At 44.3% G+C, this 137581-nt stretch overlaps 3 protein-coding genes and 1 non-coding gene across 6 annotated transcripts; 2 read left to right on the forward strand and 2 right to left on the reverse strand.

The window, feature by feature from the left end:
- Nucleotides 1–9271: 9271 nt before the first annotated feature.
- BCDIN3D (BCDIN3 domain containing RNA methyltransferase) lies at nucleotides 9272–15927 on the forward strand. Its single transcript, XM_063075767.1, has 2 exons — nucleotides 9272–9508; nucleotides 13102–15927. Exons 1-2 carry the CDS (start codon nucleotides 9272–9274, stop codon nucleotides 13744–13746), a joined length of 882 nt encoding a protein of 293 aa, XP_062931837.1. The 3' UTR covers nucleotides 13747–15927.
- A 6548-nt stretch (nucleotides 15928–22475) lies between these two features.
- Nucleotides 22476–57662, forward strand: NCKAP5L (NCK associated protein 5 like). 3 transcript variants are annotated; one of them, XM_063075152.1, is made up of 13 exons: nucleotides 22476–22540; nucleotides 43166–43227; nucleotides 45193–45321; nucleotides 46086–46154; nucleotides 46252–46290; nucleotides 47018–47143; nucleotides 50113–50226; nucleotides 51244–53873; nucleotides 54953–55115; nucleotides 55426–55507; nucleotides 55867–56169; nucleotides 56259–56401; nucleotides 56788–57662. In XM_063075152.1, exons 3-13 carry the CDS (start codon nucleotides 45199–45201, stop codon nucleotides 56998–57000), a joined length of 4005 nt encoding a protein of 1334 aa, XP_062931222.1. In that variant the 5' UTR covers nucleotides 22476–22540; nucleotides 43166–43227; nucleotides 45193–45198; the 3' UTR covers nucleotides 57001–57662. The 3 variants fall into 3 exon arrangements, with proteins under 3 accessions (XP_062931222.1, XP_062931223.1, XP_062931224.1); XM_063075153.1 differs by lacking the exon at nucleotides 46086–46154; XM_063075154.1 differs by lacking the exons at nucleotides 55426–55507; nucleotides 56259–56401; nucleotides 56788–57662 and having other exon boundaries at nucleotides 55867–55960.
- A 5844-nt stretch (nucleotides 57663–63506) lies between these two features.
- Nucleotides 63507–63580, reverse strand: TRNAV-GAC (transfer RNA valine (anticodon GAC)). The gene has a single exon. It is a non-coding gene; the product is annotated as a tRNA-Val (tRNA).
- Nucleotides 63581–83933: 20353 nt separating this feature from the next.
- TMBIM6 (transmembrane BAX inhibitor motif containing 6) lies at nucleotides 83934–101401 on the reverse strand. Its single transcript, XM_063075824.1, has 10 exons — nucleotides 101328–101401; nucleotides 92026–92113; nucleotides 91491–91599; nucleotides 89234–89354; nucleotides 87366–87414; nucleotides 87162–87259; nucleotides 86876–86955; nucleotides 86175–86275; nucleotides 85477–85552; nucleotides 83934–84151 (listed from the first exon to the last, which is right to left on the reverse strand). The coding sequence occupies exons 2-10, from the start codon at nucleotides 92079–92081 to the stop codon at nucleotides 84128–84130; spliced, it is 714 nt and encodes a 237-aa protein (XP_062931894.1). The 5' UTR covers nucleotides 92082–92113; nucleotides 101328–101401; the 3' UTR covers nucleotides 83934–84127.
- Between the last annotated feature and the right edge of the window lie 36180 nt (nucleotides 101402–137581).

The raw sequence follows: 137581 nt of genomic DNA on the forward strand, positions 1-137581 counted from the left end.
GCTGTTGTTGTTGTACTTAAAATTTTTTCCCAATATTTTATTATGAAATTTTCTAAACATACAGAAAAGTTGAAGTAATTTCATGGTAAACACCCATTAACCATCAGCTGGATTGAATGTTCTTTTTGTAGCTTATTTCTTGGATACAATATCCCAGTTAGAGAATATCAATATCTCAGGACTTTTTTGGAAGCTTTCTTCTCTCCGTATAGTCTTTGCTCCTCTGACTTGCTCGTTTCTAGGCTTTTTGGACACTCTCCTTCACGTTGGAGACTTTTCTCAAATGTCTGATGATCTAGGGTCATCTGCTCTACTTTCAGAGCGGGCTCTCTTGATGTGATGCAGTCCATCCCCATTTAGGTAATTTTCCTGCCAAAATCCAAACCTGCATCTGATCAAGCCTCTGGAGCTAACCAACAGTCTATATTGAATACAAGGGTTGAGAAACTTATTAAATGACTCCCACAATCCAGAATATGGGAAACTCTACAGGACAAAATACCAGATTTCTTCAACAAATAAGCTGTAAGTTTAAAAAAAAAAAAAAAAAAAAAAGGAAGAGAATCTATAGCATAAAAGGCATATCAACCAAATGCCATGTGTGGGCCTTATATTTGAATAAACCAACTATTTTATTTATGTATCCCTGTTACATATAGATGAGACAACCAGGGAAATTTCACCACTCACTACATATATGTGTATTAAGAAATTATTGTTAAAGCATCTTAGGTGTTGATAGTATTGTGGTTCTATGAAAAAGAAAAAGGTCCTTTAAAGAGGTGCACAAAAGTATTTACAGATAAAATAACATGGTGTCTAGGATTGACTTCAAAATAATTGGGGCAGAGGCAGAGTGAACAGACGTATGAACTAAATAGCACTGGCTATATGTTAAAAATTGTTGAAGCTGGGTAATGGGTCAAAGTTATTATACCATTCTCTCTACTGTCACATATACCTGAATTTTTCCTTTTATAAAAGAGTAAACGGGGCACTGAAAAGCTGATTGGAAGCTCTGAGCTGGTGGCGGGGCTTGTCTCTGTGGACTTCACTAGCTAGTGTTCTGGTTGGGCCATTCCCTGAGAAAACTCAGATGTTAGTATCTTCAGTTTCCCCAGGGAGGCTCTCCAAACCTCCCACCGTAAGGGTATAATCCTGGCTGACAGTTATCCGGAAAGTGGCAGGGCAAGAAATTTGGGGTTCTCAGCATTCGATGTGTAAAGTTTCACTTAAGTTTGTTATCTGGTTTTCTGGTGTCCCCCAGACCAGAGACCCTCTGTTTTATTCTCTCCACTTTGCTGCCAGGGTTGGAGAAGGATACCATCAGATGGCTGCATTGGTCGGGGAGAGAGTGAGGGTCATAACTGCTTCTTATATTAATTCTTTAATTTTCTCTCTTTTTAACTTTTTACTTTGAGATAATTATAGAGCACAGGAAATCACAAAATAGTACGGTAAGTTTCTGTTTACCCTTCACCCAGTCTTTCTCAATATACATCTTATATAATTATAGTGTACTATCAAAACTGGGAAATTAACATTGGTACAATGTGTGTATGTAATTTTATGACATTTTATGACATATGCAGAGTCATACAACTATCACTACAATCAAGATACAGAACTATTCCCTCATCACAAACATTTCCACTGAGCTATCCCTTTATAGTCAGATCTGTCCCCCTACCATCCCTAACCCCTAGCAACCACTAGTCTATTTTCCAGTTTGTATAGTTTTACCATTTTGAAATGTCATATAAATTGAATCATACAGTGTATCCCCCCTGCTTAACATAATGCCTTTGAGATCCATCCAGGTCGTTGCACATATCAGTAGTTCATTCCATTCCATTGCTGAGTAATAGTCTATGGTATGGATATACCACAGTTTGTTTAACCATTCACTTATTGAAAAATACTTTGGTTGTTTTCAATTTTGGGCTCTTACAAATAAAGCTACTGTGAACATTCATGTACAGGTTTTGTGTAGAATAAGTTTTCATTTCTCTAGGATAAACACTCAGAAGTGCGATTTCTGGGTTGTATGGTAAGTGTACGGCCAGTTTAAAAAAAACCCAGATTTATTGGGATATAATTCACATACAATACACCTATTTAGAGCATACAATTTGATATTTTTAGTATATTTAGAGAGTGTGACCATACCATCACCACAATCTAATTTTAGGACATTTTTGTCCCTCTGCCAAAAAACACCCATAATCCATTATCAGTCAATCCTCATTCCCTTACTCCATATACCCACCCTCTCATCTCTGAACAACCACTAATCTACTTTCTGTCCCTAGAAATTTGCCTATTCTGGACATTGCATATAAATGATATCATATTATATGTGATCTTTTGTAACTGGCTTCTTTCACTTTGCATATTTTCAAGGGTCATTCTATTGCAGCCTGTATCCATACCGCATTCTTTTTTATTGACAAATAATATGGCTAAATCACATTTTATTTATCTGTTCAACAGTTTATGGATATTTGGTTGTTTCTACATTTTGGCTATTATGAATAATGCTGCTAGGAACATTCGTGTGTAAGTTTTTGTGTGGAGGTACGTTTTTATTTCTCTTGGGTATATATCTAGGAATGGAATTGCCAAGTCATAAGGTAATCCTATGTTGAACTTCTTGAGGAACTGCCAAACTGTTTTCCAAACAGATTGTACCATTTTACTTTCCTGCCAGAAATGTATGAGGCTTCCCATATCTGCATATCTCTTACTGTTCTATTGCCAACACTTTTTATTGTCAGTCTTTTTCATTGTAGCCATTCTAGTTTGTGTATGCTTAGTTGTGGTTTTTGTTTTTGTTTATAAGAAGCTATTTTCCAGAGTGCCTGTGCTATTTGACATTCCCAGCAACAAAATATCCTAGATCCAAATTCTCTGCATCCAAGCATTCAAGCATTTGGTGTTGTCAATATGTTTTTTATTTTCACCATTCTAATAGATACATAGGGATAGCTCATGGTAGTCTTAGTTGGCATTTGTCTAACAGCTAGTGATGTCTAACATCTTTTCATGTGTTTATTTGCCATTTGTATATCTTCCTCAGATCTTTCGCATATTTCCTAATTAAATTGTTTGGTTTTTTTACTATAGAGTTTTAAGAGTTCTTTGTATATATTAGATACAGATTTTTTGTTAGATATGTCGTTTGCAAATATATTTTCCCTATCTGTAGCTTGTCTTTTAATCTTCTTAACAGGATCTTTCACAAAGTAAAAGTGTTTAGTTTTAATGAAGTCCAGTTCACTTTTTTTTCTTTTATGAATCATGCTTTTCATGTCATATCTAAAAACTCATCGTCAAGTTCTAGGTCTTGAAGATGGTCTATGTTTTCTTCTGAAAGTTTTATAGTTTTACACAGCATAACATTTAAATCTATTATCCCTGTTGAGTTAGTTTTTGTATACGGTGTGAAGTTTAGGTTGAGGTTCTTTTTTTCTTTTATTTTCTTTTTATCTATTGATAACTAATTATTCAAGCACCATTTGTTTAAAGGAATCGTTCCTCTGTTTTTGAGACACATCTACTCACTATATTACCAGAAGTGTCTGTTGGCAACAATTCCTGAAATTTTAGGAGATTCAATATTATCAGTTGTGCTGCTTCTTAATTTTCCCCTCTAGTGGCTTAGGATTCAGCCCTCTTGGTAGGCTAAGTCTGTTACTGCTTGCCTTCTGCTTTCCAGTGTCCCACCTTTTGTTGCTGTTGTCCTTTCTCCCATTTTCTTTATCCTTGAGGGTTTGCATCTTTTACTATCATTTTAGAGGAGTTACATTGAAAAGTAAAAGTTAAAGTGTGTGTGTGTGTGTGTGTTTTCAGTCCACCACTTTTAACTGGAAGTCTCTTATGCCCTTTTCAAGCCTGGTTCTCCTGTTTTCCTTTTACAATCTATGAACATCTATATATCCTTTCAATAAATTCCTTTTGTGTTTATCAACCAGAGCCAGTTTCTGTTGCTTGCAACCAAGAACCCTGCCTGATGCAATGAAAATTATTTATCTGAGGGGGAAAATGGGGGGATTCTGAAAATAGATGAGGAAATTAGCTACTAATCACCTGTGGGTTCTGTGGGATTTCAAAAGGGACAAGAAAATGATTTAGGTTGTGAAGGAGAGGTTACAGAAAGTCTGTCCAAAAGATTCTCATATTCATTCTCCATCTCAGTAATTAATGAAGATAGATTGTTGGCTTAATGAGCCCTTTGGAGTCTAACATGTGTCTAGGGAGAGAGATGGAGTTTGAGAAATATTCTTTTCTCATATATATATATATATATATATATATATATATATATATATATATATATATATATATATATAATACATATTCTTTTATATATACACATATGTATACACACACATACATACATATGTACATACACCAATGTGGGAACAAGGAGAACCTGAAGTCTAGACCAGATTAAATGAAATAATGTATAAAAGCTTAGTGCCAATCTTCTGGTCAATATTACAAATATTCACTCCCTTCCTCCTCTTCCATCTTTCTTGGACAGAGACTAGTTAGTTTTCTCCTAAATCCATGTTTTCTTCCTCCTGGATACATTGCTAGACTCTTTTTCCCACCCCTCTTGCATCCAGGTGGACCATGGGACTGAGTTCTGGCCAATGGAACATGTGTGGTGGGAGTGAGAAATGTCTCTTATGGATCAGGCCCCCAAATCTTCCCTTGAGATTCTCCAGGCTCTCTCCTCCCTCATCTGCAGCCAAATACAGGGAATTTGCTGGAGAGCTCTGAGTCTCCAAGGAAAGGCAGAGCTTCTAGATGGGTCCATGAAGTCTCTGAGGAACAGATTACCCTCCCCCTCTCCCACTGACCCACATTGGACTGTGACACAGGGTGAAATAAACCTTTATTATGGTAACCACTGAGATTTGGGGGTTGATTTTTACAGCACTTCACTTTCCCTGACCAATTCGGCTCTACCTTTGCAGAAGCTGTCTTTACCTCCTGGGTCTCAGTTTCTCATCTGAAAATGAGGGATTTAGAATGGGTGCTCTCTTGGCTGCCTTTCAGCTGTAACATTTCATTCACAAATTGTATGGTTATTGTTTAGTGTTTTAAAACTCTACAAGGATTAATTGTAAAATTTCTCAACTATTACAAAGACAAAATTCCCAATTTTTTGGGTTGGGTTCCAAAAATTCAGGTACAAGTCCTTTGTTGGAACATTGTTTCTGTGAGAAAATAGAATTAAAAAAAAAAAAAAAAACACCCACCTAATTCCTGTTTAATCCTCAGTTCTGAGGCCCTGGAGCCCTACGTTGGAAGCAGTAAGTGATGTGGGAGAGCAGAGACTGAGCAGAGGGTTCTGGGTGTGATTAAAGAGGGACAGGAGGGTAGGATGGGCTGGACCATGGCTAGGATGTCAGCTGTACAAGGTTCCATTGGGAGGCACTAGAAACCATTCTGCATGTGAGTCATTCCTAAATTGGATATTTCCAATTCCATATCTACCTCTTCACTTTAACTGTACTTGGCTGCATGTTCTGTGCAGGGCGGTGATGAATTTACTATGAAAGTAATGAAGCTCAGGCTTCAGGGTCCTCACTCCCACGCACGACCCTTCCAAGGCCCTACCAATGTGTTCACAAGGTTGGTTGTTTTTATAAAATTCGAAAAAGTAAGATATTTTAACTGGTGTTGGTTAAGGCTACTGTCTATTTCCTCTTCAGCTTTCCCTCCTTCACATTTCCCCTTGTGTTAGATGACCCTGGAGAGGCCACAGGCATTTTGGGGATCCAGCTAAAGGGATGTTTAGTTGGGAATATACTCCATTTGAGATCTATTCATATGGTTTACAGTCACTTCCATGCATAGTTCTTACCTGCTGCCCAGATATAGAAATACCTCCCAGGAGTATTCTTATCCACCCACCACACTGACTTCCCTGGTGCTGTTACCTGTAGGTGCAAAGCCAGAGGTCAAATTAAGATATAAACGTGCCCTACAGCACTTAGTACAGGAATATGTGGGAGTGGAGGAGAATCAAGGTTTGAAAATATATGAAGCCAGAAGCTAGTCTGAAGAAAATTCTCCAGTCATCAACCATGCAAAAATATAAGCAGAGGATTTCACCTTTTATTGAAACCAGTCAAAACAAGTTTTGTCCTGTCAGCAATATACTCAATAACACAGCATATATGATTATAAATGCACCATGCATTCTTCTCTTTTTTGATAGGAATTGTACAAACTATAATTTATCAGAATTCCAATGTTTAAATTTTTTGATGACTTGACACAAATTACTGATGTCAATGCAGATAGTAAAAAACTTATAATACACCATTCATAATGAGGTTTTCAAAGATAAATTGGCTAAAGAGTATAGTCAATTTGAAGAGTATATCTAAGATTAGTTCCTGAACAAGAAAGCTTGAAATGCTCTGAAACCTCACAGTTCATAGATGAAAGAAATTTGATCAAGGTTTTCCCCCAGTCTGATAACCTAAAAACTTACATGATACTGTCAATAATAACTTGTGAACCTGAAAGAACTTTTTTAATCTACCAAATAATAAAAGACAAATTTGGGGCCTGGCTGGTTAGCCCAGTTGGTTAGAGCAGTGGCCTTTTAACACCCAGATCAAGGGTTTAGATCCCCATACTGGCCAGCTGCCAGAAAAATAAATAAAATAAAAAATTAAAGACAAATTTGGTCCACCATGCTAAGAAAAGACTGAATTATCTTTCCAGTCACTCTCTGATTAAAATGGTATTATCAAATTATTGTCATAAGAAGCAATTAAAGAGTATGTAACCAAAAGTAAAAGAAAAAAAGGAATACTCAAATGTGACTGGAATTTAATTAATCAAACTATCATAGGAATTTTTTGTGATGTTTGTGGTACTCATCACCTTTTAAATTTTTGTAATTTGTTATGATTTCTCATTATAAACAAATATTCACTTTCATACCTATCTTTACATTTGTAATCTGATAGGGTTTTTTTTCTTTAAGGACAGCACCCTCCACCCCCACCCCCGCCTCAAATTGTATAAAGCATCAGGCTCTGCAAAATCTCACCGACCAGAGTGCAGAGCAAGCTTTCAGGTGCTGCTACAGCTATTTGAGATGCTGGGCTGCTTACTCAGGCCGTAGGCCCAGGAGTGGAGTATTGTCAGACCCTCTGGGCTGATCAGCCTCTGAAAAATGGGGACAGGTTAGAAAAGTCATCACAGTGAGCTAAATGAAAACGCCTCTTGGGATGAAAACGCCCGTGGCTCACTCGGTAGAGTGCGGTGCTGATAACACCAAGGCCGCGGGTTCGGATCCCTATATAGGGATGGCCGGTTAGCTCACTGGCTGAGCGTGGTGCTGACAACACCAAGCTAAAGGTTGGGATCGATCCCCTTACCAGTCATCTTTAAAAAAAAAAAAAAGAAAACGCCTCTTTATGGGGTCACCTCTGAGACATTTTAAGTCACCAGTAAAGTTACCAGGCCCACACCTATCTGCTTCTGGAGGAATCCCAGGATCAGGAGGAATCTGCCATTCACCATTTGAGCTTGCTTTCTAGTTTTCTTTTAGTGAACAGTGTTTAGAGAACTCAAAACATGCCCATGTCCTTGATGAAATTAAACTCTTTACTGGTATATATATGTATACCATGTTTAAACAAGTAAAGAAAAAAGTGTTTACAAAAGCAAGGTTATTCCTGCTTCTTGAAAACTAAGGGTTGTCAAGTGTCTGTGCTACCGTCATCTAGTAACAAAATGAAGTAAGCTAAGTTCACCAAAATCTGTCAAAAACTGGAGAGAAATTGTGTTGCTTCCTCCCACCCCCCTTTTCTGGAAGTTGTGCAGAGTACTGTGGTTTTTTCAATCCCACTGTGGCTTTTTTCTTTTTTAAATTTTTTTATATTCAATCCCACTATGACTCCTATCTCCCCAAATCTTACATGAAAATAGTGAAACAGCAGATCGGGCAGAGATGAAAGTATGAAGTAAAAGCTGAGAAGAAAAGACACAGTGATGACACTGTCTGCAGGAGTCATGCTTCAGTCCCTTATAAGAAGTTTAGCAAATTGCTGGCCTTATGCATCAGGGGGCCTCTCGAAGATGGGCTGGTCAGGTAGGGAGAGGTCAGCACAACTCTGTTGACCCTTAGCTGATCCCATTGCATATTCTGGGCCATCCTGTCTTCTGAGTTGAACGTGCTATAGGCTGACACCTCAGTTTCTCTCTTTACCAGCTTTTTCCAATCTCTGGCTCAGTTCACATCTTGCCAGCTCCATCCTACCAAGTCTACTTCAGTTCGGCTCCTTTCTCCCTTTCATTTTAGTTTTCCCCAATTAGACCTGTCTTTAGTTGCCTATTTGTATCCTCTACTGAGTTTTCATTCAACAGATATTTTGTGGAGTGTCTTTGTGCCAGGCATTATGGTAAGCATAGGGGATTCAAGACTGAGAATAACAGTGTTGGAAGCACACCCTCTGGAGTCAAAATGCCTGGGTTGGAATCCCGGTACTATCACTTCTAACTGCATGACCTTGGACTTCGTTGTGTCCCAATGTCCTCATCTACATAAAAGTAATAATAATTATGGTCCTTTCCTCACGGGGTTAGTGTGAGGATTAAGGGAGTTAATACACATAAAGGACTTAAGAGTGTCTGGTGCCTGGTAAGCACCCGTGAAGTGCGGGCTCTTCAGGCATAGTCCTTGCCTCTCGAGGAGCTCATAGTCTGCAGTTGCCCCATGCACCTGTTGCTCCTCGCAGGAAGGACAGTCAGAGTCTTCTGGCACCCCAAGTGACCTTTAGCTCCCGGCTACCCTTTCCTGACCTGGGTGCAAGTTCCTGTGTCACAGATTCACTATGTTACCCCAAAATAGTAATTTCTTCTCTCTGGGTCTCACTTTATGCGTTTGTAGAGAAAGGAAGTTGGACCAAAACTGATTTCCAACATCCCAACAAACTCCTTGTTCTGGGTCAAGTAGCTCAAGTTTCAAACTATGTCAGCTTGGGCAAGACACTTAACCTCTCAGCGCTTCTTTACTCCCAGGAAAATGTGGATGATATTATTAACCCCCTCGTAGGGTTGCGGTGAGGGTTCAATAAGATAGCGCAAGCCCGGCACGTCAGCACGCCCACTCCCGCGCTGGTTCCCATCCCCCCGCCCTCACCACCCGGCGCACGCGCGCTAGCACCGCGATGGCCTCCCCAGCCGCAGTTCCCACTTCCGGTTCCGCCGGCACCCAGAGGCGGGACTGAAGCTGATGGCGGCGTCCACGAAGTTGGTTGGAGAGGGAGTGAAGAAGGCCCCGGCGGAAGAGGAACCGCGAGTTCTGGGACCCGGGGCGGCCCCGTTCGGAAATTTCCCTTATTATTCTCGCTTCCACCCTCCGGAGCAACGGCTCCGCCTGCTGCCCCCGGAGCTGCTTCGACGACTCTTCCCTCTTCAGAGTCCCGAGACGAGGCCGATCCTGGGGCTCGACGTGGGGTGTAACTCCGGGGTGAGTGATGGGGGAGGGATCGGAGCATCAGGAGCCAAGGCGGTTGGTTCCCTCCACCCTCCACGTCTACTGTGGTTCTGGCCTGGGCGTGGCATCACACCCCTCAAAACTTGCCCAAAGTGAGCGTAAGGCGTAGCGTTGGCTGACCCCGTGGTGCTGCTATCTGTCCGCCAGGATTCCACCACCATCTCTTTTAGGAATCTTGGGGAGGAGTCTTTCTCAACTACGTTCCGAATTCCTGCAGACCCTGGGTGGGGAGGGCCACCGTATCTGGGCTTCCGGCGCTTGCCTCCTGTCCGGAGTGGCTGGCGACCTTGCTGGGGAGAGCGGGCTTTCGGAGACCCACGTTTTGGAGTGTGGGGTTGGAGTTGGTTTACTGGAAGAGATGAGCTAGGGATAACAGAATCATGCCTGGACTCGTGTGTGCTCTACAGTGCAGGGCAGACCCAGAAGCCACGTGCGTGTTTACTTAAAAAGCAATGAGTAGAAGGAAAATACAGCATTTTGCCTGAGGGAGTGAAGGAGGGAGGCATTGCCACTCTTCTTGCCGTAACATATTAGGCATATAATGATTATATAGTCAAACCACGTGTAAAATAAGGAAATGTCTCTCACACCTATTTGTAGCCACTTGAGATATCCTAGAGGAGCAAGAAGTCTGACCCTATGATTGCAGATGCTTTAAAAGTTAGTACTCTCACTCCATTCCCTCCACCACTCCAGTTCGGGAGCGGGGGATGGGGGTGCAGAGAATCTTATCTAGTTGATGGCCTTTGGCTAGAGAGACTTTGGTGGAGGGTACAGCTGATAAGGGGGAGAGGGCCATTTGGATATAGTCTAAAGGCTAGAATGAGTAGGTGGATGGGTATCCGGGTATCCGCTGCAAACATTTCTCTACTGCGATGATATAGGAAATCAGGGGAAAAGCAATGGAAAAGAAAGATTAGGTTTAAGGTTTGGGATTTCATAAAAAGGCGTTAGAAAACCACTAGAGATTTTAATTTTGTGAGTAGTATATATGCACATTAGAAGCAAGGACATGGTTGCAATTAACTAGGGCAGTGGTTCCCAAACCTGGCTATACATTTAAGGAGCTTTCTATTTTGCACTTTTAAAAAATGCTTCTACTTGATAAAACAAAAAAAATTCAGAATACAAAAGGGAATACAGTAGAAAGTAAGTCTCTACTCTCAATCCTAAATCCTCCTTCCCCCCCACACTGTGGCACCACTGTTTGTAATTTCTTGGGTATCTGTCCTGACTTGTTATACCAGCATTTATGTATGTATAAATATTCCCTCCCTTTTAGTTTTACAAATAGTTGCACACTATTTTTCACCTTACTTTTTATTTAATAATTTGGAGATCATTCATGTCACTGCATTATTTTTTAATAGTTTCATAATTCATTACATAGATATTCCATAATTTAGGATGTTTTTTAAAAATTTTAAAGACTTCTAAGCCCCGCCCGAGACCTACTGAATCAGGATCTTGGGGAATGAAGCCCTCGAATCTGTATTTTCTTTTTTAAGCTTCCAAGAGACCCCAGGATTGGGGAATTTAGGATAGAGAGGGTGAAGAGATGTGGTTGAAGAAGGACTGATGTGATGGTGTGACCAGTCAAACATGTGGCCGCATCCAAGATCAGATAGTAGGAGCAAGATAGCAAAAAGTAAATAGAGGTGGAGAGAGAATTAAGCAGTGTAGTATAGAGTCTTGCTACTTAAAGCGTGATTCTTGAACTACACAGCATTGACATGATTTGGCAGCTTATTAGAAGTACAGGATTTTATCCCTCACTCCAGGTGTACTAAATCAATATCTTTATTTTAACAAAATCCTTAGGTGATTGGTAAGACCATTAAAGTTTGAGAAGCTGATACAGAGAAAAGAACCTCACATAGCCTAAGTCTTGCCATGTACTAACCATGTGACATTGTACAAATAAGTCACTGGCCTCCAAATCATAGTTTTTAAAAGACAGGGTTTTTTTTTTTTTTGTGAACTATGCCACACAGAAAAGTGCATAAAACATAAGTGTACGCCATATGGATTATGAAGTAAAGACCTTTATGACCACTGTCCAGATCAAGAACAAAACATTGTCAGAACCCCGGAAGTCCCCAATTTGCCTTTTGCTGCTCATAAACCCCCCTCTCCACCCAGAGCTAACAACTAACCTGACATTTATTATGTTTCCTTGCTTTTCTTTATAGCTTACTATAAATATTTATAATAATTTAAAGAGATTTTTCTATCCCTAAACAATGTAGTTTAATTTTATGATTTTTGAACTTCATATAAGTGTAAGCTTGCTATATATTTTCTTTCATGGCTTGCATTTTTATTCAGCACTATATATTTCTTCTAATCATGTTGTTGCACTGAGATGAGTTCCCTCATTTTTAACTGCTATTTAGTGTTCCATCTTAATGATTATACCACATTTGTCCATGCTACTACTATTGGACATCTGGGTGGTTTCCTTCGTACATTTTCTTCAGCTACACAAAAGGCATAGATATTTTTCTCACATGATTCTTGCACAAAGCAAATGAGATAGTGAATAGGAAAATGCTTGGGGCTGGCCAGTTAGCTCAGTTGGTTAGATGGTGGTGTTGATAACACCAAAGTCCAGGGTTCAATCCCTGTACTGGCCAGCTGCCCCCACCCCCCAAAAAGAAAAAAGGCTCCCTGTACTGGCCAGCTGCCAAAAGAAAAGGAAAGGAAGGAATATCCCTTGAAAAAACTATATAGAACAACACAAATTTGAGTTAGTTATGATGGTTATAGAAATCAAAGTTAGAGAAAGTAGATGGTGACCTCCTTAAGAGTCAAAAAGTTGCCACGATGGTAAAAATCACAAAATACAAGATTTGGCTTGAAGCTTGTCAGCAGTGACTTTGGGGAGTAATGATTACAGAAGCAGAATAAGTCTCAGAAGGAGGTGGTGAAGCATAAGACATAGTAAAATTGAAACTGTAGAGTGAAGGCTGAATGAGGACTTTTTGGAAGCCAGATTTTCCCAATCACAGGTCTGAGAAGCAGGTTTTTATGAGGTGGTGCTTGCTCTATTCACCTTCCTGGTAAGGGACACGGGTTGTGCCTCTGGACACCTTTCTTCTTCCCTGGAGTCTGAGATACCCAGAAAAAGATAGCAAATTTACCAGCATTATCACCTTTAAAAATTTTTTTTTCCTTTTTTTCTTTTTTTGTTTGTTTTTTCTTTTTCGGGGGAGGGGGGGTTGTTAGTTTCTGTTTTTGTTTTTTCTTTACCAGCATATTACTTAAGCTGTAAAATACTGCTTTAGGTGCCTTTGCTGCCACCCATTGGACTATAACTTTCAACCCAGTCTACAGTGTCAGGAAAGTATAGGGATGATGCATTATAGCCTGTGACCCTTGGAGGGCCCTGAGAGCCTGCTCTGTGGAAAACTTTTGCACAACCTCCTTGGGTTATAGCTTAGGAGCCTCACATCCTGTAAAGCCAGGGGTAAGTGGCATTCTCAGTGGGAGAATGAGAGGGAAAGATTTCTCTTCCATCCACTGGTTGAGAGCTGCAATGACAAAGCTCTTTTGGATTCCTCTAGGATCTGAGTGTGGCTCTTTACAAACACTTCCTTTCCCTACGTGATGGGGAGACCTGCTCAGGTGCCTCAAAAGAATTCCGTCTCCTTTGTTGCGACATTGATCCAGTCCTGGTGGAGCGAGCTGAAAAAGAATGTCCTTTTCCTGATGCTTTGACCTTTATCACCCTGGACTTCATGAATCAAAGGACTCGGAAGGTTCTCTTGAACTCTTTCTTAAGCCAATTTGGACGTTCACTTTTTGACATTGGCTTCTGCATGTCGATAACCATGTGGATTCACCTGAACCATGGGGATCATGGCTTGTGGGAGTTCCTTGCCCATCTTTCCTCCCTCTGCCGCTATCTTCTAGTGGAGCCGCAGCCCTGGAAGTGTTACCGAGCAGCTGCAAGGCGTCTCCGAAAGCTGGGACTCCATGATTTTGACCACTTCCACTCCCTTACCATCCGAGGTGACATGGCCAATCAGATTGTGCAGATCTTGACCCAGGACCATGGCATGGAATTAATATGCTGCTTTGGCAACACCAGTTGGGACCGAAGCCTTCTGCTCTTCAGGGCAAAACAAACCATAGATACTCACCCTATACCTGAATCACTCATAGAAGAAGAGAAAGAAAGGAACAGATTAAGATTCTGGAGGCAGTGAGATAGAGGGCAGGAAGACCAGGAAAGATAATGAAAGGTTTTCTACTGAGAATTACATTCACTCTTCTTACCAGTCAGGCAGCTTCAAAACATGGGAGAAGCTTTTGGTAAAATGTTCCAGGTATGCAATTGAGGAATCAGTTTTCCCCATTGTTTGGGACAGTCCCTGAGGAGAATGAATACGTGGCGTAGAGAACTAGGCTATCTGGATTGAGATGGCTCAGAAAAAGGACTCTGGTTTGTGGGACATGGAAGGGACTGCTTTGGGGAATTATTTATAAAGATTAGACCAGGCTAGCCTTAGAATGTATTGGTTCCCTAGACTCCTTGAGTCTGGTCTGGTTTCTTAGGCTTCTTTTGGACCTACTAGGCCTGCCTTCAGGCACAATCTCACAATGCAATGTGGAATGAAGAGCTATTGGCCTGGCTAAAAGAAAGGGTTAGAAGGAAAAGCATCTTATCTTTCTTGAGCAGGTCAAATCTCCAACATGCCCAGGCTTAGCACAGCAGTTATAGATCCTAGCCAGGATGCATTAACTGGCATTTAAAAGATGTTTAAAAGATTCAAGTTGTGAACCCAGAGACAGTGATTCAGGTTCTGGAATGGGGCTTAGGAATCTGTTTTGTTTTGTTGCATTTATTGTGGTAAAATATGCATAACATAAAATTTACCATTTTAAGCATTTTAAAGTATACAATTCCATGTATTAAGTACATTCACAATGAGTAGTCTCTTTTTAGCAGACACCCCAGATGATTCTGATGCAAACAAAAATAGACCACACTTTGAATAGGGTGCCAGCCAGTCTTCCTCTACATATTTTTTTCTGGGGTGCAGTTCTTCCGCATGCCTTTAGCAACTGCCTACACGCTAATGGCTCCCAAATATATTGGTAGCCCTACCTGCACAGCTCCAGATTAATATTTTTCCTGTTTTGTAAGCATATCCCCTCGTTCTTAGGCACCTCAAATCTAGCATATCCCAAAAGCAAACTCATTACCCTCATTCTAAACCTAATTCTATCTCAATTGGTGGCATCCACTCATTGCTCAAGCTAGAAACTTCATTTGATTTTTTCCTCACTTATATTCCACACACCGAAGTATTCACAAAGTCCAGCAAATTCTGCCAGTAACATATAAATCCCATTTATTCCATCCATGTGGCTGGCACCTACCAGAGATGTCTGTTATGTCATCTACCCTCCAATCCATTCTTTGCCTTTCAGCCACAGTTTATTCATCTGTACAACTGAAATAACATCACCTTCCTTTTCCTATGCGCAAATGAGCTAAAGGATGTGAAAGTATTTTGTAGAATATAGTGTTAAACAAAAAGAAGGTGCTGTTAGTCTCTGTAAGCATGCCACAGACCACAATTATGATTGTTAGACCAAAGGCTAATGAGAAAAACATCTCAACTGTAGAAAACATGCATCTTACTATCTCTAATAATTTGTTTCTTAGGATGAGGAAATAATGAGTACAGCTTCAGCACTACAGAGCATTTTTTTTTTTTTTACTTTTTATTTTCTTATTTTTTGGCAGCTGGCCAGTACTGGGATCCAAACCGTTGACCGTGGTGTTATAACACCACACTCTAACCTTCCGGCAAGCCCCAGATCATTTTAAAGGAAGCAGTGTTGGGAGGGAGAGATATGAAGCTAATAGAAATGAGGCCAATTCATGATGGTCTCAGAGTGATCACAGTGGTTAAAGAGCTGAATTTACCCATTTCTCTGTAGATTTTAAATTTAGGAACACTTTGAAACCTGTGACCTGCTGAGTTCTCTCTCCTAACACTCTTCACCAAGGCAGTGCAAAGAAATGTGTATAGGACTGTGGTAAGCTGAATAATGGTCCCCCAAGATGTCCACATCCTAATCCCCAGAACCTGTGAATGTTACCTGAGATAGTAAAAGGTATTTTGCAGATGTGACTAAGGATTAAGGGTCTTGAGATGAGTTTAACCTGGATGATCAGATGGGCCCTAAATGAGATTACAGGTGTCCTTATAAGAGGGAGTCAGGGAGAGATTTGACCACAGTAGATGTAATGACAGAAGCCAGCAGTTGGAGTAATGTGAGGAAGGGCTGCAAGCCAAGGAATGCAGTCAGCTTCTAGAAGTTAGAAAAGACAAGGAAATGTATTCTCCCCTGGAGACTCCAGAAGGAACGTAGCCCTGCCAACACCTTCATTTTAGATTTCTGAACTCCAGAACTGTCAGAATAAATTTGTGTTGTTTTAAACCACTAAGTTTGTGATGATTTGTTACAGTAGTACCAAGAAACTAATACATTGGCTCTGACTACAATGAGACTAGTTTACAAGGCCAGGTGGGATCTGTCCCAATGTAGCTAATGCACACACTTTTACAGCAAATCAGGAAGTATTTTATCAAATTCTTTCCATGTACCAAGCATGTTTTTAGCTGCTATGGGTAGTAGGGAAAAGTAGATTAAACAACCCTGGATTTTGAAAGGTTAGATTTGATTCATTCTGCAAATATGTTAAAGTTGGGGATAGGAGGGGCTCATACAAGGTAACATGCGAACATGTGAGCTTTAGAAAAGGAAAAGTCCTTGTGGGCATGGAAGACTTTCTGGAGCCTGTGGGACTTGAACTGTCCCTTGAAAGGAACATAGCTTTTGGAACAATGGACTAGAGGGAAAGGAGCATTCCCTGGGAGCGTGGAGAAAGAAACCTCAGCAAGGGCACACAGGAATAGATGTTTTGCACACTGAGAATGACACCTAGACACTGTCTAGGACTGGCTGGCCTAGGATGGACATGTTATTCTGTGCAGTAGTGGGAAATAACAGTGATCTTTGCCATTTTATTAGCTTCTGGATGGAATATAAGTAAAATGAAAACCATAAACATACCAGAGGATAAATGTAATTTTTTTTTTTTTTTAAAGATGACCAGTAAGGGGATTTTAACCTTTGACTTGGTGTTGTCAGCACCACGCCCTCCCAAGTGAGCTAACCAGCCATCCCTATATAGGGATCCAAACCCTTGGCCTTGGTGTTATCAGCACCACACTCTCCCAAGTGAGCCACGGGCTGGCCCGGGTAAATGTAATTTTAAAAGAGTACTTTCCAAATGTAACAACCCAAGAGCCATAAAGGCAAAGATTGATAAATTTGATTATACAAAGCAAAAAAGAAAAATAAATCCAATAAAGTTGCATGACAGACTACCAACTGGGAAAATTTGCAATGCATGTGACAAATGACGGGCTAATTTAATTATAGTGTAAACAGCTCATAAATCTATCCAAAAGACAGTCACAGAAAATAACGGCAGATAAGCATCTGAAAACTTGTTTAATCTCATTAATTACATGCAAATAAAAACAATGAAGAGAACATTTTATCACTAAGATTAGTAAAATATTTACAAATTTTAAAAACAGCGATAGTGAGAATGTAGAAAAGTAGATATTCTTGTACCTTGTTAGTGGGGATGTAAATTAGCATGACCATTTTGGAAGTCAATTTGTTAATATTTGTCAAAACATTGTATATACCCAGGAATTCCATTGCTAAGAATTTATCCTGTGGATATATTCACAAAGGTATGCAAGGATATGTGTTCAATGTTATACATTACAGTTAATTGATAAAAGTAAAAAGCTGGAAGCAAACTAAATGCCCATCAGTAGGAAACAAATAATATGATACAACCACAAGTGGATTACTGTGCAATTGCTAAAAAGAACAATGTAGATCTATACATGCTAGTATGGAAAGATCTCCAGGATATTTTAAGTGCAAGAAGTAAGGTGCAGAACAATATGAATGGTAAGATCCCACTTTTTTTACCTTTTAGAAAGAGTATATACATAGAAGGTAATAAAACAACTAAAAGCAAAAAAAAAAAAAAAGAATAGCAGTATGAGCATATTTAGTCATATCGAAGGATCAGTCAAAAGGTTAAAATAGCTTGTTGCTCGGGGTGGGAAATGGAGCAAATAATCATATGCACATATTGCTGTTTAAAGAACTAATTTTAAATAATTTTAAAATTAAGCAGTGTCTTTCTGAAAATAACTTTCTTAAAATAGCTCTCATCCCCCACTGCCTCACCCATCTTTCTGCTTAATTTTTACCTCACAGCATAGCCAAACTCTTGAGTTTTAAACACTTCCTGTCTCCATTGCTTACTTTGTACATGTTTCTCAACCCTTCAAAATCTGGTTTTGCCAAAGTCTCCAATGACATGTGGCTAAAGTCAGCGGGGATATATCTGTCCTGATCCAACTTGACATCAGCAACACTGGGAACTGGTTTTTTTTGTTTGTTTGTTTTTTTCTGAAACCTCTTTCTTGGGCTCTGGTTACAGTAGTCATCCAGTTTTCTTTCTCCTTCTCTGGAGACCCCTCTGTAATGTTGATGTTCATTGGAATTCAGTTCCAGCCCCTCTTCTCTTGCATGATCTCCACTCCATGGCTTCAGGTACTACCAATGTTCCAATGTCTCACAAATCTCTAGTCCAGTTCCCTCTCCTGAGCTTCAGAATTACTTATCTAACAGCCTACATCAATGCCTCCCAATCTTTTCCATGTCGTGGCACACACAGAATATGATGGTGTTTTCTATGCTGAATGATACAATCCAACATAATCATGCCCTGAGAACTGAGAAGATCAATATGCAGCACATCTGTAACCTCTTCCTTACGCACAACAGTTGGGAAGCTCTGACCTCTTGAATAGCTATTTCTACTTCGATGTCCCCCAGGCATTTCAATGTCAACATATTTGGAAGTAAGCATATCATCTCCCAAACCTCCCCTTCCTCTGGTGTCATCTGCAAATTACCGAGTCCAGAGATCTTGGCTTAGCTCTCTGCTTCCCTCCACTTTCAATCCCAAGGTCTGTTGACTTTAAAACTATTTATCTCTTGAAGTCATCTCTTTTCCATCACCACTTTCCTAGTCCAGACCACATCATTTCTCACTTTTTACCTCAGTTACTGAAGAATTCTTTTTTTTATTTTGGTGGCTGGCTGGTATGGGGATCCAAACCGTTGACCTTGGTGTTATCAACACCATGCTCTTAACATGCTCTAACCAGTTGAGCTAACTGGCTAGCCCTCACTGCAGAAACTTTCTATTTGGTCTCTCTGTTCTTCACACAGCAACCACAGTGATCTTTCTAAAATGCAAATCTGATTATGTCACCCTTCTTCTTAAAATCATTCAAAGGCTCTACATTGCTCCTAAGGTAAAGTACAATCTTCCCACTGCTTACCTTTCCAATCTAATTACTTAGCATACCCCGCATGAACTCCATATTAGTTATCTAATACTATATGCACAGTGCTAGGTATAAAGACTCAATAAAATTTTTTGAATGATGAAAAAGGGGTTCAAATATCTGAGCAGATCCATCATATCTGTGCCAGGTAGGAGGTTTCAAAGCACATATTGGCAATGCTGTCAGAATCCAAGGAACATCATTATCCCATGTAGAACTGAGCAGCAGTAGCAAAGATCTACTACTATTCAGCAAATAGACCAAACTTTAACCAGCTCCCTTCTTCCTCTTACTGAGCAGTAAAGACATGAAGATTGTACTCAGAGTCAATCCAACCTGGAAAATAGCCAGACTATTAAAATGTTTTGAGAGGCCAGTTACCAATCTGACCATCTCCTGATGTCAGGAGTCCTAAACTGGGATCAGCTTATCAATCGATGTAATACAGTAACTGAATGGCTTACAGTGCCAACCTCAGGAATGAAGATGCCCCAACAGTGTGTGAATAATCTGATAGCATTGAAGCAGGGAACCCCATTCAAAGTACTGATGTGAGCAGTGACAGGGTGGTTTTCCAAGGTGCCATCTACCAGTAAGTCATCAGCACTATATGCATATATAGACCACACCACCAAACTGGTTTGTTACCAACAGCTTGCAGCACCAGAGAACTAAGAGGCCTAGCTTTATTTGGTAACAGACAATCCAAGTAAAGAACAATATATGATTAGTGGTCTATCACAAGGGCAAAGAACCAACTTTGGGGCTTCTGTGTAATTTATAATAAATCAAGTGAATAAATAGCACTGAAGAATGAAAATGTCTTAAGCCTCATCAAAAGACAGAAAGGGATCATGGAGCAATGGTAACTATATTCCTCTCACCTCCTATCAGTGAGGATAAAGGTTTGTGAAGCATAGAAAATCTTCTAAAATCTCAATGCCTAAACTATGAAGTGTGCAAGAGTCTTTAAGGAGGGCAGGTACTTGCTCTGACAAGTACAGGTGCTCTGGATGTGTTTATTAAAAAAGGGTAAACATCTGAATGAAAAGTCAAAAATCATCTAGATATTCTGTTTGCTTCCAAAAATTCAGGTATTTGGAAACATTCAAAAATAGTTGGAAATGCCTGGCAGACTTTTAAGATTTTCCACCCCAAGGCTTAGGAATGCAACAGATACATAAAGTATTATCGGATTTTTAAGCCCTTGAATAAAGGATTACGTTTAATTTTTGTTGTAATCCCAGGACCAGCCCACTGATCCCTATTCAATAAACGTTGGATGACTGAATGAAAAAAGAATTAATCAAAGTTGTGGGCTTCCAAAGATGCCACTGTCTATCATCAAGAAATAAGGTGAAAAAGAGAAATGAGAACATATGTTCATAAAAAGATTTGTACAAGAATGTTTATAGCAGCCTTATTCATAATAGCTCAAAACTGGAAACACCTAAATATCCATTGATTAAAAGATGGATATATAAATTTGATATATTCATACAATGGAATATTACTCGGCAATAAAAAAAGAGTACTTTGGGCCGGCCCGTGTTTCACTTGGGAGAGTGTGGTGCGGATAACACCAAGGCCACGGGTTTGGATCCCTGTATAGGGATGGCCGGTTCGCTCATGTGGGAGAGCGTGGTGCTGACAACACCAAGTCAAGGGTTAAGATCCCCTTACCGGTCATCTTTAAAAAAAAAAAAAAAAATAGAGTACTTATATGCATAGATGGCTCTCAAAATATTACTAGGCTAAAGAATACAGACAAAATAGAGTATATACTGTAAGATTTCACTTATGTGAAATATAAGAACAGACGAAACTACAGAGATAGAATTCAGGTCGTTGCTGGGGCAGGGTGGTGGTGGTAGGTGCAGGGTAATCAACTACAAAGGGGGGGCGTGAGGGAACTTTCTGGGATGATGGTTCAGTATCTTGTTTGGGGTATTGGTTACATAGGTGTATATTGTTAAAATTCACCAAACAAAACACCTCAGATATGTGCATTTTATTGTGTGTTAAGGATAAATCAACTAAAAAAAAATTTAAAGCAAAAAGATGAGAGAGCTGGTTTCAGAAGTAACAACCAACATGGTATCTTTTTAGGCTCCAATAAGAATTGTCTTCCCGCACTCTTTTCATCAAACTACCCAAAATGCTCAAAAACCCAAAATGATTTTATTATTTGTCTTGTCAAATCCATATTCTCACTCTGATTTCCATACAAAACCTCTTCCATTAACTTCTCTCACTTCCTACCCGACCAAGGTGACCCGCTCTGTCCCATGCAGATAATTTGCTCTTTCTCAGTTTCCTTGCGTCTTTATCCTGCTTGTACCCTACTCGAGTTCTCTGTCCTTCAAATCCCATTTTCTATAAGAAGCCTTCTTCAGAGAGGAACTCACTCAATCCTAGCCAATCCGAGCATCCTATGTTCCTTTACTGAACTAATATGATGCTTTAAGTCACATCCCACGTATACCTACAACAGAAGCAATTTTAATAAAATGGGCAGTGACTGTGCATAGGGATCCCTTTGCATTTCCCTGCAGATCCTAGTTCAGAACCTGCATTTCTGGGCCAGACAGTACAATGTAGGTTGTGAGGATTATACTGTATCCAGACAACGGCAAATAAATGTTTAACTAAGGACTAACGAGAATGGTATTGAAGGGAGCTCTTAGGCTGTGCAGGGACCTGGGTGGGCTGTTTGCTTTTCCTTTTTACGCAGGTGGTTCAAACTTGTCCCCACTGAGATAGCAAGTGGCTGAGAACAAGGCTGTATCCTTTTTCTGCCCAGGCTTCACTACTCCTAAACAAGTGAGGAAGCGGCCAGCACTGCTCTCCGACGAGCGGAGCCTGTTCTTAGCGCTCAGTTTTCCGGAACGCTGGGAAGACCCGATCCTGGAGGAGAAAGAGGGAGGCAGGAGCACTTAAGGTCAAGGAGGCACCCAACACTCTTCCCATGGGTTTACACCCAACACGTATGCAAGAAGGCAAATTATAAACACCAGCGCTCACAACCACATATACACGTGCACGTCCAGCCACAGAAGCAGAAGTGCATGTCCGTGGGCCCGCGCTCACCTACTTAGTTTTCTCTGCTCTAGACACCCCTCCTTCCCCCACTTCCGATTCCACCCCTGCTCGGCCCAATCCGGCGTCCCCTACCCAGGCCCTGAGGTGGTTTACCAGGCCGGCCAGACCAGGGAAGCGTTTTTCTCTATAGGGGGAGGGGAGGCTCTTCCCACCCGGGCGGAAGCGGCGAGCGCGGGCCGGGCAGGCTTAGCTCTCGTCCTGGGAACATCTGGAGGGGGCTGGGAGGGGCGCGCGTGCAGTGTCAGCGTGGATTGGCTGCGCAGGAGGGGGAGGCGGGGCCTAGGCGAGGGGCGGGGCTCACTGGCCCCTTTAAAGCCTTGACATCAAGAGGCGGCTCCGGCACCCCCCTTTCTCTGCCCCCCGACCCCGAGCTGCGGCCATGGACCTGGCAGATCCAACCTGCCCTGGCTCAGCTCAACACCTGATTTCGGTGAGTTCCGGGCCTACTTGGGGTTTAAAGGGCGGCGAGTTGGGGGGAACGCTGTAAGCTCCGGGCGGGGGGAGGGGAAAGTGGGGGTGTGAAGGGTAAGGCTCTCGTGGCAGCCCTGGGTCGGAGGGGGCGGCATGGCTTCCTGGCCGGACCTCACTGCCTGCCCCTCCCTGCCGCCGCACTGTCCGTGGGGGTCTGGCTACGACTTTGTCTACCCCCACCCTACCCCCTCCCGCCCCCCGCGCCATCCTCGCGCACACTCCGTGGCCCCGGAAGGGAAACTTTCGGGAGTGGGGGATGTTCCGGGGGCCGGTCTCCCTCCCTCTTTGAAAGCACTGACCTTGCCCCGGCTGCACACCCCACCCCACCCGCATCCCACTGTCCTGGTGTCGCTTAGCGGTGCTGGGTTGTTGCGGGGGGGGGGGCTCTCCTCAAAGCGCAGGCGCGGAGACGAGCCTGGGGCTCCTCTTCGGACTCCTTGCAGTCCCCGTGGCCTGGGGCGGTAGGGCGTGGGGGAGGCGGGCAGAGGCGGAAAGACCGGGTTTCAGGGAACAACCCTTCGGAGGCTTTGAGGGACTCCAGGAAGGAGGAGGGAGCTCGGCAGGCTACACGCTAAAGAGAAGGTGAGGGAGGGAGAAGGGTTGGGCAGGGAGCAGGGACAGGGCAGCTCCTGCAGAAAAGGCTCTCTGGGTCGTGGCTGTGGTGCCAGAAGAATGCAGAGAATTTATCTGTGCCCGACACTCCCTGGCTTAGCCCGGCTAAGGGCTAAGAAAGCGTCTGTCTGGACCCCAGCTCCCCTCTCCTCCTGCGCCCAAGGCCCCCTGTCTCCCCAGCACTGGCACTGCCCCAAGGGTGCAGAGAGCCCTCACCTCCCACAAGCCTGATTTTCCAGGCTTCTCAGGCCTAGATCAGCCAGCCCACCCACACATCTTGTCCAGCTGCTACATCTTAAAGGCCTGCCTTCCTGAGGAACCAGGGGTCTCAGGCTGAGAGGTTCCCGGGTTGTAAAGGCAGTCCCTACAATTTCTCCTCCTGCCCAGGGTCCTCCTGCCTAAGCACAAATATCAGCCAAAGGAACTGGTTGGAGGCAGAAGCCAGGGATGAGGTGGTCCTGGGGGACAGTAAAGAGAGCGTTAATGTCTAATCATTCTGTTGTCAGTACTTTTGGGGAAAGTGAACCAGACCAGTTGCCTTGTTGCAGACCCTGTCTTGCAGACATTACACCAGCTGGCTCTCTGAGACCCCTTGACTGACAGGAAGGGAGACATACAAAATCCACTTCTCAAATTCCACTCCCTCCTACTCTTCCCCCCTCCCGCCTCTGTTGTCTTCCTAACCTGGGGTTAGTGATTTTCCTATCCCAGAGAAACTGCATGTATTTCTGTCTGGGGAGACATTCCCACATAGTTCAGGTTCATTTTCAAAGTCTATGGTCTGGGTATGAGGGGGCTTTGGCCCTGCAGCATCTTTCTTCAGCTCAGTTCAGGCCTTCTGGGAGAGAGTGGGAACCTGGAGAGGCAGATGTCCTGGGCTGCAGGGAAGACTTTTCATGACAGTTGGGCGGAAAACTGTGGTGACCAACATGCTATCGGTATGAACTGAGGGTCAGAAATTCTGATCCCTACTCCTCTTAGCTTACTGCATGACCTTGACCAAGATTGTTTGTCTCTGTGAGGCTCAGTCTCCCCATCTTTACAACTCGGCAGCTGGATTGGAAAGCTCTAACTTTCCCTTCTACTTTTTTATATTGAATGGTTCCATTGATGGGTCACTCTAGAGAGGAGAAAAGTCCTCTGGCAAAGTGGCTCCATTTAGAGAGCTAAGGTGTTAGGTGATATGGTTCTAAATCACAGTTACTTAGAATTATGACTCTGGATAGAGAGGAGCTGACTCCCTTATCCTGCCTGAGAAGAGTCATTGTCCTCCTCACCCCTGGTGCCTTGGGATATGAACTCCTGCTGGCTTGGGTTTGGCCCACCCATCAAGGCCTCTGGTGAGACATCCTGGCTGGGCCAGTCTGAGTTGGGCCTTTGGGGAGGGGTTGAGAGAGAAGGAGGCAGCCAAGGGCCAGTCGGGTAAGCAGATTCCCAGGAGACAGTTTGCATCTCAGCTGTTGGGACTTGTTTTAGAATCTGTGCCAGGGAGCACAGCACACTCATCCACCCTGTTATGGGAAGAGGGCATGGAGGGCCCCACTGCTGTTGCCCGTCCCATCCCTTGTCCCTACCTACCTTACCTCTGCACTCACATCCCCAGCTCCCAGGCAAGGGGCAGAGGAGTCTTCCCTGCTGCCTTCACCCAGCCCAGCAGCCTCCCAGGCCCTGCCATGCCAGCTCAGCAGCCTCATGGAGAAGCTGCCTCCACCCCACCTTTCCCACTCCCCTCCCCTCCTGGGGGTAGGGCTTTCTCAGGAGTCAGGCTCTCCAGGTTGGGACTTGCTCTCCAGCCCAAGAGCCAAAGGCCTTTACGTTCTTCTTGTTTGTTTTCATCCTTAGTTTCCCAGGTGAAGAGGAATGTTAAAAGAGAGGTGGTAGTTAGAGGAGTCCTAGGATTGGTTGGGTATGGGGCACATTCTCCTGTACTGCTTTTCCCTCTATTGGCTCTCCTGGGCTTGGTAAGCCCTCTGTCCTGGGCCCTGCTGCCTGTGGGGTGAAGCTGCAGTAGGATGTATTTAGGTTAGGTCCCAAGGAAACCTTCCTCACTGCTGTGAGCCCTCAGAATGGAGAATGGAAACTCCCAGGGAGGTCAGTTTCCCAGAATGTGGTTAATGGTGGAGTCCCTGTCAGAGTGAAGGATGCAGCTGTTGCTAGGCAGAGACTGCTATTCCTTCTTGGGGTGTGGCTCTGACGCTGGCCAGCCAGAGGCCCCGTTAGAAGCAGGAGGAGGAAGGACCCTTGTCTGACAGCTGAACTGGGGACCCTGGCTCCATCAGTCCTAGGTCACCAGAACTGCATCTCTCAGAACATATGCCCTTTCTCGACCCTGTTTCCCCTAACCCCTCCCCCAGTTCACCACCACTACCATCTGCTTTGACAACCCTCACCCAAACCTGGCAGGCTCCACCAGCCCCAGTCTGGCTGCACTAATGAACTGATTGGATTTTCTATACTCAGAGTTTGAGGTTTCTGATTGAACATGCAAATTTATGTAAATCAACCTGGGATCTGCCACCACATCAAAACAACATAGAGCCATACGCTGGAAGGAATCCTAGAGACAGTCTAGTACAACGCCCTCATGTTAAAAATGGGGAAACTGAAGTCCAGAGGGGGAAGTGATTCATACAGTGGTGAGTGTCAGAGGCAGGACTCTTAACTCTGGTCTATAGTTTTACGTGGTACCATTCTGCCTTAATTTTTCATGCCGAAGGGAGCCTGGCTGAATTTAAAGCATAGAGGGCTGTTCTTAAACCTGAGATTGCAGAGATCTGAGTCCTTGGAAGGTCAGAATGTTATCCTAGGGCCCCCCAGGGGCTCTGGTCAGCTCACTAACATGCTGAAGAAAAACAACTTCAAATCCCTTAGAACAAGGCCCTTAATATTTTGCCCCAGACACTGTCCTGTTGCTGCCTGGCTTGGCCCTTATGGTTTCCCCAGGGCTAAGATTTTTTTCTGTTCCCAGCATGTGTTACAGGACCAGGCACACAGTAGGCTGTGGATGGATCTGCATCTTCAATGCCTCCATCTTTACTCTTTCATCCTAGTTTGAGTCTCTGCTGCTTCCCTCCGTGGCCACAGTGGGAAAAGACCTTTAGTCTACTATGACTCTTTGCTTACTCTCCTCTGCCCTCTTGGAGGGCATAGGCCAGCTGGGCCTCCTCTGCAGGTTTCTTCAAAAGTGACCAGACAGGCCTTGCTGTAGGAAGGATCTCATTATTTTAAGATCCTGCCAAAAATGGAAGGTGGTTATGAAGGAGGTGGGCTTTGGTCTCCAAGAAGCAGTCTTCCCACTTCTTGATATCTTCTTGATCTGATCCACCCACTGGGCTGCAAGGTGCCCCCCACTCCCACTTCAGGGACTGTGCCTGTGGCATGGGGCTGCTTAGAGGGCTAAGCCCTCCCTTACCCAGTGGTGCCTGAGTGCATTGTAGAGATGGTGGAGGATCTGCTCAAGGCAGCTGTCGGCCTGCTCTGCAGTACTCTGGGAGGGCAGCATGTAGGCTCAATAACAGAGGACCTGACTCCCAGCCAGGACTACCCACCAGGCCCTGTTGCAGCCTGAGGAAGGGCCTTGGGACACATATCTGGGGTCTTTCCTCTCCTCCCCAAACCCAGGTTTGGATGACTCTGGAATGAGTGCCCCTCATTACCAGGCCCAGGAGAGCCAATAGAGGGAAAATGAGTCTTCATCATCTTCCCAAAACACAGCTGTTATGGAGCCAGCACTTTCAGTTGTCCACTGCCCAGCAGCCCTCAGCACCTACATCCTTAGCTCCGTGTGAGGGGAGATCCTTCTCCCTGGGCCTCAGTTTCCCAGCCAGTGCTCATGGACTAATGACACATCATCATTGGGGTGTGACTTCTGCTCAATAATTATTGTTTTCCCAGCTCTGGGAGTTACACAGATGAAAGAGGCCTAAGGAGGCCAGACTGTTATTAAGGTGAATTATCAGTGCTGTTATTACTGATTTCTAAAAACCCAGTAGCTGCTGAGAAGAACCCAGTCAGGCACAGCACCCTGAGACTTGGGCTGGTTCTTGAGCTTTGGGAGTTCTCCAGTACTCACTAAGCTTTTTAAATTTTTAAAATTTATTTATTTATTTATTTATTTATTTTTCATGGCTGGCCAGAACAGGGATCCATACCCTTGATCTTGGTGTTATCAGTACCATGCTCTCCCAAGTGAGCTAAAGAGCCAGCCCCCTAAGCTTAAAAAAAAAAAAAAAAAAAAAATTACAGACATTTTAAAAGGAGAGAAGATCCCATTCTGCTGCTAGGTGCTGCTTGGGGTACTGGTCTGCAGTTGTAGTTCAGCCTGAAATTGCCCCTGCCCCGAGACCCTCTGGGCAGGGGAATGATGGAGTTTTTCGTAGACAGGGCTATGAAGGGCCCTGGAACTCCTGGGGTGTGACCCTGTGGTTTTCAGCAGTTGCAGTTCCCAGGGGCTGATTCACCTCACCCCCAGCTGGCTTGATGTGGGGGCTGTAATTGGCCTTTTTGTGCAAAGATCTGTTGAGACACCCCCAGAACCTGCCCACAGCAGCCTCAGGCACTTTCAGGAGCCATATACCCCACCTTACCCCCACCAGCTCTAAATTGTCCCCTTGCCAAACCTCCCACCTCTGCCTCTGCCCTTGACCAAACTTTGTCCCCTCCCCAGGGATTTAGAATGAACCCAGTTCTTACCCAAGCAGAAGTGGCCCTGACCAACTTCTGAATAGTGGTGCTATCGTGCCCATACCACAGCCTGAGGGTAGGAGGGCCTCTCTCTTAGCCCAGGGCGAGATTTCTTGGGAAGAAAGGGAGTGAAGGCATTGGCATCCCTTGGTCAGAGTACCCACATTTATCTGGCCAAACCTCCTTACCCACTCCCTTGTCCCAGGGGCCTGGTCCCTACCTCCTAATGCAGGAGGCCATCTACAGGGTGAGTGGGAGGAGCTTTACAAATCACCTGGTTAAGTGGTTTGATTCATTCTAATGTTTTTTAAAGTTTTATTTTTCACTAGATTTTTTTATATAGTTCAAAAATCAAAATGATATAAAAAGACATCTATTGAGAAATCACTCCTGCTTCCATCCCCTCCTCCCCCCACAGATAATTACTTATTAGTCTCTTACGTATCCCTCAAGAATTTCTTTACCCAAAACCAAACGAATACAAATATGTATTCTTTTTTTCCCTCTTACCCGAAAGATTGTATATAGTCTGTAGTGGATTGAATTATGTCCCCCCAAAACTCATTGAAGCTTGAATTGTGTCCCCTGAGTTTTATGTATAGAAACTTAGCCCCCACTGTGACTATTAAGAGGGGGGAAATCTTATGGTAATTGAAAGGTGGAGACTTGAAGAGGTGTTTGGATTGTAGGAACGTGCAGTAGTGAATGGATTAAAAATGGTGGTCATGGGCATGGTTCTGAGGGCTTTAAAAGAAGAGGAGATTGTCTCTCTACTCTCTCTGCTTCCACCATCTTGCAATGTGAGACCCCTAGGACACTGTTGCCACTACCAAATGGACTTTGGACTTCCCAGCCTCAGAAACTGTAAGCAATAAATTTCATTTTTTTATAAATCACCCAGTTGCAGGTATTTTGTTATAAGCAACAAAAACGGACTAATACATAGTCCATAGTGTCTTTATCTATCACCTTACCTATTGGTAATACCTGGGGGTGTGTGGGTTTTTCTCCTGCCACTTCTGTCGGATCTCCTGTTTCTGGCTGTCTTAGACTGTTTAGACTGCTGTTTCAAAACAGCATAAACTGGGTAGCTTATAAGCAACAGAAATTTATTTCTCACATTTCTGGAGGCTGGGAAGTCCAAGATCAAGGTGCCAGAAGATTTGGTGTCTGGTGAGGGCCCTCTTCTGGTTCACAGACAGAGCCTTCTCTCTGTGTCCTCACTTGATGGAAGGGGAGACAGGTCTTCCTTGGACCTCTTTGATAAGAGCACTAATCTCATTTATGAGGGTACTGCGCACATGACCTAATCACCTCCCAAAGGCCCCCACCTCCTATTACCATCATCTTGGGGTTAGGATTTCAACATATGAATTTGGGAGAGGACACAAACATTCAGACCATAGCACTGGTCTTTACCACCCACTCCAGAGCCCCCCATTTGATCCCAAGCCATGATCAGGGTTTATTCACCTTCGTATACTGAACTTCATTCAGATGCCAGATTTAGGCCCAAACCAGCCTCTTAGGAATTGTCAAGTTATGGCCAGCCCATTCATTCAGTCAGCAGATATTTTGGAACTTACTGTGTGCCAGGTACTGTGCTAGTTTCTAAGGATACAGTGGTGACCAAAAAAGTCCACATCAATCAAGTAACTAAACAGTTATAGAATTATAGCTGTGATAAGGGCTGTTAAGGGCAAGTACTTAGAGGACCTGCCCCACCTTGTGGGGGGGAGGTGTGAGTACGCGCATGCACGCGTGTGTTTGGGGAAGGCACTTGCCCAAGCCGGCGGCATGGCACAGCACGGCACGGCACACCACAAATGATGGGACCCTGAGTTGGGCCAGTACAGCAGACATGGTACCACATGACCCGGAATGCGGGATTCTCAGCTTGGCTTCAGTGGCTCCTCTTCCCACTCCCCCAGTCTGTGGGATGTCCTGGTCCCCTTGAGTTTTATTGTGTCCAGCACAAGAGACCACTGTCTCTGCCAGATGGTGCTGATAATTTCTCCTACCCACGCCCACCACACTGCCTTCTGTTTCCCTAGCTTCTGGGCCTGCAGGGCCCTGAAGTTGGAGCCTTTCTTTCCACTACAGGCTGAGGGGAAGTTGGGGGGTGTTTGCTTTGCACTTCCTCTGTAGACGGCACCTCACTTCCTGTCCCCTGGGCTAGGAGAAGGTTAAGGCTCTTGGCTTCGCTGTCCCTTCCTCTCTCCTCCCCCACTGCTTTCCTGGAAAGCCTACAGGCCTTGTAGGAGAAAGGCAGCATCAAAGCATTAAGGCTTCTCCCTAAAGGCCCTGCTGAGCTCCTTACCTCTACCCCCTTACCCCACACAAGGGGACCTCTCCTCTCAGCTGCAATCCTTTTCTAGACGTGATATCATCCTCATCTATGCCCACAGGGAGAGAGGAATCAGAGAGGGCTTAACCCCATTTTACAGATAGGAAAACTGAGGAACAGAGGGGTTCTACACTTCGCCTAGGGTCATGCAGTTTGGCCAAGCCAGAACCAGAATCCAGAAGGTCTGACTCCCACTTGGGAGCATAAACAAGAGCAGAACCCTGTGGGGGCTTGTGGGTGAACCACAGCTTCTTTCTCCTCCCAGAGCAGAGCTGACAGCTTAGGGGTCTGGATAGATGGTGGCCACTGGGTCAGCCCAGGAGCTGCCTCGGCATGTAAGGTGTTTGGCTGGCCAGAGCCTGTTTCTCTTGTAGAAAGAGGCCAGAATATGAAGCTTGGGGGGTTGTGGAGGGAGCGGGAATGGGGGCTGGAAGGGAGTCTGCCTAGCTCTCCTAGGTGCAGCCTGAGAGCTGACGGGCTATGCAGCTTCCTAGGCCCTTTCTGTCTCAGATCTGAGAGTGGGTAGGTGATGTTCCAGTGCTCAGCTCTGCTGTCGCCTCCACCATCGCCTCCAGGAGCCTCTCTGCCTCAGTTCCTCCTGTGGGACCCAGCATACGTCTCTGGTTATACCCAGAATGTTGGAAATACGCTGACTCCGTTATTCAGCCAGGGGATAGGAGAGGAGTTAGTAACTGGCATGGGCTAGGGGAGCAGAAACACCTTCAAATGCTCTTATATGCAGCTGCTCTGAGTCATTGTGTTTCCATGTACAGTACACCCAGAGGTTTCTGCCTCTTTGCTTCTGTTTATGCCCTTCCTTTTGTTGAAATGACCCCTTTCACTTTTCCTTTTATCTAAACCTTACCTGTCTTTAAGGGCTCTGTTCACTTGATGCCTCAAATTCTGAAAAACTATTGCAATTCCAGCTTAATATTTCTCTCCTTATTTTTAAAGTTCTCCTAAAACTTCTCTTGTGGAACTTCCTTCACAGTACAGCTATTTACCTGCATGTCTTTTTTTTTTTTAATTGAGAAATGAAAATTGTATATATTTATGGTGTACAACATGATGTCTTGATACATGTATATATTGTAGAATGGCTAAATCAAGCTAATTAACATATGCATTACCTCATATACTTATTTTTCTGTGGTGAGAACACTTAAAATCTACTCTTAGCAATTTTCAAGTTACAATGTATAGTTTACAATATATTGTTAACTATGGTCACCATAATGTGAAATAGATTTCTTGAATTTATTCCTCCCAACTGAAATTTTGTATCCTTTGACCAACATCTCCCACCCCCAGCGCCTGGTAACCACTATTGTACTCTCTGCTTCTATGAGTTCGACTTTTTTACATTCCTCATACAAGTATAAGTGAGATCATGTAGTATTTGCCTTTCTGTGTCTGGCTTATTTCACTTAGCATAATATCCTCCAGGTTCATCCATGTTGTTGCAAATGACAGGATTTCCCTCTTTTTTAAGGTTGAGTAGTATTCCATTGTTTATACAGTCAGCCTCCATATCCATGAGTTCTGCCTCCTGGGATTCAACCACCTGCTAATCAAAACTATAGTTAGGCTTATGATAGTTGTGTCTGAATTGAGCATGTACAGACTTTTTCTTGTCTGTATTCCCTGAATAATACAGTATATGAACTATTTAAACAGCATGTACATTGTTTTAGGTATTACAAGTAATCTAGAGGTGTGTATGTGTTATATGCAAATAATATGCCATTTTATATCAGGGACTCGAGCATCCACGGATTTGGTGTCCGTGGGGATCGTGGAACCACTCCCTCACAGATATGGAGGCAGGACTGCATATGAGACGTTTTCTTTATCCACTCTTTCTTTATCCACTCATCTGTTGATGGACACTTAGGTTGATTCCATATCTTTGCTATTGTGAATGCTCCTGCAGTGAATAGGGGAGTGCAGACATCTCTTCAAGATACTGATTTCAGGCTGGCTGGTTGCTCAGCTTGTTAGAGTGTGGTACTGATAACACCGAAGTTCAGGGTCAATCCCTATACTGGCCAGCCAGGGGGAAAAAAAATAACTGATTTCATGTCTTTTGGTTATATACCCAATAGTGAGATAGCTGGATCAAATGATAGTTCTATCTTTAATTTTTTGAGGATCTGCCATACTGTTTCCCTTACTGGCTGTACTAATTTATATTCCTACAAACAGTGTGCAATGGTTCCCTTTTCTCCACACCCTTTCCAACGCTTGTTATCTTTTGACTTTTTGATAATAGCGATTCCTAATAGGTGTGAGATGATAACTCACTGTGGTTTTAATTTACATTTCCCTGATGATTAGTGATGTAGAGCATTTTATTATATATCTATTGACTACTTGTGCATCTTCTTTTAAGAAATGTCTATTCAGATTCTTTGCCTATTTTTTAATCAGTTTGTTTTCTTGCTATTGAGTTGTTGAGTTCCTTATATATTTTGAATATTAACTCCTTATCAGATGTATGTTTGCAAATATATTCTTCTTTTCTGCAGGTTGTCTCTTTATTCTTCTGATGATTTCCTTTGCTGTGCAGAAGCCTTCAGTTTGATGTAATCCCATTTGTCTATTTCATTTTTGTCGCCTGTTCTTTTGAGGTCATATCCAAAAAATCATTGCTTGGACCAGTGTTATGGAGCTTTCCCCCTATATTTTCTTTTTCTTTTCTTTTCTTTTCTTTTTTTTTTTTTTTTCCTTTTGGTGGCTGGCCAGTACAGGGATCAAACTCTGGACCTTTGTGTTATCAGCACCAGTTCTTTATATTTTCCTCTAGTAGTAGTTTTACAGTTTTGTATCTTATGTTTAAGTCTTTAATCCATTTTGAGTTGATTTTTGTATATGGTGTGAGATGAAGGTCTAATTTCATTCTTCTGCATGTGGATATCCAGTTTTCCCAACACTATTTATTGAAGAGACTATCCTTTCCCTATTGTATAATCTTAGCACCTTTGTTGGAGATCAATTGACCATAAATACATGGAAGTATTTCTGGGCCCTCTATACTATTATATTGATATGGTGTTAGTTTTTATGTCAGTACCATACTGTTTCTTATTATTATAGCTTTGTAGTAGATTTTTCAAATCAGGTACTGTGATGCTTCCAGCTTTGTTCTTTTTGTTTAAGATTGCTTTGGCTATTTGGAGTCTTCTCTGGTTCCATATAAATTTTAGGAATTTTTTCTTATTTCTGTGAAAATGTCATTGGACTTATGATAGGAATTGCATTGAATCTGTACATCACTTTGGGTAGTGTGGAGATTTTAACAATATTAATCCTCCAATCCATGAACATGTTATGTCTTTCCATTTATTTGTGTCTTCAATTTCTTTCATCAATGTTTTATAGTTTTCGGTGTAGAGATTTTTCACTTCTTTGGTTAAATGTATTCCTGAGTACTTTATTATTTTGTAGGTATTGTAAATGGGATTATTTTCATTATTTCTTTTTCAGATTGCTCATTGTAAATATATAGAAATGCTGCTGATTTTTGTACCTGCATGTCTATGTTCCTTACTAGAATGAAAGCTCCGAGAAGTCTGAGAGGAGCAGACCCATCCCTGAATTACCTCCTCTATCAGTCCATTTCTGTTGCTCATAACAAAAATACCTGGAACTGGGTGATTTGTAAGAAAATGAAATTTATTGCTTACAGTTTCTGAAGCTGGGAAGTCCAAAGTCCAGGGAACACATCTGTTGAGAGTCTTGGTGGTGGCAGTAGTGACCCAGGGATCTCACATGGCAGAAAATGGAGGAGCAGAGAGAGAGAGAGACTCTCATGTGCTCTCCTTTTAAAGCCCTCAGAACCATGCCCCTGCCCACCATTATTAATCCATTCACTATGGCATGGTCCTACAGTCCAATCACTTCTTCAAGGCCCCACATTTCAGTTAATAATAGGATTTCCCATCCTCTTTACTCTGTCACAATGGGGAAGACATCAGTTCACAGAAACTCCACCTCCCCACCCCACTACCAATACCCAGCGTTATACCTCATACTGAGTGATCTGTCCAGAAATATCTGTGAATATGTTGTTAGTCCTGCTTGCCAGAGAGAGTCATTGAGGCCTGAGAGTGGGTTGGGAGTTTCAAAAAGTTCATATCCATGTCGGGGAAATGTCCTTGCTTACCCTTCAGTATGGTTTGTCATATGGGTCCTCAAAGTCATTTGGGTGGGGGATAGCTGGGGGTCTTTAGGGGAACCTGATAAGCCCATTGGACATTATTACCTGTCACTTCTTTTTGACTGGAATGAAGGGAGATCACCAATCTCTGCAGGGGGTTGGGGAGGGGGGTGGTCCAGGGCCTCTCTGCCTCTGCCAGAGGGTGGGGGTGCTGGGGGAAGGGGGGGAATACAGAAATACAGGCAAGGCCCCTCCTCAGAGAGTCTCCTTCTAACAGAGTATATAGGAAGTCCCCTTCTCCAACTATTCAAGAACAGTTGTGTTACATTTTGAAATACTGATCCTGCAGGAGGTACTTTAAGAGAAATTAATGTGGGCTGCATCAGTCCTGGAAAGCTTTTTAGAAAAATTGCTCTGGGGCCAGACCAAGTCAGGGCATCTAGGGTTGTACTGAAGGCTTTGGTCTGTCCCCAAAGCAGTAGGAGATCATGGGAAGATTTGAAGTGGGAAGGACACAATCAGATTTGAAGTTTTAGAAGATTGCTCTGGTAGAGCTCCTTGAAAAAGTGGTTGTGGCTGGGAAAATACAAGATAAGCTTGGAACATCCTAAGGTGCCAGAAAGTAAGGAAGTGGTTTTAAAAAAAAAAAAAATGTGGAGGCATGTCAAAAGGACACAGGAGCCAACCTGAAAGAATTCTCAATGGCCAAAGATGGAATTTGAGCAATGAAATAAAGGATTATGATAGTATTGGATTATAACCCCCAAAGTAAAATATTCAACTAGTCCATACTAATATAAATCTATAATTAAGTAAATGGGAGTGAAAAAAACTTTCAATTAATAAATATAGAAAGAATGAAGGAAATAAAAAAAAATCATTAGAACACCATAGTAATTGCTGCAGGCAAGATCCGCTTATAAATCCCAAAATTAGAGGATGAAAATGTGAGGAGAAACAGGAAATTTGCAGTCTCAAAGTATTGCTCCCCAAAATATTTATTAATTACAAAAGAAAAATAGTAACTTTACACTAATAGAAACCCACTAATAGATACCACCAACCAAATGATCGAGGTTAAAATATCACCAATAATAAGAGATCTCAACAGCATAGATATCCCCAGATACAATGCCCTAAGAAAAGCATGTCATCCCTGTGGTATTCTTCTCAAAAATCCATACCCTCAACCTAATCAGTGAAAACATCAGAAAAATTCAAACTGGGGGACATTCTCTGGAATGGTGACCAGTTCCCTCCAAAAGTGTCAAGGTCATGAATGACAAGGAAAGATTAAGGGACTGTCGTGAATGTAGAAGACTAAGGAGATCTGGTGACTAAATACAATGTGAGATCCTAGATTGGATCTTGGAACAGAACATCAGCGGAAAAACTGGTAAGAACTGAATAAAGTCTGTGGTTTCATTTTCTAAAAATTGTTCTGCTAAAGAAAGATGTAGAACAGTGAGAAGAACATGCTACTATGTCTGGGGTTTTTTTTAAGTATGTATATGTACATAGAATACTGAATATGTATAGAGAAGTAGAGGTGAAAGGGGTGAGGGGAGTGTGGTAGGCAAAGGAAAAGTCCAGGGGGAGGTGGTCACCCTCAACAAAGTGAAAAGACAATCCAGGGAATGGGAGAAAATACTTGTAAATCATGTATATAATTTGTATATATATGAACTTGTATCCAGAATATGTAAAGAATTCTCATCACCTGGTAATAAAAAGACACATAACCCAATTTACAAATGGGCAAAGAATTTGAATAAACATTTCCTCAAGGAAGAGATAGAAATGGCCAATAAGCACATGAAATGAGGCTCAATATCATTAGGCAGGGAAATACAAATCAAAACCACAATGAAATCCCACTTCACACTTACTGGAGTGGCCAGAATTAGAAAATGAGATAGCAACAAGTGGTGAAGATGTGAAGAAATTGGAACCCTCATACACTGCTGGTGGGACTGTAAAATGGTACAGCTGCTTTGGAAAACAATCTGGCAGTTCCTCACATGATTAAACCTAGAGTTATCATATGACCCATCAATTCCACTCTTAACTATATACCCAAAAGAAATGAAAACATACATCTATATAAAAACTTGTACATAATTGCTCATAGCAACATTATTCACGATAGGCAAAAAATGAAAATAATCCAGATGTCCATCAACAGATGAATGGGTAAACAAATGGTGATAGCCCATGCAATGGAACATTACTCAGCCATGAAAAGGAATGATGTGCTGTTATGTGCCACAACATGGGTGAACCTTGAAAACATGCAAAGTGAAAGAAGCCTGTCATGAAAGACAACCTATTATATGATTCCATTCATACGAATTGTCCAGAATAGGGAAATCTATACAGACAGAAAGTAGACTAGTGGTTGCCTAGGACTGGGCGGGGAGTAGGGGTTTCTAAGAAGGAGGACAATAAAAGGTAATAAAAATGTTCTAAAATGGACTGTGGTGATGATTGCACATATCTCTGAATATACTAAAAATCAATAAATTTATACACTTTAAGTGGTTGGATTGTATGGGATGTGAATTATATTTCGATGCTTAAAAAAAAAAGTCCAGGAGGAAGTGGTCAGCAGAGGCGCTTATACCTGAGAAGGCAATGAGGACTGAAAAATATTGTTAGGATTTCAGCATTGTGGTGGTCACTGCTGAAGCTGGACCAGGTTGAGGAAAGAATGAAAGAAGATGGATTTTTTTTTTTTTTTTTTTTTGAGAACTTTGGCTTTGAAGGGCAGAAGAGGGTAGTATCTGGAGAAACATCAATAGAAGGTAGTTTTTTACTGGCCAGCTGCCAAAAATACACACACACACACACACACACACACACACACACACACACACACACACACACACACACGTATATATTGTTTTTAAGATAAAAGAGGCTTGAGAAGTTTTAAAGGCTCATGGGGAAGATCTCTTCAGGAGGTAGATACTGAAGACAGAAATGGGGAAAAGCCTGGATAGGAGGGACCAGCCTTGGCTGGGGAGAGGGCAGCCCAGCCCCTCTGCTGTAATAGGAGATGACAAGGGAGGGAGGATTATCATGGGGCTGGGAGGACCGCGGCAGGAGATTTGAGGGGTTTTTCCTCTGCTGGCTTCAATACTCTGGGGAAACAGGACAGGGGATGGTAGGCCAGAAATCTGAGGAGAATGGAGAGGGTGTGAAGTAGTCACTGCAGAGAAAGCGAGCACCTCTAAATAGTAAGCTTTGGTGGGATTGCCAGGCAGGGTTGATGGTTTCCTTTGGTGGGCAAGAGGTGAGAAATAGTGTAAACAAAGCCTGGGGAAAGGGTTGAGTGTCCCTTCCCCACCCTCTTCCTCTGTGGAAAGAAATGTTGGAATGCTCAAGTCAAGGAGTCTCAGGGATCTTCTGGAACTTCACCGTTCAGTACAGTAGCCACTATCTACATGTGGCTATCTAAAATTAAAGTTAAAATTCAGTTCCTCAGTTGGACTAGCTGCATTTCAAGTGCTAAATAGCTAGTGGCTGTCATATTGGGCAGCACAGACTAAACATTTTCATCATCACAGAAAGTTCTACTGGACAGGACTGCTCTAGAAAATGATTCTCAAACTCTTTGGTCTGAGGACCCCTCTACAGTCTTAAAAACGGAGGACCCCAAAGATCTTTTTTTAATATGTGTTATACTTGTTAACACTCACTGTAGTGTAAGTTAGAACTGAGAGTTTTAAACATTTAGTTAATGAATTCATTTAAAAATAATAATAAACATGAATGAGTTCTATGAAAAATAATTATGTTTAAAAAAAATAGTGAAAAGAACGTCACTGTTCTTCATGTTTGCAAATCTTTTATATCCAACTTAGAAGGCAGCTGGATTCTCATATCTGCTTCTGCAGTCAGTCTGTTGTGATGTCACACAACACAGTCTGGGAAATGCCACTGTACACTCATGAGAGAAGAAGTAATAAAGGCAAATAAAGTTTTTGTAGTATTATGAAAATAGTTTTGACCCTGTGGACTCCTTGAAAGGGCCACACTTTGAGTATGACTGTTTTAGAACAACCTCCACTTGGTTCAAAGGAACTTGTCCCTGAGAGACTGAGTGGTTCGCCTAAAGTCACGCAGCAAGTAAGTAAATTGCAGAGTTAGGACTAGACTCTAAGCTTCTGCCTTCTAGTCTGAGGCTTTTTCTAGCACCCTTGTCTGGGCTGGGGTGGGCCAGGCTGGGCTTTTGGAATTGGGGCCGAGGCTGCTTGGCTGCAAAGCCCCTGGTGTGTGGTCCTATAAATAAACCCATTGTGTCCGAACCCCTTCCCTCTCCCCACCCCCAGCAGCTGCTATTTTTGTTGGGTTATGCTGTGGAGGGGCAACAAGAGGGCTCCGGGGGAGGAGAGATGAGGGATGTTGAAATCTGGAAGCTTTTGGTGCTCATAACATAACTGCCCTTCTTCCTGGCCTGCCTGGAAGAACCCACACCATGGTAGTCAAGGTTCCAGGGGTGCCTGTGAAGAAGTTGGAGAAGGGTGCAGTGGGCCCCTTCCCCAAGGACAGATGCTTCTCAGAGGGGCTATTGTGTCTCTGATGCCAGTTGTCAGGAGGAGGGAAGGAAATTCATGTCTGCCCTCTTCCCCTGAGGGGGGAGGAGACCAGTTGGAATTCTTAGGACTGAAAGATGCTTTGGGCCAGACAGGGATTAAGTAGCCAATCTCAGGCCAAGAGTGCCCTGAGAGCCAGTCCTCAGTCCTTATATCCCCATAACCCCCACCCCCAGCAGCTCAGGGCTGATGTTGGCTGGAAAGGGTGTTTGCTGTGGGTGCAGAAGTTACTGTTTACAAGTGGACTCTTGGGTGTGACTGGCTGCAACTGGCAAATGGGATTCCAGAAAGCAGCTGGGGAGCAGAGCGGAGGGGAAATGGCTGGTGTTATGGATGATTCTGTTATTAAAGTGAGCTTCTCCAATCTCCGCCTTCCCACAGCTGCCCACCCCTCCCCCACCTCCTGATCCCTGGCTTCTCTCCCTAGAGGACTCTGGGGGGAACAGCTGGTGAATGAGGGGCTCATTGGGGGCCAGAAGGCCTTGGCTGAGGGCCGGGGTGAGGGGGGTGGAGGACAGGCTTGCTGCCACCCCTCTGGCCTCCTCCCAGGCGTGGATGCTGAGTTCAGTGAGGGGTCTTGTCTGTGCCCTGGCTGGAGAGGGGGTGGGGCCCTTTTCCCTTCTGGTTTTAAAGGGGGAGAGGGAACTGGAACCCTGCATGACTGACTAGGCTGAAAAGATAGTGATCACCCTGATTTACTCAGTGGCGTCCCCAGGTTACCTAGAGACCCCTGAGCAGTCGTTTCCCCCTTACTCCGTCTCTGGTTGCCCAAAAACTGCCCCCCACTCGCTCTGAAGGACAAGCTAGAGAGGGCTCTGCTCTTCCTCCCTTCCTCCTCCCTCCCTCCCCTTAGCACTGAGGTCACCTCCCTCTGAATCAGGCCTTTGTGGGGGGAGGGACCTCCCGTTGGCAGTTCTGGCGGGAGAAGCCTCCAGTTCAAGTTAGAGTTCCCAACCCCTGCAGCTCACACCCAGCCTGGCCAGCATCATGTGTTCCAGACCCAACATCCAAGAGGTGTGGTGGGACCACCGGAGGAATGTTTGAAACCAGGGCCATCTGGAAAAATGCAAGCCTGAGGTTCTCCCGGGCCCTAGGTCAGGCTGAGCACAGAGGCTGTGAGTAGATGGACTTGCGGGTCCTGAAGGAGGAGGAGGGTGCTCAGCCCCTTGGTGGGGGGTGGGCACTGACACCCAGCAGGGATGGCCACTGGGGAAGTGACCTGGGTTGGCTTTTTCCCATGAGATTTAGGTGGAAAACTCAGACTCCAAAGGACCAAATTCCCGATTAGCCTTAGATTTGGAGCTGGAGGTGGTATCTGCATCTTGATATTCCCTAGAGGAGGGTAAAGCACAGGAAGTTTTCTTTTAGAAATCTTGAACTTAGGGCTGGTCAGTTACTTGGTTGGTTGAGCTCAGTGTTATAACATCAAGGTCAAGTGGTCAGATTTTGGATCCCCATACTGGTCAGGCACCAAAAAGAAAAAAAGAAATCTTGAATTTAGACTCATCCAACTCATAGGCTTGTGCTCCTCACAGCACCAAACATAAATGCAGGTCTCTTCCCTGTGACTCCTAGCAATCCTGTCCTCTGCTTGTGGTGGCCCTGCAGATGCAGAGAAGGCCCCTGCATCCTGAGTTGGCCCAGACCACCGTGGTGTGAGGGCAGAAAGCTTTGCTCCCAAAGCAGGGCTGAGTCACCGCCTTCCTCCAGCCAGCGTTTCCTGAGCCTCTACTCGGGCTCCAGCCCGGGGCACGGAGATGCGCATGAAAGAACTGCGGTCCTCGCGTGGCTTATGAATTGGAGGGTCTCCCTCAGTTCATGACAGGACTCAGCCTCCCTGCCTGGGATTCACAGGGGCTCAGATTCGGAGGGTGTTAGTGGCTGGCTCCATGGGGGTCTCCACCCTGCTCGACACAAAACCACTGCACACACCCATACGTAATCCACAGCCAGGCCTCACAATCTGGCCTTGCTCCTGGCCTGGATGCTTTTTAATTTTTTTAGAAAAAGATCTTCTACTAAACCCCCCTCACCTTTGTTTGGTTTTGGTTTTTGTGTGAAGAGCACAAACCCTGGGGTTTTCCCTAGCTGCTTCTCTATCCTCTTCTGGACCCTGGACACTGCCCCGCTCATTCCGTCGCTTTCCTTCCACCTTCCCAACTTCTTTTCTCATCCTCCACAGCACACCTCCTCCCGCTCCAACTCCTCTCTTCCCCAGGAGTTTCCACCGGGGAAATAAACGGTCAGGGGATGGAGAGAGAAGCTAGTGATCGGTGGGGCCAGCCTCTTGTAGGGCAGCGGGAGTCTCCACCTGGAGCAAGAAGATGCTGGTCCAGAGACCAGAGGTGTGGAGTGGGGTGGAACTGGTCCAAAGGTGGAGGTAACCTGAGCCCTTTTTGGGTTTTAAACCCTATTTGTGTGTGGGAAAGAGGATATTTCTTAAATTTTTTCATTTTTTTTTCAGGCCTATACACTTCTGAATATATCGAACATGATAATGTTACGAGAAAACTAAGTTATACATGATACATTTTATTTATTTTATTTTTTTGTAATTTTTTCGTGACCGGCACTCAGCCAGTGAGTGCACCGGTCACTCCTATATAGGATCCGAACCCGCGGCGGGAGCGTCGCCGCGCTCCCAGCGCAGCACTCTACCGAGTGCGCCACGGGCTCGGCCCATACATGATACATTTTAGAAGTTAATATAACAAAGGGCTTTAGATTATTGTGGAGTGTTAAAAACAAGTATTACACAGTTTTTCCTTTTCCTCTAAGTGTTTTCAGAAGCCCCCTTCCCACTGTCATACACACACGCTAAGAAAGAAGTGTTCTCCCTTTTATTGTTACCCCTGACCTCAGAACGTCCAGCCACTTTTTCTGGGTATCAGGCAGAGGAGAGTGAAAGCTGAGCTGGCCCTGGGGCTACAGAGCTGGCTGGGAGGAGTTGGGGAGGAGGAGGCCTTTGAGGGCAGGGCAGGCAGCACCCTGAGATCTTCAGGTGCCTCTACCACCGAGCTCCCAGGATGAGGTGACTGGGAGTCAGTGTCTGCTTATGGGTGCTGTGTAGCAGCAGGCTCCGCAGCAACCCCAGGGCTTTGCACTGTGCCTGTGTCAGCATGTGATAATATGAAAAGCCTCCATTTATTGAGTTCAGGCCAGTCACTTTACGTACATTACCTCATTATGTCCTCCAGCAACCCTTTGGACTAAGTATTCTTATCCCCATTTTATAGGTGAGAAAAGAGATTCTATAGAGTCAGAATTCTAACCCAGATCTGTCCAATTGCAAAGCTCCAGGAGTCTGTACACCAGGCTCTGCCTCTAGGGAGCCCTGGGACTATAGGGAGTTTAAACATGAGCTGTACTGTGGGGCTTACAGTACAGTTTGTGCAGAGAGGCCGCAAAGGAGGGGGAAGATCCTGGCCTGTCCAGTGTGCTTTGTGAACCAGCCATATGATTAGGGCAGCATCTTCTGCCTCTAGAGGCTGCACCCTCACCCATCCTGGTGCCCCCTTGAGGTTTTTAGGAGAACCAGATGCAACAGTACAGAAGAAACTGCCAGCACTGCTCGGCACGCAGGATACACTCAGTGCATCTGAGTGCAACTTCCTGTCCTTCAGTTTGCTCATCTAAAGTCCCAGTGTTGGTGTCTGACCTGTTAGCTCAGTTGGTCAAAGTGTGGTGCTGATAACACCATGGTCCAGGGTTCGATCCTTGTACTGGCCAGCTGCCAAATAAAATAAATAAAATGAAATATGAAATAAAATAATAAAATCCAGGCATTGATAGTAGCATTTAACTCCCTTTGTGGTTATGAGGATTAAAGAAGACTGTGTATGTTGCAGAAGGGTCGTGAAGCACCACGTGTCTCTGTTCATTCTCATGTGTTGTCTGAGAGAGAGGGATTTACCTTGGCTCTTTCCTGTGCTCCGAGTGCTTTTCCCGTTCCAGGATTTCATCTGGACTTCACTCAGCACTCTGCATAATTGTCATCTCTCATCAGTGCCTTATCGTGACCCAACATTGTATATTGTCTGCCTCACCTAACAGAGTGGAAGCTTTGTAAGGGCAGAACCTCTCTGGCTTGTTCATCCCTATGTCCTAGTTCCTGGCACACAGCAGGAGCCCAATAAATGCTTGTGGAATGCATGACTGACATCATTTCCCTCTGTTTCTCCACAGGCGAGGTGACTATTCTGGCTGCTAGAGTGAGCGTGCCAGCCTGGGTGAAGGGGCAGAGACAGGTGAGGGGCTTTGGGGCCTGTGCATGCTGGGGATGGCGCTCGGGGCGGGAGAGGCTTCCCCTGAGCCCCACCATGGAGGGCGGAGGGGTGACATTCAGATGCATGGGTGGCGAGCTACTGAGGGCCCCTCTCTGCCATGGTCCAAGAGCTCTAAGCCCCTTTTGTGGGGTTTTGATGGGGCAAGGAAGAGGCAATGGAGTCTGGTGGGCTGGGGGCTTCTATCCTTTTACAACATGAAGGTTTCCCATCAACTGGAAACCTCCACAGTCTTTGTGCAGAGGAAGGAACTGAGCACGTTGAGTACTTTCCTCTAGCAGAGAAATTGGAACTCCTGTGGAAGATGAGGATCAGTCAGTTAAAGCTGGAATCAATGGCAGTGGTTTGGTGGGGTGGGAGGATCACAGCACAATGTGGGTCAGAGCCTGGTTGTGTTGTGTGTGGCCGATGACAAACCAGTGTGTTTAGTCATCAGTCTGTCTCCTCCATGCCAGGTGTCAAACCAGGAGGTGTGTGAGTTTGGGCAGGGAAGTGCCCAATGTCCCTGCCCTCATGGAGTTGACAGTGTAGTGGGGAAGACCATTTTAGAACCACACGGGGCAGCACACAACCCAGACTTGGAGTGGGAGCCCTGAAGAATGAGTAGGAAGGAGACAGCCACGTGGGAAGGAGGGAGGGTTGGTGTCAAGAGACCCCAGCAGAGGGACCAGCGTGCACAAGGGGACTTGCTGCTAGGACCCAGCTGGAAGTGCCCTCTACTACTCCCAGAGTGATGGGTGCCTAGAGCAGCTGGGGCTGAAAGAGGAGCCTTGGAGGCATGCAGGACGCTTCCAGCTGTATCCAGGAGGACACTGAGGCCCACGAGAGGGGCCTCACCCCAGGGTGAGCCAGCAAGTGAGCACTGGAGCCAGGATTGGAAGTCATAGCAATGGTCCCCACACATCCCTCAGTCAAACCACCTTTGTCAGCCAGTTCTCAGAGTGCTGTCCCATTGGGGGTCACATCTGACTCTCACAATGATCCTGTAAGGAAGGAAGAATCTTCTGTTTGTTTCTCAGAATTAGGAAACTGAGGATCAGTTGGTCGACCAAGTGAGTGAATGAGCTAAGCAAGTTTTTGTGTGTTCTCCAGCTTGTGCAGAACCAGGTGGAGCCTTTTGGCTATAAAGCCGGGGTTTTGTCCATTGCCCCCACTACTTAAAGCCTGTCCCTGCCCCAGGCAGAGGACCAGTGATCATCAGGACAAAATCCTAGTTGTCTTACTTGTTAAATTAATTTAAATTTTTGTTATTGTTACCATTATGAACAATAATAGTCTCGTGTATTAAGTACTTTTTCTAACTTCTTCAAATCACTTTCACAGACCTAATCTTTGTTTGCAAACGCTGAGTGAGATTAGATGATATTGGTGTTATTTTATAAATGGGGAGACTGAGGCACAGGGAGGCTGACTGACTTGCCAGTTTGAAGCCAATCTTAGCAAAGAATTTAAATTTCTCATTGCCCAGTGTCTGTATGACCTATGATAGGGTGTGTACAAGTGCAGGGCTTATAAAACAATGGACTCTGTTCTTTTTTTTTTTTTTTTTTTTTTTTTTAAAAGATGACCGGTAAGGGGATCTTAACCCTTGACTTGGTGTTGTGAGCACCACGCTCAGCCAGTGAGCGAACCGGCCATCCGTATATGGGATCCGAACCCGGGGCCTTGGTGTTCTCAGCACCACACTCTCCCGAGTGAGCCACGGGCCGGCCCAATGGACTCTGTTCTTAAGGCAGGAAGGGTGTCTGTGTGTCTGTCCCATGACCAGGAGATTCTCAGCCTGACCCTGAGTTGTTACAGTGTCCAAGGCACATTGGTCACACTGATCAAAACTCTGAGAATACTAAAGAGTTTCGTCTTTGTCCTACTCCGCCCACCTCCTCCTTGTGCCCTGGAGTAGCCTGCCGTCCTTCTCTCACTTGTTCCCAGGGCCTGATGTCGGAGGCCATGGACCAGCCAGCCGGGGGTCCCGGAAGCCCGAGGCCAGCAGAGGGTGGTGACGGTTGCATGGAGCTGGGCACCTGCCAGGAGCTTCTGCACCGACTGCGGGAGCTGGAGGTGGGCATGGGGCGGGGTGGAGCGGCTGTGCCAGGCAGAGCCCTGGGGAGGCAGGGCTAGCCCTCCCTCTGGGCTTTCCATGGGTTTGGGGATGCGGATAGGCCTTCCTCTTGGCCTGCTTTGCCAGACTGGAGGAGAGCTGAGCATTTCCTTAGCAGAGCTCCTCTGAGAAACCCTTTCCTTGCTCTTAGCTCTTCAGCCCAGGTAGCGGCTTGGGGACAAGATGCATGTACAGGGGCGAGCTATCCTAACCCCCATTTGTTCCTCTCTTTTACCTCTCTTCTCCCCCATTTTCATGTCCCTGCCAGCTCTAGGGAAATAGGGGGCCACAGAGGGCACAGTAGGAAGGGGTTGGATGACCTGGGGCTCAGAAGTTAAGGGACAAGGGTGTGGATCCTCAAACCAGGCCCCTCAACACATCCTTAAGACCCTGCCCTCCCTCCAGCTTCCTCTGCCACCTTCCAGGGAAATAAGCATTACTTTTGGTACCTGCCAACAACTCAAGTCCTCCTGGCCACTGTGACTCCCCAGCATCCACAGCCTTATGGCTAAGATTGGGCTTTACAGAAAACCAGCCCATCTCAGCTCTGCCCTTGGCCCATCTCTGCAGGCCTCCCCATGTGAGAATCTGATCACAGCCAAGAGCTGGAGCAGGGGTGTAGCTAGTAGGCTCCTTGCCTCCCCTTGCCAGAAAGGAATTTGCCCTGCTGGAAGAAAGGTCCCCAGAGCCTCCTTTTTGCCCGCTTCCTCCCTCACTCCCACAGGCAGAGAACTCGGCACTTGCCCAGGCCAATGAAAACCAGCGGGAGACTTATGAGCGCTGCCTGGATGAGGTCTGTGGAGTCTGCAATGGAACCAAAGCTGGTTGGGGACGGGGTGGGGGGAGAGTGGGTCAGCTGACAGCTGTGCCTTGGGGCTTTTTGTCCCCAGGTTGCCAACCATGTGGTGCAGGCGCTGCTGAACCAGAAGGTAAGCAGCACTGGGAGACATTCTAATCCCCAAGGCCAGAGGCCCTGGGGAGAGGCCCTGGGAGCAGCAGGGAACATCATTCCTGGGGATCCCTGAGCCTGCTCAGCTAAGCCTTCTCTATGACGGGCTAGAGAATGGGGCTTGGAGGACATGGCCTATTGTCCCTCCACTGATGCCTCGCTGTCCCTGCCTATGACAGGCCCATACTGCTCTACTTGGAGTCAGGGGTGGGACTAGGTAAGGCCAGGACTCTGAGCTATGGTAACTTTGATTTGGGCTTGACTCCTTCCCGTACCATGGCCCCAGCTGGTTTCTCCAGGTTGTGATGGCCCTTACAGCAGTGTTGATGTTGTGAGCATAACTTCTTGACATGTGGGCTACTCTGACCCTGAGGTCTTCTCTGTCTTATATAGGCCCTTCTTTGAGGTGTGGTTTGTAAGAGGCAGGGGATTAGCTCCAGGGATGGAAAAGGTGACAAAGAGAATGGCTTTTACCTCCCACCAGGGGTGGTAAACTTTAGAGAATTTACCATCCCCAAAAGATGCTGTAGCAGGCTCAGATTGCTCTCCAGGGAGGTTGCAGGAGAAGGGCGTGCACAGCAGGTGTCCTGGGGCCTCTCAGCAGGATCTGTGCCTGCTACTCCGATGGGAGGACTGGGCTCATACCACTGTCCCTCTCCCCACCATCCCACCTTCTCTTCCTCTACCTCCTCCTGGGTGGGCGGCAGGACCTGCGAGAGGAGTGCATCAAGCTGAAGAAGAGGGTATTTGACCTGGAGCGGCAGAACCAGATGCTGAGCGCCCTGTTCCAGCAGAAACTCCAGCTCACGGCAGGCTCGGGCTCGCTGCCTCAGGTGGGTGTGTGTGCTGCTTCCTGCCTCCCAGCCCCACAGCACCTCTCTCTTTTCTCACATCTACCTCCAGAAGCAGGTCATCGGCCGTCCCCCCTCCATTCTGGGGGCCGTGGCCATCCACTACAGGGTTTTTATCTTATTTATTTATTTTTTCAGTTTTTTCCTTTTAAATGGGGAAGGCCTGCCCAGCCCAAAAGATTTGCATCTTAGATGGGGTGAAAACTGCCCAAGTCCCCTCAAGCTTGGCTGTCCCCTGCCTCCCAGGTGCTCCCAACCCAGCTGGATGGCATCCCTTCTTGCTGAGAGGGAACGTTTGCACTTGCTCCTGCCCTGTGTAGGGAGATGGGTGGAGGCTGTAAATACGTTTATTTCAAGCTCTCAAGAGGCCCCTTTGGCCACTGACGTGGCCTCTTCTTGGCCAGGGGCAGGGATGGAGCCGAGTGTAAGACAGGCCAGGGCTTGGTGTCACGGAGAGGTCAGGAAAGACACTTCATCCCCATACGTGTGTGCACAGATAGTTGCATATACCCCCCACTGACACATATGCATGTTGAGAAACGGTGGTCTCTGCTGTTAGCTCTGACACCTACCTTCCCCAAGAGAAGCAGGAAGCTACTAGGAATGAATCCTGGGCTGAATTAAGATATCATTTGAGTTACTCTGTCAGGAACCCCCAAGGATGGGGTGAAACATGGGGGTGGGAGGATCAGGAGCAGCTCCGGGTGCCCGAGGTGAGCAGTGGCTTGTTTCTGAGGTCAGTCACCCTTCCCTTCCCCCTACTTTGACAAGAAGAGAAGCACTTTGTGTGTGTGTGTGTGTGTGTGTGTGTGTGTCTGAATTTGTGTCTGTCTGACTAACCCCTTGCAGAGGAAGCCTCTTGTCTCCGTGGTTTTCTGGAGCCCGAGTCTCACCAGGCCCGTGCAGAGCTGGGTCCAAGTCAGCAGTGGTGGCCCTCCAGTTGCCCTTGCCCTACATTTGTCCCTGATGCAGGGTTCACCCAGCAATCTCCAGAGGCTTAACCAAACCAGTGAGCTCACCCTGTCATACCCTTCTCAATGACTGTGGGTAACAGAGGTGTAGAGCAGCCTTAAATCACTTATGTTTTGGGCCGGCCCGTGGCTCACTCGGGAGAGTGCGGTGTTGATAACACCAAGGCCCCGGGTTCGGATCCTTAAAAAAAAAAAAAAAAAAAAAAAAATCACTTGTGCTTTATGTGAATGAATTCTGGGACCTCCTGAGGTTTTGGGCAATAGATTTCTCTACCCCAGAGGTAACATGACATAATGGAAAGAGCATGAACCTGGGCCTTAGATAAACTTGGGCTGGATCCCTAACTTAGCTTCTTCTTTGCTGTGTGACTTTGGACAAATTACTTAATCTTACAAACTACAGGGTTTTTTATCTTATTTATTTTTTCAGTTTTTTCCTTTTAAATGGGGATAAAAATATCTATATTACAGGGTGTTGTGAGGATTAAATGAGGTAGTACGTAGTGCTTGGCCCATAGTAGATAGTTAAGGCAGCTGTTTAGGGTTATTAATGTGACTCTCAAGTTGTGCTTTGCTAGAATGAAAGCACTTTTGAGCAAATGCACATTAAGGCATACCATGAGCAGAGCCTTTGCCAACATGTATGGATTTGGACTGAATCTCAGGGCTTTGTCTGAGGGCTGTGGCCTGTTCAGGGTGAATGTGACCCCTAAAGGCTGGGACTGCTGGGAGCTGAGGTGGGTTCACAGACAACTGTGCTGCAAAGCAGAGTGCCACGGTGCTGTCCAGGATAGGGAGGCAGGAGGAGGCCATCAGAGAAGGGCTGGGGAAGGTTCCTTTAAGGCAGTGACATTGGACCTAGGCCTTGATGGATGGGAGATGTAAAAAAAGTGGAGTAGGTGTTGGGGATTCCCTCTAGCAAGAACAGCATGAGCAAAGGTCCAAGGGCAGGGAAGACTAGAGGGCAGCAGGTGGTTCAGCTTGTCTGTGTTAATGACTGTGAAGGAGATAGAGCTGAAGAGCTGGAGACAGCGTCAGGGGAAAAAACCAGCAGGCCGGGCCCAGGATGCCCACAGAGGAATTCAGACTTTTGTCTGTCATAGGAGGCTTTGAGCACAAAGATGCTTAATGGGAAAGAAAGGAAAAGATGCTTTAGGCCGCCTTGTGCATGAGAGATTGAAAGGCCACCAAACCAGGTCAAGGAGAATGACTGAAATGCTGAGCAGTGTCCAGGCCATAGGCGGGCAGGTCTGGGCCGAAGGAGCTGCTGCAGATGGCCAGAGGGGAGGCGGGAAACGCTGCACAGACAGCACTTAAAGCCTGCGGGGAATGAGGGAGAGGGAAGAGTTAAAGCTGACTCATGCCTCGTCAAGATGCCTGGGGAAAGGAAACCACATTCTCAGGGACTGAGAGAAGTGGCCAATGATTAGATCCTGGTTTTGCAATCCTCAGAGTAGATGTTTCACCTGAGAACAGGTAGCAGACAGGAGTGATAACTCTCTGCCATCTCTTTTCTAAGACCGTCAGTCTTAGCCATCCCTGTGATCCTCAGATCACAGGTGGTCAGAACAGAAAGGGACCTTCTTGGTAGCCCTCTTTGTAATAAGGGAGGAAGCCACCGAAAAGCAAAGCAGTCCCAGAGCCAAGATGGGCTTCCTGGGTTAGACCTGCCGCTGCTATCTGGGCCTGGGCACTACTCTTTCTCCAAGCCCTCTGACTGGTCCCTTCTTCCTCCTACCTGGGCTTGTACTGTCTTCAAATCTACCTATTCCATCATCTCCTGAGGCTCCTTTTACCAGTGAGTGGGGGTGGTCACCTGAGGCTTCTCTTACCAGCTGGTGGGGATAGCAGCAAGAGCCACACCTTTGGCTAGGAGATGTCCCTAGAGGAGTGCACTTGGATGGGAAGGCCTGGCTTCATGAGGGAGTCGGAACCTGGGACCAGACAGCAACTGTGCTAACTCTGCCTCTCCCTCTGCAGATTCCACTCATCCCAGTCCAGCTGCCATCAGAGCCACCAACCTCCCCCTCCCTGAGTTCTGCTGAGGGACCAGCCACCTCACTGCCTCTGGGGCGCTGTGCTGGGCAGAGAGAGGTAGGAGGGCTGGGCACAGTGGTCTGTGGCCTCGCTGGCTACAGGCTAGTCGTTGGTACTCCGTTGCTGTTTCCTAACAGATCCCAGGAGATGGTTTGTTTGCCAGTGCACAGACTTTTGTCCAGGCTGGAAGTGTGAGCCCTCAGCTGTCAGCCTCATACCAAGAAAAACAGATCCCCACCCCCAGCCACTGGCCCTGTGAGCCAATGCATTAGTAATGCAACAAGAGTCATAGTTAATACTTACTGAGCTCTTACTCCATGCCAGGCATTGTGCAGAACACCTTGGATCTCATTGATTTTATTTTATGAAGTTCATGTAATTACCATCCCATTTTACAGATGACACGATGAAGTTAGAGGTCAAATAACCTACTGAAAGTCATATGGTTCGGTAGAACTGGGACTTGAACCTACACAGCCTGACTCCAGAGCCAGTGTAGTTAACCTCTATACCAGACTATACGATACCCAAGAAGAGGCTGGGTAACAGCCGGGAAGCGTTTGCATGGAGTCATCTCCGATCCCCTGCTCCCACTGGGGATCAGGTCAGCGGGGTCAGCTGTATGACTTGAGAAGGCCTGGGCTTGCCTCCAGTGACTAACTTAGGACTTGGCCACATCACACCCCCTTCTTGAGTCTCTATTCTTTCTGGAGCCTGAAAAAATAGACAGGCCTTGCTACCCTAGGACAAGCATAGAGGTCATAGTTGTAGGTGGTCAGTCCTGCTGTTCCAAACAGAAGTGGGGAGCGGGAGATGAGATAACCCAGAAAGGGATGTAGGGTGCCCGCCCAACCCCAAGTGTATCGGGAAGAAGAGTTTGGGTAACCAGGGCTCAGCAACCCTTGAGGAAGCTGAGCCGTCATATCCCAGGAGCTGTGAATTCTTTTTGGGGACGCAGACACAACCAGGGCAGCTCTGTTCCAGGCACACTCAGTTATGCCCAGCTAATATGCTGGACCTGGAACAGGATTCCAGCTACACATGGTCTCCTGCTTATGCCATTTCTCCCCCAAGGTGTGTTGGGAGCAGCAGCTGCGGCCAGGAGGCCCAGGCCCTCCAGCAGCCCCACTCCCAGCGCTGGATGCCCTATCCCCATTCCTTCGGAAGAAAGCCCAGATTCTGGAGGTGCTGAGAGCCCTGGAAGAGACTGACCCCCTGCTTCTCTGCTCATCTGCTACCCCCTGGAGGCCTCCAGTCCAGGGTCCTGGCTCTCCAGAGCCCATCAATGGCGAGCTGTGTGGCCTGCCCCAACCCGAACCCTCTCCCTGGGCTCCCTACCTACTACTAGGCCCTGATAGCTTGGGAGGCCTGCTGCACTGGGAGCGCCTCTTGGGGGTCACGGTGGAGGAAGAGGGTACTGGACGGCCCTGGGGCCCTAGCAGGGGTTCCCCCCAGGCCCAGGGCACCAGCTCTGGCCCACACTGTGCCCCAGGCAGCAGCTCCTCTTCCTCTTCTGATGAGGCAGGTGATCCCAATGAAGCACCCAGCCCTGATACCCTGCTTGGTGCCCTTGCCCGCAAACAGTTGAACCTGGGCCAGCTCCTTGAGGACACAGAGTCTTACCTACAGGCCTTCCTGGCCGGGGCTTCAGGCCCTCTCAACGGGGACCACCCAGATCCTGGGCAGCCATCCTCCCCAGACCAGGGGCCCCCACAGCTGTCCAAATCCAAAGGCCTCCCCAAGTCAGCTTGGGATGGGGGCACCCCAGAGGCCCACAGGCCAGGCTTTGGTGCTACCTCGGAGAGCCAGGGGCCCCTGCCCTTCCTCAGCATGTTCCTGGGTGCAGGGGCTGCCCCACTTGGCTCACGGCCTGGCCACACCCCCTCTTCATCTCAGGTGAAAAGCAAGCTCCAAATTGGCCCCCCTACCCCTGGGGAAGCCCAGGGACCCCTTCTGCCCTCTCCAGCAAGAGGTCTCAAGTTCCTGAAGCTTCCTCCAGCCTCGGAGAAGGTCCCCAGCCCAGGAGGCCCCCAGCTCAGCCCCCAGCTTCCCCGGAACTCCCGAATCCCCTGTCGGAACAGTGGCTCAGACGGCAGCCCCTCCCCACTGCTGGCCCGAAGGGGTCTGGGTGGAGGTGAGCTGTCCCCCGAGGGGGCGCAGGGCCTGCCCACCAGCCCTTCACCCTGTTCCACAACCCCGGACTCTGCACAGCTCAGACCCCCCCAGTCAGCCTTGTCTACCACACTGTCCCCAGGACCAGTGGTGTCTCCCTGCTATGAGAACATCTTGGACCTTTCCCAGAACACCTTTAGGGGGCCTTCTCCAGAGCCACCTCCATCCCCACTGCAGGTGCCCACTTACCCACAACTGACTCTGGAGGTACCACAGGCCCCTGAGGTCCTCAGAAGCCCTGGAGTCCCTCCCAGCCCTTGCCTCCCAGAATCCTGCTCCTATGTGAGCCCCCAGGAGAAGAGTTTGGACAAGGCAGGCTTGGAGTCTCCCCATCCTGGCCGCAGGACCCCAGGCAGCTCATCCAAGAAGCCCAGCCAGGGGTCAGGGCGGCGACCTGGGGATCCTGGCTTCACACCTCTGCGGGACAGACTGGCAGCCCTGGGGAAACTGAAGACGGGCCCTGAGGGGCCCCTGGGCCCAGAGAAGAATGGGGTGCCAGCCAGGCCTGGCACTGAGAAGGCCCGGGGACCAGGGAGGTCAGGGGAGAGTACTGGGGACATGGTGCCCTCCACCCCCAGGCTCCCTGAGCTTCCAGAAGCTAAGGGGGCCCTGCGGGGGGCAGTGGCCTTAGGCACAAACAGCCTGAAGCAGCAGGAGCCTGGACTCGTGGGGGATCCTGGGGTCCGAGTCTACTCCTCCCACTCCATGGGGGCCCGGGTGGACCTGGAGCCTGTCTCACCAAGGAGCTGCCTCACCAAAGTGGAGCTGGCCAAGAGCCGGCTGGCAGGGGCCTTGTGCCCCCAGGTTCCCCGAACCCCTGCCAAAGTGCCAACCTCAGCCCCCAGCCTGGGCAAACCCAATAAGAGCCCTCATAGCAGCCCTACAAAGCTACCTTCCAAGTCCCCCACCAAGGTGGTGCCCCGACCTGGGGCCCCCCCAGTCACCAAGGAGCCCCCCAAGCCTGACAAGGGGAAGGGCCCACCTTGGGCAGACTGTGGCAGCACCATGGCCCAGCCCACACCCCTAGCACCTGGCCCCGCTAACCCAAGCCAGGGCCCTGAGGGACCTGCCCCACACTCAGCCATCGAAGAGAAGGTGATGAAAGGTATCGAGGAGAATGTGCTGCGACTCCAGGGCCAGGAACGGGCACCCAGCACTGAGGCCAAGCATCGCAACACCAGCAGCATCGCCAGCTGGTTTGGCCTTAAGAAGAGCAAGCTGCCAGCGCTGAACCGCCGCACAGAGGCCACCAAGAGCAAGGAAGGGGCCAGCGGGGGCTCCCCACTCCGGAAGGAGGGCAAGGTAGAAGCCCGGAAACTGGAGACCGAGAGCCTCAACATCTCCAAGCTGATGGCCAAGGCAGAAGACCTGCGCCGGGCCCTGGAGGAGGAGAAGGCCTACCTGAGTAGCAGGGCCCGGCCCCGGCCTGGGGGCCCAGCCCCAGGGCCCAGCACAGGGCTGGGGCAGGTGCAGGGCCAGCTGGCCGGCATGTACCAGGGTGCAGATACCTTCATGCAACAACTGCTCAATAGGTGAGGGCCTGGGGCTAGTCGGCAGATGCTGGGTGGCTGGGGCACTTTTTCCCTCTGTGGGCATACTTGGGTCTGGAGCTGGGCATGCCTTTCCTGGGATCTTGGGCTTCCCAGAGGTCAAAAGGGTAAGATGCCACCAAAACATCTGGGGGCTAGTGACCTGGCCTGGAGAAAAGATTGGGGCATGGATCAGAAGTCTGAGGTTTAGGGCCGGCCCGTGGCTCACTCGGGAGAGTGTGGTGCTGATAACACCAAGGCTATGGGTTCGGATCCCATGTAGGGATGGCCAGTTAGCTCACTGGGTGAGCATGGTACTGACAACACCAAGTCAGGGGTTAAGATCCCCTTACCAGTCATCTTTTATATAAGATCCCCTTACCGGTCATCTTTTATAAAAAAAAAAGTCTGAGGTTTATATCCCAGCACCCCTCCTCGCTGGCTACCTGATGGCAGACTTGCTGAGACCCAGTTCTCATTTGAAAAGTTGACGGTTCATGTTTTCCTGGATTGTCTCCACATCGAATTGAGGTAGCCTGTCTAAGGTGTCTGCATATGGTAGTTAAGTGAATGCTAGATCCTAACTATGGGGTGATGAAGGTCTTCTTCCTCGGGAAAGGGCCAAGGAGGGTCTCCTTCCCATCATGCCTTTTGGCTACTGCCACAATGGGACCTGTGGTTTACAGAAGGGATCCACCCACCTTGGGGTTGCTCTGTCTGGGCCAGGTGAGGCAGAAAGTCCACAGGAATTGGGCCCGAGGTAGGGCGGCATATGGTTTGGATGGCAAACATGCTCAGAAGTTTGGCTGGAGCAGGTGGGGTGTGTCTTGCATGCACCAGGCTGTGACCAGGTCTCCCAGTCTACCTGTAAACACTGTCAAGCAGTCTCTAGGCTTGACCCTGGGTAGCTTTGAGGAGTTCTCCCACCTTCTCCCTGCCCCTGATGCTCCCTAGGGTCCCTTTCTGTTGCTAGCGTCAGGAGGGATTGGTGGGAGCAACCACAGCCATATGTCCCCTTCCCCAGGGTGGGTGTCTGGGTGGGCCAAGGCCTCCCTCACCTCCATCTGCACTGTTGTCCCTAGGGTGGATGGCAAGGACCTGCCACCCAAGAGCTGGCGGGAGCCCAAGCCTGAGTATGGGGATTTCCAGCCAGTGTCCTCTGACCCCAAGAACTCTTGGCCAGCCTGTGGGCCCCGAAATGGCTTGGTGGGCCCTCTTCAGGGCTGCGGAAAACCTCCTGGAAAGGTAAATTCTTGGGGCAGGGGCTGGGTAGAGGGACCCGGGTCTCTGGCCTTGCCAGGTCTCTTACCCCTTGGAGAGTTCCTTTTCCCCACAGCCTGGAAGTTGCTGGATGCATCCATGGTCTCTAACGGGGGACTGGGGAGGGGAGAGGGGTTCCTGAGGGCCGGCCAGCGGCCTGTGGGGACTTTCAGACCCATACTCCAGAGGCCTTAATACTCCTACTCCCATTCCCGTATCCCTGCTACCCAGAGGCATGGGGAGGGGCTTAGGGTGGGATATGAATGGACTCTGAGGTCTCCTGTACCCCACCTAGCCGAGCAGTGAGTCAGGGAGGCGGGAAGAGATGCCCTCAGAGGACAGCCTGGCCGAGCCAGTGCCCACCACACACTTCACAGGTCAGCAGGGTCAGGAGCTAAGGATGGGACCTACCCCTTACCCCTGCCCACTTTACTCCTTCCTGTCACTACAGCAGGTGCCAGGCCCTGAGTGCCATCTTGATGCCAAGCACCAGCTGGGCACTGGGGCTACACGGGAACAAGTCTTCTCCTTGCCCACAGGGGATACTCCACCTCCCTCCCCTCCTCAAGCCCAGGGCAGGTGGGGGCGGGCGGGCAGGTTCTGTAGAATGAGCCTGTTGGGACAGGAGCGGCCCTGTGTAGGGGTGGGGCCAGGCTGGGGCAGGAGGCTGGAGGAAGAAGGCAGAGGGGCTGAGCTGCACGCAGCCTCATACTCTTGACCTGCCTCCCCTCCCCAGCCTGTGGCTCCTTGACTCGAACCTTGGACAGTGGCATTGGGACCTTCCCACCCCCAGACCATGGCAGCAGTGGGACCCCCAGCAAGAATCTTCCCAAGACCAAGCCACCACGGCTGGAGCCCCCAATACCACCAGCTCGGCCCCCACCCTTCACCAAAGTCCCCCGCCGTGCCCACACGCTGGAACGGGAAGTGCCAGGCATAGAGGAGCTGCTGGTGAGCGGGCGGCACCCCAGCATGCCAGCCTTCCCCGCACTGCTCACCACTGCTCCAGGCCACCGGGGCCATCCGACCTGTCCTGATGGTGAGTGTCCAGGCAGGTGAGTGGGATGTCCCCGGGAGCTCCCCTGGGAGCTGGAAAGCTCTTTCCACCTTCCCCTTGTTCCTGGACAGATCCCTGTGAAGACCCAGGCCCTACCCCTCCTGTCCAGCTGGCCAAGAACTGGACCTTTCCCAACACAAGGGCAGCCAGCAGCTCCTCTGACCCTTTCTTGTGTCCACCCCGACAACTAGAGGGGCTGCCCAGGACGCCCATGGTGAGAATTACAGAAGGGGAGAGGGAACAATACTGTGGGCAGGACAGAATGACATGGGGAGACCAGTTCCTCCAGTGGGGTACAGCTAGTGTCTTGCACAGTCTTGGTCCGAGAGAGGACTGAGGGAGCACCCCCTTGGATGCCCCCCTGGGCAGCCCACCTGCCTCTTTTGGAGAATGAGTTTCTGTCATTCCCTGGAAACTTGGTAGGACTGTGCTTAGTTGTACCCCCAGCATGCTGCCTCCAAAGTGTGTCCCACTTCCATGGGATGCCCCATGGGACCCCCCCCCCTTAGGTGGGCAGAATGCCCCTCGGAGCCCTGTGCCTCTCAAGCTGGGCCAAGAGGTGGAGAGGAGCTTCCTCCCGAGCTGCTTCTCCTTCCCCAGGCCCTGCCCATGGACCGAAAGCGGAGCATGGAGCCTGGTCGCCCGGCCGCCACACCCCAGGGCCCAGCATTTGGGGGCAGCCGCACCCCCAGCACATCCGACATGGGCGAGGAGGGCAGAGTGGCCAGTGGGGGCGCTCCAGGGCTGGAGACCTCCGAGTCTCTCAGTGACTCGCTCTATGACTCGCTCTCCTCCTGTGGGAGCCAGGGCTGAGGGGCTGCACCACACCACGGCCCCCTCTGGAGTTGGAGACCACAGATTGGACTGGCCCTCCATGCCCCACCCCCTCTCTGAAGGGACCAAGGAGGCAGGTGGATAAGAAGGCAAAGGGGTCCCTGGCACACTCCCCTGCCCACCGCTGCTGTGGATGAGATGATGCGCTCAGCTCAGGGAGAGACCCCACCCTTGGTCCCTTCTCTCACCCAGAGTAAGGCTCTTCCTCTAAGGGGCTCGGGGCTCAAGGCCACTGTGTCCCAGCCCCCAGCTCCTATTATAGGCTGAGCCATCTTGTGGTGCTGGGCTTCCTGCCCACCAGCTGTGCCATCTCTGCCCAACCTGGCTGCTGCCCTGCCCCGAAGCCCCCACGGGGCCATTCCGGAAGCCTCCATGCTGGTGGAGTTTGGGGGTGAGGGGGACGAGTTGCCTTCTCTCTCTTCCCTAGTCCTCCCTGCTGTCTGGATGGTGCTGCCCTCCTCTGCCCCATGTCTTTGGGGTCTGTTTGTCTGTCTTTTTTGTTGTTTTTTTTTATATTAAAGTCCCTGGCCCAGTCCTCACCCTCCATCCCTGCACTGCGGTTAATTTATCTGTTGTTAATAATGCGGCTGCTCTGCTTCCAGCCTCTGCTTCTGCCGTATCCCTAATAAAGCGTGGAGGCCCCTCCCTACCCCTGCCTCTGCTTGTCGTGTGGGAGGATTCAGGGATGGACAGGTGGATGGATACTGCGTGGGTGCCAGGTCGAGAGCCCTCAGGCGCCCTTGTGAGGCAGCCCCCCTCCATCAGGGGAGCTGGCTGGAGTCACCCTAGGGGGTAATAGAGGGCTGGGGAAGTGGGGGCTTGGTCAGGGCAGAAGGCTGGGCAGCCCCTTGGAGAGAGAGGTGGGGAGGAAGCCCCTGTATGTACTAGGTAGGCTAGGACTTGCAAACGCTAAGCTTTGGGGGTCACAGGGTAGATAGAGTTAACTGTCTATATAGCCTCCTGCTGCCACGAAGCAAAGTGAGGCACAACTGGGTCTCAAACTGTGTCCACCTTCTAATCTCGCCTCACACTCTGGGCTTTCCCCAGGTTCTCTTGCCCCTATTTCTACCTCAGACGTCAACCAGAAATTCCCCCGGCTCTGAAACTCAGTTTAGGAAGGGGAGGCCAGGAATGAAGCTGTGGGGAAGGATCCAGGCTTCCAGGAGTTATTTCGGAGTCCCCACATGGCATGAGGAAGCTATGGGGTGGTTTATGGTTTATGGTTTATTTCCCGTTGGGCAAGGAGTGGGACAATGACCTGAAGGTGAACCAGGTAGCAACCAGCCCATCTCACGCTGGCCAGCCAGGTTGGACCTAGGAAGGCCTCCTTCCTGCCCAGGTTGCAAGGTGTGGTGTTTCTTGTCCAGAGCACCCACTTGACACAGCCTACACTTGCCACCTCCAGCTCTGGAGGCCACCTGGGCAGCGTGCACGCTTGGAACCCCTGAACTTGTGGCTGGGATTCTAGACAATTCATGTGTGGGAGGTGGGGGCCCCATAGTAGACACATGGTCAACATACCCGCTTCATGTTGGCACTGCAGGCTTGCTAAGCCAGGGCCAGGGGTGCCTGGACAGGAAGTATTGCAGGGCCTGTTCATAACTTAGTCATGCCACTGGACACCTTCTTTGTACTCTGTCCAGACCAAAGAAGGTTGCGGTGTCTCTAGCCCTGGAGTGTGCCCTGAGAGCAGTGAAATAACTCTCTCATTAAAATAAACACCTACTGGCTAGTCTAAGCGCAGTGGTGGTTGTAATTGATCACAACCAGTTACAGATTTTATTTGTTCCTTCTCCACTCCCACTGCCTCACTTGACTGGCCTTTTAAAAAAGAAGAAATAAAAAAAAATAAACAAACACCTACCATATTGACCAGCTTCAGGATTCCTAATCCCTCCATAGCCCTGCCCAGGAAGCAGTATCATTACCTTCAGATGGAGATATTGAAGCTCAGAAACGTTTAATGATGCCCAAGCTGAGAAGTGACGGAGCCTATGGGAGTGGCTCCTCGTTGGGTGTGTAGCCTTGCTCTCTTCTGCCTGGAATTCAATCTCCTCCTTTTTCGGCCTGTGGATCATTCCTAATGTGTAGGGTTTGAGAGCACTAGATGGGAAGTCAGGGCTTAGCCACTGAGTCTGGTTTTGTCAGAATGTTGCAAGACAGAGAAGAGTCAAGTCAGATGAACTGGTTTTGTTTAAAAGTCAGGATCCCAGTTTTCTTACCTGTCTTCTACCTACACGTTCCTATCTCACTGTCCCTTCTGCTTTTGTGGGCTTAAATGTAATATTACCAAAAAGCTGCAAATCTCTGTCTCTTGCCAGGTAGTCTCAAAGAAATCTACCATCCGTCTCCCAACTTTATTTCTTGGTTTTTCAAGCCCTTTACTGTGCTTGAACTTGAAGGATTACCTCATTTCCTAGTTAGAACTGAATTGCTTGCCTGCAGGATATTTCTCCTGTTTCCTTTCTGGGAAGGAGTTTGGCCTGGTGGGTTTGACTCTCAACTCTACCTATTCCAAGCCGAGACCAAAGGGTCCATCCACATTCACATGCACATTGGGATCTGATCAGTCTGCTCCTGGGCTCTGTTCTCTGGTGTTTGCAAATGCAAGGTGTCACCATGGTCCCCCAGGCAATGTGAGCTGATGGGAGAAATGTCCAGATACCAGGGCAGGAAATGCCTGTCACCAGGTAGTATCAGCCACACCTAGTGCCTGGAGGCAGCCCTTCCCTACCAACTTCCAAGGTGGGAACTTTGCCTTCCTAATTCCCCCAGCTTGCTGCTAAGGGACACTGGGCCCAGATGAGCTATCCTGCAGCCCACATAATTTTGTGTGCCCTCCACATGGGTCAAATATTTCATCTGAAATAATTCCATGGAGGGAACACACAGGTGAGTTTAAAGATTCTTCCAGGAAACTGATTTCTTCTTGCACTTCAAGGAAGTGTTTGGCTAAAAGACCACTTGATCCTTACTAGGGCAGAACACTTCACATCTCTATTTGCAACATATGCTTGCAGAATTAAGGTGATCTCACTGTTTTCTCCAAGAACAATGGGTGAATGTTTGCCATACCATTGTGCAAGACCCTTTCTGCTGGGTTTCCCAAACAAAGGAAGCCAAAACTGCCAGACCACCTCTCCCATCCCCCCAAATGGCATCAAGGCATCAGCAAAAGACTATGAAAAGGATTTAGGTTCCTTTTGACTGGGCACTCTGCCTTTTGTAGGAAATGTCCCAAAAATGTTAACTGAGGTTTTTTCTGGGTTGCCAGTGGCTTTTCTTTTCTCTTTTGCCCTTTTCTAGATTTTCAATAAATAGTATGTTTTGTTTTCTTTATCAGAAAAAAAGTTTTAAAAAAGAAACAGTCATGCTCTGCAGCAAACTCTAGATATATACCCCCATTCTGTAATCCTGTGTGAGTTAATTCAAGCATATAAATAATTTTTTAAAGCCACATGCATTTGAAGTAAAGACAGATGAGCACATTTCTATGATCTTGGAGTAGAGAAAAAATTTTTTTAACTTTAAAAAAATTATTAAAAACATAAAAATTATGAAAGTATATGTCCATGTTTTTTTTAAAAAAAAAACTGATTGATGGCCGTAGACTGTACTTTGATTCTTAATGAACCACCTGCCATTGCCATTCTCACTGGATAAGTGTACTCATACTCTATGCTCTTGACAATATTACAAAGCAGATGGAAAAGAATTCCAGCACTGAAAAAAAAAAAGTAATTGAAGCTGAATGTTATACAAGGAAAAGGAAAAATCTTCATACTGTGACCCCCCAGTCTCACTCCCTAGGCACCCTGAGTTAATTGGTATCCTTTCAGACATGCACATACACACAAGCCACACAAGCATGTTTATGTTTATTTACCTTGTATTAGATAATGGGATATACTCTATAGTTATTGATCTGCTTCTTCTCTTTAGCACTTACTAACATATCTTGGAGATCTTTCCAACACCCATGAATCTCCATTATTGTACAGGGTATTTCACTATATGGCTGTGCCATATTTGTTCTGTCATGACAAACAATGCAGCAGTGAACATCACATATGTGTCTTTGGCCACTTACGTATTTCCACAAAATACATTCCTACAGATGGAATTACTGGGTCTTGGAGTATGCCTCACTTAAATTTTTATATGTAAGTAGAACTATCTCCCCAACATCTTCCACATCAAGTATTATCAGACTTTTTATTCTTAGCCGATTTGATAGGAGTAAGAGATCATGTAGGATCTTGCAGCCCAGTGTAGGGACTTTGGCTTTTACTCAGAGTGAAATGGGGAACCACTGGAGAGTGATGAAAATAGACTGTAGAGGGCATGTGTGGAAGCCAGAGACCAGTAAGGAGGCCTCTTCAGTAACCCCACTGAGAAAAGGTGGTGACCTGGACCAGGCAAAAGCAGTAGAGACAACACGAGTTGCTAATGTAATTGATGTGAGGAAAGGAGAAGAGTCAAGAATAACTCCAAGGGCTTTGGAGCAACTGGAAGGGTGAAGTTGCCATTAACTAATACTGGGGAGACTGGATAGAGCAGACTTGGTGGCGGGGGGATCAGGAGTTAAGTCCTGGATATGTTAAAATGAGATGCCCGTGGACAACATCCAAGGGAAACATCCAAGCAGTTGGTTATAGAAGTCTAGAATTTAGAAAAGAGGCCCAGGCTGGCAATATAAATTAATAAGTCATCAGAGTATGGATGTTATTTAAAGCTAGAGGACCGGATGAGATCACTAAGGGAGTAAGGAGAGGAAAAGTCTGAGTCCCAACCCCGGGATTCTCCATTCTTTAGAGGTCAGAGGAAAGGAGGAAATAGCAAGGGAGATTGAAAAGTGGTACTGGGAGAATGTGGCGCCCTGGAAGATAAGTGAAGAAAACATTTCAAAAAAGATTAAACGTTCAGCTGTCAAACTCTGCTGACGTGTCTGGCAAAATAAGAATTGAAAACTGTCTTTTGGATTTAGCAACATGGAGATCACTGGTGACCTTAAAAGGAGCAGAGATGGAAATGAAATCTGTTTGGAGTGGGTCAAGAGGAAATGGGAAAGGCAGAATTGGAGTACAGACATCTCTTAAGTTGGGGAGAAGAGAGCAGGAGAGGGACAGGGGGTCAAGAAATGAGGTTTTAATATTTTCTAAGTCTTGTTTTTGAAACTATCTCATACACAATGTTTCAAGTACAGTTCAAAGCAGTTTTTTCTCCTAAACGATTTGAGAGTAAGTTGATAGCCCATCACCCCAAATACTTCATTGTTTTTTTCCTACAAGGACATTTTCCTATATATCCCCAATACCATCATCAAAATCAGGAATTAATATTGACAAAAAAGTGATCTAATCCTCAGACCAAATTCAGGTTTCACCAGTTGTCCAAATAAAGTTCATTACAGCCAGTTCAAAATCACACATTACATCTAGTTGTCATGTTTTGTTAGTCTTCAGTCTGGAACAATTCCTCAGTCTTTTCTTGACTTTCATGACCTTGATATTTTTGAAGATTACAGGCCACGATTTTGATTTGTCTCATTACTAAGGATGCTCACGTTTATTACTTGATTAAATTGATGTCTCTGAGGCTTCTCCATTGTACATTTACTATTTTTCCCTTTATAATTAATAAGAACATTGTAGGGAGGTACTCTGTAACTATATTAAATTAAATATTTCATTTTCACCAAAAATTCTATTCATTTATTTATATCAGTTTGGAATCTTAGTTTCCTATTTTATTCAATGGTTTATAATCCATTACTACCATTATTTACTTCAATGCTCAAATTTTGCATGATTTGGCCAGCAGGAACCCTTTCAAGCTGTATTCTATGTTTTTTTGACAAACTCCCATTATATTTTGAGGACTTACTTTGTGTCCATAACATGCTCAAGATTCATCTTGGATTTTCCCCAACCCAGCCCTGAAATCAGCCATTTTTCCAAAGACCCTGGTTTCTTTTAGTGGGAAATGATATTTAGAAACCAAGATCTGGAGGCTAGGTATGCTCATTGCTGTTGGAGTGTTACTACTCTCAGCCTCTAAGAGACGGTTTCTTAAACATAGAAGAAATCAAAGCATGTTCTTATACGATGGGAATGATGAAAGAAAACTTGATGATGCAGGAGAGAGAAGAGGGAATTGTTGGGCTCTGGTGCACAAGTGGCTTTAGATAGCATCCATAAGTGCCAGACAGAGGAAAATCCAAAACCATGTAGTTGGATATATGTGGTGGTGTCTACTTGTAGAAGCATTCTTCTGGTTGCTTTTATTTTCTAAAGGAAATAATCAAGGTCATCAGCTAAGAGGAAGGGAGAAGGCAGTTGGAGATTTGAGAAGAGAAGAGAAAGTTGTAGTCATCCAGGAGCTCAAAAGAGTGAGTGGACTAGGAAATGTAATAGGAATACCAGGCAGAAGAAAGGTCCATTTGAGGTGATTAGGATTTTTTTTTTTTTTTTTTTTTTGGCAGCTGGCCAGTGCGGGGATCAAACCCTGGACCTTGGTGTTGTCAGCACCACACTCTAACCAACTGAGCTAACCGGTCAGCCCAAGGATTTAAAAGTAAGACTTATTAACATGAATGTGTTAGTTTTCTTCTCCAGCTATGCCAGGTACAGAATAGGCAGTAACTCAGATTAGCCAGGGCTGCCAATTTACCAACTGAGTGCAACAAAGGGAGGGAAAGAGGCAAGGGAATTGAAGTTGTATGCAAGGGAGAGATTCTATTAATTGACTGTGGTCCTTAAATTGGATAAAAAGGGAAGAGAAAACAGGTAGGATCAGTAGATTGTACATCCTGGTGAGATCGAAGGAGTTTTGGAGAAGGACTACCAGTGGGAATGAGTTGGAAAAACGTTGGGAAGAAATGAGATAGTGGTCAAAGATGGGATGTAAAATTGACAATATGGGGGACGTCTTATATGTTGAATTGTGTCCTCCGCCATAAAAGATGTTGAAGTCCTAACCCCCAATATATCAGAATGTGACCTTCTCTGGAAATAGGGTCTTTACAGAAGTAATCAAGTTAAAATGAGATCATTAGAGTGGGCCCTAATCCAATTGGCTGGTGTCCTTATAAAAAGGGGAAGATTGGACACAGACATAACGCACACAGGGAGAACGCCATGTGGAGATGAAGGCAGACATCAGGGCGATACATCTGCAAGCCAAGGAGTGCCAAACACTGCCAGCAACCACCAGAAGCTAGGGGAGAGGCACGGGGCAGAGTCTCCCTCATAGCCCACAGAAGGAACCAACCCTGACAACACCTTGATCTCAGACTTCTAGGCTCCAGAACTGTGAGACAATACATTTATCTTGTTTAAGCCACTCAGTCTGTGGTACTTTGTTATGGCAGCCCTGGGAAGCTAACAGAGAGGTTGCAGTTATAAGTAATGACAAGGGAGCTTCCGGATACCCAAACATGTGGGGGTTCCTAGAGGGTGAGGCACCCAGGGAGGGCACGGAAGCTCCACACTCCATCCCCTGTACCCCATCTTATGCATCTCTTCTTTTGGCTGTTTCTTTGTATCCTTTAAAATATCCTTTGTAATAAACCATAAACCTGCTGTAACAAATGACTACAGACTTGGCGACTTACAACGACAGGAATGTATTCTCTCACAGTTCTGGAGGCCACAGTCCAAAATCAACGTCAGCCGCTGTAGTGTTGTCAGTTACACTGTGGAGAGGACTATGTAGCAAGAAAGTAATGTCTCTGGCCAAACACCACAAACATCTGAAGCCTACCAACACCTACATGAGTAAGTTTGGAAGTGGAACCTTCCTCCATTAGGACTCCAGTTGACCATAGACCAGGCCAATACCTTGACTGCAGTTTCGTGAGAGACTCTGTTTCAGTTTCACAAAAGAGGCACTCAACAAGGCCGTACTGATTTCTCACCTATGGGAACTATGACATAAACAAAATGCTTGTTGTTTTAAGACATTAAGTTTTGAAAATTCTGTTATACAGTAATAGACAATGCAGGTTTTTGTCTGAAATTAGGAAGCTGCCTCAACAAGTACTAAGAAGGGTAGGCATGGCTTTGGATCTGGGCAGTGAGCAAAACTGTAAGGATTTTGAAGAGGATGTCATGTCTAAGAAAACCCAAATTGCATTGGACAGACTGTACAAGTATGAATTTCTAGAATGCTGCTGATGAGGGTTCAAAAGAAAGTTAGGTGGCATGTTACTAGAGACTGGAGGAAGGAGGATCCTCGTTTTGTAGTGGCAAAAAGCTTAGCATCACTGCTGCCTACAGTAATGTAGATAGTAGAAAATGTGACTAAAGAATTTGTAGCTAAGGATATTTCTTTTTTTTTTTTTTCTTTTTTTTTTTTAAAGAGCACCAGTAAGGGGATCTTAACCCTTGGCTTGGTGTTGTCAACACCACGCTCAGCCAGTGAGTGAACCAGCCATCCCTATATGGGATCCAAACCGATGGCCTTGGTGTTATCAGCATCGCACTCTCCCAAGTGAGCCATGGGCCGGCCCAGCTAAAGATATTTCTAAGCCAAGTGTTGATGGTGCAGCCTGGTTTATTCTTGCTGCTTATAGTAAAATGTGAGAGAGAGATAAATTGAGCAAAGGACTAATAAAAAGAACAAAGAACTTTATGGCTTTGAAAATTCTCAGAACTTCCAGATGACAAAGATGTTAAAATTAAGAAATGCATTCTGACTAAAGTTCAAGTTCAGGGCACTGCCCACAAATCCAGTCTACAGATCGTGCCAAGTCTGACTCACAGATTCTCTCATTCAAACAGTATGGACTATAAGAATCTAAATGTTTATTGTGAAGAAATTGTGGGTATGGCTTTTGCCTAATAGGGTGAACCTCAGTGATATTCATAGGAAGCTCATAAAGTTTTTGAGGAAGACTTTTTTTTTTTTTTAAAGATGACCCGTAAAGGGATCTTAACCCTTGACTTCGTGTTGTCAGCACCACGCTCAGCCAGTGAGCTAACCAGCCATCCCTATATGGGATCCGAACCCGTGGCCTTGGTGTTATTAGCACCATACTCTCCCAAGTGAGCCACAGGCTGGCTCTTGAGGAAATGATGTTGGAAGAAACACTTGGACTGAAAGGGGAAAAGACAGCACAAAATGAAAAAAAGATAGTCTCAAATTGCTATTGGCAGAAATCAGGCTGAGAAAAAGACTTATTTGCAAACTGTGCTACCTTTTCTGAAAAAGGAAGGTTTACTCAGAGTGTAAGACCAAGAGAGAAACTTTGAGGGATGGAAAATTATTTCTTGGTCTTAAGATCTAATCAGAAAACTTCCAACATTTTTTCTGATTCGATTTAAGAATTGATATGGACCAGTGATTCTTCTGTGACCCTCATTTAATGTCTATAGCAGTTACCTATGCCTATCCCAACATTGTATGTTGGGTGTTTAGAATCAGCTAACTTGTTTTTTTATTTCCCAGATTAAAAGGAACTCTACAAGGAGCTGCAATTATGAAATTTTATCTGAGGAGGCTTATTCACTCTTGAACTTGATTTAGTTAATAACATGCTGGACTTTAAGCTAAATCTATAAAGAGATGAGAGTTTTGGGGGCATTCCTGACCTGGAGAATGGTGAGAAGATTATAAATGTTTGCTCCTGACCTGGAGAATGGTGAGATTATAAATGTTTGCTCCTGACCTGGAGAATGGTGAGATTATAAATGTTTGCTATGTTAAGCTGCTAAATTTTGAGTGACTTGTTACATAGTAGTGATAACTAATGCAATGCCCTATTGACTTTAATTCTCACCCTCTATTGAAATCCAGTAGGAAAATCATTAATAATTTAAAAGTTTCCATACCTTTAATATCTACCAATTACCTTGGCATCAAGAGGTCTTTTCTAGATGGCCTTAAGAACAGTTACCACACTTTTGAATCCCCAAAATCATCTTCTCTGCTAATACTCTTGGCTCTTATTTTTGAAATACCTATCGTAATATTTTTTAAATTATGAATTTTTTTCATCTCGAGCCCTATTACATAGGCTATAAGTCCTTGAAGGCATGGGTTTTGCTTTCCAACTTTGTGACCTTATCACCTAGCAATATCTAGCACTGTACAGTGCTCAATAAATATATATTGAATAAATGAGTAAGAGAACACACACACACACACACATAATGACAATGACCAGGTCATGACCAGGAGAGAAAGAGTGACAGTGAGGCAGCAGCCAAACCTTCGAGAAATGAGGGAAAGTAGCCCACGGACGGGTAGATGAGTAGAAAAGGGAAGCATCGTGGGTGCTACAGTCCATTGACGTGAGACTCAGAGCTGAGGGGTTTAGGAAAGAGGAAGGGTCTGAAAGCAGCACTGAAGGACAAGGAAGGCACCTACCACACCACAGGGCCTAGTGCCACAAAGGGCGAGGGAGAGAAAGCAGCACCCACTTGAGAGGGCTGCAGGGATAGCTGTGTCCTCAAGGGAGAGCCAGGAGTCTCTTGCCCCAGGAAGGCAAAGGAACATTTGGAGGAGAGATTATGTACACCAGAAGTTTTGCTGTTGAAGGGCTGTGAGTTCTAGACGGCTTGATGGAAGGGTTTCAGGAGATGGGAACAGAGTTGGGAGCGGTGCAGAGCTACTTGAGGATTAGAGTGTGGAGATGAGGGGTCATCACACGTCAGTGGGAGAAGCTATGAAATGTGGTGGTCGTGCTTATCAGTTTACCCTACCGGGACTCTTACTTTTCACTATACTCTTCGTATCTTTTGAATTTCAAACCATGTGGATGGGGAAAACAGTGAAGATGTGCAATGGCCACTGCAGAGAGAGGTGATGGGCCAGGCTAAGGACAAGTCAAGGGTTTTCAAAGGAGGCTGGAGCCCAGTGGAGACTGAAGGTCAGGAATCTTCATGGCATCAATGTGCAGGAAAGTGGAGCTTTTGTGTTTGCTGCTGCTTCTCCTAGCAGGGTGCAGAGGCCTGGTTCTAGTACTAGAAAGGGAAGATTGTGGGATTAATCCAAGGATGGGCTTTGCTGATGAGGGAATCGGGGTGGCTGGGGGATGGGGCTAGGTGAGGTGATCCATAGCCTCCAGCTTGACTAGTAATAACAGCAAACACATATATAACACAACACACCAGGCACTGATTAATCGCTTTATGCATATTAACTCAGTCCTCACTACAACATTTCAGGTAGATAGTATTGTTTTCCCCATTTTAATATGAGAGGGTGAGGATCAGAGAGCTTACGTAACTTGCCCAAGGTCCTGCCTATCTGTGGAAGAGCTGTGATTCAAGCCCAAGCAGTTCAGCTCCAGCGACTGCATCTGAAGTCACATCAGAAGGAGGGTGATGCTAGGAGGCACCTGAAACGGGATAAAATGGAGGAATTAAGGGGCAGGGCTGGGCTTTCAATGCAACCAAAGTGCAGGTGAGAAGGGGAGAGAGAACCTGAGAGCCAAAGGGTGTGGTTGTGGTCTGAGTAGATGAGTAGACTTTTCCATCCCATGCCGCTGGCTGGAATGAGGCCGGAGTGAAAATCACTGGAAGAGACTGAGAAGCTGGGTGGCAGAGGGTCAGCCACAGGTACCCTGAGGCATCCCAAAGTGACGTGGACATGGAGGGACATTACAACTGGAGACCAGTCTCTGATAGATGCGGAGAATGATTCATGCCAGAGAGTGAGTAGGCAGGGCCAGGGTGAGCAGAGGGCAGCTGGGCCTTGAGGCAGCAGAAGCCATAAGGAAATCAGGTTTCTATCATTTTTTTAATTGAAACATATTAATTACACATATTTGTGGGGTACAGAGTTCATTTCAATTACAATATATGTATATAAGGATCAAATCAAGATAATTAGCATATTCATCATTACCAAACTTAATCATTTCTTTGTGGTGAGGACATTCAATCTACTCTCTTCTAGACATTTGATAACATGCAGTAGATTATTGTTAATTCAGGTTTCTATCATTGACTTGTAGAGGCCAACAGGGTAGCACTGGGGGCCTTCTCCAAGGCAGGAGCACTCCCAGGAGCTTTTTAAAAATAGCAAATATAGGGCTGGCCGGTTAGCTCAGTGGGTTAGAGCATGGCATTATAACACCAAGGTCAAGGGTTTGGATCCCTGTACTGGCCAGCCACTAAAAAAGTAAAATAGCGAGAGTTGCAGCAGAGAAACTTTATCAGCACCACATCTAGTGGAGCCCTGAGAGCAGGACTGCCATGGAGACCCCAGATCTGTAAAACTACCAGTGTGCAACGCCAGCCTCTGAGAACTAAAGCATCAGCTGAGACCAAGAAAGCCATAGCAGTGGAGCTGCCAGAGGACTTATGGACCCAACCCCCACACCAGCATGCAGAGGACATTGAACATGGAGTCAAGATACTGAGTGGTTGTGTCATTATCCTTTGGTACTTCTAGAGGTTCCAACAACATCATTTGAAAACTCTCAGCTGGAAGCATTCCAGGAACCCCAGAAGAGGTAGCTCATGCAAGAGAAGCGTGGTGGCCTCCCAGAAGTGAAGAAGAGGAAGGCGCGAGTGAGAAGAGGTCCTCTAGGAGCGACACCCTGCGGTACCACCCCATCACCCAGCAGCCCAGCAGAGTCCAAGCTGACCAGAGAGGTGGCTCCCCGGAGAGGCCCAAGACGGAAGGTAACCACACATGCAAGGCACTAGTGGCCAACTGAGTAGTCACTGAGGTAGCCATACCAAATTGGCAACCACAGCAACATCTTAGTCAGTCAATAGTGTCAAACCTGTGGACTGTGAAACCCCCTGCCACAATGAATAAACATCAAAGAAAAGATACCAGAAATACGAAAAATCAAGAAAGTACACCACCCAAAGATAATAAATCTCAAGCTCTAGCTCCTATAGAACAAGAAGCCCTTGAAATTACTGACAAGGAATTTCAAGTGATAATTCTAAGGAAACTGAATGAGATACAAGAAAACTCAGCTAGACATCATGATGAAACGAGGAAAAGTATACAGGACCTGAAAGAGGAAATGTACAAGGAAATCAATGCCCTGAAAAAAAATGTAGCAGAACTTGCCAAACTGAAGAATTTATTCAGCGAAATAAAAAACACAACAGAGAGTTTAACCAGGAGGCTTGTGGTAGTTGAAGAGAGAACCTCTGAACTTGAAGATGGGCTGTTTGAAATAACACAAGCAGACAAAAAAAAAGAAAAAAGAATTAAAGGCATTGAAGAAAATCTGAGAGAGATATCAGACAACCTTAAGCACTCAAATATCCGAGTCATGGGTATTCCAGAAGGGGAGGAAAAAGGAGATTGCATTGAAAACATATTCAACAAAATAGTGGCAGAAAACTTCCCAGGTATAGGAAAAATCACAGATCTTCAGATCCAGGAAGCTCAACGATCTCCAAACATATTCAACCCAAAAAGGTCTTCTCCAAGACATGTTATAGTCAAACTGGCAAAACTCAAAGACAAAGAGAGAATCTTAAAAGCTACAAGAGAGAAGCGTCAAATCACCTATAAGGGAGCCCCAATCAGGCTAACATCAGACTTTTCATCACAAACCCTAAAAGCCAGAAAGGAATGGGATGATATATTCAAAATACTAAAACACAGAGATTGTCAGCCAAGAATACTCTACCCTGCAAGGCTATCCTTCCGAAATGAAGGGCAAATAGTATATTTCTCAGACAAACAAAAACTGCGGGAGTTCACTACCACACAACCACCCTTACAAGAAATCCTCAAGGGAGTACTGGGTTTGGTTCCTGAAAAATAACTACCACTGCCATAAAAACCCAAGAAAAATCAACACCCACTAGTATAATAAAAATGGCTTTCATGAAGAAAAAACAAGCAAACAAAAACGCTATCTACAACCTAAGGAACCAACAAACACAGAAACCAAACAGTAAATCAGAAAGCAAGGAACAAAAGACACCTAAGACAACCAAACAACCAATAAAATGCTAGGAATAATTCAACACCTTTCAATAACAACTCTTAATGTAAAAGGCTTAAATTCTCCAATCAAAAGAAACAGACTGGCTGACTGGATCAAAAAGGAGGACCCAACTATATGCTGCCTACAAGAGACCCATCTCACCCATAAAGATTCACACAGACTAAGAGTGAAAGGATGGAAAAAGACTTACCATGCAAACAGAAAAGAAAAACGAGCTGGAGTAGCTATTCTTATATCTGACAAAATAGACGTTAAACTAAAAACCATAAAAAGAGACAATGAGGGACACTACTTAATGATAAAAGGACTGATCCATCAAGAAGACATAACAATCATAACTATGTACGCACCCAATGTTGGAGCAGCCAGATTTATAAAACAAACTCTATTAGACCTAAAGAAGGAAATAGACACTAATACCATAATAGCAGGGGACCTGAACACCCCACTGTCAATATTAGACAGATCATCTAGGCAAAGAATCAGTAGAGAAACACAAGATCTAAACAATACTCTAGACCAATTGGAATTGGCAGATATCTACAGAACATTCCACCCAACAACCTCAGAATATTCATTCTTCTCATCAGCACATAGATCATTCTCCAGGATAGATCACATATTAGGTCACAAATCAAGTCTCAATAAATTCAAAAAAATTGGAATTATCCCATGTATCTTCTCAGACCACAATGGATTAAAACTAGAAATTAATAACAAACGAAACTCTGGAAACTATACAAACACATGGAAATTAAACAGCATTCTACTTAATGACATATGGGTCCAAGAAGAAATCAAGCAGGAAATCAAAAAATTTATTGAAACTAATGAAAATAATGATACATCATACCAAAACCTGTGGGATACTGCAAAAGCAGTATTGAGGGGGAAATTTATTGCATTAAACACTCACTTCAGAAGAATGGAAAGATGGCAAGTGAACAACCTAACACTTCACCTTAAAGAACTAGAAAAACAAGAACAATCCAAACCTAAAGTTAGCAGAAGGAAAGAAATCATTAAGATCAGAGCAGAACTGAATGAAATTGAAAACCGAAAAACAATTCAAAAGATCAACGAATCAAAAAGTTGGTTTTTTGAAAAGATAAATAAAATTGACAAACCATTAGCATGGCCAACAAGAAAAAGAAGAGAGAAGACTCAAATAACAAAAATTAGAAATGAAAAAGGCGATATTACAACTGATTCATCTGAAATACAAGGAATCATTCGAGACTACTATAAACTATACGCCAATAAATTTGAAAATCTGGAGGAAATGGATAAATTTCTGGACACACACAAGCTCCCAAAACTGAGCCATGAAGACGCAGAAAATTTGAACAAACCAATAACAATAAAGGAGATTGAAGCTGTTATCAGAAAGCTCCCAACAAAGAAAAGCCCAGGACCAGATGGATTCACAGCAGAATTTTACCAAACATTCAAAGAGGAATTGACACCAATTCTTTACAAACTATTCCAAAAGATTGAAACGGACGCAAATCTCCCAAACTCATTCTATGAAGCAAACATCATCCTGATACCAAAACCAGGTAAAGATATAACCAAAAAAGAAAACTACAGGCCGATATCCTTGATGAATATAGATGCAAAAATCCTCACTAAAATACTAGCAAACAGAATACAGCAACACATACGAAAAATTATTCATCACGATCAAGTGGGATTCATCCCAGGGATGCAAGGTTGGTTCAACATACATAAATCAATAAATGTGATACACCATATTAATAAACTCAAACACAAGGACCATATGATCATCTCTATAGATGCTGAAAAAGCATTTGATAAAGTTCAGCACTCATTCATGACAAAGACCCTCTATAAGTTAGGTATAGATGGAAAGTATCTCAACATAATTAAAGCCATATATGCCAAACCCACTGCCAATATCATCCTGAATGGGGAAAAGCTGAAAGCTTTTCCTTTAAGAACAGGAACTAGACAAGAACGCCCACTCTCACCACTCCTATTCAACATAGTGTTGGAAGTACTAGCCAGAGCAATCAGAGAAGAGAAGGAAATAAAGGGCATCCAGATTGTAAAAGATGAAGTCAAACTGTCCCTGTTTGCAGATGACATGATCCTATATATCGAACAGCCTAAAGCCTCTACAAAAAAACTCTTGGAGGTGATAAATGATTTCAGCACAGTAGCAGGATACAAAATCAACACACAAAAATCAGTAGCATTTCTTTTCTCCAAAAGTGAACATGCAGAAAGAGAAATCAAGAAAGCCTGCCCATTTACAATAGCCACCAAAAAAATAAAATATTTAGGAATTGAGTTAACCAAGGATGTGAAAAATCTCTATAATGAGAACTACAAACCACTGTTGAGAGAAATTAGAGAGGATACAAGAAGATGGAAAGATATCCCATGCTCTTGGATTGGAAGAATCAACATAGTGAAAATGTCCATACTACCCAAAGTGATATACAAATTCAATGCAATCCCCATCAAAATTCAAAAGACATTTTTCTCAGAAATGGAAAAAACTATCCAGTCATTTATATGGAACAATAAAAGACCACGCATAGCCAAAGCAATGCTGAGCAAAAAAAATAAAGCTGGAGGCATAACACTACCTGACTTTAAGCTATAATACAAAGCTATAATAACCAAAACAGTATGGTACTGGCATAAAAACAGACACACGGATCAATGGAATAGAATAGAGAATCCAGAAATCAACCCACACACCTACAGCCATCTGATCTTTGACAAAGGCACCAAGCCTATACACTGGGGAAGAGACTGCCTCTTCAGCAAATGGTGCTGGGAGAACTGGATATCAATATGCAGGAGAATGAAACTAGACCCATACCTTTCAACATACACTAAAGTCAACTCAAAATGGATTAAAGAATTAAATATACACCCTGAAACAATAAAACTTCTTAAAGAAAACATAGGAGAGACACTTCAGGAAATAGGACTGGACACAGACTTCATGAATACAACCCCAAAAGCATGGGCAACCAAAGGAAAAATAAACAAATGGGATTATATCAAACTAAAGAGCTTCTGCACAGCAAAAGAAACAATTAACAGAGTTAAAAGACAACCAACAGAGTGGGAGAAAATATTTGCAAAATATACATCTGACAAAGGATTAATATCCAGAATATACAAGGAACTCAAACAACTTTACAAGAAAAAAACAAGCAACCCAATTAAAAAATGGGCAAAAAAGCTAAGTAGGCATTTCTCTAAGGAAGATATACGAATGGCAAACAGACATATGAAAAAATGCTCAATATCACTCAGCATCTGGGAAATGCAAATCAAAACTACAGTGAGATACCATCTAACCCCAGTTAGGATGGCTAAAATCCAAAAGACTCTGAACGATAAATGCTGGCGAGGTTGCGGAGAAAAAGGAACTCTCATACATTGTTGGTGGGACTGCAAAATGGTGCAGCCTCTATGGAAAATGGTATGGAGGTTCCTCAAACAATTGCAGATAGATCTGCCATATGACCCAGCTATTCCACTGCTGGGAATATACCCAAGGAATGGAAATCATCAAGTCGAAGGTATACCTGTTCCCCAATGTTCATCGCAGCACTCTTTACAATAGCCAAGAGTTGGAACCAGCCCAAATGTCCATCATCGGATGAGTGGATACGGAAAATGTGGTGTATCTACACAATGGAATACTACTCAGCTATTAAAACGAATGAAATACTGCCATTTGCAACAACATGGATGGACCTTGAGAGAATTATATTAAGTGAAACAAGTCAGGCACAGAAAGAGAAATACCACATGTTCTCACTTATTGGTGGGAGCTAAAAATAAATAAATAAATTCACACGCACACACAAAAAAAACCGGCGGGTGGGGGGAGAAGACATAACAACTACAGTTCCTTGAAGTTGATACGACAAGCAAACAGAAAGGACATTGTTGGGTGGGAGGGGGGAGAGGGAGGAGGGAGGGGGGTTTCGGTAATGGGCCACAGTAATCAACTACATTTTATATCGACAAAATAAAATTAAGGAAAGAAAAAAAAAGTAAAATAGCAAGTATAATTTTGCCACATATGGTCTGTTTTCTATTTTTTACACTTAAAAAAGTTTTTTTCTTACAGAACAATTGAGAAACTATGTTGCCACCAGATGGTGCAAGGAAGGTTTGCATCTGAGAGGTTTGCAAGCCTGAACCGCCACTCTGTGGTGTGAAGGGGAAATACAGGGTGCCCTCCCTCCACCATTTGTGACCAAAGCACCAAATCCTGAGCTCCATCTCCTCACGCCCACTACAGGCTTTAGACAAAGTATGGAGAATATGAATATATGGTCTTGATGGACATAAACTCTTCCGTGTCCTTATCTGTTTCTCCTTGAACTGACCTTGCCAGTTTTGCACCCCAGCCAGGCATCGTGAGGACACTTTTCTGACATCCAGCCCAAGGCAAATGGCATTAGCAAGGAATCAAGACGACTTGGCCATGTTTCGCTCCCTCTTTCTGATTCTTCTGAAGTCAAGACACTCTGCAGGTGACCTTCCTCCCCACTCTTGCCTCCCCTTTCCGTCCTTCATTTCCTCATCCAACCACATTGTTGTTTATATGACAAATATTCACTGGGCATCCAGCAGATGTGAAGCACTGAGCCAGACATCGGGGACCCAGGGGTGAATGAGGCTCCCAGTTCCAGTGGGTGATGCCAAACAGTCCTTGGGAGATCACAGGAGAATGCGGGCAGTGCTATGACGGAGGGTGCCCAGGCATGCGGGAGGCCCCAGAAGGGGCCCCTCTAACCCAGTCTTGGGGGCTCAGAGAAGCCTTCCTAGATGAGGTGATTTCGAAACTAAGACCTGCAGGGTGGGTAAGACTGAGTCAGGCAAAGTGGGTGGCGTGAGAGTTCTAGGCAGAAAAATTAAAATGAAACACATAATATTGAGGGATCGAGTGGAACATTCTAGCATAGAAATGAGTTTATTATGTCTGGATCACTGGAAGATGAGGGCACAGAGGTAAGCCGGAGCCTTGAAAGTATGATGAGTTTGAATTTTACCCTGACAGCAAAGATGAGCCAATGTAATGTTCAATATTTGCCATTAGAAAAATCCTTCTAGAAATAATGTGGAGAATGGACTGGAGAGACCCAAGGCCAGTGAGGAGGCTGGAAAATAATCCAGGCAAGATTCAGTAGGGTCTAAACATATGCAGAGTGGTTGGGACACAGAGAAGTGGACAGATTAAAAAGGTTTCCATACACTCCTTAAATGATGAGACTCCTGGGGTTCCCAATAGAACCTCAGTTCCTTGGTTTAATGAAAATCATAAAATAATGCCTTGGAGATCCATCTAAGTTTTTGTGTGTATCTATGGTTCACTCCTTGTATTGCAGAGTAGTATTCCATTGCATGGATGTACCAGTTTATTCATTCACCTGTTGAAGGATATTTGGGTTGTTTCCAGTTTTAGGCTATCACAAATAAAGCTTCTCTGAACATTCATGTACAGGTTTTTACGTAAACACAAATTTTTATTTCTCTGGGATAAATACCTGGTACTGCAATTGCTGGGTTGTATGGTTAATATGTTTAATTTTATAAGAAACTGCCAAATTGTTTTCCAGAAATTCTGACCTGTTTTACCTTGCCACCAGTGATATGTGAGAGATCCAGATGCTCCACATTCTTACCAGCACTCGGTATTATCGCTATTTTTTTTTTTATTTTAGCCATTCTAATAGGTGTGTAGTGGTATTTCATTGTTGCTTTAGTTTGCATATACCTAATGTCTAATGATGTTGAACATCTTTTCATGTGCTAATTTGCCATTTGTATACTTTTGTTGGTGAAGTATCTGGTTCAAGGAGCTGATTCATTTTTATGGTTTTAAAATGTGCCCAATCATCCACACTTCTATCCCTAACTCTCCCCTTAGCTTCAGATTCATATCTAAATGCGTCTGGGCATCTGCATGGGTATCCAACACCACCGCAATCTCAACATGTCCAAAGCCCAAACTACCATCCCACTCGTAGTCGCGGGCCTCCCCAGTAGAAGACTTAACACTTAGAGGTTTTATTATGTGTTAAAAGCACTCTTCTAAATTCTTTACATATTTTAATTAATTTAGTCCTCACAAAAGTTCTATGCAGTAAGCATTGTTATTACCTCCATTTTACACATGAGAAAATGAGGCACAGAAACATTGAGTAATCCGCCCAAGCTTGTACAGCTGGCAAGCAGCTGGTAGGACCATTCAGATGACCTGAGGGTCATCCTTGATTCTCCTGTCTTTCTCAACTCTCCACGTCTAGTTAATCACTAAGGCCTGGAGATTATACCTACAGAGTATTTCAGTCCATTGTCTCATCTCTGCTTCTATCCTATGACTACCGCTCTATTTCAGATCATCTTTTCTCTTCCCTGGACCATTACACCTTTTTTTGTTTGTTTTTTTAATATTTTATTATAGAAAATTTCAAACACAAAATAGAGAGAATAGTGCAATGATTCTATCCATTACCTAGCTACAGCCAATATAAACTCATGACCATTTATTTCATCCACACCCTCTACTTCTTCAACGCCCAGCCACCACCCAGCTACATTGTTTTGAAGCAAATCTCAGTGTATTAATTTTTCCATAAATATTTCAGTATGCATCCTTAAAAGATAACTTTTGAAGAACATAATCACGATAACATTATTGGCATTATGCTATATTTCTTTTAATGTTATAAGCCAGTCAGTGTTTGTATTAGTTATCTATTGCTGTGTAATGTAGTAGTTTAAAACAGCAATAAATATTTATTGCTACTCACAGTTTCTGTGTGTCAGGAATTCAGGGGCAGATTAGCTAAGTGGTTTGGGCTCTGGGTCTCATGAGACTGCAGTCACTGAAAGTTTGGTACTAGAGGACCTGCTTTCAAGGTGACTCATTCATACTGCTGGCTGACAGCAGGGAGCTCTGATGCTCCCTTTGAGGCACTCCACAGGGAGGCTTGAATGCCTTCAGAACCTGTGCCTGGTTCTCCCCAGAGCAAGTGATCGAGGAGCCAAGGGGAAGCTGCAATGCCTTTGAAGACCTGGCCTCAGATTCCCCTGGTCATGCACTCCAGCCTGCTTCAGCGTGGGAGGGAACTACACAAGGAGATGAGTTATTTTGGAGAACTGGGGTTCAGTTGCCCCAATTATCTTTTTTTGTTCCTTTTACAATTGGTTTATTTGAATCAGGATCCAGACAAGGTTCACATCATTGCATTTTGTTGATATGGCTCACAATCTCTTAATCTCTAGGTTCCCTTCCCTCTTGTTTTTGATTTTATTGTCTTTTTTTTTTTTTAAAGAAACCAGGTTGTTTGTCCTTAAAGTTTTCTTTTTATTATTATTTTTCAATTGACAGATAAAATTATGTGAATATACATTGTGAATGACTAAATCTAGCTGACTGACATGCATTACCTTCCATAGGTACCATTTTTCTTAGTGTTCTCCATTTTCTGCATCGCGCTGATTGCTTCCCCATGATGTCATTTGACATGTTGCTCTGAGGTGTCTTTCCTGTAAACTGGTACTTAGATCTAGGTTTTTTTAAAGATGAGTGGTAAGGGGATCTGAACCCTTGGTTTGGTGTCGTCAGCACCATGCTCTCCAAAGTGAGCGAACCAGCCATTCCTATATAGGGATCCAAACCCATGGCCTTGGTGTTATCAGCACCACACTCTCCCAAGTGAGCCATGGGCCGGCCCTTAGCTAGACTTTCTATAGAGAGAAACTTTCCATGGGCACTGGTGGACAGCATCGGACACTGTCGGACGGGGTGCTAAGACACCCGAGCCCACAGACCACGGCCCTGGCCCTCGAGACCCCCTGGACTTCCCTGTCTGCCTGACCCCCAGGCCCTGTTCCCAACCTACCACTGGTCCCCCAAGTTCCCAGACCACCCCACCACCCTGACTTTGCCCCAAGACCCCAGCCAGCTGCTAGCTGCCCCTGTCTGGACCCCTGGAAATTGGTATCCTTCAGGCAGATGCTAAGCATCTCACCTCCCAGCAGGTCAGACACTCTGGAGAGCATTGGGCTGCCCAACATGCAGCCCATGCTGCTCAGCATTGACACGGAGGGGCAGACACAGTGTCTGCCAGCACAACACAATGCCCCTCTGTGGGGCCCAAGGTACCCACTGAGGCCTGCCCACAGTGCTCACCTGGGCAGCCATGAATGCAGCCCCCGGGCCTGAACCCAGCCCACCATGCCACAAGGCGGGGAGGCCCTGTGCAGGATACTCACTGTTTTATTGGGGAAGGAGGGAGGAAGGCACACTTAATTTATTCCTTTATACTCCAGGGTGTGGAGCACTGTGCCCACCCTGCAGGGGTTTTGGGGGTAGGGTCGGCAGGGATAATCAGGGAAGGGCATCATGGGAGATTTGGTACAAAATGCAGCATTAAAGGTAACCCCTGCCCCCTATCAAAAAAAAAATCTTCCACTTTTTTTCCCCCTGGCACCTGCTGGTACAGTCACTTATTTTTTGATTACCCCAAAGTATATATAGTACAGAAAAGAAAGGATAAATGCTTGTTTCTTTCCCTTTATTAGCAAGGATGCTAGAAACTGGCCACCTCTCCCTTTATTCAAAGGTGGCTGATTTCTAGCATCCCCCAAAGATGACCAATAAGACATTTAAAAAATATTATGATTTGAAAATATCTGATTTCAATACATTGCAGTTTTCTTATTGATGCTCAAATTATACCATTTTGGAGCAGCAGTAACTTCTTTAGTTTGGCCCGAGTCCTTTTGAATGATACTAGTCCTCTTTGATAGCTTCTTTGCTTTCTGGCATAACGTTATGTTCCAGACTCATCTTGTACATTTCCTGCCACAGACTTCTCAGCACCATTTCTCCAAGGAGCTCTGGTTCTTTTTAGTGGGAAATGATAGAGACCACAATTTGGGCATTAGAGTATAATTGCCTTTCATCTGGCCCCTCTTCCCTCGGTCTATTCTCCAGTCACCAGGGTGTAAAATACAAATCTTACCACTCCCTTGTTCAAAATCTCTGTGTTCTCTGTTGCCTTCAGGACAAAGTCAGCTCCTTAGTACCATACCAGGTCCTCAGTGACTGTTTACCTATTTGCCCCTTCCTCTCATTTCCTACTAAGTCTCCTCAAACTCTTCAACCCAGCAAAACCTACCTTTTTGCAGTTCCCTGCACTCCCCAGTCTGTCATGCTCTAGTGCCCTTGACCTGAAACATCTGCTCCCACTGCCTTTCCCTCTTCACCTTGACTCAACCTTTGAGATTTGGCCTTAGCCCAAAACACTCCAAAACACTTTCACTGACCCAGTAGGCCAGCCTGTCTTCCACTGTTGTCTCATGGTTACTGTATTAGTCAGGGTTCTCCAGAGACACATAATCAATAGGATATGTTATAATTATATGACAGGGATTTATTAGGGGAATTAGCTCACGTGACTGTGAAGAAAAGTCCCACGACAGGCTGTCTATAAACTGGATGTCGGTAGCATGGCTCAGTCCAAGTTCAAAGGCCTCAAAAGCAGGGAAGCTGATGGTGTCCTTGGTGTAAGTCCTGGAACCCAAAAGCTGAAGAGTCTCGAGCTCTGATGTCCACGGACAGAAGTATATCCCAGCTCCAGGGGATCAAGAGAGGGCTTCACCTCTTTGTCTTTTTTTCTCTCCAGACCCCCAGCGGATTGGATGGTTCCCACCTACATTGAGGGTGGGTCTTTCCCACCCAGTCCACTCAGACTCTCATACTAATCTCTGCTGGAAAAACCCTCATGAACATACCTAAGATAGCTTTACCAGGTTTCTCAGCATTCCTTCACCTAACCAAGTTGACAACTAGAATTAACCTTCAGTTACCCTGTTCAAATACATCATGTTTCTATGCAGCTCTCCTGCGCTGTGAATGACTACAAAGCACGAAGTGTCTTACCTATCTTTATCTCCAGGTAGGGGATGGTGGACGCCCCCATCTGATCACCATGCTCAGGTAAAACAGTCTTTTCCCAGTGCAGAGGTCCTTCCACTCCCACCCACCTGTGTCTTCCTCATCCTAGTTCAGGCCTGCAGGTCTGCTAGGCATGGAATAAGCTGCTGTTTAACCTCCTGTTTAATTGGTCAGCTGGCTGGGGGAAGAAGGAGTAAAAGGGTGCTCACTCTTCTACTCTGGTTACAAAGATCTGGGGTGGAGAGGTTTTGCTCAAACTTCTTCACATTCCCCTCTCCACCTTGGCTGGAGCCATAGTCAGGCTGGATTCTTTCTGGACACAGATCTGCTGCTGCCTACTGGCGTGACCTTGGGAGTAATTGACAATCCATGTAAACAATCCATGTAAAGCACTTTGTCCAACGTCTGACATTGTAAGCACTCAAATTATGTTGTGCCTTGTGCCTCTTCGTAGCATAAGGATAAAATGGGCTTTAGAGTCCTTAAGTCTGGTCTTAAAGTCAGCAAGAGAGAAAAGGGTAAGAAAAGATGCTTAAGAAATACTTTCAAAGTTGGGGAAAGTGGCTGTCCTTAGCAGGCATGGGGGTATGTGGAATCCAAACAGGTCAACTGGGAGTGACCTGGATGAACCAGTCAGAACAGCAGTCAAATTCTAACAGGAAGGCCTGTGTCTACAGTGAACATGACAACCAGAAGGCAAACATGCCAGAATTGAATAACCTGATTGTAATGCAAAATCTGGTTTATAATTTCATAAGTAAACTATGAGGACAATGATTTTATATTTTATTCACTGATGCACTTAGAAGTCTGACCATAGTAGGTGAACAAAATATTGCAATCTGCCTTTTTTTCCATTATACATCCCCAAATCCCAAAGCTTGGCAGCACACATGAACCAACTGCACATGCCACTACCATAATCAACCTACAATAAAGGCAGGGGAGGAGGAGAGACTAGAAAAAGGCCTGGGCCATGTATCTGACAGAGAAAATTCCCAACCTTTGTGGCATGTTGGGGCTACAGAGTGAGGGGCCAAAGTGGGGGTCCTTGTTTCTGTTTACACTTGGAGCAGAAACTGTCCTGTCCTACTCCCAGCCCCTACTAGTATGTCAGACAGTACCCCAAGTCATATGTCCAGCTGTGACCTTGAATTTAACACACACAAACACAAGGAAAGGTTAGGAATTTATTTTTTTACAAATTAAGACTATGTAGATTTCATATATTTCTGAATCAAAAACACCTTTGTCTTCACAGTATGAGTTAGAGAATGCAGCCAGAGCTGAAAACCAAGGAACTAGAAAAGAAAGTGGTAATTACAGTGATAACTAACTGTATTAAAAACCTGTTAGGCATTTTGTTTAAAAGTAGTTTTTTATATTTTGTTATTCTTGGCACTGTTTCTAAAGAAAAACTCCTTTATCCCAAGCAAAAAAGCAAAAGAGATGGAGTCTGGCTTCAAAAGAAGTAACTCAGATTCTCGGGCCTTGCAGATAATCACCAAATTTAAAGAGAGTTACTGCTAATGGGGGCTTAATCAGAAGGAAGTCCCTTCAGTAAGTTCTCAAGCCAGAGGCTGGAGGCAGCAGTTAAATCAGAGGGCAGTATCCTCAGTGGAAGAGAGCCATTGTGATGGCATACCACTCTAGGAATGAACACAGCCTGGGAACAAATAGCTCCATGGGATGGCATAGTGATGTGGTGTGCTGTGCTGTGAACCAGCAGCCACTGTGTCAAACTGTGCATTGGTTATGAACAGGAAGGCCAAAAATGGTGTCCTACTGGTAATGAGCTTTCAATGGCTCAGTCCATTTACATTGAAGCCCTGTGAATAGCCAGAGTCACAACCACTCCCAACACTGTCCTTGTGTGCCAGCTGACTGTGCAGCCCACAGGGAAGGAGCTGGTGATCTCTATTAGGACTGCCCACCCACACCTGCAACCACAAAGCTGCAGGAATTGAGGCTCTTGCAGGTTTAATCACCTGGCTCCTGCCCAGAAGGCTGCGGATTTCTGGAATCAGGTAAACAGACCAAAAAAACTAAAATGCATCAGTAAAATGAACATTTATCTACTGCCTCAAATCTCTGACCTAATGCTGCCTATTAGCGCCCAGGTGAGGATTGATAAAAATGCAAGAAAGGACTATGAATGCTGCCTCCTGGGTCATCACAGCCCCACTCTGTTGATGTGAAAAAGGAACCACTCAGTTGGTAAAGGGGATTTTGTTCTTCCTGCCCCAAACAGGTCCTTACCTAGGTTTGTCTGGCAAGTACAATTAGCCACAGAGGCTGAACCATTCTCCTTCCCTGTCCTTCCTCTCTTGGGACCTTTAATAATAGCCACCTGGCAGAGGCCACTCAGTAACTAAGGTGATAACTAATTTTAAAAAATAATAAGTAAAAATAAAAAACAGGGGAAGTTTGGAAATGCTAGGCTATACCTTGCCATACAATAATCAGCCTTTTCATAAATTCCGGACAAGAATTAGTCTTCCCTTTGTACTGAAATCTCCCCACTCCATAGATGGAAAGCAGGCAGATTCCCTGAGGGTCAGGCAAGGGGTAGGAAATGGAACACACACAAAACCACATTCCTTTTGTGAAGGTAACGCAGAAAGGTGTGTTTGCCAGCCCAGCTTGGGCAGCTCAAAGGAAGCAAAGCATCCACCAGAAGAGGCTCTTCATTTTCTTTGCAGGGGTTGACAGCTCAGATATAATGAGCCTGAGTTAACAATGGGACCAGCAAACTTCTTTCCAATGGAAAACACACTGCCCTGTCCCAGAAGAACTGTGCACAAACCAATGTTGAACAAGGAAGGATTCAGGTGGCTCTACCAAACAGTTCAGGTCCACTTGGTGAAGCTCGCTGGAAAGCGGACTCCTGGAGTTTGCTCTCTCTATCTGCTGTTCCCACTCCTTACCACGGTGCACTGGCTGCCTGAGCAGAGGGAGAGGCTATGGAGGGGGCTGACAGAAAAGAGAGTAAAGGGAGAACCCCAGGAAGACAAAGCCAAACTCCAAACTATATTCTGCTAATCAGTTTTCTGATCAAAAATTCAAAATAGAGAAAACCACAAAGTACAAAAGCTTTTCTGATGCTTTTCATTATCACAGAACACGCCACCTGTAATGTGTGCAAAGAGGAAATGAGGGATGGAAGGAGAGAAAGTCAAATTGGGAAAGGCTGGATGGTCATTTCACTTCTTCTCTTTCTTCTTGTCCTAGAAATGGAGAAAAATCACCCAATTAATTTTTGACACCTGAATATTCCAACTAAAACTTTTTTTTTCCTCAAAAGATGACTGGTAAGGGGATCCTAACCCTTGGCTTGGTGTTGTCAGCACCACGCTCTCCCAATGAGCTAACCGGCCATCCCTATATGGGATCTGAACCCGTGGCCTTGGTGTTATCAGCACCACACTCTCCCGAGTGAGCCACGGGCTGGCCCATCAAACTAAAACTTTTGAGTGAGCCTTTGGTTAGGGACTGGAAGGAATCCGGACAATAAAGAAGAATGAGAAATGCTCCCTTAGCTCATCAAGAACTGAATCTTAACCATCTTCCACTGGTGGTCCCCAAAGTTGCTGAGAGCTTGATAAGAATAAAGGTTAAGCAGCTGTCCATTCCCCCACGCCAGAAGTTCCTAGGTGGCTGCTTGACCACTGTTGGCTACTTACAACCACCCCAGCTCAGATCCTAACCAGTGAAGGCTGCAGACTAACAGTCTGTCCTAAAAGAGCAAAACCAGAGGCCAAGACCACCAACTTTCTGTTAGGCCTAGGAAGTGCTCCACCCTGGAGTGTGAGCAAGAATCCTCCGCATAAAGAGATGTTCAGAAATAATCTAGCCTGGTGGAACTCTTCATTCAATCCTAGGTGGAAGTCCAACATATTAAAGGAATAAAAGTTGAGTTGCTTTGACTGAAACTGTGGCACCCTCTTGGTGTTTGGTCCAACCATGGGGCATTTTAGACAGAGAACCAACAACCCCATCTACCTGCTCCTACTACCCCTGCACTGTATCTGATTCCACAGTGAGGTCTGAAAGAAAAACTCATGGTTTCACTTGTTCCCTTAATGATGCACTAGATTATGTTTGATACTCATTAACCCTATACAGAATGCTTCTTTGGAAAAAAATTAAGACTAACAAATGGATAAAATTGGTCTACTTCTGAAATTTACAAAAGCTGGCTGCCAATATTATACAATGCCCTCCACAATATCTTCTTCGGAGTTATAATTATCTTTACAGCCTTTAAATTCTTGATATAATAGGTTGTTTCTTACTGCCACTGAAGCTCTTTTCCCTTTGATACCAATCTCAGGAATTAGTTGTTTTTGTTTTTGTTTTTTAAAAAGGATTGTTTTTACTTATTCCTTTTTCTCCATCATCTAAAGACTTCTAGCTTACCTCTTACTCAGTGGCCTGCCTTAACAGTTATCCTGAACCTACACAGTGTGTAAGCAAGTTTTCAAATCTGAAGTATACACAGATGTTGAGCTCAGGAACCACTCGCCCATCTTTGGGTTGCAGGCTGACTAACCTTCTCATTCATAGCCAGGATCATCATGAGTTTTCTGAAGAGAGTAATGAAATCTAAGAAGAGGTCAATGCAGTGCCTAAAATGGAAGGACCAGGTTACAAAATGCACTTCTCACTTTCCTTAATCCACAAACCTGCAAAGCTGCAGAACACAAACCCCATCCCCACCCTCTAAAGTCAGCTTCTCCAATACTCCATCACCAACTAAAGAAGTAAAACTCTGCTAAGATCCTCTTCAACTCATTCAACTTATTGAAGTCAGGTAACAGAGAGAAAAGAGACTGGGCTTTGGACTCTGCAAAGGCCCAAGTCTGAACCCTGAACTACAACTAATCAGCTGAGACTTTGAGATTACTACATTAAAAAAAATTATGTATATCATCTTCTCATTAAAGGTTTAAAAAATACAGAAGTATAAAGAATAAAAGGAGGAAGACCCCTTTTAAATATACATAAATATATTTTTATTCTACTAAATATACCCAATATTTATTTATATATAATATAAATATATTAGTCCAATTTTTAAAAATCTGATGTCTTTCAGAAATTGAAGGAGACAATGCTATCAGTGCATAGTTCTAAAACTATGGGTTTCCTACCATATAAACTCCCGAAGCTTGGCCACCTAAGTTCAGTAGTGCAATGTAATGGTATATCTCAACCTTCATACTCATTAAAGACCAGTTTCACACTCACCAGATATAATCCTTATCTCCATTTTCGGCCTTTTCAATAATAAGCTGAGTATCAAAAAGGACAAAGCCACACATGACCACCAGACCCACATACAGGTTTGCCTAACAAAAGAATGAAATATAGTATACGTTGAGAGAAAGGAAAAAAAGAAAAGCCAGATGTACCTTCTGACTCTTGCCCACTTGAAAGTGCATCAAATGCTAACCCTGTAAACATTAACATTCATGGGAAATGAAGTCTATGATGAAGATCTTATTACTTCCCTAGGCACAATTCTGCATTCGCTGTTTTTTGGGGGTTTTTTTGGTGGCTGGCGGTAAGGGGATTCAAACTCTTCACCTTGGTGTTATAACACTGCACTCTAACCCACTGAGACCGGCCAGCCCTGTATTCATTTTTTTACATCACTGAAAGAGCTTCAACCATTTTAATAAGGAGCAAGTGCTGGATTGGCCTTAGACAAATGATCTCTGAGCAAACCATCTTCTCCTTAGCTATGTCCAATGACATTCAGTCTGTCCTTTCACCTGTGGCAGAAGGCTCCATCCTATGAGGGTTAGGTGGGAAGTCCAGGTGGGAGAGAAATGCCCAAAGAAGGGGAGCATTGTGGAGAATTCTTAGCCTATCTTGCTTTAGGGTTAAGCAAAAAAAAAAAAGAAGTGTGCGGCAAATGACTACTAGAAAGTTCTATGCAGTCTCACCTGGAAAAGCCAAATGGATCCAAAGAAAAGGTTCCCCAGGGAAGACAAGAGCATCAGGCTCATGGCTGACATCAAGACACCTATAAGACACAGCAAAAAAAAGTTGTCTTGAGAGAAAGCAAAGCAAAGCAAAGCAATCCCATTAAGGCCATTCCTTATGTTCCCCCAAAATAAAGGCTTTTAATTCTAACCCAACAGTCACAAGGGAGTTGTGGGTAGGGAATGAGTTCAGTGAGAATTCCAGCTAGCGTGGAGCCCCACTCTCCATTTCCTAGTCCACACTTACCTCCCAGAAAGAGGTAGCTACGGCGCCTGGCATACAGTGCACTCAGGGTGAAGCAGGTGAAGATCATTGCTGTGCCCATGAAGGCAGTGGGAAGGATGCTGTTAAAGAAAATGGTCATTTGATTGAGGGCCACAGGTATATGGCCTATATTTAGAAGGTATATTCATAAAGGTAAAAAGACATAAGACACTACTAAATAGTTACCTAGGGTTGATGGCAATGCACAACTCCAGAGCAGGGCCCAAGCCAACTCCTAGAAAACAAAAAAACCACAATTCTTTAAGAGTACTCTCATCCAAAAGCTAATCATTAATAACATAAGCATGTTCGTGCACCTAAAAAAACAAGCAAAACATGTGGACTAATTAAATTTCTCTCTCCTCCCTCCTTCTTAATCATTTTCAAGAGAATGTATACTTGACTGAGTTATTTATTTACAGATATAATTGCAAAGTTGTCCTCTTTGCTGAAAATCATGGATGACCTCAGGAGGAACAGAAATTAGAAAAAAGTGAAGCAGGCATGTCAAACATTTTTGAGTTAGAGTGATGTGATACTGTAATGTGGGTCAGATCAGGGATGAGAAAAGAAGAAAAGGGTAAAGACTAAAGCAGTGCCTTGTGGCCAGCAACCTCATAGTCATGCAGGACTGACTCCCTTTGTACCAAAGAAAGGCCAGACCGGTTCTGCAGGTGGACACCTGCCAATAGGGAGGCAACTTTTTCCAGCTCCAACATTTCTTATACTCTGGCTACTTTCCTATCTCTTTCTGATAATTCCACTCCTGATGCCTTCAAACACCAGCTTTCCCTAATCCAAAAATCTTAATCCCTAAATCCCTTCCTTTCTAAAATTTCTTCAACACTATACAGATTGGACTGTCACTAAGAACAAATTGTATTAACTCAAATGTTGCTTTGCAAGTATTTTTATTATGCAGCTTGAATCCTGTTTCCTTTAATGACAATTCTAGAATACCTGTGCCTTTAATTCTTTTCTTGAGAATCAGCAAAGTGTCCTGGACAATGGATTGCTCGATCCATGGCTTTAATTAACTATTTGCAAAGCTCAGAACAGATGCTCCTGTGACAGTTGCCACTGTGGGTCCAACCAAGTCCGGTCCTCAAGCCAAGTTTAGTCCCATGTCTACCATTAACAATTTATGCTACATAAGCTCTTGAACCTCATTCATTCAAGCACACAATGCCTGTTTTTGGATACAAAAGTAGAAATCACAGTTGCTAGTCACAAAGAGCTTTCCCTATGGATAGGAAAGCAAGATGAACCTACATGAAATAAAAAAGCAGTACAAGGCAAAATACACTCAAATACAGTAGTACTCTCTCTCTTTTTTTTAAAAAAAGATGACTGGTAAGGGGATCTTAACCCTTGACTTGGTGTTATCAGCACCACGATCTCCAAAGGGAGCTAACCAGCTATCTGTACCTAGGGATCCGAACTCATGGCCTTGGTGTTATCAGCACCGCACTCTCCCAAGTGAACTCCAGGCCGGCCCTAGTAGTACTCTCTTATCTGCGGGGAATATGTTCCAAGACCTCCAGTGGATGCCTGAAACTGCAGATAGTACTGAACCATATACTTGTATGCTATGTTCTTTCCTATACTATACACACATACCTATGATAAAGATTAATTTATAAATTAGTTACAGTAAGAGATTAACAATAATAATAATAAAAGAACAATTATAACAATATACCATAATAAAAGTTATGTGAATGTGGTCTTTTTCTCTCAGAATATCTTACTGTACTGTATCACAGGTAACTGAAACCACAGAAACTGAAACTGCAGATCAGTGGGGACTACTGTAGAAAACTGGATAGTACAGTGCTAGAAGAAACCTGAAGGGAGAAATCACAACAGAGTGAGAAACTTCAGAGAAGACCCTACAAAGTGAAGTCTTCTGAAGGAATTGTACAACTGGACAGACAAGAATGTATGCCAGTTGAGGTAAATCAGAACAAATAGAAATCTCAACCTTTATATTTGAGATACTAAATATATAGCACCCTTCCACCTCTCAAAATTAGACCAATCCCTTAACATACCTGTAAGGAAAGCAAATCCAGCAAGAAGTACCAGTCTTTTCTGCTCAGTTTCATGGCTATGAGGTGTTGCCATTAGCCAAATCATCAACCCCAGAGAGCCCAAGGCCGAGAGCAGGCCAGCCTGTCAAAGCCAGAGTCAATAATTAAATATGTGAGAGTTTCAAATTTACTTTACAGGAGACCATACTGGGTTCAAATACTCATCTGAAGTTCCTAATATTTGCTTCTAACCTAGAGGGAGGGGAAAAGGTAGTGTTTTCTCAGAGGTGGGTCTGAGGAGATAAACCAGAAGCCTTGAAGGACAGAGTTAGAACCACAGTGGATGCTAGAGGCACTTCTGGCTTGGGCTGTCCATCAACTACCGTACAACTACCCAAGTCAAACCATGAATGAGTCTTGCCCAAGAACAGAAAATATGAACCAAAGTGACAGGTGCTTGAAGCACATTCCATCTTATTTTATTTTATTTTTTTTTAAAAAGATGACCGGTAAGGGGATCTTAACCCTTGACTTGGTGTTGTGAGCACCACGCTCAGCCAGTGAGCGAACCGGCCATCCCTATATGGGATCCGAACCCGGGGCCTTGGTGTTCTCAGCACCACACTCTCCCGAGTGAGCCACGGGCCGGCCCACATTCCATCTTAGAACAAGTAGAAATAACCCCCTTTTGGTCATACACACAAAAATTCCAAGACACAAATATAGACATACAGGAAAAAAAAGACTGGGGGGTAAAAAAGACTGATAAGTACCAAAATATTATCAGTAGTTATTTCCAGGTGATGGGATAATTGAGTTTTTTTTAATACTCCTTATCACTAGTCTGTTTTCCAAATGTTCTACAGTGTACACACATTAGTTTTGTAATAAGAAAAAAAAAATTTTTTTTTTAAAAAAGCAAGTGGGAAAAGCTACGGGCGTTAGAAAAGGAGGGAAATCACCAAGGATGGATAATATAGACACTGAAGTTCCTTCTTCCTTTAAAGGTAAAATCAATTCTCATTATTCACAGTAGTTATGTTATAAAGTCACAGTGGACACTGAATTAGTGAATACCGAGTTATTGTTCCTGGGCAGAAATACAGGGTTAGGCTTCTGCAAGCCTTTGGTCACATTTTCTGTTTCTTTTTAAGGACAGATTATTTGACATATATTGTTGATTCGTTAATATTGAACGCACAGCCAATGGCACTAGAACTCATGCCTGTATGAAAGCTATCGAATACACATATTTTCTCTATAAGGCATATCACAGTCTTCTTGCACTTAGGAATACTAGACAGCACTTCAGCACTATGCTGTTTACATTTCAAACAGAAAAGCACCGACAAAAAGCACAAAAATGAAAAAAACATGGCACTAAATAGACCATGAAAAGGACACTTGTTTATAGTATGAAAATTGAAACAAGAAGGCACAGCATCGTCTTATTCTACCTCAGCTGGGGAGATGTTATGAAAGCAACTCAAATTTGTCACCACTCTGTGTGTCTGTAGAGTGCCACAAGTATTGACTTTGGGGTTATAAATGTTAGTGAGTAGGTGAATTCACAAATACAAAACCTGTGAATAATGAGGATTGACTGTATTTTACTACATTACTTTAAAAAAGTACACTCTAAAAGGGAGGAGCCCTGTACTGGCCAGTTGCCAAAAATAAATAAGTAAATAAAAATAAAATAAAAGGGACAAGGCTTGGTTAGTGAGAGCTTCAAACTTTTTAGTTGTTCCTCAAGCTTCTACCCTTGTTGGCCAAGCCCAAACTCTCCCTCAACGCAGGATAATGAGTTGTTGAAGCCTTTCACCCAAACATGTAGATAACAGTGTATCAGAGAAGAAAATGGGTCAAATCCTTAAAGGTCTCAATCCTGCCTCTCCTGATAATTAATCATACAATCAGTATTTTGTGTCCAAGTAGTCCACAGTCATTTAGGCAAAAAAGAGGACGATTGGAGGAAAAGATAAAAAGGCTACTGTGCAGAAGAATCCCAATATGCACATCAGGCCCTCTACTCAGTGGGCAGGGGTCTTGTACGTCTCCAGCACATCATTCAGTGCCATGGTTAAGACATTCTGTTTCAGTATCTAGAAGGAGAACCATTGTCATAAAATTTAAATGTCCAGATTTAATGGCTGGCTGAGTTCAGATCCTAAACTACTGAGATTAAGGAGAAGCACAGGCTTGGACCACCCTGCTCAACTGGTTTCTTCCTAATACAGTTTGTGCTATAACAACCAGGAGAGAAAACTATTCTTACCTGAAGGAAATGAGTGACCACATGGACATAGGCCCCCGCAGCTGCCACAAACATACAGAGGGCAAAACTTGCATAGACCTTCTTCAGGTGCTGCTGTGTTGAGGGGGTTCTAGGAAAGAATGTTAATAACAGCCATCACTCTCACACCAACCTCATCTCCAAGCTAACAATCATTTCTCTCCCTTTCCCTTCCCAGAGAATATGTGAAAGTTATACTACAAATAGTTTGAGATACTCTGGGGAAAGCATATTATGATAAAAAGGAATGTTTTGAAAATAGGCTACAGAATTTCAAATGCTGGGGAAGAGCCAAAAGCCCAAGATTATGAACAATCAGTACCCAAACAACAATAAATGACTTTCCAGTGATCACACAGCCCTCAGAATCTGGGTATTTTTATCAGGTACTCTGGATTCTAGCCAAGTTAATCTGTTAGTTTATATACAGAAAAGTTAATAAACTAGGAAAAGGGAAAAGAAACCAGATATGAAAGGAAATGCAGTAAGAAATTGCAATCAAGGTCAAAACACTTACATATGGGAAAATTTTAAGAGTGCATCAAAGTTGATCTTCCTATCAAATATGTTCATGGTTCCAGAGTCTGTGTGACACAGCCTCCGCTCTGTAGAATCAAGAATAAAAATACTAAGACATATAAAATAACACAATTTTCTTACAAAAAAAAAAAAAGCAACATATGTTTGGAAAAATGAAAAGTTATCTAAAATCTCATTGCCCTAACCAACACTAACATTTTTCATTTTTATATGTCCTGTCAACCATTTGAAAGAGGACAGTGGCTCTCCCATAGCTCACTCGGGAGAGTGTGGTGCTGATAACACCAAGGCCATGGGTTCAGATCCCATATAAGGATGGTCAGTCAGTTTGCTCACTGGGTAAGCATGGTGCTAACAACACCAAGTCAAGGGTTAAGATCCCCTTACCGGTCATCTTTAAAAAAAAAAAAAAAAGAAAGAAAGAAAGAGGACAGAGGAAATGAACCCATCTTCTTCTCCCACCAATTATTTTGTTACTATCATTTGATTTCTTTAAGTAAGTTAGTTGGACAGTTTGTAAGAGAAATTTTAAATTAGCGGTCTAGTTAAAGGGACCCCGCCACTGGCACATAAAGCAATTTTATGTCATTGTTGCACTGTGCCAAAGAATTCCTTCACTAAAGCCACCTTAAGGAGGAGGAGGGAGAGAGAGAGAGACACTCTAACTATAAAGCTGGGTTTGGCACTAGGACTTGCATTTTAGACATACACACGTAGAAATTTTCCATCTACTACATTTCAGAACTGAACTGCAAAGGATTCACATTTTTATCTTTTTTTTTATTTTTATTTTTTTAAAAGATGACCGGTAAGGGGATCTTAACCCTTGACTTGGTGTTGTCAGCACCACGCTCACCCAATGAGCCAACCGGTCATCCCTATATGGGATCCGAACCCGTGGCCTTGGTGTTATCAGCACCGCACTCTCCCGAGTGAGCCACAGGCCCGCCCCAGGATTCACATTTTTAAAAGCAGGAAAGTTCCTACCTCCATGAAAAAGGAATTTATGCAGAAAGGATGACTTCTTGCATTTTTGATATAGTTCCAGAACCTTCCTACAGAAAGGTTGGAAGAGTACAAAGAACTCCTGTACACTCTTTACACAGATTTCCTAAATGTTAATATTTCACATTTATTTTACCTTCTCTCTCTCTTTAGCAATATAGAGATACTTAAAAATATTTTTTCTTAACCATGTAATACCCACAGTGCCCCTAAATACTTCAGTGTGTATGATCAAAATCAGAAAATTAACACTGATGCAATACTATTTCTGATCTACAGACCTTATTCAGATTTGCCAACTGTCCCAATATGTTAGAAAGGGCATTTTTTAACTAAACTATACACAGGCTACATTACATCAATACCATAAAGTCAGGCTCTTAAGTTATGCTCTCTCTCCTATCTCACATGCAATCCTAAATAAACCAGTTCAATCTATAGAACTAAAGATCTAAACAAGAGCTTGCAACTTCCTAAATATAAATCTTCCAAATTCTTTGTTTTTGGCAGCTGGCAGGTATGAGGATCTGACCCTTGATCTTGGTGTATCAACACCACGCTCTAACCAACTGAGCTAACCTGCCAGCCCAAATTCTTACTAGACCTATAAGGCCCATCCATTTCAAATCTACCAAAAAATGGAGGGATGTGGGGATTCAAACACAAAAGATTAGTTGTTTGAAGACAGGCTAACTACTCATGTCCATTCTAATCAGCACCCAGACCAATGCTCAGCACCATTAATCTACACAATAGAAGTTATGATCCCTAAATCAATTTCCTGAGGAATCCTGGGCCAGTGGAAAGACCACGCTTAAGAGTTCATAAGCATCACTACTATTTGCTGCCTGAGGCTCTCTCCCACAAATGAAATAATCAAAATGGCTGGCTGGCTGTCTTTGATTTCCCCTTTCCTTCTTTTCTCACCAACATCCCTACTCACCTCACCTCTTAGTTCTGTTCTTAAAGATGGCTACAGTGAGAAGCTGCAGAACCTACTAAAGCTGATGCTCTCTAAGTCACGGGGCTCTGGGTCCTCTTGATCTAGATGGTGCAATTATTGCAGGCTGTTGCAAGGCCAACCACAGCCTTCCATAACCATGATGAATATGTCCTCTAGAGAGCACACTTACAGGACAGCAGAATCCAGCACCTGGAAAGTGTCTTTGTTTAAGGCTTCCATTAACACCACTAATGACATCCCTAGACAGAACTTGCAACCATACTGAAGCAACCTTCAGAGCCAAGTTTCTCAGTATTCACAATAGCAACTAAAGTGCCTCTTGCTTCAAATTTCAAGAATTAAGACGGGGGAAGGGGGAGTAGATGCTCAAATATCCAGGGGATTGTTCGTTAGGGACAACACTCATGTAACCAGACTCCACTGAGTGGAAACTATGGAAGAGGAAAATGACAGAAACTCCTCTTTCCCAGTTTGCTTTTTGACATTTCCCAGAGGGTACTAACTGCCTTTTTGGGGCTCTTTTACAACTATTGATGGAAAAACCAAAACCCATGGAAGGAGATGCTGAATAGTAATTTCACCTTGTTTTAGTAGTGGCTTATAGTTTGAAATCACAAAAAAATAAAATAAAACTTCCATTTTTCATTTTTTAAAAAAGATAACCGATAAGGGGATCTTAACCCTTGGTGTTGTCAGCGCCACGCTCAGCCAGTGTGCGTACCGACCATCCCTATATAGGATCCGAACCCACTGCACTCTCCCAAGTGAGCCACGGGCCAGCCCTCCTATTCCAAAATTTAAGTGAAACATGTAACTACCAAATTTTATAGATGCAAAAGTGCATGGAAGTTTTTTTTTTTTTTTTTTTAAAAGATGACCGGTAAGGGGATCTTAACCCTTGACTTGGTGTTGTCAGCACCACGCTCAGCCAGTGAGCGAACCAGCCATCCGTATATGGGATCCGAACCCGGGGCCTTGGTGTTATCAGCACCGCACTCTCCCGAGTGAGCCACGGGCCGGCCCGGAAGTTTTAATAATAGCATTATGGAAGAAACTCAATAAGATATATATTTAATGTATATGACATGATGTATACATGACATAACTTATTTCAAGAATGTTAAAATATGAGAGGAAGAAAGCAGATCTTAGAATCAAGGAAATAATGATAGTTTACTCTAGGTCTATTCCAAACAGACAAGAACTAATGTACAGAATAAGTAATGAGATACAACTGTTCTTACAAGTTTTGCAAGATAGAACACTTACCAGGTATTCTATTTTAGCCTCAAGTAGTTGTGCTCAGAGGCTACACAAAAAAGGTATTTACATTTCAATGGCCAATATGCAAACTCAGCTGAACAAGATTAAATTGCACTCCTAATTCAACAATAACAGCTCCTATATCAAAAGTATTTTCAGTCCCAGGAATAGCAGCTCTTAACAGAGCTTGAAGTATTCAAAACCATTAAGTATTAACCAAGTAACTCAGCTAATATTCCAGAGGAGCCCCAACAGTTAAATGAAAATCTTTGTTAAAAAACAAAAAACCACACCACATTAAAATGTTTTTTTTTTTTTTTTACCACAATAAAGAAAAAAAGTACAAGTTGCTCAAAAATTCAAGATAGTAGTACTAAGCATACATATAGGCCTATGACAAAATCAATAACAGCACTGGTCTGTCGTAACCTGGACCCCAACTCACACAGAAATCTAGAAATTGGATCCTCTCCCATTCCCCACGATAAATACTCAACTCTAAACAGGGAGAAAGGATTATTTACATGCAGTACGATGTGAACAGTGCCTCCTGGAATTGTGGGAAGTTTACCTAGTAATACTGCACTTGTAAATGAGGAATAAATGTTCAGGTGTTAATCATAACCAAATTCCTTTAATTTGGCTCAGAGCCTCATTTTATGCCTTCATCCTTAGGAGACCAAGAATCCCAAAACTTGTCAGAATCTGACAAAATTTGTCATGCACATACTGCTAAATTTTTGTTGATGGGTTACCATTCTTTGGTTCCCTGGCCAGCCTCTTCTGCCAGAGCCATCCAACAACAAAACAAAAAGATAAGAGCCTACTGCATAACTTTACCAAGAAAGAAAAACTTATGTAAACACACAATTTTGAGTTCAGTGTTCCTGTGGTCTGTTTTTGCTTAGGGAAAGAGAGGCAGCTGGGGCTGGTAGGAGACAGATATTCTCATCAATGGGCATCTATGTCTTATTAAGTCCTTTGTTCCAGGTACCTTTCTTATCCTTACCCTAAAATGAAAGACTATCAAGGGTCAAGGGTTAAACCTTAAATTTTTTTTAAAAAATTCTCTACACTCCTATTTCAACACACCTAATAAGTACAGAGCATATGAAATATGCCGAAGTAGCCAAGAACTATTCATTTAGTATGCATTTTTAAAAAAATTCTTGCCTTTGAAAAATAAAAGCCTGTTGAATGCTGGAGCCAGGACAGAATACATACAATTTAACAATGTTAAACAAGCAAGTCAAAGAAACATTGTTCACACATTTAATTTAAAATATTAGTTCATGAGGGCCCGCCCATGGCTCACTCGGGAGAGTGTGGTGTTGATAACACCAAGGCCACGGGTTCGGATCCCTATACAGGGATGGCCAGTTAGCTTGATTCGGAGAGTGTGGTGCTGACAATACAAAGTCAAGGGTTAAGATCCCCTTACCCATCATCTTTAAAAAAAAAAAAAAAAAAGAAAAGAAAGAAAAAATTAGTTCATGAATTACACAACTCTTCCTTCTGTTTTTTTGGTTTTTGTTTTGTTTTTTGGGGGGCAGCTGGCTGGTTTGGGGTCCAAACCTGAGGCCTTGGTGTTATATTTTTATTATTTATTTTTAAATTGAAACATAATTGATTGTACCTATCTGTGGGGTAACACACTGAATATCAATACCTGTGTGCAATATGTGATGCTCAAATCAGGATAATTAGTATATTCAACATTACACAATGTAATCATTTTTTGTGACCCTTTACCAATTTCTCACTAACTTCCTCCCTCCATCTCCCCCTTTCTCATCCTCTGGTAACCTCAGTTCTGTTCTCTCCTTTTGAAAGTTCAAGGTAAGCTTCGTGTTATAAGTCTGCACTCTATTCCTGTTGTATTGATACAACCATCTTGAATCCTGTCCCTACACATCCAGAAGGGACCAAATTGATAGTTAAAAGAGGGGCAGACCCTGTGGCGCACTCGGGAGAGTGCGGCACTGGGAGTGCAGCGGCGCTCCTGCCGCGGGTTTGGATCCTACATAGGGATGGCCGGTGCGCTCACTGGCTGAGCGCGGTACAGGCGACACCAAGCCAAGGGTTGCGATCCCCTTACTGGTCACAAGAAAAGACAAAAAAAAAAAAAGTTAAAAGAGAAAAGTCCCATATGGTTTTAAAAAGTGGGGAAGATTTTTGTAATTTTTTAGTAATTCTTACTATTGAATAGTTTCAGACTGTATAACCATGTCCCTAGCACAGTGGTTAAGAGCACTGCCTGTTGCTTTTGAACCCTGGCTGTTATTTCCTCAGCTGTGTGACATGCAGCAAGCTTCTGGCACTTAACCTCACTGTGCTTCAGTTTCACCACTTGTAAAATAGTAATATATATTATTCTTTACTTCATAGGTTTGAGGATTAAATACTATTTTAAGTACATAGGACAAGCTCAACACGTTAAGCAATGTTACCACTGGTATAAATACTCACTACTCTCATGTCCTCAATGCATTATTTTCCCTTTTAAAAGTCTAGTTTTAGGGGCTGGCCACTTAGTTGGTTAGAGCATGGTGTAGTAACACCAAGGTCAAGGGTTCAGATCCCCACACCAATCCCCACCTGGCCAGCTGCCAAAATAAATAAATAAATAAATAAAAGTCTAGTTTTATTATTTTTTTTCTGTAGTTGTATCATGTGTTTTTATTCATCCTGCCAATCTCTCATAAACATCTAGTTTTAGAAGACATTTATCCCAGGCTTAATTTACATATGCCGTGTAAATTAATTTTTTAAAAATTAGTCAACTGTTAACTCGCAGCTGGCTGTATCCTGAAGGCTTAATATTTACCCAAATGAGAGAATAAAACTAAATTGGGGGGGGTCATTGTGGTGTCTAAGATTATAAAGGAGCTTGATAAATCTTATTACTGGTTAAAACCACTTTTCTTTAAATGGCATACCTCTCCTCTGGCACATTTATACTGTAACCTCCTGTCCCACAGGGCCACAAGGCATTCTGAGACAGCCTAATAACCACTAAATGATAATCTGATACAGCAGAGAATTTTATGAAGTAAATGGTCATTAGCTTGATGCTTTTCCTGCCACCCTAGGAGTAAGGTCAGCTCAGTTTCGGAACAATCCAAGGAATTCCGTTTCAACTAGTTCTGAGTACAGACCCCCTAGATGTCCCAGGCTCTCCTTTAACTTGGACCAAAATTCCTTGATTAACTAATACCAAATACGTTTCTCTAGAGGGCTACCTCAGAACCAAACCAGTGACTGGAGATGGAATGCCTACTGCCTTCAGTAAATTGTTTTTTTGTATCAAACTTTGACACTACTGAATCTCCCTCTCTATAACTACAACCGTTGGACAGATACTGAATCATAAGAAAGCCGCAATGTCCTAAGTACATAATCTTCTTACAGTGTAAACCAGTAACCCCTCCCCAAAACACCATATTTAGCCCAAGAGAGCAAGCATAAATAAGGACAAACAGAACTCTCACTTCACCCTCACCCTTCAAGCTCTTTTTTCAAGTGTTCCAAATTCCAGTTAATTGTGCAGGAGCTTAACCTTAAGGGCAGAGCCTGCATCTGATAGAGCTCAGCTATCCTCCAGACCTAAGCACAATCAACAGTCGATCCCTAGAGTAAATCTAGACCCCATTTATTAGAACAAGGGTACTGCAACCTCAAATCAACATTCCCCAGTTGGCTCACAGTAGAATCTACCTCACAGGGTCACTTAAGGATTCCTAAAAGCCAAACCTTAAGGCCTTGGTCTTGAATACTGTCTTTGGAAAACAAAGATGTATACAGTATAAAAACTACAAAAGCCTCCATGAAATTTGGTTACAAACCCTGGGGGAACAAAACAGGACTGGGTAGAAGACATTTCTACCAGATTCTATAGCCAACTCAAAGCAGCAAAAGAAAACTTAGTAGATGGAGCATCTGGTTTCCCCAGAGGAGATGAATGCCCTTGGGTAGTTTATGAAATAAAATGAAACTCTTCAGGCCAGCAGCAGTACCTTCTAGAACAACACCACTGACTACATTTATATAAAAGTTTACAACGTTCAAAGTGATTTTATACTCATTATCCCCTTTGATCTTCACATCAATCCATGAGGAAAGGGAAAAAATGATTAGTCCCACTTTAAGATTAAAAAAAAAATTCAAAAAGGCAGTATAATATTGGCAACAGCACCAAATTTAGAGTCAGAAGTCCTGCCATTTTCTACCACATAACCTTGGGAAAATCATTTTACCTAAAGTCATCTCAGCCACCTCATCTGTAAGATGATGATGATTAATACCTGCTCTACTGAATGCCACTAATAAAATCTGTATGAAATCATCATAAAGTGCTAAACAGACATTAGTATTAATTTGACCAACATCAAAAAGTTAAAATGCTGTAAATAGCAGAGGCAGAACCAGATTGGGGATTTTCCGCCCTCTATAGCCTGATGATCTTTCTACTATTCTACCCTACAGTAGAAAAATAAGCTTTCCTTAAGGCAGTTCCTGTCATAGGTCAAGAGATCTTTAAAACAAAAACAAAGACAACCCCCAAAACATCTGCTAATTCCTATTACACCTTTCTCTATTTTTCAGTATTTCTACAAAGAGCTTGAACTATATTGATAATTAGGGAAAAAATTGGAAATGCTGACTAAGTAACTGGATTAATTTTACTTTTTCCTATTCTTTAGAGTTAGACTTCAGATCAATGCTGGGGAAGGTAGAGAAGGGAAGAAAGAGGGTACTAAGCCATGTTTCCACAAGATGAATAATGGAAGAAGGAAACTCTGGATCTAAATTACAGACTGCATTTCTCAAGGTTTCAACCACTGTCCCTACTGGAGAAAAATGGCAGAGAATCTAAATGTCAACATATTCTTGAAGCCAGAACAAAAAATATTTGACAAAGAGCAATAAGAAAACACCAGAGAGAGTAAATTTAATAATCACCATAAATAAATATCAATAAGTAAATACAAAAGCCCATTCGCCATTAACCTTTAACCTTAAAATCTTTGTGTTTCAGGCACAGTCAGCTCTACTGGGTTACACATTCACAAGTTAACTACTGCTAGAACAGTCTCAAGTTCAAAGTTTTTTCTGTTGTTTGGTCAATGAAAGGTTGACGGGATAGGTAATGCAACCCGGGCTGGCACGGTGTAGCAATTTGACACAGTAAATATACAAAAATACCAAAGCCTACTTAATACCACAGCTCCACCAAGTAGGTCCAAGAAAACAACCGCCCAACGACGCCCACAAGGCTCTGGACCAAGCAAAGCAAGGCCAGCTCACCTGCCCAAAGGTAACCAATCAGACCAGAGCGAGGCTGCCCTGTAGGGCTGCGAAGCCAGGCCAAGCCCCAGTCTCCTCACCTCCCGCCTCTGCTGTTGGCTTCCAAGTAACTAAAGAGCCTCGAGTGTCACAGAGGAGAGTGACATCACCGGCCCCGCCGTAACAGGGCAGCCTGCCCGACCAGGCCCCTAGCTAGAGTCCCGGCCCCCGGCCCTCACCCAGAGACACTCTGACCAGAGGACCCGCAGCAGAGTAGCGATCGGCTGGGTGGGGCGGGCGTGACCACAAACAGTGGGGTTCCGCTTTCATTCTCCTCGGAAGGAAGGGGCGGGGGACGTGCCCTGAATTCAAGCGATCGAGGCTGGGCCAAGCGGCCCCGGCGTCTGTCTACACTTAGCAGAGGGGGAGGAGGAGAAGGAACGCGGAGTGGAAGCGAGGAAGGAAGGAAAGCTAAGGAAGGGCATTCACTAGTGCTCTGGTGCAGAATGAGGGCTTCCATACCCCCAAAGACCCCGCAGACTCGCCCCGGCCCCACCACGGCTGCGCATGCGCCACACTGGTTCCCCAGCTTCCCTCCCCGCCCAGCTTTCCGGAGTCTAGCCGCCGAGCGGGGGCCCAGTTCTCTCAGGATGCAATCTGTCCGAGAGCGGAAGCTAATCCCACCCTTGCTCAGACAATGACTACTAACTCCCTTTCCACTCCTCTCTCTGGGGTTTGCCTAGTCCTAGCTTCAAACTTACCTTCTTCACCAGCCTCTCAGGAGCCCACCACCTCTTCTAACACCGGATGTGCTCTGACTCTCCCAGGGTTGGCTACAGACTCTTTACCTAGCGCCCGCCCCTCGTGGGAAGCCCCGCCCCCGCGTCCAGCTTAAAACCAGTCCTCATTGGCCTTTGCCCACACTTCTGCCTTTCTATTGGCTGTACGTGCATAAACAACGGCTGCTTACTTCGGAATCATTAGCTAATGCCCTTGTCGATCAAGACTCTGGCCACCAGCCGCAGTTGCATCAAAATGTCTCCTCCTTCTTCCCCCACAGTAAGGAAAGATCATAGTCCATCGACTACTCTAGTGGAGGAAGTGAAGAGGGTCAGGTCCCGCCCGAGACACGGGGCAAGTAATAGAGCCTCCACGACGTGTGATGGGACAGAGCCCGGGATTCTGGTTTTAGGTTTCTCATGGAATGTTAAAGGGGGAAAGCGATTCAGCGAACACATGGAAAAGCATCCTCCCAGGGGCCGATTTACCATGAATCTAGCACAGCTTAAGCTTCAGAGCACTTTTGAAGGATCAGCGAATTTTCCAGGAACGCGAGGAAATAGCACCCCTAGTCCTGCATTAGGAGCTTGGACCCCAGCATGGAGATCACCCAAAAAGGCCAACTGGTGGTCTTAGGGCCGCCGGCGGGGCGGGCCGGCTTCCAGGACCACCTCCCCACCCTCTTGCTTGGGGGGGGGGGGTGGTTCTTTATAGTTACCTCGACCCTGCGAGTTGGGGGTGAGGTGGGTGGGCGAGGGGACAAGGGCGGCGACGACCTGACCGAGCTGTCCTAACAGCCCCTGTGGAGACCAAGCTAAGGGAAATCAAAGGGCTAGAGTCCCCTCCGCGACCCCCCCAGGGTTTGTCCCCAGCAAGGAGCACCACCTGTGCAAGAACTTACAGTAAGGAATTGTGAAGCTGGTAAACAAAAGTTTATAAACTATCAATAATGTTTAAAGACCTATTTTTTTCTTTCTAATTTACCTTTCTAATATCTCTATTAAAATAATATAAAGTGCACTTGGGAGAGTGTGGTGCTGATAACACCAAGGCCACGGGTTCGGATCCCAGCATAGGGATGGCCGGTTCGCTCACTTCGGAGAGCCTGGTGCTGACAATACCAAGTCAAGGGTTAAGATCCCCTTACCGGTCATGTTTTTAAATATATATATATATATATATGTATAATAATAATATAAAGTGGTCATAAGAAGAGGCAAAGCATATGCAGCCAAACAATGGAGGGGAAAAAAGGATTATAGCGGTTGCCAAGCAGTTAATGTTATTTTTCTGGATTTTGTGATGTCCGTGGTTTTGTCAGCATTTTAAACTCTGTAATGATTTTTTTCATTCAAAATAAATATTGACTTTATTACCTAATTTGTACTCTTCATTACATAATTTTATTTACCCTAAATGAATATTGACTTTATAACATAATTCTAGAGCCCCGCAATTGTATACGTTTTAGGACCCACAGAACATAGACCCACCCCAGCACATCATTTTACAGATGAGGAAATGGCCCATGGACAGAAAAGTTTCTGGCAAAATGATGGAAGAAATTTCTATTAGGCACTTGATCAATGGAAATTAGATCAGAATCCATCATGTAGGAAATCACTTTCTAGAAGGGTAGAATAGTTATCTTTTCGGTAAAGAATACAAATGTGCAGGGTATGATTCTCAGTACACAAACCCAGCTATGCAATAAATGTTTATTTCTATAATGCAACCTAATATTTACTCTGAAGCTCATCCCACCAGAATGGAAGAAAATGTATTATCACTCTTCCTTGGAGTTTCTCCCGCCTCCTAATTTCTGCCACATTTATTGGGCAGAGTGCTGGTAAACAGGGCCTATCTTGTTCCTGGTCATCAATCCGCACAGGTTGCTGCAGAGATTTTTACCTTTGTATTAGTATGGCGCTTTTAGGTGCAGCCGCTCTATTTTCATGCCATGCTTAAGGCACAATAAACCTTTGTTAGGCTAATATTGAATTCTCTGCCTGGAACAATAGGTTGCTAAGAGTTTGGTGTGCATGGTGTTGACTGGCATAGGTTATTCACTGAGCACCTAAGACGTGCCTATTTTAGGTACTTGTGGACCCATCGGTGAACACAACACAAAGATCACTGCCCTCAGTAGAGCTTACATTCTAGCAAGGGGAGAAAAACTAAATAATAAGCATAATATGTAAATTACATAGTGTGTTAGAGTATAAGTGCTATTAAATAGAGTAGGGAGCCCAACTGGGATCAGAAGTTTTTTTAAAAAAAAATTTAAAAATTAAAAAAAATTTTTTTAAATAAAAAAATAAAATAAAAAAAAAAGAAGTTTTGACAGATGTGCAGGTAGAAATTACAGAGGTGGTAGGCTTCATTGAGATGACACTTGAGCAATAACTTCAATGAGGTGAGGGATTGAGCAATGCAGGATCTAAAGAGAGTATTCTAGACAGGAACAGCAAGTGCAAAAACGAAGTCAGGACAATGCCAGGCACAGTTGAAGAACAGTAAAAAGGTCAGTGTGGCTAGAGTGGTGTAATTTGGGGCAGAATTATAGAGGATGCAGTCAAGAGAGGTAGTATGGTGAAAGCAGATCATGTAGGGCCTTGAGAGGCTTTAAAGGACTTTGGCTTTTTCTGAGAAAAATGGGTAACCGTTACAGGATTTTGAGCAGAGGAATAACATAATCCAACTTACCTTTTTACAGGAACACTCACTGTTGTATGAAAATAGGGCTGGCCAGTTAGCTCAGTTGGTTAGAGCGTGGTGTTATAAGGTCAAGGGTTCAGATCCCCATACTGGCCAGCCGCATAAATAAACTATGGAAAGTCAAGGATAGAAGCAGTGCAGTTAAAAGGCTCGTGCCAAAGTGGTAGTGGTGGAGGTGGTGGGAATTAGACAGATTCTGGATATATTTTGAAGGTAAAACCAATATGCTTTGGTCCAGCCCGTGGCTCACTCGGGAGAGTGTGGTGCTGATAATACCAAGGCCAGGGGTTTGGATACCATATAGGGATGGCCGGTTAGCTTACTGGGTGAGCATGGTGCTGACAACACGAAGTCAAGGGTTAAGAGCCCCTTACAGGTCATCTTTTATTTTATTTATTTATTTTTTTTTTTAAAAGATGACCGGTAAGGGGATCTCAACCCTTGGCTTGGTGTTGTCAGCACCACGCTCAGCCAGTGAGCAAACCGGCCATCCCTATATAGGATCCGAACCCGTGGCCTTGGTGTTATCAGCACCGAACTCTACTGAGTGAGCCACGGGCCAGCCCCAACAGGTCATCTTTTAAAAAAAAAAAAACAAGCCAATATGATTTGTTGGCAAATTGGATGTGGGATATAAGAGCAATAGAGAGGAGTCAAAGGTGACTTCCAGATTTTTAGTCTTACATATTATTTATCTACTGCTTTGTAACAAGTCACCCCAAAATTTAGTGGCTTAAAGCAATAATTATTTATTATTATGTTTTCTGTGGGTCAAGAATTTGAGATCAGCTTGGCTGCGCATTTCTGGCTTAGAGTCTCTCATGAGGTGTCTGTTGTCAACAGGGACTGCAGTCGTCCAAAGGCTTGATTGGGGCTGGAGGAAGTACTTCAAAGGTGGCTCATTCATATAGCTAACAATTTGGTGCTGGCTATTGTTAGGAGACCTTAGTTCCTCTCCATATGGGGGTCCTCCCTAGGGCTGTTTGAATGCTCTCACAACATGAGGGCTCACTTCCTCCAGAGTGAGCAATCCCAGTGACAGAGAGAGCTAGACAGAAGCTCTTTTTATGACTTATCCTCATAAGTAAAATAGCAATCATTTCTTTATAACACCCTATACTGAGATCCCTGTCCTGGGTCCTGTGCCTTAAAGAGCTTCATGCTTTGGAGCACCTTCCTGGAAATTTCATGTCTCCCTCTGGTACCTGGGACCAGCCAGGGCCATCAGTGCCATCAGTGCTGAGCCCAAACCAGAACCTGCATGAGCCCTTGTCCCAGCTTCTCCCCTTCATGGCATTCTCTAATCCCTGGATGCCTAAGGAGCTCTGGAACTCATGCATATGGGGACATCCCAGGGCCCTGTGACCAAGCCTCAATTCCAAGAGGGCATCCTGGTAAGCTGATCATACTTGCTGGCCAACACAGTATTCATTTCGCAGAATGGTGTGATATTGGATCTCCAGAATGGTGCTGACATGCTGATTTGAGGTCAAAAACAAGATGAGTTCAGGTCTCTAGGCTACCGACAGTCCTCCACCAACTCTTGGGCTTGAGCCATGTGTTTGGGTCCCTGTGTTGTCCCTCCCTGTCAGTGTTATAACTGTGGAGCTGCTGGAGGTCCGCAGTACCTGAAGACAACAGGGTGGCAACAGACATGTTTTATTCTATATATAACCACATACCAACCCCTCACCTGCCCCATCACTGGCACCCAGAGTAGTCACTCCACCCCTTCTGAAGACTCCATTTCATGTGTCTGATAGTCCTCTGGGGCAGTTCCAATTTTCTCCTTCCAGGATCATTTCTGTGTGCTTTTGAGATTATTAATGCACGGTGCTGAAGGGCCCTTACCAACTGGTTTCCTCTTTGGCTTCTGAGTGATATGGTGATGCAATGCTTTCTCCCATGTCAGTCTTAAGTCATGCCAAATGAGGCATACAAGAATGGGATCACTCTCATTGCTGCACCCACGGGCCCTTCACATACCTTCCCTGTTGGTGATGGTGTCTGGGAGATAGGGGTGTGGTCAATATTAAAAGAGCTCACAGTCTAGGAATGCTGTGATTATGGTTTAAGAGTGCAAGAGAAGAAACAGAAGAGTTATCCTATGTTATGGCATAAAATTCTTTAAATGAAAATTTAACATGACTAGAAAACAAGTTATTATTCACAATTTCCTGCATACCCTGGGTAGGACTTGTGTTTGTGGTCATCATCAACAAAATACAGTAATAATTTTTTAGAGTCATGGGCAACATAATGAATAATATGTCATGAGTAATGTTGTAACCAAGAATGTTAAGGAGTTACAGAGACAAGAATATTTATATTGTTTCAATACAGTTTCCAAAGAACCATTGCATTTTGCTCATATTAACAGAGTTACTACCTTTTCTCCTGATGGAATATATATAATTAGCCAGGAATGGCATATTTGATAATGAAGAACACAAAAAGCATAATTTCTGGGCCTGAACAAGAAGAGATGGTGCCTGCACACTACGAAGAATCATCACGTGTTCTGATATGTACCGTAAACTAATATCTCTTCTCTACCTATTACTCTAAATCTTCATTGATAAATCATTACATTGTTATACCTCATATATGTCACAATATGTGGCCTTTTGTGTCTGACTTCCTTGACTTAGCATAGTATTTTCAAGGTTCATCCATGTTGTGATATGTATCAGTACTTCATTCCTTTTTATGGCTGAATCATATTCCATTGCCTGGCTATACAAGATTTAGTTTGTCCATTCACCCATTGATGTACATTTGGGTTGTTTCTACTTTTTGGCTATTATGAATAATGTGCTATGAATATCATATACAAGTTTTTATGTGAAAATATGCTTTCATTTCTCTTGGGTGTATACCTAGGAGTAGAACTGCTGGGTCATATGGTAACTTTAGATTTAACTTTTTGAGAAATTGCCAAACTGTTTTCCAAAGTGGCTGCACCATTTTATGTTCTCACCTGCAGTGTATGAGGACTCCAACTTCTCTAATTCTTTTTTTTTTTTTTTTTTTTTTGTCTTTTTCGTGACCGGTAAGGGGATCGCAACCCTTGGCGTGGTGTCACCCACACCGCGCTCAGCCAGTGAGCGCACCGGCCATCCCTATACAGGATCCGAACCCTGCGGCGGGAGCTCCGCTGCTCTCCCGAGTGCGCCACGGGGCCGGCCCCAACTTCTCTAATTCTTGCCAACCCTTGGTTTTGATTATAGCCCTCTTACTAGATCTGGAGTGATAAATCACTGTGGTTTTGTTTTGCGTTTCCCTAATGACTAACGACATCTCTTCATGTGCTTATTGGCCATTATACATCTTTGGAGAAGCGTCTATTCGAATCCTTTGCCCATTTTTAAATTGGGTTATTTGTCTTTTTACTGTTGAATTGTAAGAGTTCTTCATATATTCTGGATACATATCAGATATATTATTGTTTGCAAATATTTTCTCCCATTCTGTGGGTTGTTTTTTCTCCTTAGTGGTTCTTCGTAATTTTGGTGAAATCCAATTTGCCCATTTTTTTTCTTTGGTTGCTCATGCTTTATGTGTCATACCTAAGAAGGTAATACATTTTAAATCAAATGCGATACATTTTAAATTATTTATATAGATGTGATATCACAAAAAATATTTGCCTGGGGCTCCACACACCTTAATCATGGCCCTGTTTCCATTACTGAATTTCATTTACTTTGAAGGGGAAGGGAATTAGACTTCATCTTTTGAAGGTGGACTATCGGAGAATTTGAGGACATATTTACAACCACCACTTGAGCACTTGGAAGGATGGAATTCCTATCAACTGACATGGGGAAATCTGCAGAGGAGGAGAAAGTTCTCATTTTTGAAAATGTTGAGGGCTTTTTTAAAAATATAATACAGGATATAAAATACCTCTTATATCCATGCCTCTATCAAAATGGAAAGATAAAAGATATGGAGGACTGAATGCTTCCAAAAAATGGGAAAAAGCATATTTCTGAAAGTTAAAATTGTTTGAGGTAGGGTTTTTTGGGTCATTCTATGTGTTTTATTTACTTGATAAATATGTTTACTACTCATTTATCACAAAATAATACAGCAAATGTCTCAACAATTTCTATTAAGCATCTTTTGAATGTGCATACAAAATGCTACATCTCTGCTGCTAGTCCTATTTACTCTCTCAGCAGTAGAATTAGAAACCATGTTTGAGATGGTTTTTTTTAAATGGTCTTCAATGCCTTGACATTAATTTCATCAGAAGGTTGAGGCTATGTCCTCTCCCCTTGAAACTGAGCAAGTTTGTGATTGCCTCATCTAATAGACTACAGAATAAGTGATGTTGTGTGACTTACAAGGCTATGTCATAAAAGCCATGCAGTTTCTGCCTAGGTTTCTCTGAACACTTGCTCTTGGGACATTCCCTCTTAGAACTCAGCTGCCAGCTTGTAAGCCGAAGAGGCCATGTGTAAGTGCTCCAGTCAACAGTCCCAAATGAGACTAGCTTTTGAGTCATCCTAGCCTGATGCTCATATGTGAGTGATGGAGCCTCCAGATCATTCCACCCATTCAAATCTTCCCAGCTGATCCCCTGCTGTGTCCAGTCCAAATTCCTGTCTCATAGAATTCACAGGCTGAATAAAATGATTGTTGTTTTATGCCACAAAGTTTGGGTTGGTATAGATACTGGAAAAATGTTCTTTCCACAAACTAGTAAGAAAAAGAATGAAACCAACATAAAAATGGTCACAGGGTATAAACAGGCAATTCACTGAAGAGAAAACCCAAATGCCCAATAAACACATGAAAATATGTTCAATCTCATTAGTAATTAGAAAAATGCAAATTGAAACAATGACATACCATTTCACAAAGAATAAAAATTTAAAAGTCTGACAACTCTAGTATTGCTGAGGAAGTGCTACTGGTGGAATGGAAAATTAGTATAACCACTTTGAAGAGCAATTTAACAAGATCTAGCAAAGCTGAAAATGAACATACCTCATAACTTCTAGGTACATATTTTGGTGCATGTGTGTAAAGATACATACCTAAGGCTGTTCATTGTAGCATTTTTTTAAATAACAAAAAATTAGATAAATGACATTCTCAACAGGGGCAATATTGCCCCAAAGGGGATGAAATTTGGTTCTTGGAGGTCCCAAAAAACTTAGATGTTGTTTGTGGTTGTGATTCTCCAGAGCTCCACCCTATGCAACAAAAACCTTATTTCTTAGTATTTAATTTCTCTTGTTAGGGAGAAATTAAACTAAATATAAATCGAATTTTGATTCATTTAATTGTAATTAATTTTCTCCTTGGGTAAGATAACAAAAGAAAGGTTGAAAAACAAATTTAGGAGCTGGCCAGTTAGCTCAGTTGGTTAGAGCATGGTGTTATAACATCAAGGTCAAGGGTTTGGGTCCACTTACCAGCCAGTGCCAAAAAAAAGGAAAGAAAAACAAATTTTATACAATAAAAAACCATGCAACTGTTACAACAAATGTATTAGATCTATATATCAATGTGAACATGTCTTAAACATAAAGTTGAGTGAAAAATTACATACTGTTATATGCAATATGGTGCTATTTGTGTAAATATAAAATAACATCCAGAAAAATAATATATATTGTTGATCAGTATATATATAGCAAAGGGTTTTTTTAGGCGACATTATTTTATAGAGCATTTTTAGGTTCACAATAAAATTGAGAGGAAGTTATAGAGATTTCCCATATATCCTATGTCCCCACACATGAATAGCCTCTCCCATTATTAACATCCCCACCAAGTGGTACATTTGTTATAATTGATGAACCTACATTGACACATCATGACCCAAAGTTCATAGTTTGCATTATGGTTCACTCTTGGTGTACATTCTATGAATTTGAACAAATGTATAATGACATGTATCCACCATTATAGTATCATATACAGAGTATTTACATTGCCCTACAAAGCCTCTGTGCTCTGTTCATTCATCCTTTTCCCCACCACAACCCTTAGCAACCACTGATTTTTATCGTCTCCATAGTTTTGCCTTTTCCAGAATGCCATATAGTTGGCATCATATAGTATGTGGTCTTTTCGGATTGGCTTCTTTCACTTAGTAATACACATTTACGTTTCCTCCATGTTTTTTTGTGCCTTGACAGCTCATTTCTTTTTAGAACTGAGTAATATTCCATTGTCTAAATGAAACAATTTATTCACTCACCAACTGAAGGAGATTGTGGTTGCTTCCAGGTTTTAGTAATTATAAATAAGGTTGCTATAAACATCATGTGCAGGTGTCTGTGGGGACATAAGTTTTCAACTCTTTGTATTTGGATAAATACCAAGGAGCATGGTTCCTGGATTGCATGGTAAGAATATGTTTAGTTTTCTAAGAAACTGATAAATTGTCTTCCAAAGTGGCTGTGCCATTTAACATTCCCACCAGCAATGAGAGTTCCAGTTACTCCACATACTCACCAGCATTTGATGTTGTCAGTATTATGGATTTTGGCCATTCTAATAGATGTGGTATCTCATTGTTGTTTTAATTTGCATATCCTTGATGACGGACATATGGTGAGGAGCACCTTTTCATGCTTATTTGCCGTCTATATATCTTCTTTTTTTCCCTCTTATTTTTACAGTGGAAAATGTATATCTTCTTTGTTGAGGTGTCTATTAAGGTCTGGCCCGTTATTTATTTATTTATTTTGGCAGCTAGCCAGTATGGGGATCTGAACCCCTGACCTTGGTGTTATCAGCACCACACTCTCTCAAGTGAGCTAAGTGAGCTAACCAATCAGTCCGTGGCCCAGTTTTAAATTAGGTTGTTTATTTTCTTATTGTTGAGTTTTATGAGTTCTTTGTTTATTTTGGATAAAAGTCCTTTTTAAGATATGCCTTAAAGTGGCCATAAGATATGCCTCTATGTCCTAAGTGATTCATTTTCAAGAATAGCTTAACAAGGGTTGCTTGACTAACTTGGGTTGTGATAACCCCTGAAAGTGCACTTTCCTGAGGGTGACTTCTCAAGATGGTGGCTGGTCACCTTGTTCTTTTTACTTCCTGGTTCTTCTCCCTGCTCAGGACTTTTCGGCAGGCCTTTTTCATAGGCTTGTCTTGAGTCCATCCCTTTCCATCAGCAGGAAGTGAACAATAAATACCTTATAAGGAAATAATGAAACTTAGGTGATGTTTGGGAAGATTGTGCATCCCATAGTACTCAGCCAATGAGGAACTGGGGGAGGGACTTGTGCACAAGGAAATAAATTGCTCACTGTAACCATGTCCAGCATTCCTGCCATCAGAGACCCGATCTTGCAAGACCACCATTAAAGTCTTACTTTGCTGTACCTCATGTCTCTGTGTCCATCCTTTGGCATTAGATGGATGAAGGCATTTCTCACAGTCTATGGCTTGTGCTTTCATTCTCTTGACAGTTTTTGCAGAGCAGAAATTTTTAATTTTAATGAAGTCAACAGTATCAACTCTTTTTTTCATGGATTGTGACTTTGGTGCTGTATCTAAAAAGCCATCACCAAACCCAAGGCTATCTAGATTTTCTCCTATATCTTCCAGGAGTTTTGTGGTTTTGCATTTTACATTTATATCTGTGATCCATTTTGAGTTAATTTTGGGGGAGAGTATAAGGTCTGTGTCTAGATTCAATTGCTAGATTCAACTGTGTGTGTATGTGTGTGTGTGTGTCCAGTTGTTCCAGCACATTTGTTGAAAAGACTTTTTTTTTGGTGGCTGGCCAGTACGGGGATCCAATGAAAAGACTATTTTGATCCATTGTATTGCCTCTGATCCTTTGTCAAAGATCATTTAACTATGTTTATGTGGGTCTACTTCTGGCCTCCCTATTATTTTACATTGATCTATTTGTCTATTCTTTTGCCAATACATCACTGTCTTTTTTTTTTTTTTAACCAATTTGCACCAGTAATTTTTCTTTTCATTTGTGCTCACTGTCAATTACTGTAGTTTTGGTAGTGTCAGTCTTCCAACTTTGTTTTTCTCCTTTAATACTCGTATTGTGTTGGCTATTCTGGGTGTAGCAAAGGTTTTAAAAACTTGGACTGTATAAACTAGATTCATGATAATAGCTGCCTCTGAGGAGGATGGGAGTTGAATGAGATTAGGGAAAGAAAGTTTCAACAAATCTATGATATCATACGTTTATGAGAAATCTGAAGCAAGTTATGAAATCTGTACATTTGTTAATTCTGAGCAATGGGCACATGAGCATTTATTATTATTCTCTGTGCTTTTTTGTTTTTTCCCAAACCTTTCAAATAAAAAAAAAAGTAAGTTTTTTTTTGGGGGGGGGGTCTCACTCTGTTTATTTTTTTATTTTTTATTTTTTTAAATTTTATTTTGTCGATATACATTGTGGCTGATTATTGCTCCCCATCACCAAAACCTCCCTCCCTTCTCCCCCCCCCCCCAACAATGTCCTTTCTGTTTGCTTGTCGTATCAACTTCAAGTAATTGTGGTTGTTATATCTTCTTCCCCCCCCCCGGTTTTGTGTGTGTGTGTGTGTGTGTGAATTTATATATTAATTTTTAGCTCCCACCAATAAGTGAGAACATGTGGTATTTCTCTTTCTGTGCCTGACTTGTTTCACTTAATATAATTCTCTCGAGGTCCATCCACGTTGTTGCAAATGGCAGTATTTCATTCGTTTTTATAGCTGAGTAGTATTCCATTGTGTAGACGTACCACATTTTCCTTATCCACTCATCTGATGATGGACATTTGGGCTGGTTCCAACTCTTGGCTATTGTAAAGAGTGCTGCGATGAACATTGGGGAACAGGTATACCTTCGACTTGATGATTTCCATTCCTCTGGGTATATTCCCAACAGTGGGATAGCTGGGTCGTATGGTAGATCTATCTGCAGTTGTTTGAGGAACCTCCATACCATTTTCCATAGAGGCTGCACCATTTTGCAGTCCCACCAACAATGTATGAGAGTTCCTTTTTCTCCGCAACCTCACCAGCATTTATCGTTCAGAGTCTTTTGGATTTTAGCCATCCTAACTGGGGTTAGGTGGTATCTCAGTGTGGTTTTGATTTGCATTTCCCGGATGCTGAGTGATGTTGAGCATTTTTTCATATGTCTGTTGGCCATTTGTATATCTTCCTTAGAGAAATGCCTACTTAGCTCTTTTGCCCATTTTTTAATTGGGTTGCTTGTTTTCTTCTTGTAAAGTTGTTTGAGTTCCTTGTATATTCTGGATATTAATCCTTTGTCAGATGTATATTTTGCAAATATTTTCTCCCACTCTGTTGGTTGTCTTTTAACTCTGTTAATTGTTTCTTTTGCTGTGCAGAAGCTTTTTAGTTTGATATAATCCCATTTGTTTATTTTTCCTTTGGTTGCCCGTGCTTTTGGGGTCATATTCATGAAGTCTGTGCCCAGTCCTATTTCCTGAAGTGTTTCTCCTATGTTTTCTTTAAGAAGTTTTATTGTTTCAGGGTGTATATTTAAATCCTTAATCCATTTTGAGTTGATTTTAGTATACAGTGAGAGGTATGGATCTAAAAAAAAAAGTAAGTTTAAATACAAAAAATGTCTATTTGTTTTAAGCATTTGTTAAGTGCATCTGTTTTGAGTGGGTCTGTGTCAATGAAATCACATTTAGGAAGATAGGATATGAATGGGTGAAGCAGGCAAGGTTTGTTTATAAAACATATAAAACAAACCCTGCCTACTTCACCCATTCATACTCTCCTCCTGGCCCTGTAGGTATTTGAGTTTTCCTGGCTCAGAAATCCTCTACATACAGGACCCAACCCTTTTCCTTTTTCCCCTCTCCTGTTCCCAATCCAGAGGAGGAAACCTCTGTTTGGTGAGAGTCCTCCTTCCCTCTTATTTTTGTCCAAGACACTGTGACCATGCCCATGAATACCTTGCCAATGAAGAGAAATATTTGGCAGGCATTATCTGCTCACCAGCCCTACCCTACTTGCCACATTTTCCCCTGAGGCAATAAGCATAAAGCTAACTAATTGCTTGATGGGGGAAATTAGAAAGGGAAGGAACAAAAGGGAATATCTTAAAATGTCACTTAAGGCACCTAATTATAGCTGCACGTTTGGAGTGCCCACTATGTAATAAGCACTGTACTCTAGATCCTTTTACAATTTTGTAAAATTTAAACTCACAAGATCTCTAAATTGGGGGGCCAGCCCATGGCTCACTCGGGAGAGTGTGGTGCTGACAACACCAAGACAAGGGTTAAGATCCCCTTACCGGTCATCTTTAAAAAAAAAAAAATCTCTAAATTGGACTTTGTCTTTTTTCCCCCTTGCTCCTTTATTTGTCCACATCACTGTCTATACTTAAGTTCTGTTCTACCCACTAATGCCAAACCAAATTATGTATAAGCCACCTCCCAGGTAGCCTGGAACTTGGTTTTTAGAAAGCATAGAAATATGGGGCCGGCCCGTGGCTCACTTGGGAGAGTGCAGTGCTGATAATACCAAGGTCACGGGTTCGGATCCCATATAGGGAGGGCCAGTTAGTTCACTGGGTGAGCGTGGTGCTGACACCACCAAGTCAAGGGTTAAGATCCCCTTACTGGCCATCTTTAAAAAAAAAAAGCATAGAAATATGCTTAGGAAATGGCCCTAGGAAACTTCCTAAATAGGACAGGGGCCCAGGGAAATGGCTATTAGCTATCAAAATCCTTGAAAATCCTTGGTATGTATGTATCCATCCTAAAGTTAGGGAACCACATGTCGGGTGACGAACCATGTACTTGCCTGGGTCTCAGGGGTTTCCCAGAATGTGGGACTTTGAATGCTAAACCCCATTGCTAAAATTAGGACAGGTAAACCAGGATGTTTGGTGGCCCTAAACCTGGGGCAGAGTCAGAGTGGAGAGAGGCAGGAAAGACAACAGAAGGAGAGGAGAAAGCTGGGTGACTCCTCCTACAGAAATGAATTTGGAGGAAAATTCTGTTGGGTTTCCAATTATTTCAAAAAGCATAAATGCAACTAACGAAAAGTAAGACTAAAAGACCTTTGGAAAATCTCTTAAGCTTCATAACTTCCTCCTATTGTAATTTGTTACCCCTTATCTGTTTCTTATTAGTGAGCAGTAGTAAAACCCTTGTGAGTATAGGTTGTTTTGATTTTCTTTTTTTGACTTTGCTTTCTATAATTATACTAGTTAACCTGTATTGTGTACTGCTTATCATATGGTAGAAGTGTTCAAGATGCTTTATATGTATTAACTCATTCAATCCTTGCAATCACCTTGGGAGGCAGAAACAGTGATTAACATTAGAGATAAGAAACTAAGGCTCAGTTTGCCCAAATTCAAAGAGCTTGAATTTGATCAGGTATGTGTTCTGGAGCCCATGCTCTTAACCATTATGCTATACTGACTCTCGTGGTACAATTGGTATGTATTGTTAAGGTAATTTTGTGAAGTTCTTTGTTTTTTTTAAGTAAAACCTTTAAAAGAAAATAGCAGTTATACCTGACTTTAAGGGCTACGGAGGGAGTAAGATCCCTCCTTCTCATCTCAAACCCACTGACCTTGTTCTACCCACTGGGAACAAGCAGCTGACAGGAATGAAACACATTAAAATCCACACCATCAACTATAAATGTGTGTGAGTATTAAATTTCATGTTAAGATTCAGGAGAAGACTTTTTACTTCCCTGATCTCATTTGCTTATCTACTGACACCTAAAGGACTGAAGAGAATTAAGCTTTAATCCTAATACTATGGGTTATTATTGCAGAACACTAGCCAGAGGGAAAAAAATGAAAAAAATATAGCTTATAATATTTTTGATGGATCTTGGATGTGACCAGTGCCATTTTACACACAATAAGCACAAAATAGTTACCAGCCCGTCCCTTTGTAAGAAACCTCATGATTTCTAGGACCGACCGGTGGCTCACTTGGGAGAGTGTGATATTGATAACACCAAGGCCATGGGTTCAGATCCCATATATAGGGATGGCCAGTTAGCTCACTTGGGAGAGCGTGGTGCTGACAACACCAAGTCAAGGGTTAAGATCCCCTTACTGGTCATCTTTTTTTTAAAAAAAAAAAAGTAGAAGAAAAAGACCTCATGATTCCTGAAAAACAGAAACCCTTTTGCTTCCGCAAGGGCATAATTCTCCACCCTGGTCGCATAGCTTCTGCATTAGCATAATGCCCCTCCTTGATTGTATCAGCCAGCCCTTGGCACCCTGTGTAAGCTTTCTCACCCCCACACCTGATGCTGCCCTCCACTTTGAGCACAGCCCAGCAGATTCTTTTCCTTTAATAAAGCTTGATTGGTAACAGGTGTTTTGGCTCACTTTCTTTCAATTTTTTACTATCACCTAAATCCCTTTTAACTTCTGAGTGCAGTGATAACAATAAGAGTATTAGAAGAACACTTACTCTTTGTTTTATTTTTTAATTGACTCATACTAATTGTACATATTTATGAGGTAGAGAGTAATATTTTGTTACATGTATACACTGTACACCGTGTGATGATCAAATTGTGCTAATTAGCATATCCATCACTACAAACATTTTTCATTTCTTCGTGATGAGAACATTTGAACTACTCTCTTCTATCCCTTTGGTTATTTTTTGTGTTTTTTAATAATAGCTATTCTAACTGGGGTGAGATGATATTGCATTGTGGTTTTGATTTTCATTTCCCTGATGATTAGTGATGTTGAGCATTTTTTTTTGAAGTTGCTACATCAAAATGATGTCTTGAATTTTATTTTATTTTTTAAGTTTGTTTGTTTGTTTGTTTATTAAAAACATGACCAATAAGGGGATCTTAACCCTTGACTTGGTGTTGTCAGCACCACACTCACCCAGTGAACTAACTGGCCATCCCTATATGGGATCCGAACCTGTGGCCTTGGTGTTATCAGCACCACACTCTCCCGAGTGAGCCACAGGCCGGCCCCTAAGTTATTTATTAATATTATTTTTTTACATTCTGTGATGTTGTTGCAGAGCAGTTGGGGGGAGGAGAGGAGAAAGGAAAAGGAAATAGGGTGGGAGGAGGAAGAGGGAGGAGTGGGGTTGAGGCCAGTGGCACCCCCCTCATTTCTGCAGGGGAGACCAGGGGACTTTCAGCAGTGGCTTGGTCATTTCTGTGTTGGCTGCAGATGTCAGGGGGGTGTGACTGAAGCCCTCACCCCCCACTACCCCAGCTCAGGAGCCTGGGGCGCATCTTGAGGCAGCTTGGTAGTCCTCGCTGGGCTGGTTGCTGGTGTGGTTGGCATGGCTGAGGCCCTCAGACCTCCACCCTTCAGACTGGTTGCAAGTGTTGGGGAGCATGGTTGAGGTCCCCAGCCCTCCCCTTTCCTGGCCCTTCTATGTTTTATACATGTTCTTTGGTGATGTGAGACCTTTACTAGTTAATATCAAACTTTGTCTCTGGTCTGTGGGTATTTTTTCTTTCAGTTCAGTTCAGTGTTGGATTATTTGCTGTTCCCACCACTTAAACTCAGCACTGGAACTAATTTGTTGTCTTTTGCTTACTTTTAAAATGGCGAACTTCCTGTGGGGCCAGTACTTGAGCTCTGTGGTTGAGCTAAATTGCTGCTTTGCTGCTGATTCCCTGGGGAAGGCTTTTTGTGCAGCTCCGGTTTTAATGGTTGACTTTATAGTTACCTCCATTTCTTGTGAAATCCAGTAGACATGGGTTGTGTAGAAACTCTGGTCTGGCCTGAGTCTTTTCAGCAAACTGTACTCCGTGCAACTCTCTATTCCTGACCAGTTTCCACTGAGTGGTCCTATGCTGATTAGGGGGCAGATCAGCTGCCCATGCTGTGCCCCAGTGTTCTCCCAGTGGGCCTGTCTCCCCCTCTGCCTGTGCTCCAAACACTTCTCATGGAATGGGCCATGTGCTGGTTCCTTGCAATGGCTTGCTGACCTCTAAGTGGCTCCTTTTTTCAGTTGTTGTGGCTCCCTGCTTCTGTGTGGGTCCACGGGAACCCTCTTAGCAGTCTTTCTGGTCTGGGGCCCACCAAGGCCCTCTTCTCCCCTGCAGCCTTCAAGCAACTCCATCTGAAGGGCACAACTGTGGCTCTCACCAGCTGCAGCTTGGAAGCAGCCAGGGCTCAAAACAGTTGGAGCCATTCTTTCTTTTTCTCATCATGGCTTCTCCTGTCTTCATGCACTCCATAGATCTCTCCTCCTCTTCCCCTGAGCTCTAGCAGCCCCAGCTTGGCTGTCATTGCTTTTTAATAGTTGTATAGTGGTTGGTTTGTGGGAGAGAGTAAGGCTGGGGACATTCTATTCCACCATCTTGATCAGAAGCCTGAAGAGTATTTTTTCCTGTACCTGTAGGCCATTTGTATGTCTTCTTTTTGTTTTTTTTTTTAAGATGACTGATAAGGGGATCGTAACCCTTGGCTTTGTGTTGTCAGCACCACGCTCAGCCAGTGAGTGAACTGGCCATCCCTATATAGGATCTGAAACCCATGGCCTTGGTGTTATCAGCACCGCACTCTCCTGAGTGAGCCACAGGCCGGCCCTTGTATGTCTTCTTTTGAGAAATGTCTATTTAAGTCATTTGCCCATTTTAAAATCAGATTATTTGTTTTTTTTGTTTTGTTTTGGCTATTGAGTTGTTTGAGTTCCTCATAAATTATGGGTATTCGTCCTTTGTCAGACAAATAGTTTGCAGATATTGTCTCGCATTCTGCAGATTGCTTCTTCACTCTGTTGATTGTTTCCTTTGCTGTGCAGAAGCTTTTTAGTTTGATCTAGTTACGTTTGTCTAATTTTGCTTTTTTTTTTTTTTTTAAAGATGACCGGTAAGGGGATCTTAACCCTTGACTTGGTGTTGTCAGCACCACACTCACCCAGTGAGCCAACCGGCCATCCCTATATGGGATCCGAACCCTTGGCCTTGGTGTTATCAGCACCACACTCTCCCGAGTGAGCCACGGTCTGGCCCCTAATTTTGCTTTTGTTGCCTGCACTTTAGAAGTCTTCTCCACAAAATTTTGCCCAAACCAATGTCTTGAAGTGTTTCCCCTATGTTCTCATATAATAGTTTTATAGTTTCAGGTCTTACATTCAAGTCTTTAATCCATTTTGAGTTGATTTTTACATATGGTGAGAGATAGAGGTCTAGTTTCATTCTTCTGCATAGGATAGCCAGTTTTCCCAGCACCACTTACTGAAGAGGCTGTTTTTCCCCAATGTATGTTCTTGATACCTTTGTCAAAAACCAGTTGGCTGTAGATATGTGGATTTATTTCTGGGTTCTCCATTCTGCTCCATTGGTCCATGTGTCTGTTTTCATGCCAGTACCATACTGTTTTGATTACTGTAGCATTGTAGTGTATTTTGAAGTCAGGTAGTGTGATGCCTCCAGCTTTGTTCTTTTTGCTCAGGATTTTTTTGGCTATTTGGAGCCTTTTGTGCTTCATATGAATATCAGGACTTTTTTTTTCTATTTCTGTGAAGAATATTATTGGCCTTTTGATACAGATTGCATTGAGTCTGTAGCTCTGTCCTCAGTTCTCTCAGTATTCTGATAGGGATTGCACTGAATCTATAGATCACTTTGGATATTAACTCTACTCTTTTCAAAGTAATTTTCCATTGGTTATTTCACTTTATGTGTATAACAACACAGTGGAGAGGGTAATGAAGACATTGTGAGTCCTATTTTACAGATGAGGAAATTGGAACACAAACAGATTAAATTAGTTTTCCTAAAGGGCTAGCACAGATTCTTCATTCTTGTAAGGAATTATCTCTTTTCATATCATGATAGAGCTTCAGATCAATTACTTCAATATTTCCCAGGATTCTAAAGCATGTAGTGATGGAGTTTGGATGTGTTGTCCCCTCCAAAACTCATGCGGAAATTTGATCCCCAATGTGGCAGTGTTGGAAACTGATTGAGTCATGGGGGTGGGTCCCTCATGAATGGATTAATGCTCTCCCTGGGGGAAGGGGGATTAATGAGTAAGTTCTCGCTCAATTAGTTCCCCGCGAGAGCTTGTTGCTTAAAAAGACCCTGGCACCTTCTCTCTCTCTCTCTTGCTTCCTCTCACCATGTGATCTATTTGTACCCACCGGCTGCCTGCCACTTTCCACCATGAGTAGAAGCAGCCTGAGGCCCATGCCAGATGCAGCTGTCCCAGAATCATAAGCCCAATAAACCTCTTTCCTTTATAAATTCCCCAGTCTCAGGTATTTCTGCTATTTTATAGCAACACAAAACGGACTAAAACATGTACTTTTCTATCGTATCACCATTTTCAAGCCCTCAACACTTGGCCAGCCTCCTCATCTGCTTTCTCTGGTCTGCCTCTGTCATGTAGAGCAGGGAAAGGCACTACTCTTGTGTTACCATAGCTCCCAGCACTGACTCCCTGCATTGCCATGTTCCAAATCGTTTTTCATCCTTAAGGCTTTGATATACCTTTTTCCTTTTTCTTTTTTTATCCTTGCCTCAACATGATGGTTTTAGAATAGGTCTACAAATTATTTGAGACTCTTCCCTTCAATAGGAGGGGGCTTATTTTCCTTCCTTTAAGTATGGGCTGGACTTAGTGACTTGCTTCTAACAAATAGAATAAAGTGGGAGTGATGGTGTGCAACTTTGGAGACTAGGTTATAAAAGGCACTGCAGCTTCCTCTCTGCTTCTCTCTTCCATCACTTGTGGCCAGTTGCCATGTCAGGAGGACAATCAAGTAGCCCTGTGGAAAGGCCCATATGGTAAGGAAGAGAGACCTTTGGCCAACAACTAGTAAAGAACTGAGGCATCCTGCCGACAACCATGTTAGTGAGGCATCTTAAAAACAGTCAAGACTTCAGATGGCTAGAGCCCCAGCCAATACCTTTATTGCAACTTTATGAGAGACCCTGAGCCAGAAGCACTTAGCTAATCCTCTCCCAGATTCCTGACTCTGAGAAATTGTGTAAGAGAATAAATGGGGGTTTTTTTTGTTTGTTTGTTTCAATCCTCTAAGTTTGGGGGTAATTTATTAGGCAGAAATATATGACTCATACCCTTATTCAATTTCCTTTCCTGATTCCAGCTAATAATGTGACAAAGCTTGAGGGTTTCACAGCTTGAGCACGTTGGCAGTGCTAACTACTAGAGAAAGAAATAAATGACAATGAGCTAGCATGGAATAGTCATGTGACCCAATTAGTGTTTTAAAGCAATCATTCATGCTAATTTGAGGGAACAAGAGTGGCACCAGAGAAAGGAGTTAAGCTATTAGAATAGTTAATAAGGGCTTGGACTAGAGTGGCAATTTGTGAGGACAGAATGAAGTGAATGGATTCTGTGTATGGGGGAGACTAGGGGAGGGAAAAACAACCTGGCTTCTGTCTGAAACACTTTTTTTGATCACCAGTGCCTTTTGACTGCTAAATCCAAAGATCCAATGGCCTTTTTCTAATCCTTCTCCTTGAAACTACTTCTTTCTTTGGCTTCCTCAGCACAGCACTACCGGGCTCTCCTTCAGTCTCAGACTGTTCCATCTCTGCCTCTTCCTCCTGGTTGCTCAATATCTACCAGTACATTCTCCCTTTTACCCAGGGTTAAAGCCTGGAGTTGTTCTCAACTCTCTTCTCTCTCTTTTCTCTCTTCAACAGGTATTTGTCAAGTCCCTAATGTGCACCAGATTCTATATTAAACATTAGAGATAAATTGGTGCAAACAGGCATGGTCACAGCCTCTATGGAGTTTTCACTCTTGTGGGGAAGATAGACATTAAACAAATAATTACATAAGGGGATATATACCAGGGTAGTTTCCCCCCCAGTTCAATTGTCTCTGCCTTACTTTAATTTTTTTATAGCTTTATTCAGCTGTAATGGACATATAATAGACTGCGTATATGACCTTCCTCTATCCTTAGGCAAACACTGATCTGCTTTCTATTAGTATATATCAGTTTGAAGTTTCAAAAGTTTTATGTAAGTGGAATCATACAGTGTATGCTCTTTTGCATTTGACCTCTTTCACTCAGGACAATTATTTTGAGATTCATCTATGTTGTAGTATCATAGTTCATTCCTTTTTATTCCTGAGAAGTATTCTGTTGTATGGATTACCGTAATTTATTTATCCATTCACTGTTGATGGACTTTGGGATTGTTTCTAGTTTTTACTATTACAAATAAAGTTGCCAAGAACACTTGTGTACAATTCTTTGTGTACCCATATGTTTTATTTTCTTTTGGGTAAATATCTAGGAGTAGAATGGCTGGATCATATAGTTGGTGTATGTTTAACTTTTTAAGAAACTGCCAAACTGTTTTTCAAAATGGTTGTACCGTTTTATACTCCCACCAAGCAGTATATAAAAAGTCCTGTTTTTCCATATCTTCATTAGTGTGTAGTATGATTAGACTTTTAAATTTTAGGTGTGTAGTGGTATCTCCTTGTGGTTTTAATTTACATTTCTCTAATGACTAATGATGTTGGTTATCTTTCCATGTGCTTATTTGTCATCTGTTTATCATCTTTGGTAAATAATCTTCATATTTTTTGCCCTTTTTTTGGCAGCTGGCCGGTTAAAGGGATCCAAATTTTTGCCCATTTTTTAATTGGGATATTTGTTTTCTTATTTAATTTTGAGTTTTTAAAAAATATATGTATTTTTGATACAAATGCTTTGTCAGATGTGATTTGCAATATTTTCTCTTACTTTGTGGCTTGTCTTTAGTTGTCTTAATAGTGCCTTTCAAAGAGCACTAGTTTTTATTTTTATTTATTTATTTATTTATTTATTTATTTTTTTTTTTAAAAAGATGACCGGTAAGGGGATCTTTAACCCTTGACTTGGTGTTGTCAGCACCACGCTCAGCCAGCAAGCTAACTGGCCATCCCTATATGGGATCCGAACCCGAGGCCTTGGTATTCTCAACACCGCACTCTCCCGAGTGAGCCACGGGCCAGCCCAAAGAGCACTAGTTTTTAATTCTGATGAAGTCCAATATATCAATTTGTTCTCTTATGGATTGTGCTTTTGGAATCGTAGCTAAGACATCTTGCCTAACCCAGGTCACAAAAGCGCACATTGTAGAATGACAGAGCAGACTAAAGGCCAGAACCAGAGACTAAAGCAGCCACTGGGGTGGGCACTGGGCAAGGGGTTTAAGTACAGAAAAAGAGACCAGTTGCAAATGATAAGACAATGAGTGGGTTTCCAGACAAGCAGTGTGGTGAATATTGTTGATTAGCATTCAGCATGCATTCCCCTCTCCTTCTAGTGTGCTTTCCTATACCACAGAGGCTGAAAGCTAAGGATTATATTTCTCAGAATACCTTGCAGCCAGTCAATGTGCTTAGTGAGATTTAGCACGCAGAAGTGAGACAAAGGCCATCATCCTGCTACTTTGACTATTTCTCCTGGCAAGTAAGGTTGTGGATATGTGGCATATTTCTATAGCAGTGGTCCTGTGATGTCTCTAGCTTTGCAAATATTGAGAGGTGGTTGTATCAGAGTGTAGCAGTGGCAATGCCCTGATATAGCTGCCAGATCCCTAGATCACAGCTGCAGCCATTTATTCTTAAACCCAGTCATCAGTGAAGACCTCCAGGTACCTTATCTTCCCTTACTGTGGCTGAGGTAGCAGCTTCTCTGGCAGAGCACTTCCACCATGTTCTGGTTGTCATTCCTGGAGTTTCAGCCCAGAGCTGGCTCCTCTAGACTTTCTGAATGATTTTGTAAGCACTTATTTCCTTGTATCCTTAAAATACTTGGAGGGATTTCTGTTTCCTGCACTGAACCCTGAGTGATATAAATAGTCAGGATGGGGCCGGCCTGTGGCTTACTCGGTAGAGTGCGGTGCTGGTAACACCAAGGCCACGGGTTCGGATCCTATATAGGGATGGCTGGTAAAAAAATAAGTAAATAAATAAATAGTCAGGATGTATCTGGGAGAAATTTTAAAGAATAAAAGGTTTCCCATCATTTGGGAAGAATGTGATAATGTGGGAAGTCATTCATTTTTTCCACAAGCATGTAACAGATATGAAATGGGCACTATAGCTAGACATCAGGAATATGAACCTGCCCTGAAGGGGCTTACACAATCTGATGATTTCATGGTATAATTATAGAGATATGTTAGGATACCATGTGTTTACAGAGACGTTCTAAATCAGACTTGGTAGAAAAGTCATGAAAGAGGTGACATCTAAGCTTGGTTTTAATGGATGAGTAGGAATTAGCCAGCAAAGAAGGGGAAGAGCATTCTATCTGCAATAGGGCATTCGTTATTTTTTTTTAAATCTTAAATATCTGTGTTCACATTTTCTCCCATACCTTCTCAAGAAAGATGGGGAGAAGAAATATGTTTCTAAAGGCCTAAAGGAGGCCGGCCTGTGGCTCACTCGGTAGAGTGCAGTGCTGATAACACCAAGGCCATGGGTTCAGATCCTATATAGGGATGGCCGGTTCGCTCACTGGCTGGGCGTGGTGCTGACAACACCAAGCCAAGGGTTGAGATCCCCTTACCGGTCATCTTTAAAAAAAAAAAAAAAAAAAGACCTAAGGGAGGGAGCTAGGGATAATGTAGGAGCTTCCTTGATCAGGAGGTGGGTGATGGAGGCAGGAGTTTGAAAGTGCTTTCCTTCAGTAAGGAGGTAGAAGTAGTTGAGAGATTTGGGGCTTCCCTAGAGACTGTCTGGTTGGTTCTGTCTCAGATATATATCTTTCCCCAACTTTACTGTTCTTCTCCCGCCCTGGTTTGGTTCAGGCCCTTATCTTCTTCGTATCATTTCTGTAGACCTCTCTGTATTCTCAAATGCTCCTAAAGGAATCTTTCTGAAGAGCACACTTAAGAACTCTCTATTCTGCAAAACCTTCCTTTATAGCTCTGTCCTGTGTTCTCTCAGTAGCACTTTGTACACCTCTCTATTACAACATTTATCATACTGTTTTGTAAACATTAGTTTGAGAGCCTACTAGGTTCCTACTAGATTGTGAGCACCTGGAAGAAAGACTCTATTCATTGCTGGATCTTCCTTAGTACTTGAAACAAAGGTGATACTGAATACATATTTCTTTTTTTTTTTTTTTTTTTTTTTTAAAAGATGACCGGTAAGGGGATCTTAACCCTTGACTTGGTGTTGTCAGCACCACGCTCAGCCAGTGAGCGAACCGGCCATCCGTATATGGGATCCGAACCCGGGGCCTTGGCGCTATCAGCACCGCACTCTACTGAGTGAGCCACGGGCCGGCCCTGAATACATATTTCTTAAATAAACAAATAAGCCCCACAGTTTAGACAAGACGTAGATAAAGATTAAACAGCACAAGGCAGTAAAAGAACCAGGAATCATGTATCTGCACATCCTCCGTGGCACCTAGCACAGTGTCTTGCATGTAGCAGGCCTGCAGTAAATGTTGAATTAAGTTCCAAATGAAAAGTAGAGAAAATAATGGGCCAGCCCGTGGCTCACTCGGGAGAGTGTGGTGCTGATAACACCAAGGCCACGGGTTCAGATCCCATATAGGGATGGCCGGTTAGCTCACTGGGTGAGCATGGTGTTGACAACACCAAGTCAAGGGTTAAGATCCCCTTGCCGGTCATCTTTTTTTTTAAAAAAAAAAAAGAAAAGTAGAGAAAATAAGAGTCATGATCATTTGAATTTGAGAGAACTCCAGAGTGGGATTTAAAAGCTTGTATCCACCAATATAACACCAATGATTCCATCTGGTACCTTCAAACTTGGTCCATACGCCTCTTCCTCTCTACTTTGCTTCCCCTGCCCCTGACTTTGAGCTCCTTTGAAGTCAGGGGGTGGAGTAGAACTCTATTTTTTTTTTTTTTTTAAAGAAAATGTAATTTTATTAGTATTATTTTTTACATTCTAGGATGTTGTTGTGGAGCAGTTGGGAGGGAGGGGGAGAGGGGAAAGGGGAAGGAAATGGGATGGAAGGAGGAGGGGCAGGATTGAGGCCTGTCGCACCCCCCTCATTCCCACAGGGGAGACTGGGGGGCTTCCAGCAGAGGCTTAGTCATTGCCAGGCTGGGTACAGATATCAGGGGTGTGTGTCAAAAGCCCTTGCCCCCCCCATCCCAGCTCGGGAACCCGGGGCCCTTCTTGCTGCAGCTTGGTGGTCATCACTAGGCTGGTTGCATGTGTCAGCCTGGTTGGGAGAGCCCAGGGTGTTTCCTAGTGTAGGACTTTTGTTCATCTTTGTATCTTGCGTTCTTTCTCTATCTACTGGTATCTAGCCAGATGCTTTGCACAAGATAAATACCCAGTAAGTGTTTACTACATTTTGTTAAAAACTAAAGATTGTACTGCGTCTATGTGGGATTTGGATAGGCTGAGTAGAAGGAAGGAGAAATCCGGATAAGGGACACAGTGGAGCGTATTAGTTTCCTACTGCCGCTGTAACAAATTACCACAAATTTAGTGGCTTAAGACAACACAGATTTACTATTTTACAGTTCTAAAGGTCAGAAGCTTGACAATAGGCCTTTTAAAAAAAATCCTACAGCACCTCATATTTTCCCATCCACGTACTAAGTAGGCCTGACCACACTTACCTTCCAAGATCAGATGAGATTGGGCACTGTTGGGAAAACATAGGAAAATGGTCAGGGCCCCTCAGATGTTCAGAATCTTGCCAAGCATTTGATGTAAATATGCACATTGCTCAGGTGTTCCTTGGTTATTGTCTAATGTAATTGTGTATGTGTGCCCAGGTGTCCTGGGTTATGGACTTACGTATAAAGGACAAGTGGCTCTGATCCACAGGGCTCCCCCACTTGCCCCCTGATGCCTCCAGGGGAGGCTGCTTCTGCAAGCTGTTGTTGCCAATGCCCCTGAGAGGCCACCACCACTGCTGCTTCTACTGCTACTGCTGCTATAAGCTGCTGCAAGCTGCTGCTCCTACTGCTGAGGACTGAGCTTATGTCATCTGACAATGGCTCCCAGGATCTTTCCCAATTACCTAGTGTAGACCTGCATGTGAGGGGTCTGGTGACCCAGCCAGGCATGTGAGGGGTCTGTAAGTCCTAACCCCTAGGCCAGACAATAACCGGCAATTTGTGTAGTCGTATAGCTTTACAATTGGCATAGTCATTGCAGGATTCCAGGCAGGTAAAAAAGCCCAGCAATTGGCGCCATGGGTATGATGCCCATCAGGTAAAGAAGCAGAAAGCCCCTTGGGAGAGGGAGGAAATGTGGCTACCCTTGAGTACGGGGTGCCCGGTGGCCACTTTCCTATTGGCCCGGGTCTGGCTGTTGCTCGTTGTACTGCGAGCCAACATGGACCAGAAACTCCATGAAGCATCACAGTTTCAAGACTTGCAGCAGAAAGCAGACAGGTTGGAAACACGAATACATGCCCTAGAGGCTGAAGTAACTCCTGCTTCCGACACCAGGATGATGAAGCCCAATGAAGAGTTGGGGGCGACTGTGCATCTCCCTGGAACAACCTGCTCATCAGAAAGTGAAGCATGAAGGGCCGGCCTGTGGCTCACTCGGGAGAGTGTGGTGCTGATAACACCAAGGCCGCGGGTTCGGATCCTATACAGGGATGGCCAGTTAGTTCACTGGCTGAGCATGGTGATGACAACACCAAACCAAGGGTTAAGATCCCCTTACCGGTCATCTATTAAAAAAAAGAAAGTGAAGCACGAGCAGCCTATGGGACCGGCAGACCGGTAGGCAACCCACAGATGACCCAATTCACTACCTATGTCCCATATACCCAGGTCGATTTGGTGGGCTTGGGAAATAGTAAAGCAGCAGAAACAGGGAGAGCCCTGGCTGCTGCAGCTATGAGACCTAGGTGTGGATGGTGTAATGTGCTCTGGAGACGATATAGTAAACACATTGCATTTGTCTGAAGACAAATGGCTCAAGGGTGCCACTTAATCCTGATGGCTCGATGGGTACCATATAAGTCCGAGAAAAGAGTGCCATGTGCAGATGGACAGGTGTCCCTGCATAATTTCAAGTATGCTTTCATCTGGTGAAAAGGTGGAAAAGTTAGCCTCTCTTACTAAGTGCCTGTCTCTGTGGCAGCGGTTACAGGATAGCCACAGATATGCACAGGGGCAGGGCAGCCGCTCCTTGATGAAACAAATGAATGCAGTTGTTTGAACTGTGTAAGCCAATGCTGCAGAACTTCCCAAGACTGAGTAAATAGCCGATGTAAGTCGAGCTGATTAAAGTAATTCAGGAGCCCGGGATGGGGCAGTTAGACATTCCCAACGCAATGGGAAAAGGCCCTGAAGGCATTTCAGAAGTTTGGGAGAGTACCCCTCCCATCACAGGCCCTGAGGCCTAGGAGAACTGAGTTTTTCCAGAGGGCAGACCTGAGGCACAGCTGCCCTCGGGGACCTGCTCCCTGTATCCCAGCCACTCTGGCTGGAGCAGCCCTACCTCGGGCAGCCCCAAGTGTGGTTCACACAGCAGCTCTGGAGAGCACAAGCTGGAAACCCTGGTGGTGTCCACATCATACTGAGTCTGCAGGCCAGCAGAGCTTGAGAGCAGTGAAGGTGTGGCAGCCTCCACCCAGATTTCAGAAGATGTATGAAAAAACTGGGGGACTTATACAGAGACCTGCTGCAGGGGTGGAGCTGCTGCGGAGGTAATCTATGGAGCAATGTGGAGCAGAAAAGTAGGGTCAGAGCCCCCCCAGAGAACCCCCACTGGGGAAATGGCTAGTGGAGCCAGGACAGGGGGAATGCCACCAGGAGCCCAGAACTGTGGGGCTGCTGGCAACATGCAGCCCAGACCTGGAAAAAACTGCAGGCACCAGGCAGCTCAATGGGCTGCACCTGGTGAAGCTGTTGGAGTGAGGCTGCCCAATGCCTGGGGGGCCCAGATGCCCCACTATTTAATGTTTGCCCCATTGGGTTTTGGATTTGTTTGGGGCCTGTTTTTCCTTTCTATTCCTCCCTTTTGAATAGGAATGTGTAAAGCTAGGGCTAGGGCTTACGGACCCCTCGAGTCTGTTGCACACACTGGGTCACAAACCGTACACAGGTCTATGAGCTAGGTAATAGGAAAAAGGTCCCGGGAGCCATGGGTAAAAAATTAACAGGCTTTATTCAGAGCTAGGAGCAGCCATCCTAGTGGCTTCTCAGAGTTCGGAGAAGCACTGTGAACCAGCGCTGTTAGTCCTTTATACTCAAGTCCATAACCCAGGACACCTGGGTGCCCATATGCAATTACACTTAGTAACAAGGAACACCTGAGGATATTTACAGCAAATGCTCGGCAAGATTCTGAACATCTGAGAGGCCCTGACCATTTTCCTATATTTTCCCAACAGAATGTGTACCCAATGTCTGTCCCACAGTATCTTGGAAGCAGATAAATTTGCTTTTGATTTTTACAGGTACACAGCTAAAGGGAGTTTTGCCTTTAGTCTCAGATGAGACTTTGGACTTTTGAGTTGGTGCTGGAACAAGCTAAAGACCTTTGGTACTGTTGGGATGGAATACGTAATATGTGAATGCAAGGGTCAGTTATCCTCACTAAGGGAACATCATGGAAGATTCTGGATGTGTAGGGACCTTGAAGGGGTGGATTGTTGGGAAAACATAGGAAAATGGTTAGGGCCCCTCAGATGTTCAGAATCTTGCCAAGCATTTGATGTAAGTATGCATATGTGCTCATGTGTTCCTTGGTTATTGTCTAATGTAATTGCGTATGTGCACCCAGGTGTCCTGGGTTATGGACTTAAGTGTAAAGGACGAGTGGCTCTGATTCACAGGCCCTCCCCCCTTGTCCCCAGGATGCCCCTGGGAAGCCGCTACTCCTGCTGGAGGCTATTGCTGCCGATGCCACTGAGAGGCCACCACTGCTGCTGTTTCTGCTGCTACTGCTGAGGACTGAGCTCGTGTTGTCTGCCAGTGGCTCCCAGATCTTTCCCTATTACCTAGCATAGATCTGTGTGTGAGGGGTCTAGTGACCTAGCCAGGCATGTGAGGGGTCTGTGAGTCCTACCCCCTAGCCCGGACAATAACTGGCAGTTTGCATAGTCATGTAGCTTTACAGGCACACTCAGGGTGGTATAGCTGTAGACTGAAAATAGGTCTTACAGGGATAAAATTAGTGTTGGCAGGGCTGTGTTCTTTCTAGAGGCTCTAGGGGAGAACCCGTGTGCTTGCCTTTTGCAGTTTCTACAGGCTGCTGCATTCCTTGGCTCATGGTCCAGCAACACCAACTTCTTCTCTAACCTTTCTGCTACCCTCTTATAAGGACCCTTATGATTACATTGAGCTCACCTGGATAATCCAGGCTACTCTTTCCATCTCAAGATCCTTAGCTTAATCACATCTACAAGGTCCCTTTTGCCATGTGAGATAACATATTCACAGGTTCTGGGGATTGGGACATGGACTCTGTCATTCTCGCACTGGGGCCATGCTAATCTTCCGTCATTCCAATTTTATTATATGTGTTGCTGAAGCAAGCACAGGACATGGACACTTTGGGGAGCTATTATTCTGTCTACCACAAGGAGCAAAGCTAAAAACATAAGAATGAGAAACTAATGTTTGGAGATATACGCTTCCAGCTGAAGCAAAGGGTTCACTTGAAGTATTAGAAACAGGTGAGGTAGGAAAAGTAGATTAAAGAGGTATTAGGGTTTGGAGATGATAAAAATCCTTGAATACTAGATTTTAAAGTTTTTTTATCCTGTAGAAAGTAAAAAAGCAATGAAGATGGGTAAGCAGGGAGTTAACAATGAAAGCGGTAATCCAGCAGATCCTAGTGCATGTAAATCGGGTGGTTAAGCTTGAAGCAAGCAGGAACAAAAGGTTGGAGACCAAGACACCACAAAAGGGTGTATACACTTGTTTGCTGTCCTGTCAAGTTTGTCTTTCTGCATCCATAATAAATGATGATTAATTATTTCCCTTCTAGAATTCTCCATTTTTGTCTAGTAGATGTCTACTGTCTTGTTATAAACCCTCTGCCCTAGAAAAGTCTGATACAGCAGTTCGGAAAGTGTGTGTTGGGGAGGAAAAGAGGGGATAAGATGTAAGTTGATCGACTTATCCAACTGATTAGAAGAGGCTGAGCTTCCTGGGAGTGGGTTTCAATGGTCTGGAAAGACAGTGACTCCATTTTTTGGTTGTAAACAACAGAAACCTAATGCAGACTAATTTAGAAAAAGGAGAATTTACTAGCTTTAATAGCATCTATATACTGATAATTTCCAAACTGATATTGCCAGCTTGTATCTCCAGACTCATATATACCCAATTGCCTAGTGCATACCTTACTTGGATGTCCAATAGGCAAATCAAATTCAATATGTCCAAAACCTGTTCCTAATCTTCCCTGTCTAACTCCCCCTCACCAAACGTATACTCCTCCCATAGCCTTCCCCCATTTCAATTAATGAAAATTCCACTCTCACCGTTGCTATCTTTCATATAACATTGAATTTATCTTTCATTCACCCTTCACATTCAAACTGTCAGGAAATTCTATTGGCTCTACTTTCAAATCCATCAAGAATCTGACCATTTCTGTCCACCTGTACAGCTACAACCCTGATCCAAACCACCATCACCTCTCACCTGGACTATTCTAATAGCTTGCTAACTAGTTTCCCTGCCCATATACCTTGTATTCAGTTTGTTTTCAACGCAAGAGCCAGAGTAATCCTGTTATAAGACATAAGTTAAATCATATTACTCCTCTGCTCAAAGCCCTCCACTGGCTACCTATCCTGCTTAGAGAAAAACTAAAGTCCCTATAATAGCCTACAATGCTAAAAAAAAAAAAAAAAAAAAAAAAAAATCCCACTCTTCTGATTATATGAGGACTTGTTAAAAGCAGATGCCCAAAGTTGACACCTACACAATGTGGCTCTGGTTACCTTTCTGACTTCATCTTTCACTACTCTTTCCCTTGCTCACTGCACTCCAGCCACACTGACCTCTTTGCTGTACGTCTAATACATCAGACATAGTATGCACTTGCCATTCTCTCTGTCTGGGTAATTCTTTCCTAGATATCCACATGGCTTACTTCTTTTAGATCTTTACCCAAATGCTATGTTATTAGCAATGCCTTCCTTGATAATGCTACTTAAAATCTTAACCCCTCTCCCACTTCTATCCCCTTTCAGTTTAATTTTTGTTAACACTGATCACTAACATCTATACTTCTTATTTATTTAATTTATTGTCTACCTCTTCTCCTATACATAATATAAATCCCAAGAGGGTAAAATGTATGCCCTTTTTGTTACAGATGTATCTTCAATGCTCAGAACAATATCTGACATACAAAGAGGTTTTCCATAAATATTTGTTGAATAAATGAATGAAAAGTCTAGGTGGTAACTTCAGGCCTGGTTAGATCCAGATTCTCAGCATATCATTAGAATTCTGTCTCTGTCTCTTAGCTTTTCTTTCCTCTTCATTGACTTTATTTTCAAGCAGGCTTGAGGTGTGATGAGTGATGATAAGACAGACACCAGCAGCTGCAGATTCACATTCTAACAATTTAGCAGCCCAAATGAAAAGAGAGTGTCTCTTTCTTGACTGTTCCAATGAAAGCCTTAAAAATGAGTCTTATAGTCTGGGCTTGGGTCGAGTGACAATTCCTAAAACAGTCTCTGAAAGTGGAGGAAAAAAATGTCGTGCCTGGCCAGGTCTGGGTCACGAAGCCCACTGGAATAGGGGTGATGTTCAGCTCCACTTGGACTGAGAACAGGGAGTGGTGGTTCCCTAAAAGAAAATGCGGGAAAAAGAGGGACGGAGGCTTGGCTGGCAGAAACAACAGAAGTTCACCACATCATCAGTGATGACCCAACAGCAGAACGAGCCTGGAATAACATTCTTCCCCTGCCTCTCCATTTTCACACCCAGCCAAATGAACCGCTGAACGTTGTTAAGGTCCTCTCCTCCTAAATTCCTTTCCACCTCTCTCTGTCAATTAAAGTCTTCCTCATTCCTCAATGCCCAGTTCAAAAATGATCTCCCTCATGGTGACTCTTAACAGATGTGGTCTCTCTCCCTCTGAGTATCCTTATTGTTTCTACTTCTCTTGTAGTTAAGCTTTGCACAGTGTCCTATATTTTACTTATTTGATTGCATTACGATCCCTTGTGAAAAAGGGCAGAATCCTTCCCTGCGTGTCCAGGACGGTGCCTCATGCCCTGTAACAACCGCGGTGATCCAATGCCCGCTGGAGCCGCCAGAGCGCGCTCAGGCGCCAGGCGCGAGGCTGCCGAGGGCGGGAGGCACTGTGATTGGCCGGCGTGGCCGTCAATCGGGCGCAGGCGGGGCGGAGTGGGCCGTCCGGGAGGCCTGTGGGCGGGAGGCGGGAGGCGGGGCCTGCATGAATGGGGCGCGCGGCGAGCCGGCTGCAGTTGGCGCTGGCGGGGGAAGCCGGAGTCCCGTCCGGGAGTGGGTGGGAGGAAGCGAGGTCGGGGGGAAGGGAAAGAGCGCGGGGGGCGGGGAGGGGCAGCGCCGGGGCGGCGCGCCGAGGGCGGCGAGGCGGCGGGTGTGAGCGAGACTCGACCGCTGAGGTCCTCTTCGCTTCGGTGTCGCTGTAGGCTGCGCCTACTCCGCTCTCCAAGGAGTCCCGGCGCCCCCGACGGGGCCGAGGAGTCGGGACTGGGGGAGCCGACGCTGAGGGAGGAGCGGGGTCTGAGTAGCGGAGCTCAAGGCCCCCGGGCGTGGAGGTGGGGGACTGAGGCCCCCGAGGGGGCCCCGCCGCGATGGGCAACCTGGAGAGCGCCGAGGGGGGCCCGGGCGAGCAGTCCTCTGTCCCGCTGCTGCTGCCGCCGGGCAAGATGCCGATGCCTGAGCCCTGTGAGCTGGAGGAGAGGTTCGCCCTGGTGCTGGTGAGAGATGAGCCCAGCCCCTTCCCCCTCCTACCGCCCCCCAGGTCCGGACGCCCCGGGTGGGACTCTGCTGGGCCCGGTCCCGCCCACTTCAGTCAGGGCCTCCTACAGACCCCGGCCGCCAGTGCCTTTCCCGGAACCTCAGCACCGCCGGCCGGCCCGGACAGCCCCGGGGACCCCGGAACCGACGCCTCAACCGCTGGACGCTAAGGAGGAGGGGACCCATCCCGGGGCCACCCCAGATCCAGACTTCTTCCTACTCCCTCTCCCTTCTGCTGCCCTCACTTCTCCCACTTCGCCGTCAGTCTCCCCGGTGCCTAGAATTCTCATTTCTGGGCCTCTCGCTGGTGGGGGGGAATCCAGAAGCTCGGGCTGGCTCACTCTTCAGCCTTCTCTGACTGGGGAGATGGCCTTTCCTATTAACATGGAGCCTTCCCAGGGAGTGGATCCCACTCCCTGCCCAGACCAGATGTTTGGGGGGAGATGGGAAATGGGGAGGGGGCTGGCAGCTCTTGAAGGGGTGGAATAAAGAGTGATGCCATTCTACTTATTTTCAAGACGGCCTGCAGGCATCCTGCTAAGTTATAGTGGATTGCCTGAAAGGCTGAACATGTGGATAAGCCATTTCACTAGGCTATTTTCCAATTGAAACAAAACACAAACCATCCCGCCTCCTTTTCTTCCTCCTTTTCACATTAAGCCATAGTGATTGGTTTGTGTTCTTTTGCCTGTGCTTCTTTTTAGTCTTTCTGTAGGTTCCAAAATGGTCCGTATAGATGGGTTTTTAGAGCTGATTTGGGGATTCTCCTTTGGTGTGAGAATTGGACATTGATATCAGTGGCTCTGTGAATAGAAAGATTCGGAACTAGTATCACTGGGATGGGGCCAGAGAATATGTTGGAGCTGAAAATAGAATTTTGGAGAAAGAAAGTCAACATTTGCTAACAGAGGTAAACCTTGAGAAACTTAGGGAAATAATTCTCAGTTCCCCAAGGAACTCTCTAAGAGGTAGTAATAATTCTGGCGCTGTTGTTGATATGGCCTGAAGGGCTGACTTTGCCTTTGCCAGTAAGGAGGGATAAGTTGTGGTCTTAGCAGCCTTATTGGATTTCATCTGCCTTGGAATAGGGAGATTAGATCTGTTGGCAACAGGGGAGCTGTCTAGAGATCCTGGCCTAGTGGAATGGTGGAGAGGCTGACATCAGTCCACTGGCACCAGAGCCAGCTCAGAGGGGGTCCATGGTGTTCCAAGGGGAAGCGGTGTCACTGGCACCTCTCTTCCTGCTAGCTCTGTGAAGGGCCAACGGGATCCGGGCCACACATCCTGTGGCCCTCTGAATTTCCCCCAGCCTCCTCAGGGGATGGGATAAGTCAATGATTACTAATGTGCTGTGACCATCTCAGAGACTGAGGGAGGAGAGACTGGGATAGTGCCCTTGAGAACAAGAGCTCAACTGTTGGGGAAAAGAGTGGGAGAGAATCTGCACTCCATTGGGGGTGTGAAAATCCTCAGCAAGCCAGTAGAGTTAGCTATAGAATTGGAGAGAAAGGGATCGTCTGAGGTGTATTGGGTGGAGACTGCCTAAGGTAGAAGCAACCAGGCCGTTTGTTGGGAAAGCTCCAAACCAGAATACATCATGTCCTCACTGAAGCTTGGTTGATCAGTTTGTTTAGTTAGCAAATTGATGGCTTAATATTCATCAAATGCATGTAGTGTCCTGGTTACTAACCAGAGCACCCAGAGAGCCCAGATCAAGTAGGGGACTGGACCAGCCACTTGCAAACTTTCTTTTCTGTATAAAATTTTGATTGGTTTCCTTGTGGCTTTTGTTTTGGTCTTGTTTCTGTGTGTCTGAGCTACTGCTGATGGAGGGTTGGAACAGGGCAGGCCAGGGCTAGTTAGCTGTCCCAGGAGAGGAGGAGATTTTACCTCAATTTTCTAACACAGGGAAATCATGCTTTCTGGGGATTTGAGTTCTTCTTTGGGGACTCTTAAAGATCCTTCTTTCTACTGCTCTTGAAAGGTACCCTTTCTACTATCCTTTGGGAATAGTACTGAGTTAGATGTTTGATACAGGTACAGGCTCAGATGTACTTCCTAAACCATCAGGAGAAGCATAGTGTAGTAGAAAAAGGGAAGACTCTATCTTAGCAAAACTTTCAACCTCTCTGAACCTAGATTTTCTCATCTGTAAAACAGAGCTAATAATTCCTGTCCTAGTGGGATTGTAAGAATTAGGTGAGCCTGAGGTGCTTGGTACCCAGTAGGTATTTAATATAGATTAGCATCTTTTCTTGATGGTGTGAGTAACAGTCAGACAAGCTGTTTCTTTCTCATCTTTTTTCTTTCCTGTGTTGTCAGCCTCACTATAATTGGTATGGTTTATAAAAAAGCTATTGGGGGGGGGGTTGTTGAGGTGACATACTGGTGTCCTGGTCAAGCATATGGATTTTCAAATCAGTGGGTTCAAATACTGTCTTCTCTACAGTATCCAATTAGAAAAGTGTTTGACCTCAAGCAAGTTACTTAATCTCTTTAAGTCCCAGTTTCCTCTTATAAAGAGGGATAATAATGGCATTTGCCACATGAGGTTGTTGTGTGGATTTAATGAAATTGGAAGTCAAATACTTAGCTGAGTCTGGCATCTACTATATGCTCTGTAAGAGATAGCTTTTAAGTTTGTACCTCTCAACTGTGACTCAAATCTAAGATCACTTGTATTCCCCAAAAGGAGTTTTAAGTTCAGAAATCTGATGAAGCCAGTTACCCATTGTGTACACCCAGTTTCAGGATCTGCCTGCTGCTGTCGGATGGAGGGCTTCCTCAGCCCCAGTGTATCTATGGAAACTCCCCTGAAAAGCACCCTGACTGGGGAAGTTGTATCAGTGCTGAGTCAATACCACAGGCTCCTAGCTTTCTGGTACAGACACATGATCTGACCCACAGCCTATCAGCCGAGGTTGGAGAGCTTGAGGTCTGAAGCCATGAGATGATTTATTCTGAACATTGATCCCACAAGTCCTAACCCAGCCTAGTACCTTAATTCAGGGCTTCTCTAGTGGTGTGCTGCAGATGGGTCATGGGTGTGCTGTAATCCTGATCCCCTTATTCCTAGGGGCAGCTGAGGTACTCCATCGGTCTTCTCTGGCTGGGATCAGCTTCTACCCCATGTACTGTACAAATAGTATTGTTTTCTAGGTGCACCCTGATGTGAAAAACGTGAAGCTGCTGTGTTACACTCCCTCTTGGTGTACTTCCTTACCCCCCCCCCCCCCCCGTTTGAGTAGCAGTTCCCATTCTGTTGAGTACTGAGAATTTTGGGGTTGGGGCGATTATTGGAGCTCCTCTTTCTTGTTTTTTGAGGGGTTTTTTTGTGGGGGGGCTGTGCTGGCCGGTATGGGGATCCGAACCCATGTGCTTGGTGTTGTAAGGCTTTGCTCTAACCAGCTGAGCTAACAAGCCAGCCTATGGAGCTCCTCTTTATTAATACCAGAATGAGAGCCAATTTTTGGTCTGATAAAGCCCCAATCTGTGTTTTAGTTCCAACTAGATTACTACCCAAGCTCAGTTGCTCAGAAGCTAGTGTTCTGGCCAGTACTGGACTTTTCTTAGTTAGAGAGGGGAGGTAGAGGGCTCTAAGTGCTTTGAAAGGATAGCTCTCCTGTCTTTGCTGTGTTTGCACCCTGATTTTTCTCTTC

Source organism: Cynocephalus volans, chromosome 12 (genome assembly GCF_027409185.1).
Source record: "Cynocephalus volans isolate mCynVol1 chromosome 12, mCynVol1.pri, whole genome shotgun sequence".
Lineage (NCBI taxonomy): Eukaryota > Metazoa > Chordata > Mammalia > Dermoptera > Cynocephalidae > Cynocephalus > Cynocephalus volans.

Excerpts from the sequence above, each read along its gene's own strand:
- TMBIM6 (XM_063075824.1), bottom strand. The coding sequence starts at position 92,081 with ATGAACATATTTGATAGGAAGATCAACTTTGATGCACTCTTAAAATTT. Across the intron at positions 89,355-91,490 it reads TGGTCACTCATTTCCTTCAG|GCTGGCCTGCTCTCGGCCTT; the intron begins GTAAGAATAGTT and ends TGGCTTTGACAG. Across the intron at positions 86,276-86,875 it reads GATCCATTTGGCTTTTCCAG|GCAAACCTGTATGTGGGTCT; the intron begins GTGAGACTGCAT and ends TTCTTTTGTTAG.
- BCDIN3D (XM_063075767.1), top strand. The coding sequence starts at position 9,272 with ATGGCGGCGTCCACGAAGTTGGTTGGAGAGGGAGTGAAGAAGGCCCCG. Across the intron at positions 9,509-13,101 it reads ACGTGGGGTGTAACTCCGGG|GATCTGAGTGTGGCTCTTTA; the intron begins GTGAGTGATGGG and ends GGATTCCTCTAG.
- NCKAP5L (XM_063075152.1), top strand. The coding sequence starts at position 45,199 with ATGTCGGAGGCCATGGACCAGCCAGCCGGGGGTCCCGGAAGCCCGAGG. Across the intron at positions 46,291-47,017 it reads AGGCGCTGCTGAACCAGAAG|GACCTGCGAGAGGAGTGCAT; the intron begins GTAAGCAGCACT and ends GGTGGGCGGCAG. Across the intron at positions 55,508-55,866 it reads GCCCACCACACACTTCACAG|CCTGTGGCTCCTTGACTCGA; the intron begins GTCAGCAGGGTC and ends TCCCCTCCCCAG.